The sequence below is a fragment of the Coccomyxa subellipsoidea genome, assembly GCF_000258705.1.
Source record: "Coccomyxa subellipsoidea C-169, whole genome shotgun sequence".
Classification (NCBI taxonomy): Eukaryota; Viridiplantae; Chlorophyta; class Trebouxiophyceae; family Coccomyxaceae; genus Coccomyxa; species Coccomyxa subellipsoidea.
In genome coordinates this window covers 259,680-382,177 of record NW_005178020.1, presented here as the reverse complement: position 1 = coordinate 382,177, position 122,498 = coordinate 259,680, and the positions used below count along the sequence as shown (strand labels likewise).

Here is a 122,498-nt window from a genome sequence, read left to right as displayed (position 1 = left end):
CCCAATACAAAAAACTGTGTGTATACGCATCTGCGAGCAATCAGCAATCACCCACCTTCCAATGCTTCCTGCACTAACATCAGTCTCAAATCAGTCAGACTACTTTTGGTGAGGAGTGCAAGGGTGCATTCAGGGGTTACACAATATGTTGCCCTTTTAGGGGCTTCACAGAGAAGTGGTTGAAATGTAAGGTAGGGATCAGCAATGGGCCTTTCAGGGGGGAATGAGGTAGAAGCCAATGTGGCAGCAAGCACGATGTTTGAATTTCCTTGCTGAAGGCGCAAATGTGGCTGAAGGATGATAGTCAAGCAGTGCTGCATCCTGTGCCTACCTTACAAATTGTCACACTGGGGCTTGCTGTGTTTTGGGACAGTGTACTCTAGCAACTAATGCACTTGATTTTCCATGTAGCTCGCTGCATTTAATTTGTGAAATGTCGCACAAGTGACATGAGACCAGCACCATTAGACCAGAACCATCTGCCAAAATAAGAGCTCTTGAGAACCATCAGCTTCTGAGCTTTGAGCTTGTGCCACGACAGGCAGGGAAAGCCGACGGTGCATCAGCGGCTGGATTGTGGGGAATCGCGGCGAACAACAGAGGGGGGCCCACCGGGGGTGCCGTGGCACCACTGGAGGGGGGACCGGGGGGTCTCGCCAGTGAAAACCCGGGGGGCAAACCGGTGCGGCTGAATGTGCCGGATGACTCAGCGTCTGAGGAGGCCCTGGAACCTACCCTGGACACACCAGCGCAGCTGCCACATCAGCAGAAGCAGCTCAGGCGCGTGCACTTTCCTTCTTGATCCCAAATTCATGTTCAGCATGCAATGCAGTTCAACAACACATAATGACCTGAACTCAATGTCAGTGAATGCATGTCATTTTTAGATGCCTGGCAAAACACAGATGTGGAAAGCGGATTGGTAAACCTGGGATTTGAGTGTTGTACTTATGCAAGCACAAGCCGCGTTTCCTTTCCAAGTTTTATTGAGGCTGGCTCGTTGGGATGAAGAGGAGGCGATTCTCACGTTGCGTGCCATCGGAGAAAAAAAATAGCGCCGTTTATCTCATCATGGCGCACATCACCCACCAGTAGTAACGGCCACATCTCCCACTCTATCCGCCTCCCACATATGCAGCTGGCTTGAGCAGGCTACTAAAGGCCACTGTGACGGTTTCGGCAGTGTGCCTGAGAGGCTATTTGGGCTGCCCGCAGGCTGGAGGTGGGCAGCGGGCTGCGGGCAGGGGAGTGGACATCGAGCGCCGGCTGGCAAGAAACTGTGGAGACACCTCTGGACATCCCCTCATGCCTGCCCCAGATCCGCAGTGACTCCCTTGTCAAGGTGAGGCTTGAACGACTTATACCACTCCCATGCCAATGCATGCATTGTCAAGGTCTGGGCGGCCACCAGTGTTTCTTGTAAGAATTCTGGCTGAGCGCGAATGTGGCTTTGGTGGTGTCTCTGAAACACCTTTCTGAAGCCACAAGTATGGCTGAGGATAGGAATTTGAAGAGATTTCTTGGCTCAAACTAGGGCTCAAAGCGTTCTCGAGTCCCATAGAAGTCTCACAAGAGCATCCCCCAACCTGGCAGGTGCAAGAGCTGGGACAGGGCCAGTCTGGCAAGACTTCATTTTTTAGGGTTTCTTATTGCAGGACCCTCATTCTCTAAGCCCTGAGCAACAATAATGAGCACAAAACAATAGGTGCAGGAGCTGGGGCGGGGCCATTTGGCAATGTCTGGCTTGCTACCACTCAATTCAGGGTTTTGAACAGCATCACCCCCATTTTTTAAACCTTATGAAGTTTTACACCAGCATCCACAACCACTGATGATCTACAAACACACAGGTGCAGGAGCTTGGGCAGGGCCAGTTTGGCAGCGTCTGGCTGGCACGATGGCGGGGGGTAGAAGTTGCTCTGAAGGAGCTGCACGGTGCGAACAGTCCCCGGTCAAGAGCGGAGATGATTGCCGAGGCACGCACGCTGGCAGGGTTACGTCACCCCTGCGTCATCGCCATCTACGGCGTCATCATCGGCCAGGTCAGCGGCCGGGCCCGGGTGTCTGAATAGGGGTGTATTTCTTGGTTGGTACAGTATGGGATTTCCTTCGCTGAATGAAGGGTTTCGGTCAAGCCACCTTCGCGTCATCATTGGCCAGGTCAGAGACTGGAGTCATGGTTGTCCGTGGTTATTGTGGAAAATTTGAAGGATTTTAGCAAAGGGTAGCCGGGCATCTGGACCCAGGCGCTCCTGCTTGGGATTGCACTATGTCATGCACGGAGTTGCTGTCGCCAGGAGCCCTTCAGGGTTAAATCCAATTCATGGTTGCTTGCTTTTGAAGGGCCCAAGTCTAGGCGACATCAATGTTCACCAACCACTCCAGTGCTTTCCAAGCAGTGCTTTCGATTACTCGCGCACCATCCTTAGAGTGCATGTCCCTTGTCTGTGACAGACTTGAAGGCAACGGACCGCCATCAGTTTGACAAGAACTTGAGCCTGGTCACAATCACAGGGGCAGGATTCATGTACTCTTGCAGCTCTACACTGCCTTGCACATGAAAGCATGACTGCTTCCGGTCTGCGCGCAGGGCAGCCCGGCTTCTGTGCTGGAGTACGTGTCGGGCAGTAGCCTGAGAGCGGGGCTGCAGCGGCTGGCGGTGCTCGGCCCCGTCTCCGGCCGCCTCCGCGCCGCCATCGCCCTGCAGGCCGCCCGCGGTGAGTCATCGTGCTGATGTCATTTTCATGGTAAACGTCATGTCTCACCAAAATGGATTGTCTCAGGTAGCAGCCCTGGTTGCATTGTTCTATGGGTGGGTGAAGGTTTTGAGCTGCGCCGGTGCTGTGTGCCCAGTGCCCATACCAAAAGGCACTCAGGCGAGCTCGTCCACTCGTGGTACTTTGCAAACAAAGTCTTAAAGTTTCCCTGGGTATATTCTTATGTTTGCGATTGCCAAACGTAACATAGTGCCGATAGAGCCGCGAACACATGCCAAATAAACCAGAGATATAGCGTGATGGGCTTGCATGGTGCCTTTGCCCATGACTCTGAGTAAGACTGGGTCTTTGACACAAAAATTACCTCGATGGCGCGCAGGCATGGAGTACCTGCACAGCCGGCACGTGGTACACTTTGACTTGAAGTGCGACAATCTGCTGGCCGACCTGCGCAACCCGGCACGCCCGGAAGTGAAGATCGGCGACCTCGGCCTCTCCAAGCAGAAGGTGTTCATCTGTGCTGCAAAGCATCAAACAATCTCAAATTTCTGTGTGTTTTCCTGCCACAGCCTATGTGGAGGGGGGGCTCTTCAGAGGCTCGAGAGCCACATGAGCTGCGCTACAGTCTGTAGCCTACAGATTGTTTGTTGACAGCTGACATGAATATTTTCACCCTGCGAGATGTTCACGCTCTGAACGTGGCAAATGGAGCTGTAGAGGAGCTTAGAGCAGGCTGCTGGCAGAGGCAGCTTACCCCAATGCAGCCATAATTTCTTGGATCCTGTGCCTTTTGGAGCCCGTGCATCAGCGTGATGGGTGAATCGAGCTGCTCCGAAAAGGGGACTGTCAATCATGTGCCCGCCAGAGCTCATGGCAGTGTGCGTAAATCCAAAAGAAAAGTTGAATTTCGCGCAGGCGGCGACGTTCATGAGCGGCAACATGCGCGGCACGATGCCGTGGATGGCCCCGGAGCTTTTCCCAATCGTCACCGGCATGCGCGAGAAGGCGAGTCACCCTTGACTAAGCGGCAGGCTACAATTGCCATGCATGCACAATCAAAACACGGCTCTTGTCTTTCTGGATTCTTTGTGGGCTCAACAAGTGTTGATAGCAATGCCACAGTTGCTAGTCGTTGGTGTGAAATTGCCTTTTCCCCTTGTGGAGCACTTTGTTCTTTTGAACGCAGAGGAGCAAAGTCAGGCGATAGTATGGAATCCAAACCATGCAGACCTTTTGGCGTGCATGAATCTCCCTGGCAGGGATGACAAGAATTGAATATAAGTTGTCTGTGCAGGGGCGGACTGATGATCAGGTGACTGAGAAGGTGGATGTGTTCTCCTTCGGCATCTGCCTCTGGGAAATCTGGACGCTCGGGGAACAGGTGGCGCCCAGCGCAGATGTGTTGCATATGTGCCCAGTTGACAGGGCCTTGTCTTTTCTTTCTTGGGTCTTTGACAATCATGCCAGCCATGTTCAGCGAAGCACAACTGTGGACGTACAGGCCATGATCCAATCCTCGCAGACACCTTTTTTTTTACACCGTGGAATCCACAGCTAGGGAAGAGTTTCGTGTGTGTAACAATATCACTGGCAACCTGTGAGCCACAGCTGTAATATCATCGTCAGCCTGTGGTCCACAGCAAGTGAATCTTTGGATGTCACTTTTTATTTGCGTTTTTTGCAGGTGTATCCGGGCTTGTCGCTGCCGGCAATATTCACGGGGGTCGTCAATGGAACGCTGCGGCCGGCTCTGCCGCCCGACGCACCCCAGCTGTGGTGCGTTGCCGGCTTAAGTTTTCCTGTCACTGCACAAGCACTGAGCTCTGCACAGAGGGTCAAGATTGACAGGAAGCACACAAAGATTCACTTGCATTCCTCTGTCTTAGAACTCTGTGAGGTGAAGCATGCACTCTCTAGACTTTTTCTTTTAGAATTGCATTTTCTGAGCATTGTACCAGGCAATGAAAGGTTGCAAGATCGTGCTCTGCATGCGGAAATGGTCTAAAAATGCTTACTTGAATGTCTTGATCGTGATGCACTGGAATTGCATGGGCAGGCTGCTACATTCCCAATTCCCAAATCTATAACATTTAATGTTAGACACAGAATATTGGCCCCGGCTTGCGGGGGCCGGTAGAAACTGAGTATCGTGCCCACGGTTGATTGGTGCTTGCCTGGATCTGGCAAGTCCAGCAAGGGGCAGGATTGTGGCAGCCTTTGACTGCACTTGTCTGCTGAAGCACCTTGCCTTCAGGCAGGAGAAGCGTGAATACGAAAAATAAGAGGAAATAGACGTATAGGAAATGCAGCTTGGCTCATCAGTAATCTGTTGATGCAGGCGGGAGCTTATGGATGCATGTTGCGCGCCACAGCCCAGCTGGCGGCCCAGCTTCACGGAGGTGGCTGCCGTGCTCAAAAGCCTCGTCAGCACCCTCGGCGACGAGTCAGAGACCCCCCAGCGCAGTCAGGGGTGATAAAATAAGGATGACAATCTATTAACCACCCCCAGCTCGGCGACTGGGCATGCAGCATGGTGCTCAGCGCAGCCAGGGGTGACATATGGTTGTCATTTCATTAGTCATCCCCGGCACAGGCCGAACCTGACACCCAGCGGAGTCAAGGGTGATTAGCATGCAATTAGTAGTGTCATTAGTCACCCCTAATGCAGCGCAAATGTGCATGCCTCCTGACATGATGTCCTGAAAGAGGACTGAAATAGGGTCACTGCCAGTAACTCAATGTACAAGAGTTCTATCGCAGGGCACAGCGGGGCCTGCTCAGAGCACTTTTTGCTGCGGGCTCATTTGGGTACGAGTCCTCCATTTCAGCCTCTTCTCTGCATCAGGCTTTGAGATTTTTTCTGAGGTCTTAAACAGGCTTTGTTGCGGCGGGCAGCCACAGGAGTGTGCGTCCAAATTTGGCCGCAGTAAGTGCGCTGTGCCGAGGTGTAATTACTAATGCACCTCGTTGTGTTGGTAACTAGAGTATTCTCCATCTGTGCTTGCATTGTGACTTGATTAGAGCAGCGCTGCCGATGCTACAATTGCCTGCGCCATGTGTATTGTGCTGCATGCATGCAAGACACAACCTTGTATCTGACAGGTACAGCATGTAACGTTGACAATTGTAATGCATGCACGAGCAAGCTGTGTTGCGAATGTTCATTTTAATGCAAACGTGCATATTTGCTGTTAAGGCTTGCAAGGCGGGCTTGATCTCTGGCGGCTAGAAAACCTCCCCAGACCTACTTGACCGATTCTGCTTGTAATGGATCCCATGCAAAGACAACCAAGGGTAAATGCTATGACTATACGGCAGTGATGTATAAGGGCCGTCTGCTTATTCATGTATGGAAAGTCGAGATTTTAATTGATTAAATCCTCAAGTACGTGAACCGTGACACACTGGCAGTCTCTTGCTCCTGATGAGCTCATGATGAATAAAAATGCTATATTTACCCCCGTGCATGACAAAGAGAGTCCCGACGACCCCTGAGCTGGCACCCAACAATCTGACCGAGCTCATAAACATGTACATCCGCGGTAGAATCACAAGGCAACTCTGGGCTTCAATCGTTTTCTAACACACCCCATGCAATCGTAAGCTTTTTGTCTCCGCGGCTCAATCTGGCAAACACCGTGGCCACGTTTCAAAACGCCTACTGCTGAGTCTGTGAAATGGTGAACAACATCTATCTTTCTGCAAATAGCAAAAAGCCAGTCAGTTTCTATTGTACACTAGAACTCGTAAAAGAAAGAATTTAGGCAGATTGATAATGCAAGACGGGGCGATAGCAGCCTGCGGTGTTGCAACAATCCTAGCAGTGTACCTCGATAATCACCCAAACAGCTGTCATCAGTGAGTTGCCACTAAACCCACAATCAGGGCCTGCCCATTCAGCGGGCATAACTGCGTCTCAAACAATCCACAGCAAAAATCATGCAAAATCAAAACCAACGCCCATTGACTTACAACGCTGTGTCCCTTGGGGAGAAACTAAGGAGATCAATAACGTAGCAGACAACCCTGTCGAGAAATATCATACGGAGCTTGACAGTGAAGACTAGCGGCATCAGAGGCTTACAATGCTGACTGCTGACTTTGGCAGAATGCCTGCTGTGAGTGTTGCAGTGGCTGCCGTGCTGACAGACAGAGAGGCATCTGTGCTGATCTGATAGTGCCTGCTTCCTGCTAGGTATTACTCATTGCAGCCTGCTCTGCAAAACGCCTGCTTCCTGCTAAGTTAGTAAATTTTTGCACTCGCTGCCCCTGCTGGCTACGGCAGTCATAGTAATACCCTCCTGCATAGGTATCTGCCACTCGCCAGCGCAGCACCACCAGCGCCTAACGTGGTCATTCACCTTCAATGCTCGATGCCTCGACAGCTCAATGCTTGCCTTGCACCTCTGCAGCAGCCGCCTCTACCTCTTTTGCAACGTTTGACGTTCATTGCCAAATCTGGCACATGGAGAAGTAGGGTTAATCCCTGAAGCCCTAAAGCGGCGCAAGCTCGCATCTGCCAAAATTGGCGTGGGCACCGAATCTGGCCCCGATGCGCCCGCACCCGTTCTGGCGCGCGCCCAAACCGGCTTTTCAATTCAAACTTTGTTGGCGGCGGAGGTGCCGTCCATGTAGTGGGAGCCGGTGTGGATGGTGGGGTCCAGCCGACTGGCAGTGATGCCGTAGCTGGGCTTGCAGCGACCACGGGACTGCAGCACAGCAGATTTTTCCTTATCAGTGCCAAGATAGATGGCTCACATGGAGGACAAAGCGCGTGTGATGGTTCCAAGAAAAGATCCCATAAAGTGACCAGGCTGTGTACAGGAGTCTAATCCCAGGGATTGGTGGGCCCCTCTGGAGGTCAGTATACATTTGTCATTGAAAGACAGAGGCCACTATGTCAGAGAGATGGTGAGCGGGTAAAGAGATAGCAGGGGTTGCATCAAATCCGAAAGCAAGACTTTGTGGCCCTTTTGAGGGTGGCAGGCTGAAGATTGGGCAGCTGGCCTGCCTTGTTGCATCAATTAAGCAGTAATTGACCGATAAAAATCTATCATTGGTTTTTACCGCACACTTTTTCTGCCAGACACAAGGTGCGTATGCAGACAAGCTGCATGTACAGGCTATCACAAATGCTCCTGGACTTGCCAGATCCATGCAACAACCAATCACTTGTAGGCACGGGGCTCAGTCTTTACACCGGACCCCGCCAGCTGAGGGGTAAGATTAAACTGTAAATAAAGCAGGGGTCACTGACCTGGCGGGCAAGCAGGAGAGTAGCACCGAGGAAGAAGCAGATTGAGCCGCCGCCAAAACCGACCCCCGTAATTATGTTGTACTGATCAACAGTCTCCACCAGATTGATGGGAGAGTACCTGCGCAATATGCACCCCTTTCATTTAGGGTTCATGTTAATATCCTGAAACCCTATACAAATATAGTACAGGATACAGATGGACCTTTAATTCCGTGCCTATCTCTTGTCTAGCCTACTTGGAAAGTGGGTACACTACTAGAGACCAAGCCATGTGATATACTTTGTCAGCTGCTTTGTTGCTTGCATGTCTGCTTGACAGATTGCTCTTTCCCTGACGGTAGAATTTCTGCTGATCCTGCTTTTGTGTATGTGCTCTCGCCAGATAGTTACTTGTTTGTAGTACACGCAAGACAGAACCACCGCCCTTGTCTCTTGCTGCTTCTGCTGCCTTTGCAGGTATCCTGGACCTCCACTGCACAGGAAACACCGTGCGAAAATCCGGCAGGTCATGTTGCAGTTGATTTGGGCTGCTCAAACACTGTCAACATTTGATTGGGTCTTGCTTGGATCTGGCGAGTCCAACACGGGGCAGAATTGTGGCAGCCCTTAACTGCAGCTTGTCTGCAGGACGTACCGTGTCTTTTGGCAGGGGAAAAAAAGAGCGTGCAATAACAAGGACAGGGAAGGAAAAACAGCGCACCAGTAGAGCTGAATGCCGCCCATGGCGAATCCGATTCCGCCCCAGAAGTAAAACCACAGAGCCCACCACTGCAGCGAGGTGGCATGCTTGCGAGTGAAGGGGCAGAAGATGCCTGCGCAAGAAATTCAAAGCAAAGTCTCGTTAGTGGGAGCTTCAACTCTGTTCGACTCCTAAAAACCACCCTAATATACACTCAAACCCCTGGAATGTAGACCAGAGCCTGGGAGCGACTACATGCGTCCAAGTCTTGATGACTGCTTTGCCCGCCAAACCCCATCGCAAGAAAAATTCAAGCGTTTCATGCCAGGCAGCATTGAGAATAGATGTCGAATCTCGCATGCAGCTTGCATCAAGCACCAATGCAACAGTGCCTGCTTTGTTGCTTCACAAGAAATACAGGAAGATCACTCCAAACGGAACACGCAAGGGAAAGGAGATTTACCCACCTGGAATGAGCCACATGGAGATCTCATACATCACATAGGCGATGCCGGACAGCGCAAAGAGGACGCCAGCAATCAGATAGAAGTAATCAACCAGCCACAGCTGCAAACAGAATCACAAACCCATGTCATTTTCAGGTTCTTAAAGGCGCACATCTGCAGACAATCCAGCAGTGCTAGCCATGCAAATAACAATAGCCTGTAGACTTTCTTCTTTGCTGCGGGTTCCTACTGGGGACTTCGTCCTAGAATTTCTCCTGAGCTTCTCAGTGAAGCAAGCAGCTAGCTCTCCACTGCACCGCTACCGGCCCATACTGTATGCTAGAATAAATTCCTGGGTCAAGCCTACAGCTAATTGCCCAAAGGACCCTCCATTTCTAGGTGCTGGGCTTGTTAGCTCAAAACCAGCGCCCCGCAAAGCACAGCAAAGCAGGGGCCACAAGAATAAGTGATCCTAACTCAAATGGCGGCAATTCTTAGCCCTTGCATCCGGCTCATTTCTGAGAAAGTGGGAGTGAAGGGAGGGAACGCGCACGTAGACATTGGGTGCGAGAAGAGTGTTGGGGCAATCGTTGATGATGGTTGCAATTGCTGCGCCCAGATATAGAGCCACTCCGAGAGTGTAGCTGCATGCTCCCCACCAGGCGAGGTTGGTCAGGCGAAGCCCAAACCATATGTACCTGCGAGCAGCAAGGATGACAATGTTGAGCATTTCTTGATGTTGGTACACGCTGATCCTGCCAGAGGCAGGGTGCGTCTACAGGCAAGCTGCAGGCACAAAGATCCCAAAGATGTCTAGCTACTTCAAAGAAAAAGGACTGCTGACATGAAAGCAAGGGAGCGCCAAAATTAAAAAAGGCTTCTTCAAAACCCTAATCGACATAAAAATGCGTTCAATAGACATATGTATGTCACGAAACTGTGTGAGACATAAGTATCTGGCGTCTTGGCCAGCCCTCAGGATATGGATTTTTTCGCCGTCAAGGGGGAATAACGTCCTAAACCATAAGCCCTAAATCCGAGCCATAATGCCTACACCCAGCTGAGATCATGAACTCCCGGCGAATCGACGACGGCCAAAAAGCCCTGATGCACTCAGGGGCATGCACAACTGGCATGGCACATACTTGCTAGCATCACCTGGTCAAGCAAGTTTCTGCCGCCCCAGTCCATTCCGATAAGCAATACTTTCAGGAAATGTCAGGGTTCTTACACTTAAGCCACTAAATATCTAGTGCATGGCCAAACAGGCCGGCAAGATCAGACGCAGGGCACATCAGAAACAGCTGAAGCAGGAAAGTCACAGACTGGTCACTGCTTTGTCACCCGAATCTAAAACCCAGTACCCTTAATCAATCAAATCAAAGCCAGTGTGCATGTGGTAGAAAGAGCGCTCACCTTGGCTTGGGCCCCATTCGGCCGCCAGCTTCCCACTCAACCACTTTCAAGTCATAGCCGGGGTTCAAAGCTTCCACGATCTGGAACGAGGTGGCAACAAACCAAAGAGCGTTGCCCAACAAGTATGTGAAGGACACCTGCGAGCATAACATAGACCCTTGACGCGGTACTTTCAGGGGTATTTATACGTGCCTACTTAGACCCTGGTCCTTTGGGATACTTACAACATGACTCTGTTCAACTTTTGTTCCCTGCAACATAGAAACTGCCTGTGTACAGGGGCTTGTCACATGTGATCCGCGTGAATGTGGGGTTCCAGATTGCAAGGCAGTGGCAGGCTTCGGCTGTGTCAAGATCCTGCAAACTTTCCCAACTGCCCGGGTCAACATGCAGCAGGGTCGGAACTGTGCGCTCCAGCAGAGAGTAAAGCTGATTTGGGCAGGACATGATATGGCAATGGGGGTAGGGAAGATTTGTACCGTCCAATCGTACGGATCCCCCATACAGTTGCCCACCACTGATTGGAGGTAGATCTGCCAGCAGGCACAGTAATGTTAGTCATGCTTACTCACCCTCACACCACTACCGTTCTCCGCACAAAACAAGCGTGCTGCTGCAATTTGCATGTAATGGCAGCTTGCTAAGTCGATGGCTGATGGTTACAGGTCAGAAGTCTCAGGCCTTTTCCTTGTCAGGAAGGCGCATATCATGTTCTGCAGGCCTATCTTGAGGGTGCCAGACTAAGGGATGTATACACAAGTTGGCAGATGGTCATTGCCTTTTGGGAGCAGGGACAAGGTTAAGGGGGAAAGAGGGCTCTCACGTCTGGTGCGATGCTGCAAAAGGACCCGATGATGAACAGGATGCCTCCGAAGAAGAATCCAACGCAGGCATACCATGAGATCCTGTTCGATAGCAAATATTGAGTCTTTCAGCTTTGAAGGAAAGCAGTACTGGGCAGCAGAGCGACAGCACTGATATGAAGTTGCACAACTACTTAAGCACTTCCGCATTTGCATGTCACAAAGCAAGCATGAAGCCCTACCAGTGCGCTGGAGTGTCAAAGTAAATCCAGAACCGGAAAAACCAGTCGAAGTAGAGCAGTGCTGGGCAGTTCTTGTACACTGTGGAACAGCGCAGAAATATTCAGCATAAGATTACGTAAAAGAAGCCTCAGTACGTTGGGCTGAACTTTGCGGCTTTCACCCTTTCAGACTTCAGTATCCTAGGTTTGGATGTCAATTGCCCTCCACAAGACGGCTGATCCTCGGCACGATCAGTTTGCTAAAGCGGGCTTATTGAATGATAGATGCATGATCCACAGGTTTCTTGCGTCAACGATATGCATTTCAAGCTACGCCAATGCGTGTACGTATGTCACCGGGATGATCTAGCCCTACAGCCAAACTCACAGCGGGTACTCATACCGCCGATCTCAGTGTTCAGGGAAAGAATGGAATAGCTTACTTGGAATCACATCTCCTTTGCCGTCGAAATGGGGTCTTGGCGCTGACGCTTTGAGCTGGACAGAGTGCCCATTGGCACCCTCCTTGCCCGACTTCTCGCCGGATGCCATCGTTGAGCCCGCCACTTACGTGCAGTGTCCGCGTGGCCAGAAAACTATGCGTTTTTGCTGCTTCACATCAGGTGTAGCGAGGAGTCTGCTCGAGCGAAGCTGAACCTCGGGTTGCTAACCCCATTTACGAAGCCATGTGGACCCCATGTGGATTGCTGATGTGTCCGCTAGATGGCTCATCTCCCTGACCATGCTCGGCATTCCTAGGTCGTTAGAGGGTTCCCATGAATTGCAGGGCAACAGCTTTGAATGACAGAAGTCCACTTCTCTTCCCAGAAATTCAGTTTCGGCGATTTTAGCAGACAGATGACTTGCAACTTGACAATTAGGGCAGCTGGAAACCTAAACACCAATTGGATTTTCTTGCAAATTCAACTGTCGGCTCGGAGCAGACACTTGCATTATACTATCATCACACTATATTGCGTATTGCTGTTGCAAATACACTAGGGGGGTAGGCACTGTCTGAAACATAACCTTGTCAGCTCAGCGCTTAAAATGGGCAAGGTCCCCCCTCCAGCCTCATGTCAAGCTTGCGGTAGGCCATAATCTACAGCACGTGGCTTCACGCAGTTGAGCGGTGTGTATCTCACATGCGCACAAGCTATTACTGTGACAGTCCTCTTACATAATCAAATGCACCTCCCATGCCGTCAAAGAGGACTTGTCCAAGAGAGTCGCAAAAAATTGGAGCTGAACGCAAAATTCCTATTGTAGATGTCTACATCTGCGCAGATATAGACACGGGTGCTTTATTATCATGCATGCATGCACGCATTTATTATCGCCCTGACACCTCCCTATCGAACCCTGTGTTCACCCTTGAGTCGTTTAATGCCCTGCAAGCCTGTCTGTCTGGCCCGTGGCTCTGTGGTGGAAGAGGCATTCACAGCAAAACTCCTAGTTGGAATAAGCCTCACACACATGGTCAACCATCAGCCAGACAACGAGATAGAGAAGCTAGCTGACTGGGCTTCATACTTAATCTTTGCAGGCCCTGCTCTCTGGCCTGCAGCTCTGTGGTGGATAAACCAAAACCTGATCAAGAACCTTGTGCTCCCAAAATACATGATCCAGGTCACCACGAAGATGAAAGTCAGTAAGAAAGCTCGGGGCTTATGCCCTGCAGGCCTGCCTGTCCCGCCTGTGGCTCTCGAAAGAGGAAGGCATGCATATTGATGCTCCTAAAGGGTTACTCTCACACACATGTTGAAGCCCTCAAAGCAAACAAGACAGAGAAGCTTGCTAAGTGGGCTTCAGGCTTATTCCTTGCAAGCCCGTCTGTCTGGCCTGCGGCTCTGACATGGCAGCCGCTTGTGTGACCTGCTTGGCCTGCCCGCTGGCGATTCTGGGCAGCTCTGCCAGGTCAGCAGCCGGCAGGGACGCCGCGAGACGGGCGGCATTGCCGGCCTTTGAAAAGAACACCGTCCTGCCACAGACACTACTAATGCTTGTTAAGGATTGTCATGCAAAGTGGCATGCAACATCAAAATTTTGGTCAATTGCGCTGCCAGTCAAGGTACAAACATTCTCACCCTCACTCTACTGTTCCCTCCTATTGCTGCGAAATTCCTTAGACCTCAGCCACTTTGCAAGCTCAAAATTGCGCTTAAGTGCCAATGATTTGCCCTGCTTTCCAGGAAATTTCAAGCAATTTGTCCCCTCGAAACCAGACTCTGCTATGCTCACAGCATCCAATAATGTCCATGCCATAAAGCAAGGCAGACCTGGTAGAGCAGCTGAGGAAGCATGTCTCCTCGCAGGCGGCAGCTATGCTCTCGATGTCCTGACTCCCCTCCGAGAGATTAGGGTTCTTCCTCAACCCCGCCGCTATTCGCTCGCGGACCTTCTGTCGCGTGGCATCGTCGATGTGTAGCGCCCCCTTGACCCCCGAGCCTGTTCTGGCTATGCCCCTGGGAGAACGGGGGGACCCGGGGGCCACGCTGCTGCCGTTCAGCGTTCCCTCCATCCTGCTGAATAACCCCTTCCCAGGATCTGCATGCATGCACCCAAAGCCATTTGTCAGAACAAAATCCAGGAGATCCAGCGATAGTTGCCATGATGTTTTCTGCTGCGAAAGAGCGTGCATATGTGACTTAAAATGCTGCATTGGAGCATTGCCATTCCTAGGAAATAGCAGCCAATGCAAGACAGGCATACAAGGGAACACCCTCCTAGGAACAGCAGCCGCTGCAAGACAAGCAAACAAAGGGATACTTGTGAGAGTCCTTAACAACCCCAGAATCTTCATTCTGTCACATGATATTATGTCCCACTGGTTGTAACAGGTGAGCGTCAGGGGCAGAAATCCGCTCACTGACCTACATGCTACACTGTAATCCCCGGTGCCTTGACCTGGACATGCGGGCACTTCACGTCGGTAGATAGTCATATGAGCACAAATGTCTTGCATCTGGATGTCTCGGCCAAGGAAGACAGGCTTCAGTGCTCACCCGGCTGATGGCTGGCATTGTACTGGGTTTCTGCAGCTTCTAGGGCGTCCAGCACAGCATCCTCGCTGCGGCCCTGCTTCTGCGCACGGTCTGCAGCATACAGTGCTGCGTCTGCTCCCTCCACATCGCCATCAACCAGTAATCTGTCTGTGCAAGTATGTCATACAAGACCTCAGTGAAAGTACTTTCACAAGTGGAATTGGGAATTGATTTGTGATTGATGTGAACTGTGGATGATAGCGTGTCAAACAGAACGATCAACAGCATAAGACCAAGAAAAGTGCCTGCTTTAGTGGTGCAGCATGGGGCCTACCTGAAGGGCCCACAATGCCCAGCGAGTAGTTTGAGACATCCTCTGCGGCTGATCTGTTCTCAGAGTTCGTAGGATCTTCTGGTATGGACTCCCCAGCAGGACCCTGGGTCCGCCCTGGGATGCAGCAGACTGGAATAAGAAGCACACCCCTTGACGGCAGGCGCGAGACTGTGTGCAGGTGAAAGCATCCAACAGGTCTTTAAGGATGTGTCTTACCATATTCTCTGGCCACATCCCTTGTCTGCGATCTGCCTACCGTCTCATCCTGCACAAGCAAATCAGCCTGTCAGCAGTGCCACGTCGAATGCAAAGAAGCAGCTCAGCATTCCTCACTTCCAGATGTCGTTACGAACTAAAAATTTTACCTTTGTAGCAACATGCTGCACAGATGTATCGACGCTGTCATCTAGTCTTGCCCTCTTGGAGGTTGATGGTGCATCCAATTCTTGTATAAGTTCCTGTTCGTCAATTTCCATGACGGACGATTGTGACCAGCTCCGATCGCAAATCGCGTAGCACTGGATTCCGAATAGGGCGATAGCTTCCTAAGAATTTTGTGAGTCAGCAGAAACTGAGCTGAACATTTTGTAACCGATGAGTCACCATCCCTGTGTTTCAAACGTTGCTCTCGACAGGAGGTTGTTGTTGTTACATTTCCTATATTCTCCAGGAGAATTTCTCCTCTCACTTGTGCCAACATTGAAGCATTAAAACATGCACGCGGGATACACGCGATAATTTAAGGAAAGAAGTAACCTCATAGGGACGTTGCACCCAGCGCTGAGCAACTGAAACTGTCATGAAGAAGTGAGTTTGCAAGAGCAGAATGTCTCGGAAGCAAGGGAAGATGATGGAGAAAGAAAATTATGAAGTCAAAAATGCAGCTGCTGGGCCTTCACAAGGCCTGGCCAGCATGTTTGCTGATGGCAGCAAGGCCATCGCCACGCAAAAGTGAGCAGAACACACTTTACTTGCTTGAGACCAAATGCTCGAACGTCTGTGATTTAATCTGTTTCTAAAACAGCCATGCAAACAGGCAGGATACCCATCTGAACTGTTGTGCTTGTTGCAGAAATGAGGACCTGTTCAAACAACTGGAAAGTCGTGAGCTCACAGAAGAGGAGCTTGGCATCATACAGAGCAGAGTAAGGAATCGATTCTCCGATGCAGAGGACGTCACGTGCATCTAGATCTCAATCACTCTTGCGACATGCAACTCATCTGAGATTGTTGTTACCCAGGTTGCCCTCCAACGGAAAATGCTGCAGGAGTATGAGAAGCGTGAGCGCTCCAGGAAGGTGTGCATTAGATGTCGCTTACCTTAGACAACAACGATGTTCTGTACACTGAGTGACCTCGGCCCATCACCAGACCAGGCCACTCATCTGTGCAATGCTGCGCAGATCCAAGAGATCCAGAGCATCTGTCCAGATGTGACTGAAGAGGAGGCACTGAAGGCTCTGGAGCTCTGCGATCAGAGGTCTGACAGAACCACTTTTGAGTTCTCAGCCAGGACTTGCACATCTGACCATGTTTCTCATGCTGACTCCAGCTGCCTGTTGAGCTTTGCGCCTCTGTGCATGCCAGCGCCATTAGAACCAAGCAAGAAAACTTGCCAGACAACAAGTTGACAGGCATCATCTTCTTCAAAGTTGCCAGGCAGCAATACTAACATGACGATGGATTCGCATGCGCAGGGAGGAGGAATCTGCCGCGCAGCTGGCGGACCCGGCATTTCTGCGCCGCGTGCGCGTCTCCCTGGGCATCGCTGTTCCCTCCCTGGCCGCCAAGACCCGCTCCTGGGCAGCCAAGCCCAGCGTCAGCCGTCCAAGAAAGATCGACCCGAGCAACTGCAGCGATGAGGTGCTTATTAGCCCACACATATAAACCAAATATGTCCACCCATTCCCAGCACCGTGGTTGCATGCGATTCTGAGCCAGATACCGAATCCAGGACATATGGTGTCTTCTAAGGCCCAAAACAAAACATGACATGCAGAAACGGAAATTTATTTGATCAGGTGCTACGCAAGAGGCCCTAGAGAGTTTGAAGCCTTCTTGTGTGACCTTCATCAGGCAGCAATCATTTGGGCCTGCTCTGCTCATTCTTGAAAAGAAAAGACCACTTTCAATCTTCTGTAGGACAGAGAGCCCCATTTGAATAGGGGTTATATTCTGTGTGCAGGTGTTCTTTGGAGCCTTCCGCGGCCGCGGCTTCACCACAGGCACAACAGCCGCTGCCGCCAGGCCTGCCTATACAGGTGCACAGGCACCCGCAACCAGGCGCGCAGGCACTGCCGCAGTAAACAAATTGGATGAGGCACCGGAGGCAGATGCAGGAGAGGAAGATACAGATGTGGATGAGGAGCAAGTGGTGGAGGAGACGGCCCCAAAGGCTGCGCCTAGCCCCTCTCCTGCACCCTCCTCCAGCGTGCCACAGCTGTAAGTCCTTTAGGTCCCCTGTGCGCCAGTCAGAGCTATATATGAGAGGCCCCTCCTCACCTCTGAACCCCTTTTTGGGCATGTTGAGGTCCTACAAAAACAGAGATGCGTCGGGAGAGGGTGAAGACATTTGTCGCTTTTGTTCAGTCCCTGTATTGACTTTCTAGGAGGTGAGTTTGAGAAGTATATCCTGCGCATGAGATGATCCCATGCCCACTAGAACACTCTGAAGCAAAATCGCCGCTTTCTATTGGGATGCATCTCATTCAGCTGCATTCTCTAAATTTGTGTCCCGCTGACATAATCAGGTACGGGCTGATGAGAGAGATGAGTGACGGCACCGTGCGGCCCGTAACGGACTCGGAGCTGAACACGGCGCGCGAGTGCCCCCGTAGCCCATCCACCGCTGCCATGTCACCCGCGCACTCGACCCGGAGCCGCCAGAAGGTGACAGCATTTTTCCAGTTCTTAGCAGCACTGCCGCAGCTCTGCCGAAGGTCATCGATGGGTTACATCTGAAGTGGTGCCACTGGAGAACAATCTGCTGGGCAGTCCACCATGCCGCCTGACCAGCGCAAATTGGCTTGCAAGTGAACATGGGGGCGGTGGATGTTTTGCACTCCTTTTGAAGTGTGATGACATTGCCATATTTGTTCAGTTAGATTGTTGATTGTTGTCAGGATGATCCGAACCTGCCATGCAGACTTGAATGATCAAGAAAGACCGTCATCGGACCAGGAGTCTCATACCTGTTGTGCTTGCAGAGGGACACCGCAGCGGCAGCGGGCGCAGGAATGCCGCTGGCCGCCATTGCAGAGGAGGTGACTAAGCCAGAAAAAGCTGCCAATTCAGGCAAGGCAGTGTCTCTGCTTAAGTCAGGCCCCTCTACCAGGCAGCAGGCAGCCAGCACTCCCAGTGCCAAGGGCGCTGCATGGGAAAAGAAAGTGCCCGCCTGCGCAAAAGCAGCAAGCAGCAGCGGCCAGAAGAGGAAGAGTATATCGCTGACGGAGGCAGCAAAGTCTGCACCAGAGGTGGCAATTAGCGTGGGGAAAGACGCAAGCAGGTGTGTACATAATCTAGATGTAAGCAGATGCTTGAAAGACGGCTGCTAATCCACTGCTTTCATTTAGTGAAAGATAAGGCTGTCTGGCCCGCACCCTACCTTACCTGAATTGGAAATTAAGTACAATCCTATCATTGCCATATAATATCTACTTCACGCATTGTAGTAGTTATTGTGCATTGTGACAGGCGGGCCACGCAGGCAGCTGCGGGGCAGCTGCCCAAGGGAGTCGTGCCGAACAGAGAGGGGGGCGATGCTGACAGCTGGAACACTCAGACAGCGATCGATGATGAGGAGACAGAGACTGATGACGACTTTGCGTCCGCCAGAAATGCCAAGGCAAGCATATGAAAACCTTGATCAAGGTTGAGTAGCTGCTGTGACGAGAGAGCCTCTGTTCATATGTATGTCTGCCATATGTTCCTGACAGCTGAAAACAGGCTCATCTGCCTCAGATGTTGAGCTGGGGGACTGATCAGTTCTGCAGGGTGACTCATGCCATCAGGGAAAGTAATAAATTTCTGTAGGAAAGATTAAAAATCGCTGTGCAGTATTTTTATTATAGTTTTTCTCTGAGACATTTCATGTTGGGCATGCAGGTTGCGAGGCCGGCAACAAGGACCATCAGGAGCGCTCAGAGGCCCAAGCCGGCAGCTTCCAGCCGGTTGCAGCTGCCGCGCCGCGCCGGCCGGGCAGCTTCCGGCGCACAGGCAGCTTTCCCGGCTGTGGAAGCTGCACCGGCAATAACCACCGAGCCAATGGCGGCCCCTCGCCCGGAAGAGACAGATGCTGAGGGCGATACCACAGATAGCGGTGAGACACCATTTGGGCATTGTGAACTGATGCTTACACTTGTAGCAAAACTACCAGCGTCCCAAGAAGTTCAGCTTGTAAGGGAACCTTTGATACCCCAGCACCTGCTTTTGATCTCCTATCTTTCTTTTGGCTCGGCTTGTATCAAGGAAGGCCATGATGGAAAGGTTGAACCGAGTGGCTGGGTGTCTATTTCCATTTGCCATTCACAAACACCAATGGAGCTGCCGAACAAGGGCCGAGAAGGGCAGGGCGGGGCTGTTTTCTGACAGCATTGATGAGTGGCCTAATCTGGCATGAGCCTAATTTGGCATGAAGATTGCGGTGGCCTTCAACATATGTTTGGAGGTGTCATGCAGGGGCCGCCACTGCCAAGAAGGGCAGGGCGCAGGGGAACAAGGCAAAGGCGGCTGTGAGCAACCCACCGCGGAGAACAGTGGGGGCCATTTCTCGCAGCGGGCATACCAAAGCTGGCCGCGTGCGCCAGAAGTCCCACAAGCAGGCCGAGCTCATCGCCGTGGGCACCCTCCGGTGCGCATGCTCCCTTCTTGCCTCTTTTTGCATCTTTGGATGCTCGTAAGTCCGCCTAGTCTAGAGGAGCGCCAGAGGAAATGTGTCCCATGCTTGTTATGGCCTGCCCAAAAGGAAATTGAGCTGCAAAAGAATGGGCCCGGGGCTCGGAACAACAGCAGATGCGCGGATAGAGAAAAGAGACTTGAAAGTATTTGAAAAAGTGCCTACGTGCGGACCACTCTAGTTAATAGAATGCAACCCTGCCAGCAATGTGCCACGGGTCAAGAGTATTTCTGCCGCACGCAAGAGTTACACATGCATCAAATCCCAGAGAGCAGGACACGCCCATAACTGCAGAAATGCTGCTCTGATTATACCGAACTTCCTGTGAAGCAGACAATCTCCGCTGATCACCTAGGAGCCTCCATTCCCCTTACCTCTTGCAGGATGGCAGCGGTTTTGCAGTTGCTTGTTTCGGCTGCTCGATAAGGCCTTGCTTGGAGTCACGATCTGGTTTAGTTGATAAAACTTTATTGACATTCAAAGAATATTGGTCTTTACAAGCTGTGCAACACCCATGCAGGGCGGATCGCGGCTGGTACAACAGCGGCTACATATTTCCCGAGGGCTTCTCTTCGCGAGTCAGCTTCCGCTCTTCCGTGGTGCTCGACCAGCTGTGCGTGCACGAGTGCACAGTCATCGGCCGCGGCGGCAAGTTTTGGCCGGCTCCCACCTTCCGAGTGACCGCGCTGGACCGCTCCGACGAGCCGCTGATTGCCAAGTCCTGCACCGGCTGCTGGTCTGCGGTGAGCAGAATCCATCCTAATGTTTGTAAAATAAACCACATGGGTGGGCACCTTAAGCTCTCTCCAAGAGCAATGGGTCTTTAGGGCATGTGCCAAATGTTAAGTGTGCATGGGATCACTTGTTGATAGATGAGCGGCAAAAATTGTGAAGTCTTGAACCGGCTGCGTGAGCGCAATGTGAACCGGCTGTGCGTTCAACACTGAATCTTACTCTTGATGTTGGGTCATTGCCACGGATATTGCACCGCTCTTCTCTGTTCATGCCCTGCTATACGGGGTGACCGTTGACATGGTTACTTCCTCTGCAGTAAATAGTGTGCTGCCCGACTGCATATATCTGATGCTTGCTGCAATAACAAGGTGCAACAGCTTCTTTGTCAATCTAAGCTGTGTGCTGCATGTTCTGAGGACCACCATTGAACGTCAGGATTGCTGAAAGCTGCGTTGGGTGCGCAGGTGCTGAAGCGCATCAACGCTGAGATCGAGGGGCGGCGGCGCGCGGGGGAGGACCTGCCGCCCCCTCCCAAGACCGCCATCGCTGGGCCAGAGTACTTCGGCCTCAACCAGCCCGAGGTACAATACAGGCCCCTATTGCAGCGCTATTTAAGACCCTTTCAGACCCCTCTTCTCCCTGGTGTTTTTCACACGTGCACCTTCGCATGCAAGTTCAGATGGGTTTAAAGCACCTTTTGACGAGGCCATCCCATGGCTTCACATCGGGGATTGCATCCAACTGCTTTCATTTCGAGCGACTGCGTTGCAGGGGATTGCCGTGAATATGGCTGTGGTCCGCTTCCTTCCGCATTTGCTGTCATTCTGGGCTGCATATCACAGACGCCGAGAGCTGTCTTGGGTTGCACTTTCAAATTTTGTATTGTGCAACAATAGTGACTGGAGGTGTGCTGGGCTGCAGATCATGGACGCCATAGAGGCGCTGGACACGGAGAAGCTGTGCGAGGACTACTGGGCAGGCAAGGCCGACCGGGAGGCAGCCGCAGCTGGCCTGCCGCTGCCCGAGCGGGCAGCCGCCCACCGGCCCGCGGGCACAGCACCGCGCCCGACCGGCGCCGGCCGCCGCCGCGGCGGTGGCAAGCGTGGCAGGTGGGGTATTTGCCCAACTTGGACGGCTGCACAGTAATGCTTTATGCTTTTTCTGGTCGATCGCAATATTAAGAAAAGGCCCATATGGAGTCTCCTAGAAGTCTAAAGTAGGCAAATGCCCTAAACACTGAGGTTGGACTGTTTATTGATAGCCTCCCAGCAATGCATGGGCTTTTCCGCCGACCTTTTGGCAAGCGCAGCACGTGTGGGTATGTAAATCAAACGGATGAGATTCTTTTGCTACATTTCTAAGACCTCGAAATGGTGCCATGCCGCAAAATTAGGTGCTGACTGGAATGTGAGCCAACGGAACACGCGTATGATGGCCGAATGGGTGCAGGAATGGCAGTGACAATGAGGGCGGGGACTCAGAGGACGAGGAGGCAGGCGCTGCAGGCAACAGGTGCTTTCAACACATCACTCTGCTCCCTGCATCGCTGTCTACTTCACTAGACCTCTTGTACAGCAATTGGTGAAATTGTGAGCCTTCCGGCACCCTTGTTTACATGCATGTCCATCACGTCGTATTGTGAGTACAGTGTTCTGCTTGCTCGGATTGGGCATTGAGAAAGCAGTTGGTGGTACAATTAAAGGGAAGGAATGCAAGGAGAATTTTTAGGCACTTGCATGGATATCTTGATGTAGGATGTATATGCTCTGGGCTCCGGCTGGCAGGGAACGATGTAAATATTGAGCAATGAGCGCCTGGTTTTTTGGGTCTTGCTTGGATATGGGCAGTCCATCAAGGGGCAGATTTCTGGCACCCATTACTGCACTTTTCTTCTGCAGGCTGCTGCCTTGCTCTTGGCAGAAAAGACGTGTTATACTGCGTAGAATGGTAATAAATGCTATTACAGATTATAATATTTCGCATGCATGCGGCAGGTGGTCTGCCGTGAGCCGCACGGACCGCTATAGGAAGCGGTGCGCGGCCGACGGCGATGCCTCCGATTATGTAGATGCCGAAAATCCCCTGCCAGGGTTTATAGACCCCATAACCCTAGAGCCCGTCGTGACCCCCGCCATCTCCTGCCACGGCCACGTCATGGGCCTCGCCACCTGGAAGGTGCGCCTGTTTTGGCGGAAGCCGACCACGTTATTGAATTTGTATTTGAAAAGAAAAGGTTTTAAGAACATTCTGCCATAGCAGCAGCCCTTCCAATGCAGTTGGAAGCTGCCCTTGCATCCCTCTGTGCATGATCATGTTAAAATATCCTTGTCCTATCTTATCATGCCTGAACTTCAAGCTCTAAGCATCGCCCATGAATGCAACACTTGGCCCCTTGGTGTTGCAGCTTCCTTTGTGATGCAGAAATGCCGACCGAAATATTACCGATGTCAGAGAGAATGAGGCTGAAAAGCGGCTCCGCACAGGCTTGCTTGTAATTAAATTGCCTGTCAAACCTTGGTGGCATGCAATGCCTCATTGTATAGCAGACGTACAGCTTCACTATGCCAGCAAAGCTAAATTATGGATGTATTATTTTAGAGTCATAGCAACTGCAGCCATTGCCATGATGAGATAGCTGGTACCTTGCTATAAGGAGAATGATTCTCGGTGTGAACACTTGGCGGCGCATGCATGCAGGCTGTTCTGGCAGAGAGCGGACTATGCCCCTTCACAAAAACTCCCATGCGTTGGGAGGCATGCACCGTCCTTACCCACAGCAACATCGAACGATACCGCGACCGCATCAAATCCAGCTGATCTGTGGAAAGCAGCAGTGCATCAGTGAATCAATCCTAGTGAAGACCAGATACTAAATGTAGCAGCTTGGGAGCTTGCTGAGGATTGCCGAAGAAACTCTGAAGGCATGTTCTCATGGTGCGTTGGAAATTTAGGCTTGACAAGAGCAGCAGGCGATTCAAGGCCCGTAATGTTCAACAAGAACTTCTGGACTGCGTCATATCAAGGACCACTGTCGCGGCAGCTGCCATCCGTGCACTGCTGGCAAATGCTGGTGCTGCTTTGAAGCAAATTTGTACTGCATGCAAGAAACAAATAATGGTGCACCGCGGCATTCAGTGATTGATTTAAAGTTGTGCACTGGTGAGCCTTCAAGTCGATGTAAATTTGCAGCAGGAAGCATGACCATGCACTTGCTGATTGCTGTGCTGGTGCAAGCAAGCTAATAGATGACTGTTATATTTTCCTGGACATATTATCGTATACCGTAAATTTAAATGCTTTAGTGACACCGGTGTTTCTCTTCTTTTTGCGTCTAGCATAATTGACTGCATGGACTCTAATCTGGCGATACACAATCCAGGAGACTCCTGAGAGACTCATTCTCTGTAAATTAGATCTGAAAATTTCCTGGATTGGCTATCTTGTATGTGTATGTGTTGACTGGACATCAGCCACGTCAGCGCTCCAAGATAGCCTTTCAAGTGGAGCAGCGACAGGAAGCTGGGCAATTCTACGTCCACATCTCGGATATATAACTTGTAAGTATATAACTATCATAATAACCGTCACATATTACAAAGGGAAGTCGTAGAGAACTCCACAGAGCTGAGCAGACTTTGAAGTTTTATAGAATTGTTCTTCGCATCTTCCTTTCTTGTCGTTTCTCTATCTAAACCTGGCTCGAAGAGACGTTTCATCACTGTACAAAATTACGTCTTTTAGTATCTTGAAAGCGTTCTAGAACCAACCATCCGCTAGTTTTGAACGCTGCTTTTATTTACACAATGTGAAGGAATTGTGCAGGCAGACATGGATGTCTCTAGGGCCTCACTGTATCAGCCACCCCACAGTTGTGCGATATTTTCCAGAAACGTATCTGGGAGATGCAGATGGGGCAGCCAAAGGACGACCTCAATATGGTGCTGCCATGGCTCGAGGCACTCATGTGGCCTGCAAATTCTCCAACCCAGGCACAGCAGCCCGAGCCTCCATAGGCAGAAGTACCTGCAACATGATAGGTACCAATCACGCACAAGAAGAAGGGGCGTCATCGCTGGAGCACTGCCAAGGATCGACCTCGCCTTGCTGCCCAAGATCCCCGATCTTGGTAGGGTCTGGCTCTTTTTCTTACGCTTATAAATGTCAATCATGTAATTTCTGCACTCTCGTGCTCATCTGGCCCTGCATGCTTTCCAGAAGTTTATCTGAGTGTCACCAACGCTATTGTCATGGCCTGCAGGGACATTGTGGGACTCCTGTGTGCATGATGGGATCCTGGCTGCGACCACCGGCGCCTCCTTCAATCTCTTCATGCTGTGCGGCTTTGTTGGGTGGCTGCTGCACACTGGACGCATCCCCAATGACACCGCCCCTGTGCTCAGCAAGGTAGGCTCCTTTACTGTCCTCCACCTTACTGTCCTTCACCTACTGCCCATGTCCATTTGTTGTCTACATCGTGTTTCCTTCCGTTGGTAGTGTGCTGTAACGGTCTGCAACCAATATTTGGAGGTCTTGATCAAGTACACCTATACCAGAAGGTTACATTGCATGGTCTGATTATGCATGGCCTGAGGTAAATTGCTGGATCTGACTTTGTGTGCATGTGGGGTGTGCAGGTGGCGTTCAATGTGTTCATCCCCTGCATGCTCTTCTCAAAGGTTGCTTCAACACTCGCCACACAGCCCAACCTCTCCCTCCTTGCTATCCCTCTGGTGGCCGTGCTGCAGGTACCCCTTTTCCAAACTCTTCTTCCAATATTGTCTACCTCTGCTCATGCAAGCACCCCTCAGGCCAATCTGACAAAATGGTTGGCACTGAGAAGTATCAGAATGTCAGACCTTAAACATGCACTTGCCATGTGCTCTGCCAGAGGGTATCAATGGTGTCCACTTGAGCTACAAAAATAGTATGTGACCAACTGAATGGACAGGCTCTTCTGCCCTGTAAGTACTGCCAGGATCCTGAATGTTCTCTATGTCATCCCTCCTAACATTGCCTGATCCGGCGCATGCATGCAGGTGGCAGCAGGCGCCTGTTTTGGCTCGGTGGCCGCGCGCATCGTGGACGGCTCGCTGATGTCATCGCTGTCCGGCTGGCACCCTCGCAACCCCTCCAGGTCAGCGCAGCTCCTCGCCCTCACCACCGCCACCGCCACCGGCGTCCCCGGCGTCGCCGCCGCGCTCCTGCCCCGCCAGAAAAACATCCCCCTCGGTGCGTGTTTTGTTCTTGTTTCTCCTATTTCCAAAGCAAGGGGGAGTGAAGCTCTCTGCAAATCTCCTGGGGGCATTGCTGCAGGGGGTGATGGGTCCTCGAGGACATTACTTATTGATGAAAAGTGCTAGAGCAAGATGTATGAACTGGCAGCAGACAGCACGCCTACGCATTGACTGCGCGCCTTGCAGCTGATCCAAGGGGTTCCGAAAACCGTAAGGGCACACAATGCAACATGGCAGAACAAAAGTGTGCCGGCACATGCGCGCAGGCACGCGCGAGCTGGTGTCGGCAGCCTGCACCTTCGGCAACTCGCTCACGCTGCCGCTGGTCTTCCTGAACGCGCTGCTGCCGGCGGCCGCGTTCGACCGTGCGGTTGGTTACACGGCGCTGTTCCTCACGGGCTGGTCGCCGCTGCTCTGGAGCGTCGGGTACTCGCAGCTCGCGTCCGCCGGCTTTGCCGCCGAGGGCCAAGGTGCGTTGATGTACCCTTGACGATGTCCCCACCCTCTGTTGAATGCTTATAATTTTTGTGAATCTTCCTGGCAATTTGTCGGCGACGAGGCCAGGTAGTACAGCTTTGTTCACCAATTTAGCATCAATTGCCTATTTCCTTTTGTTCAAACGGGTGTCAATCCATAGATCAGCTGCAATTGCATCTTTCTGGTCACCAAAAGTGCGCACTTGCAATCAATTTCTGTCTGCCGCAATACCTATTCAACAAGCTATTCCACAGTAGTCTTCTTATCTTGCGGCTGGGGCTCATGATCAGGGGAAGCACGCAAAGCATGGCTTCTGCATGGCTTTGCTTTACGTGCTTCTTGTCATCATGATGACGAAGCTGCAATGCATGCTTGCACGATATCGCAACACTTCTGCTTTCATGGTTCTCACGTGGATGTGCGCGCCTGCAGAGGCTCCGCCGAGGCCGGCCCATTACGGCAGCAGTTTCCTGGGGATCGATCTTGGGGACGCAACGAGTATCTGTATGTTACTATATCATAAGAACCGCTTTATGACTGGTAGTTTACAAAGGCACTTACATGATTGTGCGCGCATTTGCAGAGGCTCCGCCGAGGCCGGCGCGCTATGGCAGCAATTTCCTGGGGGACGATCTGGGGGACGAAATGAGCGTAGCGCGTGTGGCGCTGTCAACTAATGCCGGTCTGAACCGGCAGCCCACTGCCGCGAGCCGGGCCCTGCGCGGCGCCGAGGCCGGCCGGCGGTGGCTGCGCGGGGTCAGGAGAGCGTTTGTAAGGGTGCGTGGTCTAAATATCTCGGCATGCGCCACTTGTTTCTTCATGGCTTAAGCTCTTGGTGTATCCTCTTAGCCTGACACTGGTTAGGCACGGCTGATTGAGGCCGGCCGGCGTTGGCTGCTCGGGGTCAGGCGAGCGTTTCTAAGGGTGAGCGCGCTTTTCTATCTTACATTTTTATCCCCGCCTTTTGTGCCAGGTGCTGTCACGTTTGCAGGTCAAGGTGGCATTCTAAACGTCCAAAGGCCCAATGGATTGCACGCAAATGTCCATGACCTACCGCTTTGGCTGGGGGTTGATATATAATCTCGCTGAAATATACGGTGCACTGTTGCTGTATGTTAGGCAATCTCTCATGCTATGCGAGCCTGCAACACTTACTTCTGTGATTTTCTGTAGCTGATTTCACTGGTGAAGGGAAGATCTAATCCTCAAATCATGCAACCATGGTGTGTGGATCATGCTGGAATAATCACAAGGCATCATTTTACACCAAAGTATTCATGATGCCAGATCCTGCCTTTTGGATTTCAGCATAACCGGGCATTGATGCTCTTCATTTTGAAATGATAGCACGCGAACACTTCTAGTTTACGCCTGTCCACACTTGTGAGGGTGTGTTGTGCTATGCGCAGGTGTTGAATCCCCCGCTCGTAGGGGTAATTGCAGGCATTCTGATCGGCGTATCCCCCCTGGGCCAGCTGCTGTACCGCCCTGACAACCCCGCCGTGGCCGCTTATACTCTGCGGCTTCCTATGGAACTACGAGTCTGCTTAGGCAAGCCATCCTTCCTGCCTCTGGCTCTTGCCGTGGCCTTCAAAACATGATGCTTCTTACATTTACATTTTCCCCAACACCAACTAAATCATTACTGGTATTGAAAATCCCCTTGGCAGGTGAGGAGTGGCATTTGCACAGTGTTCTTTGCAGTGCAAACAGAACGCCCCTCATGATTTCAGGATGTCCCAAAGCATGCATTCAGGCCCTTTTGAGAGCGGATGTATGCAGCAGGGCCGCACATTGCTGCTAAAGCATGCGTTCGTTCAGGATTGTTGCAATCTGCTGCAGGGGTTTTATGCTTCCAGTTCATTGTGCGCACAGGTGGCATCAAGTCGGTGGCACAGATTCTTGGGCTTATCGGCGGCGCGACTCTCGCCGTGCAGACCGTGGTTCTGGGCGCGTCGCTCTTTCAGAAGGCTTCAAACCCGCCGCCTGATCTGGCAACGGTAAAGCAGGGGGAGGCCCCCTCCGGGACCCCCGGGTCCCCACCCCAGCAGGGGCAGGTCCAAATTGTCACACCCAACACACCCGCCCCAGGTGCGCGCCGGAATGGGGCATTATGATTATTAGTCATTGTACATTACTCTGTGTCATACTTATTGTTGTTGTTACACAATTCAGTCCAGAGGAGGTGAAATTCAGGTGACAGTGTGCAGAGCATGACTGGAAAAACCTCCCGGCGATGCTGTCATGCTTTGAATGGCGCAACATTGGGGCATTACTGGTGCAGTGCAACGCGTGAGTCTGCGGCTGTAGTGCCAGCAGCTTGTACATCTTGAAAGAATCAGGCTGCTGCTGATTGTTGAACCCGGTTGGAGATATGACCAAGCCTCATTTGCGCCGATGCAGGGGAGAGCCTGAGCATTGCGCAACAGAGGAGCAAGGTGGTGTGGAGCGAAGCCAGGCTCGCAACGCAGGGGATGCTGGAAGACAGGGGGCCCGATGGTGAAAGCCCTGCAGCCCTGCATTTTGAGCGCATGAAATGCCAACTCAGCGTCTTGCCTTGTTGCATATGCTTCCTTTTCTTGCAAGGGATTTTGAGGCTTTGGTCATGCATTTTTGGGTTCATTTTGGGGGCTGGCACCCACAACAACTTGCATCTACAGACAATCACCGGAAACTCTTGAGGACTAGAGGAAAGAGAGGCCAACGCATGGCCGGGGACAAGAATTTTTACAAAATTCCGATTTCACACCTTGAGACACCTTCCTCGCCTTTTCTTCATCTTCCTTTATCACAGATATTTGAAAGCTTTGTCAGAAGTCAGCCGCTGTGTGTGCGCAGGTGCTGGCCCAAGCGGGCAGCCCAGCGGGCAGCCCGACCAGAACCTATTGAAAATGCTGCTTCCTAGAGACAATGTCGACGTACGCATGTTCGCGGCTGTGGCCGTCGTGCGTTTAATACTGATGCCGGCGGTTTCGCTGGCGCTCGTGCGCGGGCTGGCGGCTCTAAGACTTCTTCCGGCCGACCCCGTCTGCGCGCTCACGCTGCTTGTGCAGGTGAGGGTCTCTTCTCTCGGGGTTCCTGCTTCTTGGAAATTTGCTTATTGTGGATGGAGCCGGCGGGTGAGACAGAACACACAGCTCCGGATCTCACTGGCAAGCTCTCTCTCTGCCAAGACAACAACACCAAATGTGCTCAACTGTTCCAAGGCCCTACCTATGCATGCTCAACTTGCCTCTTGCCATCAATCAGCACGAAATTGCTTCGTGCCTATGCTGTGTTTAGGGAGTAGTGTCCTGTCAGGTCCCTTATCTTCTCAACCTCTCAGGGTCTGGCTTGGTGAAGCACCAGCTAGGAAAGCCCTGCAAGCCACCACATTATCATACAAGCAATGCACACTCCTCGTCTGCAAACTCCTCCTTTCTGGCCTGGCATCGCTGGCCTGTGCCGCTGTACCTCTATGATTTCCAGCCCTCTCAATAGCTAATCAATGCCAGTTGAGGGTGCCCACTGGCCGCTCCTGCTTACGGGTGCAAGTAGACCCGTGACTGATCTACCGTAGTCAGCACCATATTCCCCGCATAAAACAATTATTCCTAAAAAAGGGTCGAAATTGAGACCTTAATGTGCAAAATATAAACCCTATGACAATTCTGAGACCAGTTTTGGTGAGCTCTCGCTGAGCCCGACCCATTGGTGATGATGAAACAGCATTTCAAGGAAGGAACTACTTTCAAAAACAGGTCCAAACGTTTCACGCATTTTGAGGAGTGCGGGAATTACGGTGCTGATTACGGTAGTGTCGTTGCAGGGCGCGATGCCGTCAGCGCAGAACCTGGTGTTGCTTGCGCAGCTCCGGCGGGGTACACAGCCGCTCGCGCCGCGCATGGCGGCTTTGCTGCTGCGGCTGTATGCATTTGCGATTGTCCCGGTCACCCTCTGGATGACTGTCTTCGCGTACAACCTGCCTGCGACGGCCGCCGCCCTGCTCTAGGCCTGTGCTGCAATTGAGAGTCTCTAGGGAGTCATGATGAACTACTCTGAACTACTCACAATGGATACTCGCAATGGAATGCACAGCCAAGTGTCCTCATGTTTGACCTCCATGCGCCTGACTTGAAGATGGAGCGTTAGCCGGATTTAGTGTGTGGCGTTATTTGCGTATAACCTGCCTGCCTGCCACGGCCGCCGCCCTTCTCTAGGGGTGGTTACTGCAGTCAATCAAGGCGTAGCCAAGTGCCATGACCGGCGCTGCATTCTAGGGGTAGTCACCGCAGAGCAACAGATGCTGACTTGAGTGAAGCAGTGACTACTCCTACCCTGTAGACATGTGTGCTGGACTCAAAGAGTGCATACTGGCCACTATTGCTGGTATGAGTGGGACTTTGCAGCTATATGCGCATCCGCATCTGAAGTTATGACCTTGCAATAACAGCCTGAATATGCAAGCTTGATTTTAAGATATTGCTCTGGCATGAATGCTTGACCGGGAACCCTAAACCCTAAAAATTTATGCATTCGTCGTGTCATGCTGCATGCAGAAAGGACCTGCAGAAATGCTTTTTAAATCACCATGGGGCAGACAATATAGAGTGACAAACAGCTTCATGAGCAGAGCCGTGTATAACCCAGACAAAGCATGAGCTAACATTGCGCCCTACTGCATTTGCAAGTCCCTTCACTGTCATCAATCAGTTCGCGATGTTTGCTATCAGCTTTATGCTTGGCTATTTCTGGTCTAGGCCTACACGCGGGCGAGAGCAACGTCTCAAACAGGTGTTGACCCAGGCTTCTAAACTGGTCAGATGAGTTGTCGCTTCGCCGATTGGACTGCGAGAGTAAATTGAAAGGTTGTGTGCGCATTGGCAATCTTAGATTGATAATGGCAAGGCCGGGCTGGCTGTTGAGGTTGGCTGGGGTGTTCAGCAGCTTTTGAAGGTCACAATTTTGGCATTGGGGCGATTGAAGCAACCAACAAACTGCCAGTTGTCAAGGCCACCATCGCCCTGCACACAAACACAGAGACAGATAAAGAAGCACGAAATGCTCTGTATATTTGTCTTTACAGGTGAGTCAAAGCGCTGGAATCATAGTCATCAGCGCATATCTGCCCATGCACTCTGTTGAATGTGGTGATTTTGTCAGGCACTCAGAATCAATAAGTAAGAACTCACAAGTTTGCAATTGTTATAAATAGAGCTACTGCACGCATGCAATTTGTTGGAAAATTTGCCGCTGTTGAAGGTCCAGACATGGAACGCCCCCCACTGGTACCCTAAATTTTGAATTTTAATCCTCTAAGGCCTTTAGACTAAAGGGATGATCGATGAAAAAGGGGGCATGCCTGGTTGGAGAATTCGCCGGTGTTGAAGGCCCAGACATGGAACGCCCCCGACTCGTAGTCTGCGGCCAGTCCAGTCAGCCCGTAGGCGTTGCAGTCCTTGCACACCATGATGCTCTTGCCGGGGAATGCCCTCTGCGCATCGTTGAAGGGCGCGTCCGACTGAGCCAGCAGGGTCCTGCCAGAGCCCTGCTCCACAGCCCTGAAGACGGCAACCATACACTCAGATATCAGGCCGATATATTATTGTCCTTATTCTTATTACACTCTTTTCCTGCCAGAGGCAAGGTGCGTCTGCGGACAAGCTGCGTGTCAGATTGAAAAGTAAGAGGCAAATGCCATCCTAGTGGCATGCATAATGATGCAAATTTGCAGGTTCAGTGCGTGGCATCAACATCAGATTGAATACCATACATACTGGCATGTTGTGCATTTCTGCCGGCTTAAGAACATGTGTTCCTTTTTGAAGTGCTGCCAGCATGCATATGCATTTGCACCATTGTCTCAAAATCGAAGTCAGGCATATTGATAAAGAATTTTATTAGTCAAATAATTTCCCGACTAATCAAGACTGCGAGTTAAAAGGATATCTTAGTCATTAGGAGGGCTCACCTGATAGTGACCATGTCAGCGTAGCTTTCCACGCCTGCGCGCGCATGGCAGAGCTGCTCAGAACAGCTCAGGAAAAACAACCGAATTAGCATTACGCCCAGTTCCGGGTGCCGTGAATGAAGATTTTATCAATGCATTCACGGTCCAGCACATTGTTGGAGGCCTTTCGTGGATGCATGCACTTTGCAACAAACACACCATGTGCCGTCTGCCGAGGATGCAATTACAATCAAACACGCTGCAGCAAACACCCACTCAGCAGGAAAGAGTATGCCACGCTGAGGCAGTCCAAGGATCCTTCTGACATACTCTCAGAGATCTCGAATTCACGCACCAAAATTCTTCAATGTTGGTAAGGTGCACACCTGGCAAGTCAAGGGGACGAGCTGCAGCCATGGCTGCTGCCAGCAGAACCATTGTGGCAAAGACTGTAATGCGCACCATTGTATCTGTAGCACAAAATAGAGCTCAATGCACAGCTGATGTGCTCTCAAGACCACCGTCACGATGGGCTCAGGTCGGTGACAAGGCTGCCAGAGCAGGATGGTGATCTGAAGGAGCCAACTCCTTCGGTAGGACAATTTACTTCCACTTGTCCAGGTGATAAGGAATGAAGATGAGGTCAGACCAGTGTCAGAGAAATGCGCTGAGCAGCTTTTATGCAAGATTATGTTACGACTAGCACCTGGAGGATAAGAAGCCAATATCGGCACACATCGACGGCCCAAGCTGAAGATACCCTCAAACTGAACAAGTTCTATCGAGAATCAACTTTGCTCAAGAAGGCTGTGAAACCCTTTCTGGATGCTCAAGAGAGGGAGCAACAATCATGTCGAATTAGGACGCTGTGCATATCGGTGGTTACCTGTACGAGCGAAGTTCTGCAGGAGGGAGGGGCGGACGAGACGGCTGCACGATGACGAGCAGAAATAAGTGCCGGACGGTAGCTAATGAGGATAACTTGTTGGCGCTCTGCTAGCAATTTTGCTATTTCGCGAGAATTGCGGACAAGCATTCTCTAGTCGATGCTTCTGTGTCAGGTTCCTTCCAAGGTTCTGCCCTGCAAGTGGGCAGTCCATAGCTCCAAGGTTGCATCCATGCAAAGCACGTGCGAACGCGTCTCAGAAATGAAAACTGCCCGTTTTGAAAGAGGCACATTCTCATGATGAGTCAGCTTAGCAGACAAAGAATGAATCCCAATTCCATTTCCAATTTTTATCAGCAAATTATGATTTGTACGCAGGGCTGCCAGCAGCTAGGATGACTAGTTTGCAAGTGCCAGCTGCCTATTTGATCAAGCAGGTGCTTACAATGAATGCAATGGTTTAAGCTTGCAAGTGAGTTGCCTAGTGCACCTGTGATGTAATGCCTTGAGCTTCATTTATGGCCCTAGCCTGCTTCGGACTGACCTGGTGGCAGTTTTGGCATATCGCAGTTTTGCCACATGCATGCAAGGAGTGTGCGCCGGCTGGCTGACATGTCAGATATGGGCTAAAGTAACTGACGGAAATGTTACATCATGAGTGCTTTAATGCACTGCCAGGACGGTTGCCTTCAGCTGAAAGGCATGCAACACGCTCACAACTCAAGCAATCCTTGCAGGCAAGCGCCACACTGATGCATCCCTTGGGATGGAACATTTCAGGAGAGGAAATTCGAACGCTGCAAATCGTATCCCTAGCAAGCAGAGCAGAGCGCTGCTGCCGTACTTTGCTTTTCTTTCAGCAGTCAGCTATTGCATCTTGCAACGCGGGATTTGATTTAGAACAGTTTACTCATTTTAAATACGGCCGAGTGCTGCGCTGCAGGACACACTTAATAAGGCCATGCACAGAGTCTTGCACTAACGCTGGCACTCAACAAAAGTAATCCAAGCAGTCTGCACCGTCTCACTCGGAAGTCTGCCCCATGCTTCAATCATACTTAGGCTCAGTATATGCATTGCTGCTCGCAGCAGGGTGCCGCGGTCAATTTGAAACATTCTGGTCAGCTCCTTTTTTGTCAGCTCATTTCTGGTCTGGGCAGCTTGTGCGTGCTATGAACTTGGGAGCTTCATCGTTCAGTATGCACAGGCTGTCTGCTGGCTCAGGCTGACAATTTTCAGCACGCCCTGAAGTTCACAAGCTTGCCGTTATCCGGGCGGTCAAAGCAGCCCTTGATTTGCCAGTTGATAAAGCCCCCATCACCCTGCACGCATAGATCATACCGTTCGTTTCGATCTAAAAATATTATTTTCCCTCAAATCTGACCAGGACGTTTGCATCAAGGACACATCATGCAAAACAGAAATTAAAAAACCCTGCAGCGCCCTGAAACCTGACAACGCAACGCACGTGCAAAGGTCTTAAAGCAGCTCTGCTCAAATCATCGCAGCGCGGTGGCACAGGGCCGACTCAATCCACGGTATAATACACTGAAGGTTGTACTAGATCTAGATCAAGTTAAGTGACATTCTTTATCGAGAAGTCCTCCAGTTGTGCACATGCCGGTACAGATGTCGGGGCAACAAGATGGATCAGAACTCATCGAGGTGCCAATTGCGCTGACCCAAACCAAATTCATTCCCAGACCCAGACCTTGACTCAACCTCCAATCTCAGACATTGCGACAGGCTAGCAGACGACAGAAGCCACCGATGATCAGAGACATGCGTAAAAAATGAATGGTCCGAACGCGGCAGGTAAAAGGCATGCATTTGTTAACAAAGTAAGCAAGAGGCTGCTGGTCACCTGATGAAGGAGTGGTATGAGGCAATGAGGGCAACGAGAAAGGTTGAAGAAGAACGAGCCGGATGGTGTCCAGACGAGATCAGGCGAGGCTTGCGGGTGTTTGGGCGGAGTTGCGCTAGCAATGTATTACGTTTGCTGCACTCTGATAGAAACAAGGCAAGCCTGATGCCTTTATATGCGGCGAGGTGGCGCTTCCAAGTCAGGTTGCATCCAAGGCCTTCGATGTCGGGTTCCTCCTGCCAGTACAGGCTGACTGGATACCACTGCTAATTTCACGTGATGGTACGTGATGCTTGCATGTACAGGTGCAACAGGTGATCTCATTGGACTGCAAAATTGGCTGAGATGTTAGACCAAACTGTTTGAACATCCCAAATATCTTAAAGATAACTCAACAGATCCATGGATCCTTGCATTTGTCACATGCACCAGCTTCACTCCACCTCAATGCACTTTGCATTCAGATTTGAATTCAAGTCCAAGGAGTTGGACTGCATTCAGCTATGTCAAAAGTCTGGAAAGGGATATTCCGTGTGGTTATGCCACACTGCTCGTTCACTGCACACATTTCGCTCGCCTTCCCAACACCCGCTGTATGTCATCAATTTTGTCCAAGAGACAGCATCCCTAGCCTGCTCTAGCGTCAACCAGGCTCCTTGCTCAACCCCATGCAACAGAGCCGCATGCCTATTTGTGTCGTTACTTCCGCCATTCCCTCTGCTGTGGCCTGTCAAGGTTTTGACAGAGCAGTCCACCAAGCGGGGTGAAACAAACTTCTGGAGGTGCTTGCCATGCAGCAGGAAATCGCCCGGCAAGAAGTTGCATGCCGGATTAGTAACCAGGCAGGGGTCCGCCGCATGGCTGTCCCGATGGAAGCCGGCCAGCTGGCGATACACCTTGATGACTAACCCACCCACTGACGTAACCTCATACCATGCAGACTGGGGATTAGCGTCCATCACATGGCTCTGCAATTGTTTTCTGAAGCAGCGCAAGTATGTCACATACGGATGCACATAGCCCCATCTGTCTATTATGTCTTTAGACACGCAAGACTGCAGCCCCAAAAAGTACAGGATGCTCTCATGCAATTCCCCATTATCCTGGTTGTAAAAGCGCCTCTGGCCATTGTCTGAGCCGCTGAGCCAGTGCTGCATGAAGCTTCTGCCGCGCTCCGAGTTCCTGACAAAGTAAGCGCTGGCGTGCAGCTCAGAAGCTCCCAGGATGGTGTTTGGCGGGTGGTTTGGGGGAATGCGATCCTGGAGGATCGTGTCAAAACGGTCATCCAGGAAGTCAGTCACCCGCACTGAGTAATTCACAGGTAGCACATCCAGATCGCTGTGTAGTACCCACTGGAACCGTGGAAGGTACTTCTGCACAATGCGCAGCCTCTCGTGCAGCCACGGCCGGCCGTCATTGACAAAGGTCTCCGGCTCAAGAAACAACGGGATCCCCTGCCGCGCGCAGTAGCAGTTGATGGCTGACAGCGCCACTGACCAGTTTCCCAGGTGCCCTGGAGATTGGGAGACAACCCAGGCCAGGCGGGGAAGCTCGCTCGAAGCTTTGCCTGTGGCTGCGCTTGGCTCATATGCAGCTGTGCTGGCCTGCGAGGGCTGTTTTGCCTGCCTCCTCCCCTGCAGAGCGCCTTTGGCTGATCGCCCCTCAAACGCCTACTTGCATGCACAAATCTTTGTCAACCTCGTTTCAGGCATGAAGCCTATGCAAATTGTGTTCAAAAACACACAACACACGCAGACAAAAAGAAAGCAGAGCAAGTGATCCATGCCAGGAACCTTTGTCGCAGGGATGTCAAAATCTTGAAATAAAGCTTGCAATTTGGTGGAAGTGCATGGCTGTCCGATGCTGAGTTTCTACAGGATCAGGAATGCCGATCGCCTGCTGTTTAGAACCTGGCGCAGTGGTCTGCTCATGCAATCTTGATATATACTGATTGTCGCCAAACTCACCTTGGGTGTTAGCAATTGCTTTTGAGGTGCATTTCTGATGCTGCGGATGCCATTGCACTCGCACGAGATGATGAGAAGAATCACTGCAAGCCTCTTCGTTGTGCAAGCTGAAAGCAGTAAAGAAGAGTTCCCTACATTTGGCCCCATAGCCGTCACCCAGGACCATTGCTCTTTGTCCAGTTATCAGGAATATAATAATCCATAATCTGTACGATTCCACGTGAGCGAAACAGGGGTCAACAACTATCGCAATTCCAAGATGGCACCATCCTTCTGCCAGGGAACTGTCAGGGTGCAATTCCCACACAGCGCTCCCCAGCTGTCCTGTCTCATTTATGGAGAGGACCACAACCTTCTTCTCGCAGGAATAGACGTGCCAGCGAACAGTGGTCGCCGAGCAGGCCTGAAATTTTTACCCCGTGGTGCCCATGTGCCCACGTGCACACACACGTGGTCAGGAAAGAGGACAATTTGTTCAACAGGAGACCTGCAGGATGTCCATACATCACAGTATCTCTCGAAACACGATAATGCGCAATGGTTTTCATTCAGCTGATTTTCGTGCCCAACGATCTGGTGTCAAGGCACCTGGGAGCCGGCGCACAAAGGTAGTGCCAAGCACTTCAAGCAGGTTGCTCCACGCTATATACTTCTCATGCCTTGCTGGCATTGGCAGATTCATCACTGAGTCCACCTCGCAATGGCCTGAACCGACATGCATGTTCCTCTCAGCTCCATGGATCACGTGCTGTGAGGCCATATTTGGTCCAGTCAGCCTGTACTGCATGCATGAGAAACCCGACATCGAAGCCCTTGGATGGAACCTGGCACGGAAGCCCCTTTTCGCTGCATATAAAAGCCTCACGCTCCCCTTTTCAGATCAAAATTCAGGAAAGAATAAGCCGCTGCTAACGCAATTCCACTCAGTGCCCACAAGTCTCGCCTAGTCTCACCGAGACTCCATCCGGCTCGTTTTTCTTTGGCCTTCCCGTCGCCGACTTTGCTTCAGCAATCTCCTGTAACAGGCAAGTGGCAGTGTTCTTACCTTTCTCATGAATACGATCACGGCTTTCAATTGCCGAGTCCTCTCAACTTCTGACACGCATGTCAACGAGATCTTCGTTGCCTATTGCCTCGGGCTAGCCTGTCTTGATGCCTAACATATGGCGGATTTGAAATCTTAGTGAAACATGGATCCAGTTGTTTTTGTTGAATACGCTCGTTTGGCACACACTGGGTCTGATGCCGTGTGCCCAAAATTGTACCGCCATCATATGATGTGCTCCTGCAGTCGACCGAAGGCGTGGATGAGGCATGTCAAACCTTTCAATCTGATAATGTCGACAGTCAACTGTATCTTGAATTGTGTGGTCTGTTGTCTTGCAGGCACCATGGCAAGCATTGCAGTCTTCGCCGTGCTCGTCCTGATGGCAGCCGCGATGGTTGCAGGCCGTCCCCTGGAGGCATCGGGTTCGCCTTGTCCTGCTTGCGAGACTTGACCATGATATCTATGAGCTGACGATAATGGTTTTCTTGGGGGAGCTGCATGTATTGGGTGAAAGTCTAGACTAAAATCTGTAACGCAACGTGTGTTTCCTGGCAGAGCACAGACACAAATGTGGCCTCCATTGAGTGAGGTCAACCTGCAGTCACAGAAGCTGATCCTCTGGATACATAAGTTCTTCCGTTTAATGCTCTTTCTTGAAAATCCTTCTCGACCCCCTTCCCATGTGCGTGCAGGTGACGGGAGCTACGCTGATGGTGACAGGTGAAACTTGATGCCAAAACTTCCCTGATGACTACTTGTCCTGGCAATGTTGACATGGCAGGTCATGCAATTCGTATCATCCTTGACAGAAAAATCACAGGCCCCTAATTCTGAGCAATCTCCTTGGCGTTGAATGTGCATGCCTCCTTAGAAAGCAAGCCATGCCTCACTGCTGTCCTGAAGCTTCTTGTGTCAACCTGCGTTGAGTTTGCCAACACTACTGTATTGTTATAACTACTGTACGCTTTTCCTGCCGAGAGGCAAGCTGCAATGATGGGTGCCACTATTTTACCCCTTGTTAGACTCCCAGATCCAAGCAAAGCCCAATGAACCGTGGGCATGGTGCTCCGTATTTCTGCCGCCCCCCGCCAGCCGGGGCCAGCTGAGGCAATGCTGCATCTGTTCTCACCCATGTGCTGCCAATGATGCACGTCTGAGTCGCAGAGCTAAGCAACACTTGTGCCTGGCAGGGCTGTGGAGCGCGGCCCTGGCAGGACCCTGCTGGCTGCGACAGACATCACGTTCAATGAAGCCAGCAGCGCCCACCCAGACAAGTGCATCATGGTGTGCAAGAGCTGCAGCGCATCTGACCTCACCGGAGTCGTGGTGGACTCTCGAGGGCTGCGAGGGTTCGGGTCCATGTCTTTCCATGTCTGGGCCTTTGACGCCGGCACCATCACAAACACCGTGCGCTCCCTCACAGATGTGTCTCTTTGTGCCTGCTGTCACTGCACTACTAATTTCTCAGGCACGGGCAGGCGGACAACTCTATGCCGGATCGCATGACTGGCCAGCCTGGAAGATCTGTTGCAGACATCCAGAATGGCATAATGTTTTCGGCTTTGGCTGCAGGGCGATGGGGGCCTTGACAACTGGCAATTCAAAGGCTGCTTTGACCGCCCAAATCCCAAGCTCGTCAACTTCAAAAAGTGCTGAATGCAGACAATTTCGAGTGCACCAGCCGAAATCAGCAGGCAGCCAGCACAGCTGAAGCCACCGTTGCTATAAGAAACTAACAGCATTGTTGGGCGGAACATGGCAGTGAGCCCATGCTGGAGTTGAAGTGCCAAGCGTGTGAGGAATCATTCTGTGATAGTACAGAACTAGGCAGGCACGGCGTTGAAATTCAAGTAGTGAGATGAGGAATCATATCGTTGAGCAGATGTAGCCTTCCAATTTCTTTGTATGAATTTTCCCTGTTGTGCAATGGTGTAAGACTCTGATTGTTATATTCCTTGCATTTGGGATGTGCAAGCGCAAAAGCTCTGCCATGGGGTTTGTGCAGTGACTGACACCGTGTAAAGAAGATGCATCAGAAAAAGTGTTTTCGGGTGCATCTCAGCCTCATGTCTGACAAGATATTATCTGTTTATACTTTAGGAAAGCCGCCGCTGCAATTGTTTCACCTATCAGTCATTGAACGGCACAGCATAGACTTGAATGGCAACAGGCACTGCTGGAATAGTACATGAGAGCTCAGCTAGTATTAAACTTGAAGAGCACTCCATAATTCCATGTGCAAGTGGAAATCCACTTGGCGGAGAGATGGGGCTACGTGCGTCTCTGTATGACTCACTTGCGCCTTAAGAGTCTTTCTGCAAGCAACATGCTGACACTGCTACAGAGCCATGCCTAAGACAAGCCTTGCATCAAGCACACAAGATACGTTTGCCCTGCTGCCCATATGTCGCATGCGCCCAGACTCCAGCAGCCAGCATCCAACAGGTGTGCAATTTTGAATTTGAATAATGCAGCTCTCTGAGACACGCCCTGCTACGCATTGAGAGATCATGCAAAGCCGGCTCCGATAGTCTCTGGAAAGCATGTATCCATCTGCATGCATGCACAACGCCACAACCTGCACCTTGCATTGCACGATTGCAATAAGGTTTCCTTGCGGTAGTGCTCTTGCCCGTCCTTTTGATGCGATTATGAAGACTGAGCTTCCATCTGCCAGCGCGCAGCTCAGGTGGGAACTTTGCATTCGCCCCGGGCTAGTCCGAGGTAGATTGTAGTCCGACTTGGGACAGCCAAGGGGTAGATGAAACTTTATCATTTCAAGTTCGAAATAGATTCGTCGACCTCATCCAAAGTGGTGACTAAAGCATTCCAATCTTTTAGGCCTTGGGGTCAACTCTGATCCTTGTGGTTCCTTTCCAGTTTTCCTCTTCTGACGTAAGAGTGAGTGTTGTCTTTGGCACGAAGCACTGCAGCTATCAGCTTTGAGCTGCTTGGGTTGGTCTCACAGCAGTAGAGCAACAACCATGATGGCTGACTCATTGCCGACTCATTGAGACACTGCGTTTGCGAATCGAGATTACATTGAGATTCAGCCTGCTAGCTCGCCAGATGTCTAGCCTTCAGGATCATGCTTGGCATATGCCTGGAAGAAGCAAGAGGAAGCCTGGCGGCTACAATGCAGCTACGATGTCAATATGACAGCACAACAACTCCTTGATCTGGCAGTGTGCCAACCGTTCCATGGCCCAGGGCCACTGGCCCAGTCTGAGGTAATATCAACGATAGGCAGCGCGGCAACCCCAAAGCTTATAGACCTGTTCCATCTCAACCGGCCAGTATTCGGGACAGAGGAAGACTTTCTATCCTGCAGGAATGCCACAAGTGGTGCGACAGTCACGCCTCCACTGCCTAAAATAACAGGTCCTACACCGCATCAACAGGTCGACCAGTCAACAAGACGTCTCACATCCCAGACCAGACCAGAACAGCTCCATAATGGCGTCACACTCAATGACCAGGCTTGCTGGTGGTAACCCAGAATGAGATCAGGCTGTGCTGGGCGGCTGAATGTGCCATAGGACTCCTCACTTACAAATTTGAAAGCTACAGTAAGCCCAAGCAAGATGGCTACTAGGTGGTGACTGTGTATGCTGCCAAATTTCTCAAGTTGCAGCTGGGACCGAGGCTGCATAAAGCTCAAGCAAGATCAGCTAACAGGTGGTGGCTGTATGTGCTGCCAAAATCCCAGTTGCAGCTGGGGCCGCGCATACAGTGAGCTCAAGCAAGATCAGCGGTCAGGAGGCGGCTGAGTGTGCTGCAACACAATGCCTTCAGCGTCAAAGAGCGCTCGGCCAATCCAGCGGGCCTCGGTGCACATCTGCTGCCAGGCCGCCAGCGATGTTATGCACTCCTCCTCCGTGCCAAACAGCGCCCTGCACGCCAAAACATACTCATTCTCATGCCCCAGAAATATATAGTATGTTGAATTTAATTCTCTGCTTCTCCACTGAAGGACGCACATGCTCTCAAGATGTGGCGAATATCTCAAGGAAGCCAGAGGCAGAAAGTCTCCCTTGAGGAGCCAGGTCACGCGAGACCATCACTTGAGCAGGCTGGAACAAGCCGCCGGCAGGAGAATGACACAGCCAAGGCAGGGGGAGAGAAGGCATCACCGAGCATCACACAGACAAGCATCAGAGAATCTGGAGCAAAAAAAGCGGCCAGCGATGAGTCACCTGAGGTGCCGGTCTGCGACGGCTGCTGCCTCCTGAGTGCGCATGCTGCTCATCTCCTCGGGCACCGATTCAAAGTAGCGCCACACGCGGCACGCATCGCCTGCAACCGCCACCATCACACTTCAACCCACTGCGGAAACTATTGCACAGGACAGATTTCCTTCAACTGCAGATATCCTGGTGAAATACCACAGCATATCAACCGGCCAGCCTGGAGCCCACAACCAAGAAAGGAAATGCTAAGAAGGCATACACTCACTTTGATTGAGACTTTGCATGCACACTTGCAAATACCCTGCAGAGCGCAGCCCAGCCAATGCAGGCGTATGACTGGGAAGTCTCAGAGGCAGGCCATGATTGCAACTGCCAATTAGCAGCAGACACAGTCCCAAGGGCAGCAAGACGTCACCCAAGCGCTCACCTGCATATGAGACATGCGAGTCTGCAGAGCCGGCGGCCGATGAGTCAGCATCGGCGGCTGCCGGCTCTGAAGTGTTGGGAGAGTCGCGCTGTTGCGCCATTCGCCGCTGGAAGTAGCCCCAATTCATGTAGGTGTGGTACGTCCGCGCCGCGCCCTGTCGGTTCATCCTCGCAGGCGTGTCCGCCTGCACGGACCCGGCTTGATAATGTCAATTTATGGACCATTCGGGTCTGCATCCTTCATGTGAGGGTGCCACACGCACCACACATGCCGTGCAGATTGCTTGTGCACCGATTCATGCGTGCTTGGAAATTGTTAGCTGAATGCACAGGTAATCTGCACAGCACAGGTCGAATGCTGCCATCGACTCTGCTCTGAGCCTGCTGCTGCAAAGACTATGTACCGGAAAGCGTGCGTGCTAAAGCAGTCAGCACGATGTGGATATACTGGTATGGAATGTCACACAAGCAGGGGAGGCGCAATTGGAGATACAAAGTCATTGAGCAGCATCAGGTGCCAGAGGGCTGCCAATAGTCCCTGCTGGAAAGAAACATGCTGTGAGCCCTCTGATAACCCGATCCAGCTCAAAAGCTTCTCACCACGCCTCTCTGTGCTTCCACACGTGGTCAGGACAGCCATTCGACAGGTCCAAAACAGATTTTTGCTGATTAGCAGATGAAGTTGCATCCGGTTGTGGCAGGTTAGGATTCCACGCAATCCCAAAATGCAGAGAAGAAATGTATGGCGCGCACCTCGTATGGTGTGATGGGTCCAGCGCCGTGGCTGCCCAGAACGACGTCCAGTGGATGCTGTTGACTCATCAGCCGAGCGGCGTCGCTCCCCGCGCCGCCCCACGAAATCCCCTGGGAGGCAACGCCGCTCGAGACCGAGCCCAGGTCTGATCCGCTGGGCGCGTCTGCAGGGGTGTCCCTTACAAATTGCACAGAACCTGCGCATGGACATGCATGTCCTGTTATTATAAAGGCAAGACTTCCAATGACGTGCTTGGGAAGCAAGCGCTCTGTGAATCGTAGTGTGGCAGTGAGCAATTGACAGGCCAAAGCGGCTCGGATCGGTCAGACCAATCTACTCCTTACATCCCTCTATACAATATCATGCAGAAAGGGGGCGTAATTAGCCAGGCTCTAATAAGGCAGAAGACAAGCAAAATATGTGCACAACATGCAAATAGTAGGGTCATGCAGCTAAAAGGGCATGCGTGAAGTCTCACAGACATGCAGCTTCGAACGCAAATTTGCATGGGTCAAAGCAGCACAGCAATCATGTGCACATCAGGAGGGAGTACAGGGGGCAAAAAGTAGAGCCTTGCTATCTGCAATAAATTATGTGTCACATATGCGCCAATTTCATTGCAGCGCACCGATCATGTACTGCCCCTGGAAGTCCTCGTCCAACAGCTGCACGCGCGACTGGAGGCGCAGCGGATCGTTGCCTGCCGCCAGCGCGTACGCCTGGCAGCTCCTCTGCTGCGCCAGCCTGGCAGGAGCATATGCAGAACGCGCGGCATCAGATCTAATTCTGAGCATTCAGCCAAACGTGTGAGAGTGCAAACACATACTGTGCAAGGATGCCAATGAGCCGGTCAAAACAGCACGACCAAACTGCTTGTTCTAGTATTTCAAGGAGCTCTTCAGGAATGATGGAGACTATCTCAGACCAAGCTGCTGTGCTGCTAGAGACCTCATCAGAGAAGCTCGCGTCACACCTTGAAATCTCCTTTTCAGGGGAGTGCTCGCATTGAAGAATGTTTCTATTAAGGTCGGGAGGCTCACCAGTGCTGCTTGCTCTCCTGATCGTCCGCCGACGACGAGTAGGGCATCCTAAGCTCAGACCTGCAAAATAAAAACGAGAACCAGTCCTGTATCTCCATTCAAGGCCAGGACATGCGGCATGTCGCCCCTCATGTACACCACGGAGGTTCTCTACTAGATCTGGCAGCATGTTCCCCAAACAGAATGGAAATCAAACACAGCACGTCCCATGCTGCTCCTCATCCAAGAGCCTTCAGCTAAGGCAAAGTAGCAGACGCACCGCATGTCTGCCTGCAGCGCTGGGTGCTGAATGTAGGCCTCAGCCAGCATCCAGTAATATATGATGTCTTCCAGGATGCGTCGCCGGCGCTCATCCTGCTCTGCTGCCCCCTTCCGCTCTCCAGATTGTTTGCGCCCTCTCCTGGCGCCAAAGGCTGACTGGAGCTCCCGAAGAGCCACTGCCACAAACTCGTGTGGTTTGTTCTGCAGGCATGCCCGCAGCCGCTGCCCTGCTTCTCCACCTGGAGCTGTGGGGATGCCTGCCATGTAGCCCTTCTGCCCAAAGACAAAGCCTTCCTCCCCACTGTGCCGCAGCTGGTTGCGGATGTGAAGGGCGTCTGCTTTCCTGGCTCTTCTCCGCTGCTGCTGAGCTTTCGCCAGCCGGGATCCACAGAACGGCCTCATCTGTACCCCCAGCAAACACGCGTGGGCATTGGTCCACTGTTGAGCAGAAACAGGCGTGATCTTGGCTCAAATCCAGGTAAACGGAATGTAGAAGGTATAAATTTTTGAAGTGTATTACTGTGTTGGTCAATCAGTCTCCAATATGTAAGCAATGAATGACCTGTACAACGCTGTGTTGGCATTGTAAAAATTCTGTAGATCTAGGAGAAATCCGTCCCTTAAGACCCACGATCGCCTGCATGGCTCTATTTAATCGTAATCAATGATTCGTGTGGCTCTGCACGACCTGTTTATGCGAACGCCTTGACGAAGCCAGTCTTTGAAGCTGTGCAGAACTCGACACAGGCAATTATAATTGTGCGTGAAACTTTCTACCAACGCAATAAGATACCGTGAAGGTCGAATGTTGTCGAATAGGCTGCTTGGCATCAGAGGTGTGTTGCGAAGAATCAACTTAATCGAGATCACCTGCCCATCCATTGGATACACCCCGACAGGTGGAGGGTAGGCCTGGAGCACTGCTGGAATCCCAGGCATCGATAATTGGCCAAAATTTTTACACTAGAGTTGCTCATGTAACAGGACAGCCGGATCATTGGATGGTGATAGCAACTGGCATAGCATTGCTCGCAACACTTCTTTCAGCTGCAAAGCTGGCAGCGTCACAGGCGTGACTTGCAAGGCACAACAGCCTGAGGCATTTCTGCGTGGTTGCACAGGACACACTGCCTGACACAGCAGGCAACATCATCCACATTCCTGATGCCACACACAAGTGCTAGCCTAGCTCACATGCACATCAGACAGAGCCTTGAGGCTCTGCGCTGAACACTTCTTGACCATATGTGGTTCTTGACCCTCCAGATTTGAGCTCAGGACCATGCATGCATAGGAATCAATGCACAGCCCAGCACTCTTTCAATCAACCCATATTGGGTACCACAGCATCAACAACGCCACGTTTCTTGCATTGGGGGACACAGACTCAGGAACATGATGGCTGACAATGAACGTATCGCATCCAGTAAGAAGCGAGCTCACATGCACACTCACAAAAAAAACTTGCAAGAGGGTTGAGCTCGCTCCAAGAAATGTACAGGGCTCCTGGCAAGATGGTGGTACACACGAGGGGAACGTGCCTAGAAAATAATGCCTTTCCTGCCCTGTACAATGCAGGCGAAAGGAAAGCATGGCCTGCATAGAAGCAGCAGAGAATGACCAGGAACACTGCCAATGCTGTACACTGTATGACTTGATGTGAACGCCTGTTCAGCTGAATGGAAAACTCTGCGGTGACTAAATGCAGCGAGCAACTGGGACACCGAGCATCCTGCAAAGCTTGATGCCACCTCCTAAAAGATGCCTCCAGAATCTTCGGGCACACTACTGCACCCAGAACCCACCCATGCCGGGGAGGGCTCTTGCAGTGAGTTTTCACAAGTGATGCAACGCAGGATGGATGACTCGATGCTGACGCCGTTCTTCGGCCATTAGCAACTCTGCAGCCACTTAGCAGGGTTCACGGGACTCTTAAGGTGATTTAGAGTCCCTGCGTGGTTTGAGGGTAGGGGAGAAAGCTAAAACAGTTTTGCCATGGTTGGCGCCTGCCGCACGCGCCGGTTCTTCTTTTCCGGCAGCGCCGTCTCTTCCGCGTCAAGATCCAGGTCCAGGCCGCGCTTGTGACCTGCCCAAAACAACAACACATTCAATTTACAAAAAAGGACCATATATTATTGTTCATCCCTTGATACGTGTTGTTCATGGTTCATGAGAGTATGGAAACAGTCGCAGCACATGCAGGGCAGTTGTGAGCGCTCAGAGAAGCAAGCGATTCATCATGTTGCATGGCTGTGTGCATGCAAGGCCATCCCTGCAGCTGTCAAATATATACCCACCATAAGGCTGCTACCGGCCTCAGTAGCTACACAAGTTTTGCACATGTGCAACATGCTCAATCCTAGGACATGCAGAGGGATGCAGCTATCCAACACGGTGCAGGAATGCAGTAGCACACAGGCAAGAGGAAAGGCAGGTGCACCTGTGATGTCGTGGGTGTGGCTGCCGCTGTCGCTGGTGCTGGGCATGTCTGATGGTGCCGCCGCCAGGTCGGGGTCAGTGCACAGGCCTTCTGCAATCGCCGCCACAGCCTCCAGCCCATTCCTCAGCCCACGCTGCAGCAGACACAGAATATTCAAAATCGGATGCATAAAAGCAGATATCCTGATGGAGCCTGGGACAGGGGGATCTGTATCTGACTTAGATATAGATTGATATAGAGCCCCCTGCCTGGGGAAAGATTAAGAAGACAGAGGTGATGAGTGACACCATGCCCCCTGATGCACAGATTCCGCCTCATCATGCCACAAAAAGAACTGAGAGCTGACCAGAGCTGACTCCCTATCCCTATTTGTGCCCTGTGCCCTCTGTGTCTCTCTCGTGCCACAGTCATGGGCTCAACATATGCTTGCGTTGACGCCACTGAAAACAACCCTCAGTGCTGCATCTCGGTCCATTGGCATGTACCACTGTCATTCACAGATGCATCTGGGCATGTTGAACAGGGAGGATGCAAAAAGAGAAGTCGGGATGGGAGCGCACAGGTGAGGGGAAGGCGGGCCGCCGAGCCCTCTGGGCAGGGGTGGGGATCGGGGACGGCCCAGGGGAGGCTGCTACAGCTGCCTGAAGGATATCGAGTCTGCGCTTTTGCACGTGCTGCTGCCGCTCTTTTTGCCGCCGCGCCATCATTGCCTCCTGCCGCTTTGTCCTCGGCTTGTTCGTCTGCGCGCAAAACCGTTTTGCCTCTCAGAATACCGCCAAACACTTACATTTAGACGTCACTGCTCTTTGAATTGCCTGGAGCGGTCCCCATACTCCCAGAACACCCCACAGATTGTGCCTCGTGAAATGCACGTGAATAGTTTAAAGAGAGGTACTTGTCCTGCAACCCAAGACATGATGGCAGTGCAGGCGCTGCATGCTGTAATCCAACATTTTGAGGAGTACCTGGACTAAGGTGCTCTTTTCCAGGTGTTTGTTTTAGGATAATTTATCGTGGGAATCAAATTCGAAGTGAAAAGGTTAGTCTCACCTGCAGGAACTGGACCTCAGGGTCGCCGTAGTCAAAGTGGCCAGCGCCGGAGTGTGAGGCCACCTCATCATCCATGTTGTCCATGTATGGCAGCGTCGCAGTTGTTGCATTGCTCTCATCTGTCAAACAACCAGTAAATATCAGCAATGCAGCAGACACGGACTCCCAGGACAGACATTCCTTGACAAGACCCAGGCATGGCGGACATGAACAGGCTTGCAAAAATCTAGCCAGAGCTGCCAAGCACGGACAGCATTGCGGCCAACAGCATATCTGCAATGGCCCATGCACAAGTCAGCCCCTTGCACTGAAACAAACAGAAGCCAATGATGTGGAACATTTCAGGTGTTTGAAGGTGAGAAGGCAGCCCTCACCCTGCTCAAATCGCAGGAAGCGGTTAGCAACAAAGGACGGCCGCGACCGCCTGGAGCGCTGCTGACGCATGAATGGGGATGCCGGGCTGGCATCCTCGCCGTGCAGGTTGGGCTCGGGTGAGCCATCCCTTGCACGCATCCTGCAAGATCAGTGACTTTTCACGTCAGCGCACACATTCACAGGCGAAGGCAATGATGGCCCGCTAATTGCAGCATATTTTCATGACTGGTTTTGGTGTGGGCAGCTGCCGCCATCACAGACTTTTTGCAATGCACAGAGGCAGGCCCCAGCAGCATACCACAGTCATGATGATCATGACTCAATTCTGATAGGAGGCACCTCCACAACATGTGCCCGCGGTCTGCCCAACAGGTGTCAGTACAACATGCGCACAGCAGTAGCATCCGACACTGGGCTTTTCCTTGCACAGAATGCAGGCTATTCTTGGGGAGGCCAAGCAGGACGGCGTTTGTTCGCCGCACCTGCTGAACTTTGCCGGAGAGTTTCCGGGGGTGGGGATCGGGGTAACGTAGTCCCTGGCTGGTGACGCCGTCCTGGACTGTCCTCCCAGGCGCATCGCCTGCCGCCTGTGATTCCGCGTCTCCGCCAGCTCCTGCAATTCAGGCAGCCGGTGTCATGCAAAGTGCGGCCTCAAGGTAGTACATGGCTGGCTCTGTATCGCACATGACTTGATCATATGGCATATAGGAATCACGCATCACTTTACGGCTAAGGCATACGTCAGTGCCCACAGTGCTGCCTAACATGCATTCAAAAGAGCAGGGTGCTTGGCCGCCGCATGTCATGACTCTCTGCACAACGCCATCCATGATATTATCTCAAGACAGCGCCAACGAATTGGCTGGCAAAGATGCAAGCTTGCCATGATAAGCACGGGCTCAATAACCAAGCCGCAGGACACTGACGGAAGGAAAGCTACCTCTTGGTGCCGAGCGGCCGCCTCCCGGCGCTCTTGTGCGGCGGCCAGCTGCTCCGCCGTGGGCGGCGGCGCGGCCTCGAGCTTGCGCCCAAAGCTGGCGTACAGCTGGTTCTTCTCGGTCGGCTTGGGCTGCGCGCGTTCGGCCTTCGCGCGCAGCTCGGCGAGCATTGGCGTCTCCGGGCCGGCCGGCGCCGGCGCGAGCGAGAAGCCGCTGCCGAACACCTCCTCTGTCTTCCCTGTGAAGCCCTCTGCCAGCATCTCCATTGTCTGCTTTCGCCGGCTGCGGTCACATGCAGGATCCATGTCATTCAATTCATGCCATCGATATTTTTTCATGAATAAATATTCCTCATGTCGGTCAGAAGATGCACATGACCAGTTGGTGTAATACTCAACCCATGAGGAGCAATGAAAGTGGTGGCAGCCGCGATAACATGCATGCCCTGCGAATATCAAGGCATACATGCAACATGCGCGCAACGGAATGCAGCAATGGCCTGGATGCTCTCTGACTTGCACACTGCAGATGCATGAAGCATCCCAGCACAACCGCCGCAGAGGCAGGCATGTCATGGCATGCGGACAGGTAGGCTCACCTCTCAGAGGCCAGCGCAGCTACAAGGTCTTCCTGGGACAGGCGCCGGAGCAGGTCCAGCTCAGACGCATAGTCATCGATGGAGTAATTTGTGATGATCTTGCCGCCGTCCCGTGCACCCTTGTTGATTGCAGCGCGGTCATAGGCCCTCGCAGCCGCCTCCTCCGTTGCAAAGAAGCCCAGATGTACCTGCAGCAGGAATGCCTTGGTCAGAAGTCCACTCTCAATATGTCCTCATGTGACCCGCTTTCCTAGTGTTCCTGCCCCTTCTGATGCTCCTGGAACAGTCTCCAGCAGCCAAGCAAGAGCCCTATCCGCTGCCAACCAAGGTCTAGGATGTTCACATGCATCATGCCCTTGCGCAAACAGCAAGTGATGCTGCAGGATGGTCATGCTGTGTGAAGGTCCTGGTCGCACCTGCTTGCCTCCCACGTTGATCTGCGCATGCCACTTCCCGGTCTGCTTCAGCAGCGAGACCCCCCTGAAGTGGGAGGTCTGTGTGCCGCTCTTCCTGGCCCGGCTCCGCAGCATCGCCACCAGCTCTGTCTGTGACATCTCTGCAGCACGTAGACAGCAGTTCATGTCAATACAGAGCAAGGCTGCTGCACATCCAACCTCAAGACCAGTCTCCCGTGGATAAACAGAGAATCAAGCGAGTGCTGTCAGGAGCGCTCCAAAGAGGCAGCAGCTCTACAGGAAACCTGAGCACTTGCCATGATGCGCTCCTGGAGAATCTGCTGAAAGCATGTACACTGCTCAAACCAGGAGCTTCGTTGCAGAAACAGCAGTGCATGCCGTGGAGGATTGTCCATCCAAAATACAAAAGAGGCTACTCGCTTCTAAAAGGTAACCTGAGGCAAGGCACCTGATGCTGAGTACTCGACATCAGCAATGCTGTCCCTCCAAGCCATACTTGCCGTCAACAACGATCTAAAATAGCATAGATCGCTATTGGGAACTCCAACATGCCTCATGGCGATATGCCCGTGGTGTCCTATTTTACAAGATCCTCGCGACTTTATAGCAGCCAAACTACCCTGCCCGATCCTCCTGTCCGCGGACGCAGCGCTCCGATGCTTATGGCAGGGTTCCTCTGGCACCCGCGGATACCGATAAATGCCAGGATAGGGCAGGTCGGGGCTGCCAGCACTGGCTTGTAGTAACCCAAGCCACGGGACATACTAAGATGGTGCAATCCCGGGGGCCGTGGGCTCACTCTGCAGGTCCTCCACTTCGTTGGTGTAGTCGCGGGCATCGAAATTGGTCTTGGCCTCGAGGCCCGCCTTGTTGATGGCCGCCCGGTCGAAGGCTCGCGCAGCCTCCTCCTCTGTGTCGTGGTCCCCCAGCGAAGTGGTCTTTCCACCAGCCGATATCTGCGCAGGCCATCAAAGATCACCGATGCTGCTCGCCATTGCGTGACAACGACCACGATGCTGCCATCGCCACATCGCAGCCCGCAAGCCGACCAGAAAGCACGCAGAAGCCCTGGCTGCCCAGGCTGGCAGCCCCAGTCCGAATGGGCTAGTACACAGGAGCACAAAAGGCAGGCTTCCGCCATAGCAACAGTACCAGCGGGTCCGCCATGCGCTGCATCTAACATGAAAGGGTCTGATGCTGTCATCGCCGGAGAGATCGGGGATCACCTGTGCTCTCCACTTGCCCGTGGGACGAAAGAGTGTCACGCCCCTGTACAAGCTGCTCTTCCCCATGGAATTCACAATCCGGCCTCAACTGCGCTTTCTAGGCTCCTCTATTGCAGCAGATATGCAAACATCACAATATCTGAGGGCCTTGCCGGGACAAGAAGCAGCCAAGGCAGAGCCTATCTCAAGATGATGCCAAACTATATAGCAAAACACAAGGTGCTGAGGCCGCGTCCAGCAGCGCCAAACCCAAACAGCCAGCACCAGAAGCTCCCAGTACTTCGATTAGCGAGTCTCAGGGTTCAGAGGCGCAATGCAGCGTGCTGTGGCCTGGCTAATGTTGTTGGAGCTTTTGAGGAGCGATGGCTGATGGCGAAGGTTGGCCTGATGTGGCGGCGCCTGATCAGGCGCCTCCGAGATCCGTCTCGGAATTTTGCTCGGAACGACATCTTCGCCTGATCCGACCGATCCCTTCATCGGACGATGCCCAAACAACCTCAGCTGGACTTCTGTCCATCCTGCTGATCGATCTACAACGCCCGACTTATGCGCAGAGTCCATGTGAAAGTGCACCATCAGCAGTACAGAACACGATCTCCGACGGTGTGATGTCTGAACTCATGGGAAGAAAGCTCTTTCTCCTGGCAGGTCTTTCATTGTTTCTGGGGCGAGGATCTGATGCCTTCAAGGCACGCTGCAGTGGCACAACGACAGCAAGCACAGTAATCACAGTCACCAGCCCTATCACCTGCAGCAGTGCGTGTTCAAATTGTATTAGATATGACTTTTGGATTTATATAGAAGTTTTCAAATTCAGAGCTATCCCCGTCTGGATGCTTCCCGGGACTGAAGGCCTGCTTGCGCAGGTACACTGACAAACTGCACATGCCAAAGCGCGCCTCAAGAATTCACCATAACAATCTATGTCACCGTCCCTCAGAATTGCGGCAGTCACCTGCTGTCAGAGCAGAGCAGTGGGGCGACTGTGTTCTTCTATAATGGCTTTGGAGGCAAACCTATTGTGAGTCATCATTTCGGACAGAATTGCATGCACATGTCTGCATTTGAACGATCCTATTGTATGATCTTGCTTTTCAACGATGCTGAGCCCCATCGGCCTTTGCAGCACATCTGCCAGTGATAGCCATGCCAGCTGCAGTACCTATTGCAGTAGCAGGAAGGTGACATGATAATGACTCATGTGGTGCAGCTGACAGCACCTGACTACGCGCCATACAGTGCCATCCTGGGCAGCGCCGGTTACAGCACTGTCCAGTATGATGTCAACCAGCTTCTCGCTATGGTGCCAGACACGGCAGAGGTGAGACAATCCTCATGTCATTACAGTGCTTACTCATGTAAATAATATGACTTCATAAGCACCAATAAATTGGCCACAATCTGGTGGCTGAAGATGCATGACACTTAAAAAAGTGCTGCGAGGAAAAAGACTAAGCCTTTTGCATGGGATAATTGGTTGCAGGCATCTGCATATGTTGTGTGCATTCCACCCCAAAAGTGTGCGTGTCATGCTTGTCAGGTCCATGTCTTTCTGCACGCCTGCAGACGAAAGTGCAGGATCCTATATTGTGCGCACACATGTGTATTTGCAGTTGACCTTCCTTGCCCAGATCTATGACTGGCTGGAGAAGCAGCAACAGCAGCCAGGCTCAGATCTGACAGGAGCCCTGGATCTCAGCAACGTGGCTTTGGCGGGGCACAGCCGGGGAGGCAAACTTGCTGCCCTGCAATTTGCCAATGGTAGAGCACCTCTATCCATAGCCCTCCAAAAGCAATGCTTAGACCTCTCAGAATGCTCCAAATTAAATGATCGTCTGCTGTTGAAGGGAAATGTCCGCTTGTTTTTACCAGTGCTGTGGCAGACCCGAAGGTGCTTTAAAGCACTTCTCTGCTGAGCATGAATTGTTCTGTTCTGATGGCAGCTTCGCGGCAGCAAAGGGGGTGTCATGCTTGTGTGTGCAGGCACACTGCCCAATACATTTGCAGCATTCCTGGTGGATCCAGCGGACACCCCCTGCTTTGCATCTACCCCAGAGTGCTTCCCATCTGCTCGTGAGGTATGGTTTGGCCTCTGGACTGCTGCGTACAGAATCTGTCATGTGCAGTGACACACGCCATCATGTTGCATACCTGTCAAAACATATTGCCCGACACAAGGCATGCATGACACTGGGAACCATTGGGTTCAAGCTAATTTAAGAGAAGACCATTGGATGCTGAATCTAGAGGAGCCAGAGCATTTGAATGCAAGCAGCAGACGAGTGCAGATGCCGAGCTTTGTGGCCAGAGCATGTGGCCCAATCTGGAAGAATGTACATGAGCTGTGACGTCAGAGGAAATACATCCATGCACAGGCACTGGCGAAGGCAGGGAGGCGGATAGGGGCAGTGGGCTCGACCATTCGGTTCTGCTGCAACCCTGACACTCCTGGCCCGGGACAGAAGGCCGCCTGCGCATTTGGCCTGACACTCTGCACTGGCTATGGCGCAGAGGTACGCCACTGCAGCCCACGTCAGCACCTGTTGGTGCTTCCTTGTGTCCACATCTATTCCTGAACGGCAGACTCTGTGCATCTGGCATGCGCTGCATGTCTCTGTAGATTTTGTATCTGCTTTTACAGCCTGTAGAATTCACATCTGCTTTTACAGTCAGAACAGCCCTAATAGCTCGCAATTCTCATGTTGTAGCCAAGCAGACCTAGGAAGTCACTGCACAACTGTGCCTGTTGCTTTCTTTTGCTTGATTGCTCAGGTAGCTGCTAGGCGAGCAGTCATACTGCAGAAGGAGGACAAAATAGTGCAATGAATTACTGCAAATCTCCTGCAGTTTGGTGAATTTGGGGACTGCGCAGGCTGAGAGATGTTGGCTGGCCTGCACAGGATCTGGTCACGGCAGCTGGGCACGGCTCAAAACTGTATCTGAGGATGGCGGGGCACATGCAGTTTGCGCAGCTGCCGGCCTGGGAACAGGAGGCTGCAAATTTGGGCTGTCACTTCAATGAATCAGTTACCAGCATGCAAGTCATTGAGGATGTTGCCGCCCTCATGGTGTCTTGGTTTGACCAGGAGTTGGCTGCAGCAAGACCTGCAGCTGGAAAGGATCTGCAATAAGCCATGTGGATCCCTGAATACAGATTGGACTGGCAGAAGCCCACTGAGCGAGACAATTTGTGAGAGCCGAGCATCGTGCGCGTGTAAGTGTGAAGAGAGGATGTGGCAGTAATTGTAAAGGGTACATGTTGCCGTGTTCAAGAATATGTAAATTTGTAGGTGCACTCACCTACCAGGCAGCTGCTGTGCTTTGTTGCTTGTAGCTCTCAATTGCACTGTTGTGCTTCGTTTCAGATGATGTCTTGCAGGATCTAGCGCCAGTACTGGAGTACGTTCAAATTTGTTGCCTTGCAGCTCCTTGCACACTGATCCCTCATGGTATGTAGCACTTGTCACGTGAGTGCACTCCTAAAAGCTGTAGTGGCCCTACCGCGGAAGTGGCTGCGCAGCCACTTGCATGCAGACTCTGCGTGTATGCCCGATGGCCTCTGGCTTTGGGTTTGCCGACCTTGTAATAATAATTATACCGGGTACTCACTGTAGTTATTCAGGTACGATATCTCGAGCTAAGATATCTAGCTAGCTAGCGCCGCGCTGGGTACCGGTGCAAAACTGAATCCGAATGGCAAAGGCTGGCAACCCGCCCGTTGCAATCCCGGTGAATTGGATAGACCACTCCAACCGCACAAAGCACGGATGTTCGGTTTCCCCACTGGGTGCAACTGGATGAAGCGCATTTGAAACTGCATGCTTACCACGTGGACCTTCTTCATTACCACCGAACAACCTCAGCTTTGCTGGAAGGAAGTGAATCTGAAGCACAGTGTTTCAGTATCGGAACAGCAATTGACATACAATTGCAATCACTTGCACAGCACTCTGATTCGTTGCAGAGGGGGGCTCTCAGATCAAACGTGAGGCATAGAACATATCGTTCTGCTTCTTGGGACGTCGCTCTCGATGCAGATATTACTGGTCACTTCTGAATCTACACGACAAAATCCTATTTGAAGACTACTGGCGTGAGCCATCAGCTCATGATTGGTCATGCTGCGACAAGGCCATGTTTACAACTGTGAGGCATCAGGCATGTGTCTACTCTTCGCAGAAAGCTGATTGATATTGTTGTTTTAAAAATTGAGGAGCAAATTTGTTCCCATAAGTCCAACGAAATAGCAAGGAACCAGGAACATGCCGTGTGTGTCCCAACCTATGGACCCCATCTGGACTTCTCTCAGGACGTGACTGTGCCTGCGCAGGTTGACCAGGTGGCATCACGGTGTGCTTCTGCATGCCGCGATCTTCCTGGAAGGCGGACCTCCCTTTTATTTCTGCTGACAGCTCTAGTATGCAGCTTTCTCTCCAACAGCTGATCCACTCCTGCCTTGAACATGGTTTGGTGACCGTGCAGCCAGATACCTATATGCTCACAGAGTCATGCTGATGCCTGTCTGTCCTGCATTCCTCTGAACAAGGATGCATGTGCAGGTGTTGTGCAGTGTCTTGTTGGGCCTGCATTACCGCCAGCGGCCAGAATATGTCCTTGTGATCGACAGCGGCAGCAGTGGCACACGCATGTGAGTGCCACATGAATCGAATCCAATAATCTGTCATAAATGCCCCTTTCTTGCTACCATACTGCTTTTACTGCCCTACTGCAACGGATTGAAGAGGCGTCCTGTGCTGTGCTCAGATTTGCGTATCAATGGAAGGACAACGGCCCCAAGCTGCCCTCACTGACAGCTGTCAGCATCCAGGCCGCCAAGCACAAGAGTGATCCCCATACGCTCCAGCAATTGTTGTGCTCTGTGTGCACTCCTGCACAAGATTGCATCACAGAGAAATACCTTCCCCTGGATGCCACATTGCAGCATCGATTTGACAAGTGTGTCGGTCTTTGCTGCTCCTTGACACCTGGGTGATTGTCTGCAACAGTTCCTCGGAGGGCGGCAGGCGACAAGCGCGCGTATGAAAGGCTCGAGACAGAGCCTGGACTGGACAAATTTGTCGCCGATCCAGAGGGTGATCTTCTAGCCGCTGAACTTCAAGGAGGATGCTTTTGCTGCAGCATACCTGTGCCAAAATCAGCGTCATATTTCATGAATTGCAGAAATTCGCAGGCTAGCCGGAGAAGAGCATATCTGGATGTTTTGCCGCAAGATGTTGTCCAGGCTGTCAGCTAGCTTGAGGGTGGCAGGTTCAAATCCTGCTCCCGTCCAATACTTTTCCCCCTCAAGCTTTCCCTTTTTGCGCTGCAGGCCTGGAGCGGCGCGCGCTGCGGCCACTGCTGGAATGGGCGGAGGCGGTGGTGCCGCGGCGGCAATGGCACCGGACGCCGCTGTTCCTGTTTGGCACTGCTGGATTGCGCAAATTGCCGCCCGAGGGCCGCGCCGCATTATTAGACGACGTGCGCGCCGCGCTCTCCCGCTGCGAGTTCAGGTCAGGACCACTCTCTGGCATTCATTCAGATGTGATCATCATGAGATGGCAACTCATTATTATCTGACCAGGGTCTGCATTCGGAGGAACGAATGCTGTCATTCATGTGCAGGAATGAGATGCAGAATTATGTACCTGCGCCGCACCTGCAATGACACTCTCACTTGAATCATAAACATTGTCTGTGTGCACTGCTGTGCTATCAGTGCTGTCCAGTGCGCCTTATGCTCAGTTGACATGAAGTAGCAGAGATGCATTTTACAAGGGAGTTATGCTGTCTGAATCCCAAGATTGATGTATGATTGCAATCGTCAGGCCCCTGTTTTCTCCTGAAGCAGCATGTGATCTGTGCAGATTTGAGGCATCATATGCGAATGTGATCAGCGGGGAGGAGGAGGGCGTGTATGGCTGGATAGCTGTGAATTACCTGAATGGCCACCTGGCGCCGTCAGCCCTGCCCGCTCCCATCGTGAGCTGCCCTCCCCTCTTTGCACTGCAAGCACCCTTGTGTAAAAAATTGTTGGAGGGACCCACTTGAAGGCTGTGTGTGCATTGCCACAGAAAGGCTGTTGCTACTGAAGGATTTGATGTCGACCTGCCAAGGGAGCATCTACATGTACAGGCCTGCTTCAGGCTGCACACTCTTCTGAGCCTGTTTTCATCTGATTGCACACTCTCTGCACACTTCAGACTCCACAACTCATCACAGCAATTTGCCGAAGGCAATTACGTGCTAATGGCGTGAATGTTGTGGGTGCAGGTGGTGCAGGGCCGGGAAGGTGCGTTCAGGGAGGAGGCAGCTTCCTCGGAGTCAGTGGCAGCTGCCGGGAATGCCGCGGAGCTGGGGGTGGAAACCGTGGGGACCCTGGACCTGGGGGGGTCCTCCCTGGAGGTCACCTTCCTGCCAACTGGCAAGCACGCGTCGGAGGCCACAAGTGAGCAGTCCAGCTTCATCTGAGCTGAGCAAACCAAAGTTAGCGTCGGCAGTCAATTTTCATAGGCGGAGATAGAAACACACCGTGGTTCTTTCTGCTTGCGCTGCTAGTTGCCAGTGATACCGAGCATGTGGGCCACAAGCCGCATGAGCTGATGGCATACTATTTGTTGCATGCGCAAATGAGAAGCGCACGGGACTGAGCTCATGCTGTTTGTAGCCTGCTTGCCTGGTGTTATTCGATTTTTCAGTAGCGCAATAATCTGTGCCAAATGCATTCACAGAGGGCTTGCAATCAACAAAGAAAAAATGTCCTCGTTTTTTATGTTTTCATGCAGATATCCTCTTTGCTGTACATTCAAAATATTTATAGCATAGCCTGAGAACTGCCCAAAGATGTCATATATTTTACTTGTCTGCTGCGCAGCCAACGTGAGCATCATGGGCGTCCAGTATCCGCTCTACACCCACGTACACCACGGCTATGGCCTGAACGACGCCTTCGACAGATCCGTGACACTGTTACTAGAGTCTGCCCAGGAGCGGCCAGATCAGGCGCCCAGCAGGGAACCCCCCTTCACGGCCGGCGAGGAGCGGGGGGCCCCGGACCCCCCGGACCCCAACCGCAACCCCGACGCCATGAAATCTTTTCAAATTCGAGACGACAGCGGCGGCGGCCGCGCGCCCCGGGGCCTGCTGCAAGCAGAGGACATTGCCAGCTTTGGCACGGATGATGCTGTCTCTTTTGGATCAGACATCAGGCAGTCTTCCAGAAGAGGGAATTTTGGCGGGGGCGTCACTGGTCCTTGGAGGAGTCTTCTTGAGGCAGAGGCCGGCGCTGCCAGGCGAGAAAGAAGTGGGCGGCCAGCTATGGAAGATAGCTTGGGGACTTCAGGGCAGCTCAGCGGAGGGCCTGCCTTGGATTGGCAGCGCTTGGAATTGCATGAGGCTACAGCAGATGGCGAGCCTGCTTTGAACAGCAGTGCAGGGGTAGAAGGTGCCGCGGCCCGGGAATTCAGAAAAGGAGCAGGGGTGACGAAGGTGGTTGGAGGGGTCGGTGAAAGGTTGGAGCGGCGGCGGCTGACGGAGCCGCACGTGGTGGAGCACCCATGCTTGCATAAGGGTTACTCATCGATCTACCGGCGCATGGTCTCCCACGGCAAGCTTCCCAAGCCCGCCATGGTGCAGCTGGTGGGCAGGTGACTTTTTCCTGCTACAGCACTTCAAATCAGCGTTTCAAAATGACTCGACATTCAGCCGCTCAAGCTTATATTTCAATTCAGAACTAATGACAAGTGATTCTCGCAAATGCATTCAAAATTCTCAAAGTTGGTTGAACATGCTGAGATCCTTTTTACTTTGCTGGAAATGGCCTGCAGCAGCCGGCTCCCAGGAATGAAATGCTGAAAATTATCGTACATCTTGGCCTGCTGCTCTTTGATGTCCAACACATCTGTAATCGCAGCTCGCATGAGCCCTCCTGATGTTTCTGGGGGGAATTTAATGTTTAAATGTCCGTTGCAGGCCTGACTATGAGGCGTGTGCGGCTGTGGCGGAGAGCGTGCTGAGCACCAGGGACTGCGGTGCGGCCCACTGCGTGTTGGGCACCGCGCAGCCTCAGAGCAGCAGCGATTTTTTTGCCCTAACGGGTGCGCATGCCCGGGACTGCCCCACTCTGCCGCCCTTCAGTCCTTATCTTATGCCCTGAAACTCCTTTCTTTGCCATTGCATGCAGCATAATGCAGCTCATTTATCATCCCACAGTGGCATGTGAAGTTTTTTGGCTTTAAAATTCCTTGATGCTGATATAATACCGCTAGCATCATATCCTCTTCTGAAGGTCGTTTTGCGTTGCTGAACGTATAAGTTTCTCAGCCCTGTGTTTGGAGATAGGCTTCTGTGCAGAAGGGGTGTAAGGCGTGCAAACACAGGGCTGAGCAACTGATTCGTTCAGCAACGCAAAACGACCTTCAAGACAGGACACGATGCTAGCGGTTCTGAATCAGCATCAGGGAATTTTTTCCTGCCACAAGCGGCTGATTGGCGGGTGGTAGCTCAGCCGTGTGCCAGCCACATGCAAGACATGGTGTGAACTAAAATTTTTGCTGTTTCCCAGAATGTGCATTTAGGACATCTGCCAGACACGTTGGGCAACCAGCAAGTTCAAAACTTACTACCCAGGCAGGCGACAAGCGTGCAGCCCTCAGATGCTGCGGCTGCTGCGCAGGCTTTTTTGTGGTGTTTCACTTCTTTGGGCTGCCTGCGGGGGCCGGGTTGGCGGATTTGGAGCGGGAGGGGCGCGCGCACTGCGGCCTCGACTGGGACCGGCTGCGCCTAAGTAGGGGCGAGGAAGTCCACGTGGACCAGTACTGCTTCAGGTGCTTGCCTCATTTCACATTTGTGGCTCAACAGAAACTTCTACGGTATTGGAGTTGCGAGTTTCAGACATTGGAGATGTTGACAGGTCCTCTAGACCCGGGCATAGCTGCGAGTCCTGTAGAATTTGCATGGTTCCGTCCGTCGAGGCAAGAAGGAGTGAGGCACATGCACGCAAGTGATCGCATGGTGGCAAATGGAACTGAGGCACATGCATGCACGTGGTCGCAGAGTGGCAAGCAGAATTGAGGCACATGCGCGCATGTGAGTGCAGGGTGCAGGTAGAACTGAGGCACATGCGCGCATGTGAGCGCAGGGTGCCGTACATAGTGGCGCTGCTGCGGCAGGGGTTGGCGTTGTCGGAGTTGCACATTCGCGTCGGCAGCGGCAACGAAGGGTGGACCCTGGGGGCGGCCCTGGCCGAGGGTGGGCGAGTCGGCATCGGCAGGCCTCTGATCGACAAGGTACCACCTCTGCAAAAAGCGAGGGATACCATTGCTGCATAGTGTAGCAGGGATGGATCAGCAGTGGACCTACCATCAGCAGTACTGACATCTGTCAAGCATACATGCAAACAAATAAAGCTGTTGGCATACAAATGACCAGGCTCGGTCTCTAGGAGTGTACTTCTGCTTAACAATGGTTGCTTTCTCAAAGGCATGTCATTGGAACGCATTAGAGCAGACCTTACATACGATTCTGCCAATCATGTACTTTGAAGTGTGGGTTCAAGCTATTGGCGAGTCGGCATCAGCAGGCCTCTGGTGGACAACGTACCAATGTTGTTATAGAGATGTTGCTTTCTGAAACGCGTCCTTTTGGGACATGTCAGGGGAGGTCTCACAATTGTCTATACATTTCGAATTGTGAAGAGATTGAGAAGCGTTACAGGGTAAGTGAAGAGCCTCACTTGGCGCACTGTAATGACCAGTGAATCCTGTGCGGCAGCCCTATGACTGCTATAACGCAGTGTTCAGGTGGGACGGAACTGTATATTGTACCGGAGCTGCTGCAGCAATTTCTGCAGACCCTCTACTGGTATTCAAGGTCGTTACAAGTATATTGACAGTGGTAAGTGGTGCAGGAACAACAGGCGGACTACTCGCAGTTTGTGTACTTCTTTGGGCTGGCCGCCGCTGTCATGTGTCTCTTCGTCCTGGTTTGGAAGGTCGCAACCAAGGTGCGGTGCACTACACAAATGCTCCTTGATCCTGTTGAGATCATGTTCTTTCCATTTCCCTGGAGTGTCGACTTGACAGTCATCAAACGAAATAAGTGGTCATGCGGTGACCGCTGACAGCGAAGTCCCTTCGTGTATCACTCTACATATCTGGCGAGAGGCATTTTGGCGTCCCTGTCTCTTACATTGTGGATGGTAAGAATCGCCACGTCCCTATATTGTGGAGGATCTCTGGCATTGAATATAATTTTGTGTTCATGCCTGATCAGGCGTTCTCAAAGCCAGTCAGCCTGGGCCATCGCAGCGACTCCCTGGACAACCCAGTGGAAACGCCTCTGCAGACCAATCACCTGCCTCCCCCAGTATTCCCCTCTGGCCGCATGCCCAACGGCCTCAGCCAAAAGCCCTTGAAGACCCCGTCACCTCCAGGTAAAGAGCAGAGCAGAACCTGCACAGAGAATGCTGCCATTGCCTTTCGCTTGCACGTGGTACTGGTTGCGGTGCCTTATCAGGTATTCATGCCCTCAACGTCACAAGCATATATGATACATGACAGCACGGCCTCTTTGAAAGCAGCTCTATAGGTGCAATATAGTTTATAGGTCTGTTTTCATGGAAGCGGTGCTTTCATGCATCCTTTCATGCCTGCTCACCCCCTTCAGGACAACTTCAGAAAAGCACACCAAAGAAGAGCAAGCGCCTGACCTCAGAGGAAGGGCTGCCTTCACAGTGAACCTTGTGCTGCAACGTATTAGCAATACTCCGACCAAGAAGCCCTGTACTGTAATACAACTCAGGCATGTCGCTCACCAAGGCTATGTGGCACGGCAGGTCCCTTTGCGGCGGTTACGGCGTTGCAGCAGCGGCCGTCGGGGGGTCTGGCGGCACCGGTGAGGGCGGTGGGCCCTCAGGGGGTGAATTACTACACCAACCTCAGCCTCAACAGCAGCCGCAAGCGCCAGCCCAGCATTGACAACCTCAGGGGCCTGGATGTTCCTTCGTAGCTGTGCTCAGCAGAGTCTTTGCTTATCAAGGCTTCTCTGCAGCTCATCTGATGACCCCAAATGACAGAACAAAGGCGGCAGCTGGTACATGTCGTCTGTGTTTCTGGTTGAGGCCTTGAAGGAACCTTTGGGAGGGTACTTGCATGTGCATTCCGCTGGATGGCCTCAGGCTGAGGCCTCAGAGACCTCTAAGCGGGGCAGATTATACATGACATGCAAATCAGGAATGCTTTCATACCGGTACAGGAAGAATAGATTGTCAGACAGTACTCCCAGTGGGAACTTCAAGTTGTGTTGAGGCTCAGCATTGAAATTGCAAGAAGCATGTCTAGAGTCAGTGTATGGCTGTGGAAATGGGTCAGCCTGGATTGAGATAAAAGTTTCTTACTGATAAGGTACAGCGCAAAATGGTTTCTGCTGCTGATCACTTGCAGTGCCACGGCTGGAGGTCTGGCATAATTAATGATTGAGATTGCAAAGAATTTGCTGCACATGTGCAAGCAAGCAAGGAAAATTGATGAAAGGAGACCCGAACAGTGGATGGCCATTCTATAAGGTGCTGCGTTCAGGGACGAGTTGGTCTGGTTCTGAGGTTCTCAAAGAGGTAATAAGAATTCGTCTGTAAGCTCCTAAAATTCTGTCGATTTAGGAGCCAGGATCAGCTTCCCTGCTCAGGGAAGCTGCTGATGTCATACTCAACCTCAGGGCTGTGATACCCCCCTTCCCTCATAATATCTACGGTGGATAATCTACCTGTGAAGGCATAGGTAACAATTGAAGGCTCTATCTGCATTAAATCGCAACGCTGAACCCGGAAAGCCTGACTGAAGTGCTCCATCCAATTGCAAATCAAAATTGTCTGTACGGTTTGCCCGGAGAATTTACCTCCGTTGAGTAAACTTCAGAAATACTCAGAAACTTGAATCGGGATTGGGCTGGATCCTGTCGACGCCCGCCCCAGGCCTCCGATGACCCCGCGGCCTCGGCCGGCGGCGCGGCCGGCGCTGCCGGGGCCGAGCGTCAATAGCGGGCGCCCAGCGCATTGCATGGCAGGTATATAGACCTGTCTTGAGCCCCTGAAAGCAGTGGCAGAATTTGTGACATTGGCGCTCTCCATGCATCTGACAGGAGCCTCCTGTGCTCTGCATGCACAAATTCTCTTTATGGAGTCATTTCTAATCCCAACAAAGGTATTGAAGATAGGGAGGGCTGCCAGCCAGGATGCTGTGCGCATGATGCTATCTCGTCCCTGGGTACTTGACAGAACAAACAGGATTTTCAGCCTCCCTTACCGCTGTCTGCGCTGAGATACCGACTGCTGATGTGATGTGGGTGCGCAGAGGGCGTCCATGGTGGCTGGCGAGCACCGCGCACTGGGCATGGCTCGGCAGTCCATAGCACTAGCCTCCTCCGCCGCTGCATCTCCCGCAAACGCTCATGCTGCCGCACAACACTCGGATCACACAGCTCCCGCCTCGAAGGGTGCCCGTCAGCCCTCCTACACAGGTACAAATTACTCCCTCCTCTCTTCTGCATCTTTGTTGTTGCATGCAAAAAGAATTCACCATTTTCCAATGCAAGTTTGCTCTTCATGACCTGCGCCTCTCCTCATGCTTGCTGCACAGCCCATGAAAATTGATATGTCTTTCTCTTCTCCTTGTATACATTGGTCAGTGCCGCTCATCATCCACATCGGCGGTGGTCCCAAGGTACATTAAGTTCCAAAAACCTAAGACATGCGCAAAAAGAAATGCAGCACGCACTCAGCTGGCAGACGCAATCAGGCTTGCACTGGAAGAGCTTTCATGCGGCACCTGTGCTGGGAGATCAGATATGAGGGATTTGCTGCGATCAAAGCCAGGGGTGCATGCATTGTACTCTGCCAAAGGGGCTGCGTGTGAGAGATGGCAAGCTCACTGAAACCTGGCGTAGCCGTGCAGAGCAATGTGCACATGTGCAACAAATCTATGACCGGCGAGTCATTTGTGAAGCTCAGCAACTTCTTTACAATGGCTACAATCTCAATCATTGGTGCTGCACGGAGGACAGAGGATGATGCACCCTCACACAACTGCACTGCAAATCACCCTCAGTCAATCCCACACATGTGCACACGGCATTGATTTTATCTACTCTTGAGTCCAGTCTGACTACCTCTGAATAGCAATGTTTTACACCCAACCAGCAATTTAATGTAAGACATAACAGCCCACCAACAAGCAGAAAAGAAATATCAGTTCAAGCTGCAAGGTAGAAACGCATATCTATTCTTGAAGCCGCCAAATTTCAGAAATCCGACTGAACCAGATTCAGAGGCATTCTCAGATTTCAAGAGCTTACATTCAGGGTGTAATCAGCAGCACCAACTCTCCAGAGCAATCTGTGCATGTTTCTAGACACTACCTACGCGCTCTCAAAATTGTTTTGTCGTCCTCATTCATTTGCCATTATGAGCAGCTCGTCAGCCCTTGCACAGGAGGCGCGCTTCATTTGCCGCCTGCACACATCAACACAGAAACAGATCAGCAACCTTGAATTTTCAGCAGCACACTTCAGGTGCAGCAGTAATGAATTGACAGGCAGCATCAGCAAAGCAGCCTTCAAGGACATACAGAGCACCATAATTAGAAATCACAAAGCAGCACTTGCAAGGGAGAAGCAAGTACAACAGGACGGAGGAAGCAGGCACAGCAGGAGGAAGGGAGACTCACAGTTAGCAGCAGTGCCGCCAGAGTTGGAGATGGTTCCGCCGCAATTGGTGTTAGCGATGGGCGCTCCACTGCTGCCGTCATTATTGGTAGTCACGGTCTGGCCGCCGGTCGCGTAGTTGTTGTTAGTAATGTCTGCGAGCAGGTGACGGCCATTGTTGTTGTTGTTGTTGTTGTTGTTGCCTCCGGTGCCACCGTTGTTGTTATTGTTGTTGTTGTTGTTTCCAGTGCCGCCATTGTTGTTGTTGTTATTGTTGTTGTTGCCACCCCGGCCGCCGTTGTTGTTGTTGTTGTTGTCTGCGGAAAGGCAAGGGACAAAAATCAGTACAGATCCTCCCAACATGCCTCAAATGACAAATAGCTCAGGGGCGCAGACATGCATCCAGCAGAGAACACAGTAGAGCCAGGGCAGATGGAAGCTTGTTGATGGTGGCCTGTCCAAGCTGGGCAAGGGGATATCACTGGGATTGACAAGGGTGAGCAACTCACTGTTGTTGTTTCCGGTGCCGCCGTTGTTGTTGTTGTTGTTGTTGTTGTTGTTGTTTCCGGTGCCGCCGTTGTTGTTGTTGTTATTGTTGTTGTTGCCACCCCGGCCGCTGTTGTTGTTGTTGTTGTTGTTGTCGTCTGCGCAAAGGCAAGGGTCAAAAATCAGTACTGATCCTCCCAACATGCCTCAAATGACAAATAGCTCAGGGGCGCAGACATGCATCCAGCAGAAACACAGTAGAGCCAGGGCAGATGGAAGCTTGTTGATGGTGGGCTCTCCAAGCTGGGCAAGGGGATATCACTGGGATTGACAAGGGTGAGCAACTCACTGTTGTTGTTTCCAGTGCCGCCGTTGTTGTTGTTGTTGTTGTTGTTGTTGTTGCCTCCGGTGCCGCCATTGTTGTTATTGTTGTTGTTGTTGTTTCCGGTGCCGCCATTGTTGTTGTTGTTGTTGTTGTCTGCGCGAAGGCAAGGAGACAAAATCAGTACTGATCCTCCCAACATGCCTCAAATGACATATAGCTCAGGGGTGCAGACACCCATCCAGCAGAAAACACACTAGAGCTAGGGCAGATGGAAGCTTGTTAATGGTGGGCTCTCCAAGCTGGGCAAGGGGATATCACTGGGATTGACAAGGGTGAGCAACTCACTGCTGTTGTTTTCGGTGCGTTCGTTCTTTCTGTTCTCTCTGTTGCGCTCGTTGTTGCCATCGTTATCCTCGTACCAAGCGCCATTCCTCCACTCGGTCAGAGAGCGGCCTGTGCAACCATAACAAGTCCAGGCCAGATCAGCCAGAGATCCAGCCTAAAAAGCCTCACAAGAGCAGTGCATCATGGAATGAGAAGGTGACAAGGCAGGCGCAGATATGAAGGAAAAGGCACAACTAGGCATATGCATGGGTGCCAGGGCTCACCCTTGGTGTTTGAGATGTCCTCCAAAAGCTTGCGGCCGTTGTTGTTGTTGTTGTTGTTGTTGTTGCCGCCGTTATTGCCGTTATTGTTATTATTATTGTTGTTATTTCTGGCCCAGCCTCCGTTGTTGTTGTTGTTGTTGTTGTCTGTGGCAGCAGGCACAGTATTGGTCAGCATGCATGTCCAGCAGAAGCAAGCTTGAATGGCAGTACTTAACAAGACAATCACACAGCATGCATGTCCAGCAGAAGCAAGCTTGAATGGCAGTACTTAGCAAGAAAGTCACACAGCATGCATGCCCAGCAGAAGCAAGCTTGAATGGCAGCACTTGGCAAGAAAATTACAGAGCATAGAACAGACTTGTTGGTTCCATTGCAGGAGTCCATGGCACCTGATGCCAGCAGCATGTGCAAAAGCACAGCGCAGGACACTGCGTGCTGTATACCATGCAAACAGCATTGAGGCACTAGCAGCATGCAAGGGGTGACTCACTGTTATTCCTGGAGTAGCCGTCGTTGTAGTCTGGGTACCAGATGCCATTCCACCACCAGGTAAGCCCACGGCCTGGCAGAAAAGTAGCACAGGTGTGAGCAGGAACAATAACACACATGCAGGCAAATTCAAACACAAAGAAACAGGCCTGGTTGTGCAAGGTAGCTAGCCCATCAGCTTGCCCACCATGGAAATCGAGAATCCGCACTGAGCTCGACTTCGACAATAGGAAGAGTCGACGATGCTACGGATGAGCATGCAAGACTTCGAATGTTCCCCACCTGTGTGCTCCAACTCCTGGGACTCCTTCACGGACTTGGATGCATCCAGGGATGCTGTGGAGCTGCCCACCAGGGCAAACAGGCCCAGGCAGATGATGGCTGTCTTCATTTTCATGATGCCTGCGGTCAGTACATCACATCAGCATGTTGGGCGATGAGCTATTAATAGCGTTGGGACCACCACATGTACCTCTCATCCTGCCTGAGCTCGAAGACTGCTGATACAAACGATGACCGTTGTGAAGCACTCGAAAAGCGCAGATGAAAGCAACCCCTTTCGCGTCCACTACCCTTCACCGACAATCGCAGAAGGCAAGGCACTTCTGTACATCAAGATGCATGCCGACTCAAGATCCACTCCAAGCCCTTCTGCTTTGAAAGGGTCTAGGCCGGAGTTTCAAAACATAAAGATTATCATACTAAACTCTGGGAACCACGGAAAGACCCATAGGCAAATTGCCGGACAAACAAAACACGATATCAACATCGCGGAAGCTTGCGATCACGGCCTTATCAACGGGTCAAACCAACGTTTGGGCAATATCACCAGCTCTGACGCCAAGAGTAAATTTCTTTCGCTTTCGAATGACTCTATCATGTCAGAAAGAAAGCATCCAATGTCGTCTGGTCGGTGGTCACACCTTGGCTTGAAGTGCAGGATGGCAGTCGTCTTCCTCTGTCACTGGCGCTGGTCTGCTATCAAGAAAATTAAACAAAACTCGTGATTTGGAAATTGAAAATGAAGACGGTTTTGCTTTGAGATGAGATGCGTGGGGCGGGGCTGGTTATATGCTGCGGACATGCAACTTCGCAAGCGGCTTCCATGGGCAAATTGATCACGAGCAGACAGCCCCTGCAGCACCTCCCTACAGTCTATATCCTTGATCCAGATGAATTACCTTTAAAGACCCACATCCCACGTCAGTTTCGATCCTTCCCGGCTAATTTTGCGTTTACTATTTGCAGCAGTCACCACTTTACACACCTGTATTGCACTGGATTTTTACTCAAGCTTTGCAGATTGAGTCTCCCAGTCTCCCAATGCTTCAGGGGGCTGTTACCCAAAGAGATGTTCTTTGGCTTCAGTTATGGGGAGGTCATCGTCACGGTCGCGGTCCTTGCAGTTGTTATAGGTGCGTCTTAACTTGCGATTGTCATTTTGTGATCCATTATGAAGCCAGTGATATCCGGTGGCTCACAACAGCTCGCTTGCTTAGTAGCATGCCCACCAGCAGATCTGCAGGAAGGACGAATAACATTGACACCGGAGCTGTGCTGCAGGTCCAAAAGAGCTACCAATCATTGCACGAACTGCAGGGAGAGTGACAGGCCAGGCTGCTGCCTTCCTCTCCCGCTCCAGAACACAGTGGCAGAAGTTTGCTGAGGAAAATGAGATCGCCCAGGTTGGTGCACCGTGCATAACATCCTTCTGTAGCAGCAAAAACTACCATCACGGCAGAAGCCAGAGCAGCTGTCATATATTGTCGCTGGGACGTTCTCCCATAAGATTGCATACATGCAAACCCACTACTGCCAGCTTACTAAAAGCATGCTTCTCTGGCTGGTGCAGCTGCACAGGGAGATGCAGGAGAGCCTGGGCCAGCTGCGGGCCATCCAGAATGAGCTCAGATATGGCCCCCACATCATGAGCCCGGGGTGAGACTGCCATCATGCCTGCCTTCAGTGCCCGAGCAGAGCAGAACCTTGTCAGCATTTTAGATCAGGCAATATATATTAAAACACTGCCAGCAAGTGGCACGCATGCACACCTGCCCCTAATATCTCCTGCAAGATACCATGTCAAATGGGTGAAAGTCCTTTTTCGCACCTCATTCCTCACAAATCACATCAGCAGCACAAGTGGACGCCTGAACGTGGTACAGGCACAAACTTCATGATTGATTTCACAATGTCCGCTGCAGGCCGATGACACAGAGGGCGCTGAGGCTGCCGCAGCAGCAAGGGGGTAGCCAGGGCAGCGCGCCAGATCAGGCGGCTGCCTCTGCGCAGATACGCTCTCCCCTGGGCCGAGGCGCGGCCGCGGGTGCCCTTGACAGGCTGGCAGCGGAGGAGCCTGCTCTGGCGCAGCGCCTTGCCTCCATCGACCCCCAGCTGCTGCAAGCGCTGCAGGACCATCTTGCAAAGGGCACACCCCTCAGACACACGGCCTCTCCGGACAGAACGCGCAGTGGGAATGACAGCGCGCAATCACATGCGGATGGCGGGAGCCGGCTGTCCGAGCTTGAGGGAAGGTTGGAAGGGAGAAATGGGGAAGGGGCTACGGAAATTGGAGGGTTCCGTGGGAGCGAGGCGAAGGGAAGGGGGGATGACCTTGACGGCAGGGATTTGAGCGTGTCAGGGTTGGGGGGCGTGGGCGGGATTTTGCCGGGGAGCGAAGTAGATGGAGGGGTGGATAATTTGAACGCACTGCCGGTGTCGGCGGTTGCGATGGGTTTGGCGCCGGAACGGTCTGGGGAGAGAACTCCATCTGGCGCAGATATTGCCATGGATGCTCTGGCAGAGGAAGAAGTTGCGCACATGGCGCAGCGCTTCTTCCAGCAACAGCAGCTGCTGCAGCCGCCGCCCAAGGATTGACATGCTCTGACTTGAGAGCTTTTGCACCGAAGTTCGTGTGCATTGTGTCTTCTTCTGCAAGCTGGGATTTTGAGATATTTGCTAGAATGCAAATGCAGGAATTACAGGGCCGCATGTTTTTAATCAATTGCCTGAAGTTGAATTCTGAAATTCACATGCTGAACTTTCTGTAGAATGAGGACTTCGCCAGTATTGACAACCCAATATCTACAGGTCCCAATCTCTATCATAATATAAGGCACGTTCCAAGTATGCTGCAGCAATGGCTAGCAGGCTCTCCAATGACCAGATCAACTTGCTCACAATGTCTGCTCCTCTGTGTCTATGTCCTCTCTCAATATGCCCACCGCTGCCGTGAAGCCATGCAAGTATGTTGAGTTGCCAACCTGCCCAATCTCACCTGCAGCAACAGCATCAAAAACATCACTCAACAGCGTTCTGATCAGAAGAAGAGGATCACTGAACGCCGCCTGCTGCATTCCATGGAACACAGAGACACAGCTCGATAGATTGCATGGCTCCTTATGCATGCATGCATCTCCCAATTATAGAAGCTGGTGCTCATCTTGAAGCTTCTGGCAGGTAATAATGAGACTGCCGGGGTGCCCATATTTAGGGTTTTTTTCCCCGCACAGCATGTCATGCTGCATCTGTTGCAAGTGCCTTTCTTGTCCAGGAGCAGGCTCACCGTTACAGAAGATGCCCGACAAGGGAACTGGCACGTAGCTGGCAAGGGTGGCTGAATCGTAATTTGGCTCGCCATACAGATTCATCCCCCGCCCGTTGCATGTGAACACAAGAGCGCCAAAGGCAGGCGGCTGAGCCTTGCCCTCAAGTGTCGCCTGCATATCACATTACAATGCCTCTAAAAGAAATTAAGGGTGGTACACTATGACGCTTCTACACCTGCGAGGCAGCTGCCATGAGTGCACATGCTGGTGCTGAGCTGTACTAAAAGATGCCAATGATGTTGCACTGCGGCCACATGCAACAGGCATTGGCAGGCGTACTGCACAGTCTTGATTTACTTATGCACGCTGTCAAAGAATGGTTCTGGTGCCCAAACGAGTGCCATCGGCTCGTCTGAGACTGATGCCACAACAATGCCAATTCGTCATCAAGTCAACGCTGCGAAGCTTCCAAAGCTGCAAAGGATAAGATTCTAGGCTTATGGAGCTTGCCAGCCCGAGGCTAGATGACGAAATGGCACCACAGGGCTGCGCATGCCCTCTCATGCAACTTCTCATGCTTTGAATGTCATTCACTTGTGACCCCAACAAGACACATACAGTCTTTTCCACACAAATGAAGCTGTGCGCCCAGCAAACAAATCAAGAGCTCGCAGCTGAGCGCAAGGGACGTGATGTTTTGCCGAATGAGAGGTCTTTAAGTGGGGTTCAACCCATCAGTGGAGGGTGGTACATATTTTCTCAAGCGCAAAGTCTGTCCCAACTGAGGAACCATAATTATGCGCCTGCCTGCAGCTCAGCGCGATTGATCGGGCCTCCCAATCGGGCATGCTGATCCCAACCCATCGAGTGAGTGGGCATGCCATGTGAGCAAATATGCCATGTATGCCAACACCTCTGTGCATGGTCGGTCAAAACTCTAGCCACAAAAGACAAGATTGGAAAGCAGTGTGAAGCGCACGCTTGCAGCTGGCGGCGCTTGGGGGCCAGGGCGTACCATGTGAGGCTTAATCAAAGAGTTTCCTTGAATCGAACTCCTTGATGTTGATGGAAGTCTGCAGAGTCTGTCAATCCTAAAAAATAGAAACAAAACCGAAGAAAGGACAAAAACGCAAGGGATTGAACGCGCGCCTGCAGCTGGCGGCGCTTAAGGGAGGGGGCGTGCCTTGAGAGGTCCGATCAAGACTTACAGAATTTTTGTCATCCTAAAAATTAATGGCAAAAAAAAGGGGGAATACACAAGGATTCGAAGGCGCGCCTGGAGCTGGCGGCGTTTGAGGGAGAGGGCGTGGTCCATGAGGTCCTGCCTGGCTCCCTCGCGGTCGCGCACCATGAACCGTATCCGTTGCCCCAGCCGCACTCCCCCGCCAACGCCCATCGCGCCGCTGCTCTGGTCGAACCCCATCAGCGGCCGCACCAGGAAATCCTGCAGGCAAGCAGCATATCCACAGCTTTATTAGCGGTCCCAAACCATGGAACCCATGCTGCTTTGGTCAAGCCCCATCAAGGTGGTACCTGGAATTCCTGTGGGGCACGGTGGTTCACAATGTGAGCGCTTGTACAGATGTCCTGTGCACTGTGCTGCTCTGGTCAAACCCCAACAGCGGCCGCCGCAGGAAATTCTGTATGTATGTGAGCGTTTTTTTTTGGTGTCCTGTGCGCTTCACTGTGAAGCCTGAGGCTGTTCGGGCTGGCTGCTGAATCAAGACAGGTGAATGCGACCAAGGCCATAGAACATCAGAGGCTATGAACACCTGGAGATCATACAAAAGCAGCAACAAGGATGGCCTTGCAATGCATTGCAATTGCTGAGCAAAGCAGCGTCTGCCAAGGCATGTACCTGCGGCTCCAGATCGGCGACAGGCTTGAAGTCATCGGGCGCCACTGCCACGGTCAGGTTGCGCACCATGCGCTGCAGCTCAGGCTCACCCCTGCCAGGCGCCTGCGAATAACCCGGCAATGATTTCTCAGATTTTTGTAGATTTGCTATCCTCAGTAACGTCTCTGTTACTCTCAGTTCTCCCAGACCTCTGTGAAAAACCAGACAATCGGGTCAAATATGGTGGAACTTTTTAGAGAAAAGTAACAATCAATGGGGCATGTGCACAGACAATACCGACCATGGCACTCTTCTCGGTCACATAATGTGAACTTCAATAAATGCATGACTCATGCTCAATGTGCAGCGGCGTCCCACACTCTAGGCCTAGCAAGCACGCCAGCCATGCGAACGCAGGCGCAACCGACAACAATGGTGTCTCTTGCAGGACTAATTGACGCAAGTGAGTGAACTGCCAGGTTGGAAATGCGCGCACCTGGGTCTTCATGTCGCGCGAGAGCGCCTCCATGGGCCGCAGTGTCTTGGGGAACTTGCCGGTGGTGGCCAGCTCAAACACAACCCCCTCCTGCGCCTTCTCCACGCTGTATGTCTCGCCGCTCAGCGGCCGGCAGCCCTTCGCTTGCAAGGGAAAATGTATTGGAATTTGAAATCAACTCTGTTATCCATGAAGACTAGGGCCTGGTAGAGGATCCATGCATGCAGGCAGGCAGGCAAGTATAGGATTAATTCCACGTGCACCTTTTCATAATGTCCGGCAAAACCTTTGACAAGCATGTACTTTGCTTGTGGTATCATTCGTGTCAGTACATCTGCTGTACTGACACGAGTGACACCATGAACAAAGCACATGCTTGTCAAGTTCGGGCAGAATGTCTTCCTGTATGCCGTATGCACTAATGATCGTTGCTGGCTAAAATTCACCTGCGCAATGAGGGGCTCCATTCTGACGCGCCCCTTGAGCACGAGCCCCACGCATCCACCCCACACCATCTGCCGATCCACTCTGCCGTTGCGGGACGCATCCGCCGGGTCCCCCTCGCTGACATCACCCGCCGCTCCGCTGAGGTCACTCGCTGGGCTGCTGATGTCACTCGGCGGCGTCCATGTTTCCAGCACAATGAGCCATCCGGACGGCGACTCTTGTGTCCCGGCCCCCCGCTGTGGGGGACCACTGATCAGCCCGCCCAATTTGGCCGCCTCCGGGTATGCGAAGTCCAGTCCTGCATGGCAGGCCAGACATGCTCTTAGAATCACCCTTCCCCATAGCTGATTTCGTATGCTCACACAGACAACAAAGAGGTGCATATTGCAGGACTTATGCCATGAAAGCAGCACATAAAAGGGCGCCAAGCTGTGGCAATGGGAAATTATAGCTTGTCAGGGATGAGGGTCAAATTCAGCAAGCTGGCAGAAGTATGTGAATATTTTGACCGGAAAAACCAGATCCTTGCACTGCTGTTGCTGCTGCCATTGCCACAATGAGGGCTCCTTGTGAATGTTTATTGCGAAAGCAAGCTCTCCGCTGCTCACCTGCCATGACGTCATTGATCTTGGCAAATGAGGGAGAGGCCAGCAGCACAAGGTTGACGTTGTCATTGGTGTCTAGCGGTACTCGCGTCACTTTCTCCCACTCCAATGGTGACGCATCTGCATGCCATCACATCAACATGGTCAATGCCCTCAACAGAAGCTTGAAGGTCAAAGAAATAACGCATGTGAAGCACGGTGAAAACGCATGTGAAAATCAGTATGCTCAGTGCTAGGTGCCAAAACAGGTGGAGGATATGCTAGAGGACAATTGTACGAATAGGGCTTCCGCGAGGGTGAAATTTGCTTCTTCTGGCAGCACTATTGGGCTGATGAGACTTGGATGCACACCTGCATCAGGCAAGACTGGGCCAGTGATGCTGAAGGTGGACACCTCTGTGCCCTCCAATTGTGCAAGTGTCAGGCTGACAGACGGCAGTGCCTCCAACTCCACTGGACTCTGCCCTTGGTTCCCAATGACACCATGAGCCTGCATGGCGTACCATTACTATTACAAGTCGGCAATTGGTAATGTTACGTATCAGTAAGTCGTAATTACACACATGACAAGATGTCCATGATGTCGACGACAAGAGTGCGGCGAGGTGGGTATGCATGCCATACACGCCAACATGAATCAGATATCGTTTCCACCCATATGACTCATGACATGGTGCCCATGCATGGAATTGAGAGCCAATACATGCGGTGAAACTCACCACAGTGGCAATGACGTGCTTTACGAAGGTGTACTTCCGTCTGAGCAGAGACAGCGCTGTGCGAAGGCTCTCGTCCTGGTCATCGAAGCCAGAGGCAAAGATGAGGGCCAGCTGGACATCTGCTTTGTGACCTGCCGAGAAGTCCTTCTCTGACATACGCAACACCTCCTCCATGGCGACAGATATGCCTCCCCCCATTGCCTGCGCTGAATAAGTATGCCACCTGCGCTACATGCCAGAGCTGAATAGCTAGCAGAAGACAACAACAACATGGATCAGCAGATCTCTTGTGTTGTCAGATGGAGAACCGTGACATTTTTTTAAGAAATTTCCAGCTCACCTGGCGCCCGAATGGACCTCTGTTGAGGCATCAGCACTAGCTGATGCAGGGACTCCATGTCCTCTCAAGCTACTGCTGGTAACACGATCGCTTGATAATGTGGATTTGCGCAGACATTTCCCATTGAATATACTGTTTTGCTTTGCAACACTCTTCCGGGTCGCGGTCCTGAGGCAGATCCTTGGACACGCATGTCTACTGCCCACTCGTCCAACAATAAATTGGCACCTTAGATACGTAGCATTGCAAAAAGTGCCATCTGTATTGCTGCAATATAATACCATGATGCTAACTGCACTCCATTTGCGAATAAATGTGAGTTTCGGGAAGCATGATCCTGTCAAGCTACTGCTAACGTCACTGCCTCGTCCATCTTTCCATCCCTCCAAGAAAACATCTTTCCTACTGGAAGCATAGTACTGTAGTATTGCATGTTAAGCTTAGTTGTTCCACATTCAACAAAAATTGTAATTGGCTTTGAAGCCGCAGTGGGATCTGGCAACATAGAAGTTGTGTTCTAGCCGATGCCAATCCCTTCCCTTCTGAAACCTGAATCGACGGAAGTCTGTCAGGATCAACATGTGAAATATGAAAATAGTGGCACACAGGAAAATAGAGATGAACCGAGTAGAGCCCCAGAGCCACTAGCATCCACTTTGGTGGGAAAACAAGATAGACAGGCCTGTGCAACTGTTCACAGCGATGGCACTGTCACAACATCATTCAGGCAAGTATATAATCACACGTCTCTTGAGATCTCATCGCAGCAACTCCGACAGCCTCTCATCCACATCGTGGCTGCCTACAGCCACACAAGCCTCCAAGATCCGAGGTAGCTGTGTCTGTGCATACAGGAGGAGAGAGCGCAAAATCAGAGCAGCGAAGCGCGCTGCCAGGGGAGAGCTTAGCCTCACCAAGGGTGACTGGTGCGTGCCAGTCGTCAATCCTGGGCCTCAGCTTTGCAAAGAATAATCTCCATTTGTAAAAAGTTATACCCAGACTGGCTGATCTGTGAACTGGTTCTGTGGTGACTGACAGGCGGAAGCACAGATATGCACAGTCTGATGTGCTGTCGACTGAGGGGATTATAGACAGTGTGGAGCGCGTGCACTGCTCGGTAAGCCCATTCAAGTAGATAGCTTCATTCTCAAAGTACAAGCACCAAGGCAATGGACGCTGCTATGCCCGCTTCCAGCAAACAATGGCCGATACTGACCGTCTTGATGATTGGATCACCTGATCGTTGCGTGCATCTATGATGTGCAAATCACATTGCCCTTCAATCTCTGATCTGTAGACGAACAATCAGTGAGGAAGGCCTGGCACGTGCACTCACATTTGTTGCCTGAAGTACGCAAGCAATGGTTTGCCTCTCACAGGAGCTGAGTGTAGAGGAGTTTGTGGAGCGGTTTGAGCGCCCGCGCCTGCCCGTAGTCATCACCGGGCTGTGCGACAGGTGGCGAGCAGCCAAGGACTGGAATGAGGACACCCTGCTGCAGCGATACGGGGACCACAAGTTCAAGGTAGCTCGAACTCTGGCTCTGCTCATGGCCATGCATGCGAGAGAAGCAGTCTCCAAACAATATGCAGTCAGTGGCATTCTTATTTGAAGGCTAAGGCAAATGCTACTCATTGCAAATGCAAGACGCATATCTCAGCTGCAAATAACGAGGCTGGCTTCTAACCTGGTCAACTAGGTAGCTCAGGAGGATGGTAGTAGCCAGTCAGGTTCTTTTTGCTGCAGACCGCACCTGGGTTGTGGATTCTTGAGATTTGGCATCGGGACAACTCGTGTCTATTGCCTCTTGAACCAGACTTACTTCAGAACATAACCTCCAGTTTTCCGAGAATGCGTCCGCTTATATGGCATGCATCTGCAGGTGGGCAGCGATGACGACGGCTACGCTGTGCGAATGAAGCTGAAGCATTACTTATCCTATGTGCACGACCGCGAGCATGCGCCGGCCGATGACTCGCCGCTCTACATTTTTGACGGCACGTTCGCCGACCGCCGGGGAAGCCGGGGGCTGCGGCGCGAGTACGAGGTCCCCCACTACTTCCAGGAGGACCTCATGCGCCTTGCGGGGGACAAGCGGCGGCCACCCTACAGGTGACTCACCGTTTTAATTAGTACTGTCCATTTGGCGGCCTGTTGATGTATGATTGGTCTTGGATTCCATGGTCATGTCCTACTCCCTAAGAGAACTCATTACTTGGAGAGCCAGTGCTGATAGGAGCAGAAGCTTACTTCAGTGCCCATTTTGAGCGAGCGTACAGTGGTACTGAGAAAGTATCTGTGCAAAGTTTGGGTAAAATATAGGTGTGCATGTTGGTGATTGTCAAAGGGGAATCAAAGAGGAAAGTGTGAAGTGCTAGATTGGGTGGGTAAGGCTTGATCTAGTGCGTGAGCTGGGTTGTTCGCTGTGGCAGGTGGCTGGTGATGGGCCCTGGGCGCAGCGGCTCTGGGCTGCACATCGACCCGCTGGCGACCTCGGCCTGGAACGCCCTCGTGCAGGGGCACAAGCGCTGGGCGCTGTTCCCTCCAGGTGCACCACACGCGCCGCCTCAAAAGTTTCTCTTTCTTTGATTTTTGTGACTTCCATGTTGCGCTTCTTCTGGCAGCTCCCAGCAGAGCCCGCTTCTAAGGTTCCACGGGTCGTCTACTGGCTCCCAAGTGCTGTCCATTCTGAACAGTGGCAGCCTCAACTTTACGCCATCCCAGCTGACACACCGCACGACTAGAAAAGCTTATCAGTGCATCTGCCGGCTGATCAGGGCTGTCACTTCTCGACATTGGCAGCTCAGCTCTGATTGACGGCTGGCGGCATGTGCGCGCATGTGCAGGCACTCCGCGGCACGTGGTGCTACCGAGGGAGAAGGGGCTGGAGCGGGAGGCTGTCAGCTGGTTCACTGTCATGTACCCGCGCACTCAGGCGCCCGACTGGCCCACTGCGCGGCCCATCAACATCATCCAGGTTTGCTCAGGGACTTCTTTCGTAGTACAAATCTTCAATTGGCTGATGTATGTGGGATGTTTATCATTTGTGGCCACACCACCACATCATTGTGACCTTCACATCACTTTTTGAAAGTGTGTTTATCATGCCACACCTACTTGGCAAGTCTTGCGCTGCTTGAAAGTCGCCCCGCGGCAGACATGACTCTGTGGTACAGTCACATTCTCTGGGGAGCTCTTACGATGACATCACGTTCGGTCGCTGACATGCATGCACGGTGCAGGGGCCCGGGGAGACGGTGTATGTGCCAGGCGGCTGGTGGCACACGGTGCTCAACCTGGACCTGACCATCGCCGTGACGCACAACTACTGCAGTAGCGCAACCTTCCCCGCCATCTGGGCGCACACTCGCCGCGGCCGCCCCAAGATGAGCGCGTGCTGGCTCGCCCAGGTTTGGCCGCTGAGTATCACCCGAAATTCATGTCAATCTTCAAGTCGCGAATGCGCGTACTGAAATATGCATGCATTTGTGTAATCAAATCCCCCACCACAGTTGCATGCACTCACTTTTCAGGCAAAGTCAGCATGCTTGTGTCTGCTCTGTCTGGCGTTCTCAGCTTCGCACCTTGGGCGCCATTTCCCCGGATACTGCCTCTATCTGCTGTCCCTACATTGTGCCTCGTCTTCAGAATTTGCCTGCTTTGGTCTCCACTGGTTCACCGCTGCTCCCTTCCAGAATCATTGATAGGTAGCATGGGCACTTGCCTTGCACGCTACAAAGGGCTGCTATGCCAGCTTGGCATCACAAAAGTTGGCCCCACTGTCCCTGCAAACAAAGCCTCTTAGGCACAGCATGCTGCAATCCATTCTAATCGCGTGGCCTGCCTGGTGCCAACATCTTTTAGGCGTCCTGGTCAATGAGTCGCTTGGCGTCCCATCTGCAGGGTCATTAATCGAACCGAAAATTTCTGTCATACATTGTACAAGGTCTTTTTGAACTTTGACCCATATATTAAACGGGATTGCCTGGCGCGTGCAGATCCGCAAGGAGCGCCCCGACCTGGCGGTGATAGCGGATGAGTTGGCGCAGAGGGGCGAGGACGAGGACGGCACCAGCTCATCTTCCAGCAGTTCCTCATCTTCGTCATCTTCCTCCAGCAGCAGTGAGAGCAGCTCCTCGCGCTCAGGGTGAGCGATCAGTGGTCCTGCATATTCTCAGCTCCAGCTCCTGGGCTAAGTGCTGCAGCTGGTGTTGCAGTGATCAGGCCAGTGGATAGATGCCACAGTGACAGAGCGCAGATTGTGTAGTGATATGGGATGGCTCCCGCAGCCCATGCCAAACAAGGGCTTGTCCATTCAGGATCTGTGCGTGAAAAAAATGCCCGTGCATAATTCGAGATCTTGCAGCAGCAGGAAAGGAAAGTCGCATTCGTAAATTTCTTTTTATCTGATGACAGGGGCGGGACATCAGCTGACGAGGATGGCGAAGTCAACCAGCCGCCTCGCAAGCAGTGGAAGCCGAGTCTGTCCTACGGCGCCCCCTCCGGCATGCATTCAAGTTTGAATCCACAGGAGGGAACCGCTTCCAGACAGGACGCGTCAAAACAGTTTCCCGACCCCCCAAGGAACCTAAATTTGGGGGGCGGTCAGCTGATGGAGGGAACGCTGAACAGACAGGGAGGTGGAAGCTCAGAGGCGGGACCATACAGCAGCAGCTTCCTGGCAGCTGCGCATGAAGCCGGGCTGATTGGCGGCCGCGGCAGCGCCAGTGCTGCAGGGCTGCAGACTAGAGGGGGTGAGGACAATTCCAGAGAGGGTGAAGTCTTGGTGGAGCCACAAGTTGTGGAGCCTTGTGCGCCCAGGACGAATGTAGCCGCCCCATTAGCGACATGACTACTGCACCCCTGTTAATCAGCATGCAGGTTGAGGTCATTAGTTGAAGAGTTCGTATGTTGAAGAGAGAAATGTACAACATGAAGGCATAGCGAGCGCCAGAGAAGGAGAAAATGCCCCGTGGGGCTTTGCTCTTGAAATTTGCCACCGCCTCTTGAGACTTTTCCTGTGAGTTTAGTGTTCAATTAAGCGTGAGGCTGCATTGCAGTGCAAAATGGGGGCATCAAAGGACAGAAACATGTCCAGGCCCAGAAGATTTTGCAAAGGTATAACTCTTGCGATGACAATCACTTGAAGAGCCTCATGTCGCGGCTTGAGTGTCTCCACTGTGAGTCACCAGCCAGCAGTGCTCCTCACCGGATAGCACTTTCCATCTCTGATGAACAAAGAAAGCTGACTTCTGAGGTGCTCTGTCACACCGTATGTTACATCAGAATACACCACCGCCAATGACAAGAATATGCATGGCAACAGCTAGCTCCAACCTCCTGTTGGAAGTCGATAAGCACCAACAGCCGCAATAAAATTGATCTAGAAACAGCAGAATCTTGGTTGAAGATACCTGAGATTGGCAATTGGTGTTGCTTCCACCTCACGCTAGGTTGTGGTTGAAATATAAACATTCAAAACAAAACTCTCACAGGAAGATTTTTAATGGTGGTAGCAAGTTTCAAGCACACGCCACGGCGGAACCAATATGGCAAAAGTGACTCTAGAGATCTGGCAAAGAGCTCTCTCTGCTAGCTGCCGGTGACACTGCAAATGAATACGCACGCATCCGTGAAGATTCCAGCACACAGCACAACTTCCCAGTATGTGACTTCACGGATTTGATACCGTACCTTCACCGCTGAAAGCATTGGACAATACTACTATAAAGCACATCCTACAGCATCCAGACCTCATCCTACCGCCAAATCAGAGATTTGAAGGCATTCCCTTCTGTTAAGACACACAGTATGACACTCCCAGTAATTCAATTTGTCGGCAGAAAAACCCAGGCATACAGAGTTTGGATTGATGCTGCTGCAATCATGGTTCCAGGCTTGCAAAGCTGGCTCAGCTCGCAGGCAAGGGCCCTGCAGGTGCCAGCCGGTGTGGGTCCAACTTAGCCGCAGTCCCTATGCCATCTATGAGCGCGCTGCACCCGCCCCCCAGTCGCACACCTCTGCCATTCACAGCATCCTGCTCCTTGCAGAGTCCGCCAAACCCTGCAGCAGCTTCCTCGCGCACGGAAGCTGCAGCCGCTGAGTCAGCGCACGCAGGGGCTGCCGGCGCTCTGGCGAGCGGCGGCCGAGGAAGATTCTCCGGAACGTTCTGTGTCGCCTCGTCGTCTGCTTCTGTGCAGCTTCCATTTCCCGTGCGCGCCCCGGCCCGCTCTGCAGCCCGACGTGCCGAGGCAAAAAATCCGGGACGGGCATGTATGAAGTCATGCATGGCATAGGGAGGCTCGGACCTGGCCCTCTTTGACTCCATGCCTTGGCCGAGGGCCTCAACCTCTGCTGCTTCTGACGCCAGCTGTTGCTCGTGGTCCTGCTGTGACACAGATGGCCGCGCTGGGAACCTCACTTCTGGAAACGGCTCCCTTTGCTGCCCTGACGGCTGCGCGCCGTTTGCCGGCCGGCTGCCGGTTGCGGTCTGTGGTGGTTGTGCGGGGAGCAAAGCAGGGAGGCTGTCAGGGCTGCTCTTATATTGTACTGCAGTATCTGCGGCACAGTCAGCTTGCTGCGCAGGGGACTCCTTTGGAGACAGGGACGGGGACGCGCAGGGCTCAGGGGGCGGCGGGAGGGTTTCCAGCAGCGGCTGCCGCGCAGCTGCCGGCGTCTGCGCCAGGCGGGCGGCCAGCTTCGGCAGAGCTTCATCGCTGGACGCCAGCACCTCGATCACCTGCAGATCGTCTGCGCAGAAGAAAATATAAAAAGAAAGTGAGATTGAGAAAATCTTCCAGGTGTAGAAGCAAACTACACGCGTCCACTAAGGTCTCGACCAGCAAGGCAAAAGCTGCAAGTACGGCAGTCCCTGTCACAAGCAAGGTGGAGGATGCATGTCCATGCAAATAGCAACCATTGGCAAATGCCAAGCAACTCTTGCAAGGATGCATAAAGACCTGGAGGGGCTGCAACGTCTTCAAACCATGCTGGTGCAGATCATCAAAATGATGGTGATGAGACTGGCACTTCATGATCCAGAAACTTTACAAGAGTAGCAGCAAAAATGTGAAAAATTTCACGCTGCTGCCCCTGTAGAGAGTATGGATCAAAATGTGACGGTCCCTGGCACCATCTCCTTAAATCTCGCCATTACAAGCAGAAAAACGACAACAGATGACCCCATGATCTATCCGTTGTGGGAGCCTCACCTGTGTTGGAGAGGGCGGAGAGCAGGTTCCAGAGGCAGTCCTCGCTCAGATTGACCACCACCTGCTTGCATTCCTGCAGCCGCCCAGCATCCTGCACCAGCCCAGCGCAATGCTCAAGAGGCCAAATGCATAAATTATCGTCCCAAGCTGCCAGTCTTTCGATGTAGAACCAATATCACAGGGGGGCTTTTCCTCATGCTGATGCTGGCGCCCAGCACATGATACATATCGCAGTGCCCCATATTTGCCGTTTTTTAATGTACAGCACTTCTTTTTGCCCCCATCTGCCTCAACGCACCCCCTACTCGACAAAACGGAGGCTGAATTGTGCTGGGGCACCGATGTCTTACTGCAGTATCCTGACCTCATGGGTCACCTGAACCTCAAATGCAGGCACAAATATGGAAAGCAGGGATGCAAAGGCAGGCGTGGCATGGCCTGCTTCACTGGACCCAAAGTTTCCAGCTTGGCCTGCTACGCATGAAGGCAGCGCTGCAAAGACAGGCCCGGCTCGGGCATAGGGTCAGTGCAAGCATGCATTCTCCACAGCGCAGGAAATGCATGCGGTACATGTTAAGAAGACTAAGCACAGAGTGTCAGTGAGAGTAGACATGGTAGTGCGTGTGCACCTGCAGGCAGTGGCGGACTCGGCGGAAGTAGGCGGTAGAGGCGGACTGCTGGAAGGAGATGCCGACCCAAAGGATCATGTCAACCGCCGCCACGTCATCCTCCAGCACATCAAACACATCCTCCGGAGTGATCACGGCCGCTGCAGCCGCCAAACAAACACAACTCAGTGGCATGGCAGGGCAGGCAGGCATCATGTAGGAACACAAGGAAGGTTAAGAACCAATCTGCAGTGCTGCTTCGGTCCCTGAAGTGAAGCACTTCCTCTGGCGTTGTCATGTTCGCTACAGCCGCCAGCATGGAAAAAAGAATCAGGGCAAGACACTATGTCTGTGAGTTTGGACCGTTTTTTAGGCATTGAGATCAACCAAACAAGGCCATCCGGGCAAGACAAAGAGATCCTGCAAAGCTGCATGTTTGCGGCAGCAAATTAGGGCATGTTGTACTTGGTGGGACATGGCATGCGTAAGGCTAGCATGTGTGCCGTACATGAGTGGTTGCATGAAGAGTCTCAAGATTGGTTTAGGTAATCTTGAGCGGAAGTAGTGACAAAAAAACCTCTTCAAGCCATTCTGGACGCTACAAGCCATGACCACAATCGCCATGGCGACCATGTTTCAATGCAAAGTCAACCATAGACTCATATTATCCATTCAGGGCTGCGGCTGACCTTCGCCGTCATCGTAGAGCATGACTCGGCAGCGCAGGTCGGCGTCGCCGCATTGGCCGCAGCGCAGCGCGCGTTTCGCGCGTATCGTGCGCACGTGCTGGGGCGTCACCTCCGACACTGCGCCGCACTCCGGGCACACCAGCTCGTGGATGTTGCCGTGCATCTCCAGCGTTTGCCCTGTCACATGCATGCAAGGCTCATTCATTGTTTGGCTATGTTGATTCTGCTGGCTGATTAGGCTCGGTATCCTACAATTGCAGTGCACGCCATGCCTTATGTGATGCATGCATTTACTTTCTAGAAGAGGCTGCTTCTGTTGGCAAAATGTACGCTACTTTACTACAAGGGAGATGCTCCAACAATCAGCTATGAAAGCCATTTTGGGTCCATTTGGGAATTGATTGTTCGACATGCCACCCAGATGCAGTCCATCCAGCACTCGCAGCAGTGAAAGAAAAACGACAGTAGCTGGCAAGGGGCAAACGCTCACCTGAGGGGTTGGTGTCGGGATGCCAGGTGGTCAGCCCCACGCTCTCTGCAAGGCCATCGATGTTCATTGTGTAGTGCCGCTGCATCTTTCCCATCGCTGCTATGGCCGCCAGCGCGCGGTGCCCCGCAGACGGCTTCGCTCGCTTCGCCTCTGCGTAGATGTCTGCATAGAACGCCTGCAACAGATATTCAAAATAAATCTGGGTCAATACCAGCATTTTGACAGATGCAGCGGGGAGGTACAATAATGGATGCGCCTTTCATGATGCATGAGGTGTCAAGCTTCCAAGAGATCTCATTTCTCTGGCGTTGTGCATTGCATTCCTCTGGGCCCTTAGGCCTCAGATGGTCTTAAATCGGGGCAATGACGTGCACAGCAGGGATCCTTGAAGAAAATCTAGCTACATCAATCCGGAAGCAATCCCTCCGCTAGGATTACAACTGGGCGCTGGTCATCTGGAGAAAGGAAGTAAGCGCACCATGGCTTCAAGGCGCTGCTTCTCAAAGAAGGAGTATGTGAACAGCTTCTTGCCGTCCGTCACCCCAAACCGCTTCTGTGCCCGCTCATACAGTCCGCCCTTTGTGCTGAACGTGGACATGCCTGGAGACAGCACAAGCAAGGTGAGCTTTGGTGGAGACGCAAGCGGAAAGGGAGCAACATGCCTGATGTTACTTCTTAAAGAACATATACAGGTTGTCCCAGGTGTTTGAATGGGCGGACTGCCAGTTGCTCTGACGCTTCTGTGAGCAACTTCTGTTGCAGCTCTGGGACTCAAGGCTGACCCTTCTCGCCCAGACAGGTAGATGCTAGCTGTGGATGACTTAGGAGATTCGTGACGAGCTAAGGGGTACCAAATATTCTTTGACAGAGGTTGCAATAAATCGAGATGTTCAGGGAGCGGACATGTAGCAGAGAAGTTTATACCAGGGTAGGTCACCAGAACAGCATTCAGACAGCGGTGAAGCAGCTGTCATCCATCAGAAACAATACCTGACGTGGCAGAGAGTCCACTGCCTGTGAAGATGAGCAGGCTGGAAGCGGATGCAGCGGCATCCAGCATTCTTTGCAGGCCATCCACTTCAGCACCACTGCGCAGATGTTCCAAGCAGACGTCAACATGGCTGCAGAACCAGGAGACGCGGTCGTGCAATATAGCAACGCATGAGGAAATGCAGCGACAAGGGGCAGCCAGCACGGCCAAGGAGGTGTCTCTGAAGCACGGTGATCAATGCACATAGTGCAAGAGAACAGAAGGAGTGTCAACAAGCCCATGGACGTCTGGCCACGCGATGGTCTCAAAATAATGAAGAAGAAGAATTACAATTTTCTACAAATGCAGATATACAACATTGCGCAGTATCCAGGGACCTTGGTTATGGGGTTCCTGAGACAAACCTTGGTTCAGGCTGCTTTCTTTTACGCAGAACGACCATCGCGCGCCCTTAGGTAGGCGTATCACGACGACATGAAAAATGAGAGTCGCCGCAAAACTTCCTCAGAACTGCGCCATATTGCTTCTAAGCCAAAGCTCCACCTTCAGATGAGGTTTGTGGACTCACAAGTGCTCGACAGACGACACACAACTCGTTGAGGTACAGAAGACCTTCACATGTTTCCAGAGAAAGAATCATTGCCTGTCGATCGCAGCCACTGGCCTTTGGATGCGTCATGGAGGTTGAGGCTGTTCCTTGAGAGCCAGATTAGGACAACATACTTAAATTTGACAGGTGTCTCTGCCAATGAGAAGAAGTCCAATTTTTATGAGGCATCCAACGAAAGTCTTCTGTTTCTTCATTATTGCAATGTTGTGTGCATTACTTCTTGTGTCCAGCAGTGGGCTGCTCCCTTTGCACCGCGGTACCAAGAAAACCACGCTTGCTGCAGAAACTTTTGTTAATACAGGAAAATCTACATGCCCGATAGATCTCCTTAGCAGACAAGTACATCCCAACCCAGGACAACACACACCCCATCATGCACAACAGGCCGGCCATCACAAAAATTCACAGATAGGGCGCCATCAAGAGCTGTCAAGTGTATGGTCAGCAGGCGGGTTTTATCATGATTACTTCTACTGTAGCGCTACATATCATTTCTACCAAGAGGGTGCATCTGCAGACACGCTGCAATCTAATGCTGCCTACTCCTTGCTGGACTTGCCGGATCCAAGCAAGAGGAACCCAATTATGGGCGCTCACACACTAGTAGTGATGATGCCACCTACCAGCTGGGTTCACTGTGTTCCATTATGTCCCAGTGTTCTGCAGCACAAGCCTGGCCTGTTTCTGCAGCTGCTCATCTGCTCGCATGCTCATCCTCAGCAGAGCAGTCGCCAGCTGATCACTCTTTTCCTGCCTCCCCAGTGCCCTCTCAAGATTGCCCGACCTGCTGAATGCGCTGTTCCTACTCTCTGCATTGCCTGAAACCCCAACAGATGCTCCCGGTCCCTCTGAATTTCCCCCTGCTTGCCGGTCCTTCTCTTTTTGCGCACTGGAATGGAAGATGGGATCTGTGTATAGAGCTGCATCCCTGAATGGGCTCGGCATGGGCTGCATGCTAGCACTCCTCCTCCCTCCACTGCATATGCTGCTGCTCTCCTGAGCGATACCATTGACCTGGGAAATTGCTGCAATTCCTAATGTCTCGTTGGCAGCTGAGGGAAGAGCCCTGCTGCCAGAGGTGTGGCCAATGTGGCTGCCCGGCCCGGGCAGTTTGGGCGGCACTGCAGCTGGCAGCGATGCGCAGCTGCTGCTGCGGCTATGCAGGGAAGCTACACGCTGCAGGGAAGCTGCCCGGTGCAGGGAAGCCGCGCGATGAGTCAGCTCCTTACTCAGCATTGATCGCAGGGCCGGGGTGTTGCCATACCTACAGCATCAAGCTTATCTTTTGAGCACATTGCATCAGACAAGTTTTGACAACCTGCACGTGCACATGGGTGTCCTCATGTTATCTATTTCAGCATTGGACTCTTCACATCATTGCATTGAACGTCTTATGATGTCCTGCGTGCACATGCAATATGCCAGGGGGCAGACAAGAGCAACCAGGCATAGTGATAGGGTAGCGGGTAAATATGCTCACCTGAAGCTGCTGCGAGAGAGCATGCGTTTCAGCTGCAGCTCCGACTGGGCTTCGGCGTCAGTCTGTGCAGCTCTGCGCAAGGCTGTCTGCAGGGGTGCAGCGTTCTGGACGAAGGTGAGTGGCTCATCCGAGTCTAGCAGCGCCCACACCAAGCTCATGCTGTTCTTGCGAGGCATCCCTGCAACACATATATTCCTTAGTAAGCCTTGTCTGTGCGTGGCAGGAGCTGCATGTCTGGCAGAAATGGAAATGAGGCAACAGTGCAGATCTCGGAAGAAATTGTCACCTGCTTCATGGGCAGGCGCTTGCTGCAAAAGAAAGGCAGTTGCAGCCTCCAATGTTGCGACCTGCACAACAGAATGCATTTGCACAACAAATAGCACGGTGCAAATGCAAGGAAAAGTCATCCAGACACCCGTAGCATGCGTATCATACTATAATGGTACAGTGTAGACAAATACCACAATGCTGGAAGATATATCTTAAAAACACAAGTACACTGCTGCAAGGATCTTTGGTAAGTAAATATGAAGCCAGTCAAGAGTTTGGCGCTGACCTGGAAGCCAGTCTGGCCTGCCCAGTCACCACAGGTGTAGAAGGTCTTGACATGTTCCAGCATGGACGGCAGACGCCGCGGCTGTGCCATGATGACTGTGGCTATCATGAGCCCCAGCACATCGTCCGCTGTCATGTCACTGCCAGGGTCGCTATCTCCCCTGCAAAACGTTCCCACCCTTTAGGGTTCAGATTGCTGACTTCATGTATTGATATGTACATAATTCTGGGGACTGCCCACACAGATGACACTCACGCAATCCTGTCACAAATCAGGCAGCTGTAAGACATACAGCGAACAACACACACCACAGAGCAAAACACCGAGATGACAGATGAAAGGTCCTGCCTAGCTCGGTCTTCAGAGAAACACTCAGTGAGTCAGTGCAACGCTAATTGGTGCCATGGGTCCTTGCTCACCACCATAATGAGGAGCCACACAGAGCCATCATCCACAAAACTCCAAATTACTGCTGCACATACACTGAATAGGCTGCTCAATTTGAGGAGCCACCGTGGAGCTACCGTTCACATAACTCCGGACTTCTGCTGCTCATAGACTAATAAAGCTGATCACATAGTACTAAGGCAATGTAGACTTCCTCTGCTGATCTGTTCAATTGGGTTGTGTTGACAGAGAAGAATATGGGCGGCAAATGGGCGGTTGATCACCCGTCAGACATTGCAGCAGCTGCCTCCACTAGGAGGTGTACACACTCCTCGATGCCATCAGCCACCTCTAGAGGGCAGCAAGAGGCGCTCTCCGTGAGCTGCAGTGCATCAGCCGCCGGCGCCAAGTCCAATTCAAGAAAGTGCCCAGGAACGCTGCAGAACGCTGCCAGCTCCTTGCCTAGCTTTCCCTGCAGCAAGCCACAAAAATATAAACCACCTGAAGTGATTAGACAGACATGCATGCACCCAGAGTCATGCATTCCATACTTGACAAGGGAAACTGTTTGGAATGGATCAGACAGCATTTAAAGGACTGCAAAACCTTGCTTGTCAAATTAGAGTTCTAACTTGATTGACCGCCCCATCCTTTTGAAGTTGTGGCCGCACTCCGGGAGCTGCTCGGACGAAAAGTTTCCTAAATGCACCTATTGACGGAATGTGCATCAGAAATTAATCACCTGGTTTGCGCTCTGCGCCATTTTTGCCAAATTGAGGGTGAGCTGGTGTAGGGATGCATCCTCTGTGCTGCAGGTAATCTCTATTGACTTGAGGGCGCTGCCATGAATGCCTGCCACCAGGACCGTCTCCAACGCAATAGGTATGTTCTCGGAGTGCCCTGCGCAAAAGTAGTGCCCAAACTAAAATTTCTGAGCTATTCAAGGTTGCATGTGCCTGCAGCATCATATTGGGGCACACTGCAGCGAGTTTAGGAGTCAGGCAAGCCTCTTTTGGGGAAAATACTTGGGAAGACCTGCATGCACAGTGTTCTGGTAAGGGACGAGCAAGCATTCACCTTCCCAATCAGTGAGCACATATCCCTGGCAGCAGGATGCAATCAAAATTTCCTCCAGGTGACCCCGGGCCTCCACCATGCTGTTTGCAGCCCATTGATAGAAACCCTGCGGCCACCAAAGTGACATGTGACTGGGAGGACACACATATGTCTGGCGAGATCTGAAATATCATGGTAATGCAGGTATTGGTTGTGCCATTGTCTGCCTGGCCTCTTGTCTTGAATTGACTCCTGTGTGTTCCTCTGATGGACCGAGCCAGTTGTCACGTAGATTTTGTGTGAGTTTTGGTTTGGCAGTCCCTGTCTGATGTAATAGGGTTGCACCATCTTTCCCTCTAGGCCTTCCTCTACATATATATCATGGTAAGTTCTGCAGATGCCTTCCAAATAACATAATAAGCGCTCGAGGTAACTGTAATACAGCAGCAATCTGTAGGTTGACATTTGTTGAATTTGAGGAGTGAGCAAACCTGATCAACGGGATGGGAGGCCTCAATGCATCGAACGAGCTCGTTCGCTCTCTCTAGGCATTTCGCGCCGCCTGGCAGGGACTCAATGTAAGCCCTGCAGTCTGCAGCGCTCCTCAAGTGGGGCGCAGGCGGCAGTGCTGTCAGGTCCTGCAGCCACAAGGAGGCTCACTGCTAGATGCACCATGCACCTTCAGCTATAATCATGTCCTGCAAGCAGGCGGTAAGGATCCGAGCTCTGCTCTCCTCCCCAGAGCTCTGCTGATAGATGCCTTGACCGATGTACGAACTACCTGCACCTCTCCATCTCTGCCTAAAATGGGTAAGACCATGTAGAGCTTCAATCGCACCTCAGATCCTGTGGAGGAGGTCATCCGGACTCTCTTCAGCTCCAACACAGCGCTAGTATCTGTTGATTTGCTTTCAGAGATAGCCATTGGGGCATCCACTTCTTTCTGGGACGAAAGACATGAAGAATGAAAGCTTTCGGCGTGATTTTCGGTCAGTGACTAGGAATTGGTCCTGGCGAGATTCTTGTTGACGAACATTCTACATGAGACACCATTGTCAGTATACGTTGCTAGAAACTCAATCGCAAGTCTTCGATGCACTATCCTTCATTCAGCTGTGCGATGTGCTGTGTAATGTGACTAGTTAGGGGAATACCTGAAAGGAGAACTAATGCTTTTCAGCTTTGCAGCAAAAGATATTCAAAAATTTAAAGATATGATGTACTTTATCAGGAAACCTCACGCAGGTCAAGACCTCTACCTACAGCATCCTGCTCACCATGGTGAGAAAGTCGGGCCTAAATACGGCAAGATGAATATCTCCCTGACAACCTCGTTGTCTAATTGATGTAAGAGTTTCGGATTCTGATCGACTGTTCTAGTGCGAAGAGGCTTCCAAGATGCAAGCCATCAGCACGTGTTGTGCACATGCAGGGAAGCTGCAAGGAACCCGAGAGGTAGCATGCCACACTTGCTCCTTGGCCGGTTAGAATAGTTTTCGAGTGTTGCAACGGCTGAACACGTCTTATAATGATATCTCATGAGAATTTCTGGCGGCCATGATTCTCATACTCACTCTGTTTAGACTGTATACATGTATGTACTGCAGTACTGCCGGTTGGGTACCGCATAGATAGGCACTACAATAATTTTTTATTACACGCTTTTCCTGCCAAAAGGCAAGGTACGTCTTGCAGACAAGCTGCATTAAAGGCTACCACAATCCTACCCCTTGTTGGACTCGCCATATCCAAGCAAGACCCAATCAACCGTGGGCACGGTGCTCAGTATTTATACCGCCCCACGCCAGCCGGGGCCGTACAATGAGCTCCCTTAATCAATCATTCTGTCCCGAAATGTCCAATTTTTGTGCCCAAACTAGATGAAACAAATAACTTCAGGTCATTCTTGTGCTTGACGAATGGACTGTATACAGTGTCCCATGCACAACCATCTCAATTCCAGTAGGCAGAGTCAGCATCTGGATCTGCATTGAGCTTTGCAGTCTCCACGGCAATGCATACTTGGCATCCCTGCATGCACCATGAATTATATTAAGAATCCTGACAAGCTGCATTGAACTGTCAGACATAAATCAACCCTGGCATGTGAAACGACGTCCAGCGTTTTGTCAAAGACATCTAAAGTTCATGAAAATAGAAAGCTAAAAGCAGATCTTCATAATGAATAGCCATCAGCGAGCTCCTGCTGGCATGGCATGTAAGCAAAGGAAGGCGGTGCAAAGCAATGCTGCAAAGGTTCTACTGAGCTTGAATGGTTGTGTGCGCACCGGTGGCACGCTGTACTCTTTCAGCTGCCTCTCGTCCTCCATAATTTGGCCAGCATAAATCAGTGCCTGTGGAATGCATTCGAGGAGTCAATGTCCAGGCAGGCCAGGCATGACAGACAGAGACCTATGCAATGCATATGGTCTTTTGTGAACTCACTGTACAGTGCAAAGCAATCAACTGCCCACGACTTTGTTTGAGGTTCCAGACTGTAGAGCTGCACACACGCACCAGATCTTCCCATTTCTGAAGACCTGGCGTGCTGGACTTGTCCTTTGGCTTGTTGGATCTCTGTATGCCTCCTGCCCAGAGTGCTTGCTTTACCTGTGGTTCCAATTTCCAATTTAGTATTGTGGTTGGACAGGTTTATTTCACTCTTTCACAGCAGATTGAGTATAGAGACAACACCTTAGCAGCTGTCCAGTCAGGGTATGCTGTCACTCTGTATCTGCAGCCTCCACAAAAGAATGTCTGCAAGCAAGAGAGAATTTAGCAGCTGCTCCACTTCGCATAAAGCACACAAGTGACCGAAAAAATGAAAGAATTGAGATACTTGCCATGTGATCCATGTCCTTCCGAGGAGGAACAGTAGGGATGCCTTCGAAAGGGAAGTCCATAGTAGCAATCTCTTCAAATACTTCGGCCTAAGGGCATCAGAAAGACCCAAATAATTTACATAAAAGGTTTCAACAAATCTGGAAGCCACCAAAAAAAATGTCATTGATACCTCTTTTTCTGGGGGAATTGCCATCCTCGCATCGCAGTCCCAAGCACCCTTCCCGAGGGAAACGCCAGAACTTGCTTGCGATTGACTTTCCATTTTATACGAAATTATGTTTCACTGCTGTGGCGTCAATTATGACATTGCGGCTAAAAGCAATGGCCCGTAACGCAAGCGTAACGCCGAGGAGTTGTGGGCAACCTCGCTTTTATGCAAAGACAGGAAGCACAGCCAATCTCATCTGCTCGTGAACGATACAAGATGCTTGTCACTTCAACTACAATGTGGTGACACGGCAAATTCATCCCTGTTACAACAACTCAAAGGAGAGCACACAATTGGCATCGAGCTTGGCAAAATGTTAACATGCACTGCAGTCAGATTAAAGTAGTAACTGCTGTTCAGACACCCACAGACACCACAGCCGCCAGCTGCTTAGCAAGAGCAGGGTAAACGCCGCACTCATCCCCTCCCCGCACACCCCCATGCCCATCCAGAACATGCACGTTGCTCAGCTCGCCAGCAAACCAGGCACCCAACACATGCACAAACCTCACATCTCCCACATGCGACTTTGTGAACAGCGTGCAGTCGATCATCTCATGCAGCTGGCAAGCAGGCGCGAATATATTCGGCCACCTTTGAAGGGTATGCCCGCTGCATGTCATGCTAGCATTCGACAATAGGTCCGCATCTACTTGTTGACTCGCTGCAATCCCAGACGTTCTGTTATTGCCATTTGGCCTACTACCACTTGGCAAGGACAGCATATCAGCATTCTGTTTCATCTCCCTTCTGTCACCCACACTGAAGCTGCCGCCTCCTCCCTTGACCATCCCATCCCTTTCCTGTGTTCCACCACTCGACCCATGTGCATCCCCGTTATCCCCTAATGCTAATGCACCTGAGCCTCTCGCATCTCTGCTTCCTACCCTTCGCACCACATGCTTCCCGATTCGAGATACATTTTGAGTGTGTCTGCCATCTGGGCTAGCATCCTCCTCACTGCTGTCACCGGCGCAGCTGCCGGTCCCGCCGGCGGCAGCTGCCGCCTTGATGGAAGCTTCCAGGCGGCTGCGGAAGTCCTCGGCTTCCGCGGGGCTTCCCGCGCCGTCATACCCCAGATTCGCCGAGTCATAGAGGTACTCGTGGAACAGCGTGGGTGTCTCCAGGAATGCCTGGCAGTCTTGCGCGAAGAAGCAACGCCAGGAATCTTCGGCCCCAAAATGCTCCTCACAAGACCTGTGTGGGTGTGCATGCATGCCTGTTGTGTATAGCTGGGATCAATGGCGATTTTAAGAGATAGAATAAATTCGATTAAACTGGAACGGGCTCGGCCTCCATTGGACCATATCCTGAAGTCTTTGCTGCAGTCTGGATGCGCATGCCACCATGGTTGGGCCATCGAACTCAACAGACGTGTAGAGGCGACGGGTGCGAACTGGTCACATCGGCTAATATAGCACCTAATCTACTGAAGGTTGGTAGTGCTACTTTCACGGTGCTTCGCTTGTAGCTTCACAACAAGGCAATCATGTCTTTACGCAGCCCCTTTGGCCCATAGCTTTGCAAGGAAGGAGAGGGTGGGAGCCAGCACCTGTCAAAAACAGCTCGGTAGGAGGCTGGGAGCGCCTTTGCACACTTCTCAAATGTCATGCCGTCTGACCTGTTGGAATATGAAGGGATATCCAGGAACCAGCCCGCATCTACAAACAGCTTCACCGTCTCCAAAGCTGGTGCCTCAACCCTGCAATCATAAATCTCAAGCTGAAGATCTAAGGCAGATTTGAATCCCACCTCTGTGACGTGAGCAGTGATAAGATTTGGAAAAAAATGGCAATATGGTGCACCCCACTACCCACACAATCTCATCGCACGATAAGTCATGGCACAGCGTGCAGTCTGACTCTTTTGCATGCCCACACCTCCAAGCATGCGCCCAGGGCAACCACCTAGTGTCATTGGATGCTTGAGAGACGACAGAACTGTAAGGTCAGGGCCTGCAACTAGGCTCCTTAATTATGACCCATTGCAATGACCCAGTGGACGCTTGAGAGGTGAAGGTAGTGGAGGTACTAGCTGGGGGTATGATAATCACCTCAGGGTAGTGGCGATGTCATCAGCCAGGTTCATGACGCCGACGCCTCCGGCGCTGTCCCCGGTCAGCAGCACATGGGTGGCATTATTCAAGCCCCAGACCGTCAGTAGATCCGTGATCACTGCCGCTGCGATTCGTCTGCCCCGGAAGTGCCACCCGCCAAAATCGCTCTTGCTGCCTGCGCACAGAGGAGCATGCATACAAAGTTTAACAAGCAGCTTCCTGCTTTACATCCACTTCTCACAGACTACAACACTGTTGTTAGAGTTTTCGAAGAACCTGGGCACTTGGGGATCTGTCAGATCCTATTTCATAATCATGTCGGTAATTTCAAATGGAAAAAAATAGGCCACTGGGTTTCTGGGTGCATGTGGGCGTTGAAATGCAGATTTGAAGGGTGTGGCAAGCAGAGGACACCATACGATTTCTAGATTAGGTCTCTCCTGAGGCAGGGGGGTTGAGGGTTGATATTGGCGCACCAGGGGAAGCATCGCCCAGATGGGAGTCAGAGGAGCAGTACCAGACATGGACGTGGTTCCAAGAGCTGAAGTCTGGATTCTGCGCTGCGTCCGTAGAGGTGATGCCGTGCGACTGCAAGACACACAGCATTGCATGTCAACACTAGTAGGGCTCAAAAATTCTCCCCTTGATCTTTCATTCTTAATTCAATGCACCAGCACTTGACATACATGCAGGCATCTGGGGACCTGAGAGACTCGAGCCACCAGGAATGCAGAAAGGTGCATATCAGTCTCAAAATCCAGATTGTAAATCCTCTGCATTTTTCATGTCATGAGAATTAGGCCCTGTATCTTGGGCTGCATGCACACTGCATGCAAAGGGGCATCAAGTTGGAACAATTCATTGGAAAAGGTTGCCTTGGTATGAATTGATGGCACGAGCAGTGCATGAGATGGTACACAGAGCCACGATGCTTCGCAGTTGCACCAAGAAGCTTCATATGGAGAAGGTCAAACTGGTCCCTTAATTTTAATATCATAGTCATTATTATTGCACGCTCTTCCTGCCAGAGGCAATGTGCATGCGCAGACAGACTGCATGTAAAGGCTGCCAAAAATCCTTCCCGTGGTCCCTACAGGGTTACCATACATATAGCAGCGAGAGAGAACGCGCCTGCAGGATGACATCGGGCAGCCCACGGGCGGAGCTGCGGGCAGATGTGCGGGCAGGCAGCGCGGATGTAGACATGAGGTAGGGTGTGCTGGCATTGCGAGCTGCGCAGGAAGGGCCGTCCCAGCACCATGCGCCTCCCAGGAAGCGGACTACCCACCTGCAGACCTTTCAAGCTTTCACTTTTTCCCATTTTGTTCCATGCGTTTCCTGCCACAGGCAAAGTGCGCCTCCGGACATGCTGCAGGCAAGGACTGCCAAAAAAAATTCTACCCCTTGTTGCACTCGCCAGATTCAATCAACCGTGGGCACGGTGCTCAGTCTTTGTACCAAGTCCCGCAAGCCGCCATTGAAGTCTGGTAAAAAAAGGATATTCTCTTATGCACATGGAGTGTTTGCCGCATCCATTTGAAAGGATAAACTCTTCACTCGACCTCCATGATAGCAACAGATCGCCAACGCTCTTGCAAACGGGCTGCATTGTGTCAGAGGGAGGGTTTTGGCAGGGTCTTAGCTCAATATAGCGCAGCATTTCCTCCAAGATTGGAGATGCAGTGGCAAACCTGGGCTTCTTCATTACTTATCGTGCATTCCTGTCTGCGGCACGTGATCTGCCTGCGCTTCTAGTACGGCTTCATGTGTGCTACTGAGTCACTGACAGATGAGCATGCCCAGTGGCGTGCCTTGTGCTGTTGTCTGCTGTCCCTGGCCGATGGTAGTATGCTCCTGGGGACCGATCATTGCAGATCGCCAGCTTATCAACATGCGCGACTGTGTGCAGCTGCATATACTCCCGGTTGAGGGCATCTGCAAGGCAGCAAAGAATAAGTTGCCATGAGTCATGACAATAAGCGCGCACTCGCACCGCCAGACACTGCAGAAAGCAGGTGACTACGAACTGCCACAATGACATGTTATAGTATCCAGTGTGCTTGACACGCACATAAAATTTTGTTGGTGGCAAGAAAGCACCTTGTCCGCCATCACCAGTATTGGTGATGTCAGCTTGCAGGGGGTGGTCCTTTATCGATTTTGCCTGTGCAAGGATAGCTGCAGCAATGAAGAGCCCCTGACAGGCTCCCCAAAGCCTTGACACAGCGAGGGGATTTGCAGACATGCCGTTTCAGCTAGCTTGCCAGAACGTCGTGGAGGAGCGTATTCCAACAATACTTCGTCTCATAGACGGCGGTGTTGATTTGGGCAGTGGCACGGTTCTAGGATTCAGGTGGCTTTACGCTGCTCAAATCTCGTCATCTTGCAAAATGTTTTCCTGGAGAACGAAACCTCGCGGTATGTACCAGTTCCCGTCTCGAAAAATCTTCTTTGTCTCTCAGAATCCTCTGCGATACATATACACCCACTTGGGACTTGCCAGCGGAGTGAATGCGTTCTTTGCGTGAGGACCTCCTCGTTAGGAAGAACTTCAGGATTGGGCTCTCACGTGAGAGAGGAAGACGTACAGATATGATCGCATACCACTATATGCTCGGAGTCTGCCTATCACCGGAATGGACTCCAAGAAAAATCCATTCAATAGAGCCTAGGGTTGGACTTCAACCCTAGGCTCAATCAAGAAGTTATAAGTCCACCGTGGCAGCCACGTGGCAAACACTCGTTCCTGAATCCTTCACTTTCACAAAATGCATGTTGGAATGTCTAACAAGACCTAATTGTTGTGTGAGACATTACAGTAGTATATGTAATTGGTTCAAAATTCGGCCAGGCAATTATCTTGCACTACATCTATTCTGCACCGCATCTTTGTCGTCATCCCTTTATGTTCCTGAGACCGCTAGCCACCAATGGAGCCCTCAGGCTTGCACTTTCAGGTCAATGTAACGTACAGGTAACCATTTCTCCCACGGATCTTGTGAACATAGTGTTTTCCTCGACCGTGGCACGTGCATCTTGGATCAGATCAAACTCCTGTTCATGTGTGATACAGATAAGGCATTTCAGCAGCATTGGATGCGGCGCACATAGACAAAGCACGCATATCCACTGCAGGAGCTTCTCGGCCTCGATTCCCACCACAGCTCCCAAGGCAGCAGCACTGATCATAGGAAATGAGATTCTTAGCGGCAGCATCGTAGACACAAACACCCCCTGGCTGGCCAAGCTGCTCTACAGGTACATTCAGCGCAATCATGGCACCCCTGTGCTGCTGCATGGCAGCATGTTGATTGCAGGCTTGAATTCCACAGATGCTGCAGGTCAGTTTATTAAAAAAATGGAATGTCAGGTCAAAGTTCGAATTCTGGCATGCAGCCGTGGGGTGGACCTGGTGAGGGTGGAGTACATTCCAGATGACAAGGCTGACATCAGCGAGTCAGTGCTGAAGCTGAAGCAGCGAGTGGGCCCTGATGGCTCTGTCTTCACCAGTGGAGGCATTGGTCCCACCCACGATGATGTCACCTACGAAGCCATTGCTGCAGCCTTCGGTAAAATCCTGTGCTGCATAGTTGATTGCCCTTATCCATGGCATCAGTGCTCAACTGGTCCAAATTATGTGTCTGTGTAATCCTGCCCAGCTAAGCCTGGCTGCACATGGCTTAAGATTCAAGGTTGCAAGGCCTGAGCTCCAAGAAGATAGAGAGAAAAGTATGCAGACAGCAATGCAGTGGCAAGCCCCAGGGATAACATTCCGTGAATCTGTGAATTATTATGCCCTGAGGTGCCGGCCTAATCTTCTGCAGCCAAGCACCTGGCATGCAAGGCAGATCTGCGAAGACAGGCCTGGCCTGGTACTCGACACCACAACTAGAGTGGTCTGCACGTAGGCGCTTGCGTAAAGAAGTACTGGTCTTCACTCTAAGCATCTGTGATTAATCTTGTTTTGAGCTCCTCAGCCCCTCGTGTTGCTTTTGTTTCAAGCTCCCCAGCCCCTCGTTTTGCAGCCTGATTTGGATTTGGGCATGCCATATCTCTTTGGCCCCATTTTCTCAGGCGCTCCTCTAGAGTGGGCGGACTGAACAGATCATTTCACACTCGAGAAAATCTGCACAGGTGTTGGCTTGGAGCTTCACCAGCCCACAGTGGAGCGCATGAGGGAGAACTACAGCAAGAGGGGAGTGGAGCTTAATGAGGCGCGGCTGAGAATGGCCACGCTTCCCCAGACTGCCGAGGTGATCCCCTCCTAGCACATGCATCATCCCTCACGCAAGGCCCCCCTTAATGTTTTAGATGTGCTCCATGCATGTCGTCAACAGCCGGCGCTGCAGATGCCATTTCCCAGGCTCTGCTGTTGTGCCCTTCATGCCTCTGCAGTTGCAAGTGCTCCGTGAGCTTGCACAGAATTGATGCCTGCAAGGTCTGCGGGGCAATAGGGAAATTGTGCGTACACCTGTATACCAAGGGGTGTAGAATCTTCTCCTACACAATTCATTTCCCTTTGTGTATACTGACAGGGTGCCACCCACCTGTGTGTTTATTACTGCAAGGTGCTGGGGCTGGTCTTTGGCTGCAGACTTCACAAGATCTCTTCAGCCAAGCTAAAGACTGAGTAGCTTGGTACTTCAAGCGATTGAATTCAGTCATATTGCTTTTTTGCCTCTTCTAAGAAGGTCTCTAAAGGAAATCTCTTGGATGCGAGCTACAGGTGCTGTATACGCCGGAGCTGTGGGTCCCCCTGGTGAACCTGCGCGGTGTTTATGTCCTGCCGGGGATCCCCCGCCTCTTCCAGGCCATGATTGAGGCCCACAAGGAGCCCTTCAGAGGCCCAACCTGCAGCACAGTCACCCTCTACACCAACACTGTCGAGGGCGACCTGGCAGGTATGCTCTCTGACACTCCTGAGTCAGGCTTTGACATGTCTGCCCAGACAGCAGTGCTGGAATCCTCTGGCCAATCCAAGGGATTCAAGACCTGCCTGGTGAATATGGCAGTCGATCTGGAAAATTTCTTGGGCAGACCAGAATTCCGTCCCAGGACCCAAAATGTATGTGTTCAATAGGACACTGTCCTGCATTTCTAAGACACCAAAATAGTGATATTCAGAGCTGGCCCGACCCCATGGAGGTTTTACATGGGATGCCAAAACCTGCTCCTGAAGCCTCAAGGAACCGAAGGCAAAGAGTGAGGCTTCAGGAACTACTGCAGTTTGGGATTGCTCTCTGTGAGTCGCTGCTTTCCTTTTCTCAGGCGTTAGTCGTGTCAAGTGTAATTCATGGGGATGCCAGACCTTGTCCTGATCTTTACTAGACATGAAACATCGGGATATGTGAGTGATGGGTTTGCACTCTGACGGCGCCGTTGGCAGTTTTATTGCACAGACCCTGAAATGCCAGCCGGTCTGCTTGTTGGTCCTGTAAGGCCAGGGAATTGGTAAAACCATTGATCAGCATGTGTTTGCGCTGTGCAGATCCGTTGAGGGAGGTGGCAAAGCAGCATCCGGGGGTGAACATAGGCAGCTATCCGAATGTTGCCCAGTGTACAGATGCACAGACATTTAGGGTGAGGCTTCAGCTGGAGTCGAGAGACCAGCAAGCTCTGGATGCAGCTGCAGCAGCTGTTACAGCTGCTATAGAGTGCACAGCTGATCCTGCCAGCTAGCAGTGGCTGATTGTGTACAATCATTCACACCTTTTCTCTTTCGCTTACATATATATGAACAAATAGCTTGAACACCGCATGTAGAAGGTCAAGTCACCCCGTCATCATTGGAGCTGAGTCAAGGGCAAGTATGTCTTGCAACTCGCTGTAAAGCAGGTTTGTCTGTTGAATGATTTGTGCCTCTTGATAGCCCTGACTCAGGAACGTCTGCAAAGTCATGCACTGCAGCAACCACCAACCCTCTTATAGCACCATAAAAGGCAGATATTTTGCTCACATCTCGTCAACAATAAATCCAGTCCATGTTGGCTTCTGTTGCACATCTGACTTGTCAGGAACCCACATACAAGGCCGCCGTAGCTCAGTCGTTTGCTCACTCCTAGCGCGCTCATCTGTTTGCAGTCAAATGTGGTGCATCACATTCACCCTGCTCAGCTGCTTGTCTGTTCGTTGCATCTGCCAGGCGATGCCAGCATCACGATCAGCTAGCACACAAGTTAACATTTGTCATGACTGCATTCTGGAAACAGCAGGCACTCGTCATACCAGGCAAAACTGTGACATGCTGATCAGAGTGACGCCTTGCCTCTGACTGCCAGGAATGAGTCAGAGCTCACAGGAATAAAACATGAACATACTTTCCAGTGATGTCCCCAGACACTGCCAAGGAATGCTGCTCCTGCAAAGGAAGCCCAGGCCCCTCCTGAAGCAAGCCACCCACCCAGCAGCACAGAGAACACCTTGAAAATTTGTTTAAAAAAAAGGCTCTGCACACCACGACCAAGGCCCTGCAGAGGACCCAAAGCTTGGGACACAACACACTAAGCCGCAGAGCAGATGCGGCTGACTGCCACACCTGGTCGGCACTGACAGGCCTCACTCCTACCTACAGCTCATAAATTCTTTGTGTCTTCTCCGAGACGGGAAAAGGGTGGCTAGCAGACTCCTTGAGCTTCTTGCTTCCGTTGAAGGACGGAGGCCTTTTTGTAGGTTCCTTTATCACTGCCGATTAGCTGCTTTCGGTCTTGCACCCCAGCGGGTGATGATCTCCCCTCCAACCACCTGGCACGCATAAAAACGCATCAGAAGAGCAGAATAATGGGATGCGTGGGCGCCGTAAGGCTACAGCTTGACATATCTGGAGGATCGTGTGAGGGTACATCTGCCGTACCTTGCCTTGAGGTTGCCTTTCTCAATGGCCCAGGAAGTTGCTGTGCATCTCTCTCGAGTTCGTCCACGATCCCATGCGCTGAGCGTCTGGACAGAAGATATACAAATATGTCTTTGCGTGCGGGATGAAGAACTTTCGGATCGTGACGATGCAACCAGCCAACGCAAACAACCTGATACGCACTACTATTGAACCAAAGAGGCTTGTGAGGTAGACTCGTACTCTTCAATTGGGAGAACTCGCGCGCGAGTGCGTAGATCACTCTATTCGGGGGCGATGAGCCCTGCACCGTCCTCACGAGCAGGAGCACGACAATCACCGCGAGGACGAGCTGGAGGACTGAGAATCTCTTCATGGTCACTTCTGTTGGAAGCACTTCTCTTAATCGTCAGCAAAAATTTGTTGGAAGCACTTCTCCTGATCGTCAGCAAAAGCTTATCCGAATGGGGTTCTCTTGGACGCATTTGTCCTCCCGAAATAGTGTTTTGCGCGAGGCGGGGCGGAGCCCTCGATTCGCTCGAATCCAAAATAGACATCATGGGCACTTTGCCTGCAAGTTGCCAGCAAAGACTCCCAATTACAGGCGCTAGGCTACTGGTTTGTCCGCATAACCGTTGTGTGAGACAAGATGGCAAGAGGAAGAGGGCGCGGAGGGCGTGGGAGAGGTCGTGGTCGCGGCAGGGGGCGGCCAGATGGCGAAGCTGATGGCAGTGACTCAGATGAAGCAGAAGAACGACCAAAGATAGGTAGAATTCAATTTTGAACTGTGTTCATCGGATGCTTTATTTAGTTGAGTGCATGCCCCTCGGTTGAAGAGTTTCACTCTTTTCATTTGACCTTTCTTCTGTGCATTCCTCCCTACCACTTGGGCTTGCACGATGTTCCATTGCCAAAACGGGTACTGAGAGAAGGTTTCGATTAAGCTTGAGAATCTTAGATGCATCTTTCTTGATCGTGAGTCACAGCTTGGTTTACTCGATCAGGAGGCCAGAGCGCAACAGCAGGTATGTTGCCACCCAGCGACAGCGACGAAGATGACGAGGATGAGGCGCCTGCGCCTAAGAAGGGAGGACAGGTGCTGCTTTCCGAAGAACTGTGGCAAGCACATGTCCAAAATGTTGCCCTGCTGTACCTGCATTGTTTGACCTGCATATCTTCGGTGTTGCTTGTGTTTCTGAGTCATATTTCTGACAATGTTATCTCACATCAATAACCGTGTCTGGACGCAGCCTTCTACAGCCGGCATGCTGCCTCCTAGTGACAGTGATTCCGATGAGGACTCTGAAGAGGAGCCTCCACCAAAGCCCAAAAAGGAGCTCCAACCTGCTGTCGCCGACGCCCCTAAACCGTATGTGGTTACCTGTCTTGACTAGCATGCAGTATGAAGCTGCCTTGTCACAAGCAGATGCTGCATTTCCATCCACGTGGCCTTGTGCATGGTATGTACGTACTCAGACACCAGCAGCTCTGCGCACAAGTGCACAATCCAGCATCAACTGGCATAATGGCAATGAATTTTGATGGAGGTTGTGTGATCCGGGGGGCTCCTAGCTGATGATGCCAGGTTGTTTACAGGTTTGCTTGGCGGATCTGACATGAAACATCCTTGTCTTGACCGTGATTTGGTAGCAACAGTGGGGTTTTATCATTGTTGTGGGCGCATGTCTGGCAGGAAAAAGGAGGAGGAAGAGGTCGACCCGGAGCAGGCCAGGAAGGACTTGGAGCGCTTAGAGCTCATCAGACAGCGGAGGTGCGCCGTGCGCCAGATCCCCAGCATAGCATGTTGCAACTTGCATGCACTGGAGGCAGGCGCCAGCCTCGCGCATGTGCAGCCCGATTGCTAGGCTATGTTGGCATCATACGGGCAAGTGAGCATGTGTGTGTGCACAATTTTTTGTGGTGTGTTGTTGGAACTCAGCCCCTGCTCTCTGGAATGGGTGGGTGCAGAGGGCTGTCAACCGCCTGCTAAAGGAGGCACCCTATTAAGAGTTCCCAGGAGCTATTTACAGATCAGAAGAAGGGATAACGCAAGACAGGCGATGCAGGCGCCACTGTAAGGAGAAAGGGCGGCCTCGGGGTTAACTTGCAATGCGTGCAGCATACAGGACACCTGTAAGGCGCATATGAATTGTGGAGCTGTCAACCTGATGCCTTTGCAGATCAGCTGCGCAAGTGTGCTTCATTATGCCTTGCATGGCCTTGAGTCTGTAGCTCTCTGGTGACAGAGGCTTGGGTCACCCGTATTGGGTGTCCTGCTGCCTTACGTGCCCTCTGACAATCCCATGGTTGAAAGAAGAGCTGACCATCGCCAGTCATGGCTGTGTAGCATATACGCAGGGGGCTGACTGGCTGACTGAGCGTTGTGTGGGTGCAGGGAGGATTCCCGTCTGCAGAGGATCAAGGATGAGGGCTGGGACCGTTTCGCCCCAGAGAGCGATACCAACCGCAGGTCAGCCTCCTTCACTCTCAGCCTGTTTAGCCCGCCCAATCTAGAAGAGCACCTGGGAAAATGGGGCCAGAGATATGGCCTGCCCAAAATCCAAACCGAGCTGCTAAGACAGGGCTGGGGTGCTCAAATTCACCTACAGATGAAGGGTAGAGACTAGGATTTTTCAAGCAAGTGCATATGTGCGGACCAATTATCTTTAGTCTCAGTACACCTCTAATGGTGCATAGGGAAGGGCCTTTGTCAGGGGTATGCGAGTGCATCCCTATCGCAGATACTTCCAGTCTCCAGTATGTTGGTGACTAGGTGAGCACAGCTCTGTGACCGACTTGCTGGTGGATCTTCAAACTGACCTGGCATCCAACAAGGATGCACCTGTTCCTTCAATAGCTGCACCTCGTGGGTGGCAGACGCGAAGCGGCACTGCCAGGGCTTTGCCAGCTCAAGCTGAAATGTTTTCTTTGCATGTGATCAATCAGTCAACCAGCTCAAGCTGAAGTATTGTCTTTGCATGTGATCAATCAGTCAACCAGAAAAATGGATGATGAGTCATGATGACTGATGGCTGTGTGGGCAGGCCGGACGGCGTGCCCAAGGACCACCCGAGTAGGGCAGGCCTCGCCGAATAGGGGGGCGTGCTGTTGTACTGTACCAATACTATCCCGCCACGGCATGTGACATGGCGCCGTTGCATGGGAACTGCATCAAGGCGCGGCCAGTGCTTGCAAAGACTTGAGGTTGCCAGTGCTTCGAACGCCCTGTAGTGCTGCAACTCAAGAGGCTTGGAGCCGGCGTGTAGCTGACTTATTGTACAGAGTCCCATGATGTTGAAAATGGACGCACGTGGGCATGCCAATTGGCTTGCAAGCAATTGCAAGAAGCTTTCTTCAGGAATAAGTAAAGGGTTAGTCGTTGTCACGGGCGAATGTGCCTAATGCGGAGCTGTTCTGTAAATTGCTCTTCATTGGCGCTCGCTCTGTCTTCATGTCTGCAATTCTCCCTTGGCTGAGAGTGGCAGGGCCCTGCTTGACTTGCTCACGGCTCCATTCTTGCATGCTTGGGTGCTCCGAGTGCCAGAATAGGACCGTCCTTCGTCCCCGTGATTTGCAATTCAAGATCTCTGCAAATGTCTTGGTCGGTACCAGCTCATTCATGCCAGAGATAATCTTTGAAGTCGACCTTGATGTTTGAAATGGTGTGCATCATCTGTTAGCAGAAGACTGAACCGGAAAAAGAGGCACCCCGATGAAGGGCCATTGGCGAGTAGTACCCCTGGCTGTACTGCTGCTATTCTCTCTTCACTGTGCTAGAGCAGACGTCCAAAAGTTGACTTGCAGCGACGATCCAGATCTTCGCAGCCAAGGGATCTTCTGGGAATGCCAGAATTTTGGGAAAGTGGTGGCGAAGGAGAACACCACTTACTACCTAACAGTGGAACCCGAGAGCGCAGCGTACCAGCAGTTCGACATCAATATCACGCTCACTTCCATCACCGGCGATGTAGACTTGTGAGTTCCCCGAGGGCCACACCTCAATCGCACCTAAAACGCCGGTGCACACGTCAAGCAAAGCACATGCCGGACTGAGGATCTTGGCAGACAAACACGGCGTTAATAGTTGTCTCTAGTGAAAGGCCATTTAGTGCCCAAGATAATGTGCCTAGAGCTTCTGAAGTGTACTTACGGGGGCGGAGCATCTCACGAGGTCCAACGCGTCGCGGTGGCAAGATTGACCAGAATAGCAATCGTGTCCCACGTTTTCACAGGGAGAATCAGTATGACCCGATGTGAAATGCATCGCTTCCATAATATTGTGAGGCGTTTGTCGCTTGTAGTGCGAGATCCATTGGAATGCAGGCTGCTGTGCTATCCTGCTTTACTGAGGATCTTGCAGTATTTTTTTAGAGCCTATTTAACTACTGGATCGTCCGAGGCAGCTTGGACGACCCTACATCACATATGCCGCTACGATCAAGCAGGATTGTCATGAAAAGAAGCCGCGGAGTCTGTTCCCAAGCTGCCCTGTCACTGCTGACCTCACCACTGAAAGGACAAGGGATGGTGCCAGGACCGTGCAGTCAAAGATGAAAGGTCCTCTTCTTGGTTCACTTATGGACTTCGGAGATTGTGAGCCACTGACCATTGACAATTTGGCATGCAGGATTGTGGGGACCCCAGGAGCCTCATCCAATCTGGCCAGCACGCGCAATGTGGGTCAGGACATTGTCTTCGTCTACAGGTGCGTCAGCTATACATTTGTCAGGGGTCCTAGGAAGTATCATGCCAGCCCCTAGAAAAGTCAACGGCCACAGTAGTGGCTTGAACTCTGGGGCATCCCTGGATTGACAAGTTTACTTCAAGAGGCAGAAGCGGGATATCCCTTGAAGCTATCTGGCTGCCAAGTGGTTCAAGTGTCTGGGGTGCCCCTGAGTCATAGCCATGTGGCTTTGGAGCGTTGCTCTGATGCCAACACGCCAGATCCCTGATCTTTCTAGGGCATCCCTGAGATCTGAACGTCCTGAGCCCGGAACCTCAGTTCCGATCTCCTGGAGGGGCGTCCTTTCAGGCTATCAGATCCCTGGTGGGCAGTGGCAGTGGGGCTTCCTATGCCCAGATCAATAGTGCATCATGGGGCATGCATGACTGTGTTTAGTCCGCTCAATCTAGCGGAGAGGAGCACCTGAGAAAGTGGGGCCAAAGAGATATGGCCTGCCCAGATTCAGATCGAGCTGCAAGAACGGGGCTGGGGAGCTCAAAACATGACTTGTACCATGACAATGTCGAAATAAGAGGCGCTTAGGAATTGTTCGAGCAAGTGCCTGTGTGCAGACCACTCCAGTTGCAGCCAGGTCAGCACACATTGAGACATCTGCACACAGGCAGGACTTAGTCTGTGGTGTCCTACAGGATCGAGCTGACAGCCTTGCATTAGCCCGTTTTCCTGGCATCTGACTCAGAGGCATCCTTTTATCAGAATGAAGAGTATTCTGAACTGCAGGACGGAGCTGGCTGCGGGGAAATATGCAGTGGTGGTGCTGGGGTATGCGCTAGAAACACAGTACGAGCTGACAGTGCAGCTTGTGGAGACTCAGCGATCGCTGCGGCCGGCCGCCACGCTGGCGCTCGGACAGGTGCGGAACATTTTCAGTGCCAGTATAGGCAAACCAGTGTGAAGACAGTTTATTTCGGTTGGACGCTGGCCCGGGCTGAGTGCCACTTTCACAAGCAGCAGTGTAGAGCACATTTAGTCCACAAGGACCAGAAAGCCCGGCTCACAAAATGGGGCTGGGATGTGCCCTTGAAACACGCATAGCATGCTCAGATCTGTGACTATTTTCCGCTGCCCGCTTGGTTGCGGCTCCTGCCTCCCTGCCTGCCCTCTCCCCGTGATCGCCCAAGAGATCAATCACAACATGCAAGCATGGCAGCTGATGAGTAATTGACTTTTGAAGTGCCGGGATTTTGGCGGTGTAGACCACTGTCTCATTCGCACAGAACAGCGATGCTGCAGCAGCCCGGATCAAGGAGATGTCTTGCAGCTGAAAGGGGCGTGTACTGCTTCAAGCCGCCCGCACAGCACAGATGCAGGATGATCAAAATGGCAAAATATCTGAAGTGTCGCGCAGATGATGGTTGACTGCTGTGCCACGGACGAGACGGCGTGCACGGACCTTAAGGCCAAGTTCCCAGAGCTGAACAGCCACGACGCGGACGTCAACCCAGACTACTGCTACATGCATGGCAACGTCTGCAGCAGGTGCTGCGCGGGTTATTTTAAACGAGAAAATGAGGTCTATCCCATACAATATATGATTGGTTGTCAAATTTACGTGTAGCACTGCGCCTATGAAATATTGTCCCTCGGGTCTGTCTGCAGCAGAAGCATGCACTCACGACGCCTGTTCTTTATGCTCTTTAAATTTAAAAAATGGTCTTGCTTGGCCATTTCTTGGCACACTTGATTTCAAATATACCATCGCATGTCTTGACTGGCAGTCCTGTCAATAACGGTGCTGTCGTTTTGGACATTGCTGTCGTCTTGGACGTGCGCTTGTCTCTCCGTGCTTGCGAATGCCTCAAATAAGCGAGCAAGGAGCCTGCCAAATTTTCAAGGTTCTGCCCTCTTAGTTATCTTGCCCAAAGCATGCCGCAGGCAAGGAGCTCTAGCCAGTCGCATGCGCTCAACATCTGTTTCTATGAGCTCGCAGGTTTTCGGAAGACTAGTCCTAGGCGATATGACACGCCCTACATACTCTCAGCGCTGAGATTCTGAATGATGTCCCAGGGACGGCGTGCTGCTGGAGATGGCGGCGTTTGCCGGCGGCGATCTGTCGTGCGCGTTCCCGGGGGATGCGGTTATGGGCGTGTTCAAGGGGCTCACTCGCCTCGATTTGTCCGGAAACCGCATCACCGGCAAGTAAGTCATTCTCTTCCATGATGCACATCCAGCATTGTGTCAATGCACATGCAGCCTTTTCTGTCTTCTTCTGATGCACCGGTGGTTACAAGCTGGATCACATGCACCTGCATGCTATTCCTGTTTATAATATGTGTGAGCGGGTTCCTGTCCCAAGCTCCTGTGCACACAGTATGTAGCAGGTGGCATGCTGATCACTGACAGAATCTTCTCCCATTTGGACTCCGGTCACAATGATGCTTGCATGTTCACAGCATCATGCAAGTGGCCAAGTTTCTGTCAGCCCTGGCAGATGTGCATGCCATAAAAAAAAATCCCCAATCCCGGTCCAATTCAGAATTCAGAAATCCGGTTTTGAATTCATTCGCGCAGCGTAACACAGGTCGCCAAGACGCTCTCAGCGCGCTGCCCAAAGTAGCGAATTTGGATCTGGGCTCCCGAGCTTTGTAGCCTACAAATTTTTGCAATTTGAGTTCGAATTTGAATTTCTTTTTGTGCATGCGCGCAGCATAACACAGGTGGCCAAGACGCTGTCGGCCCTCCCCAAACTCGCACACGTGGATTTGGGCTTCGATGCATTGGAGGGTCCACTGGACTCTGCATGCGGGCTGGCGCGCACGCGTAAGATGGCGTCCCTGAACCTAATGAACAATGCGCTGAGCGGCAGCGTTCCCTCCTGCTTCACCCAGCTTCCCGAGCTGGCGGAGCTCCACCTCGACTACAACCAGCTCACCGGATTGCTGCCTGCCTGGGAGACCGCTAATAGCCCCATGGTCTACTTCTCAGCGGCCTACCAGGTGTGCAGGTCACAGCTGACTGATCAGTGAGTCATGTGTGATGAGATTTGAATGTCGTGGCGTACCAGTGGTGGGTGACTCACCGCTGACTACTCAGTGCCTCATCTGTTGTGCAACAACCATGTCTCGCCTCAGGGTGTGTTGAGGGTGGCAAGCATTTTGAGTTGGAGGCAGGGCAATTGCCAGGACGGGATGGGCTTGAACTTCTGTACACCTTCGCAATCCCTTTCAGCAAATGGGCAGTAACTAATAGTCTCGAGGCTTGCATTGGACCGTGCCTGGACCCACATCAAGTCTCTCTATGGGTCCTCATCCCCTTCACAGACCCTTGAAACCTTTCTGGACACTTGGCATTAGAAGGGTCAAACACTTAAAAGCTTACTGTGCATGCACAGATGGGCTTCCTGTCAGGGATCAGCGGCCCGTTGCCCAACTCATTTGGCAAGATGAAAAGCCTGGCCTACCTGGATCTGGGCGGCAACATGCTGACTGGACCGCTGCCCCCCTCTCTCCCTGCCTCCATGATCGATCTGCGTCTGGGTGCCAACTTCTTCTCGGGCACCCTGCCCGCCTCCTACGGTGCGCTTTTTCTCTGATAGCAGGCCCAAATAATTGGTAGCTTATTTAGCCTTTTATAAGCCTTGGATTGTATGGCCATGCATCGGCCGGTCTCTGGGGTGTGCATGCTTTCTGGGCACCCGTCTGTTCTTTTGGAACATGAAAAAGACAGTCAATCAGGCTGTTACCTTCACGGGAACCTCTCTTCCCTGCCCGCCTCCTACGGTACGCTCCCCTCGTCTTCAATTTGAGTTGACCTAAACTCTTTTTGGAAGCAATTCCGGCCCTTACTTGACCAACCACTGCATGAGATTGGAGTCCTATGCAGCAATGCAGCCTTTTTGCGTAAAGTACTCCCTGAGATTTACATGCTTAGTTCCTCCAAGCTGTAAGCCGCAACTTGCCCGTTTCCTGCGGTGCGCTTCCCCTTTATGACTATATTTAACGACTCATCATTGAGATGAGGTCAGTTGCCGCGGGATTTCTCGTTGCAAGGGGGTACAGTCAAAAGTAGAAAGCAGTAGCCTCAGAACCCGTTTTGTTGGACATCAGAACGTTATCTGTGTGTCATGCATGATTTTGGGTGGCTGTAACAGATGTTTTGGCAGTGTTCCGGTTGCCGACAATTTTCCCCCCACTTTTAGCTTCTACCTGATCTATGGTGCATGCATATCTTGGTCTGACCCACCTACATGCACCATTTAACATCTTGGAAGCAGAAATGAACCCTGTGATGGTTGTCTCTGAGAATGTGTTTGCATGCATGCTTTGCCAAGCATGCTCGTCTTTTCCCTGTTTCTTTTTTTTTTTTCGTGACACAAGTTTCGCTTTTGCGGCGCAGGGCTGATGCAGAACTTGGTGTCTATGGAGCTGGATGACAACTCGCTGGAGGGAACGCTGCCGAACGGCCTGGCGGCCATGAAATCATTGAAATTACTCGACCTGTCCAATAATTACCTGACCGGCTCGCTGCCGGCTGACTGGACCGGGTCCCCCCGCCTCACCCTCTTGCTGGTGGGCAACAACGCCATCTCAGGTAGGGGACTCTTCAGGCTGCAAGGGATTGTTTATTCAAATTTGGGGCCCTTTCACTAAAGAATTTAATATCGTTTCATTACACTAGTTTTCAACCCATGAGGTGCGGTGCGTCGCAGCAGCCTTTCTGGGACAGCCTTCCAGCCTGGTCTATTTCTGGAAAAATAATCAAGGGAACCAATCGTATGATAGCTGGCTCATGGTATGCTGTGCAACAATCCTCCTGAGCAGTAGGGCAGAGGTGACTGCTCCCGGCAGCTCGTGTGCGCCCTATAATCAGGTGTTTTGTTGCTTACATCCGCATGCAGCCTTTCAGGACCAGGACCAAAGTGGCACTTCAGGAAGAGGAACTGTCGTCTTGCATTTCTGAAAGTTTCAGCCTGAAACATTACCCCCAATGCAACCAGCGGGGTGTCTGTTTGGCAGCGCCTTGAGCACTTCTATAATTGTACCTTCATCTGCATGCATTTCTACCACTCATGCACCAGCTTAAAAGGTTTTATGTATTGTTTCAAGGGCGCAAGTAATTTTTGGCATGTCTGCTGGGCGCCACTATATCCCAGGAGGGCTGTGGGTTTTTGCTGCACCAGAGGTGGCCTGTTGTCTCTGCGTCTCAGGGAATTTTGGGTGATCGCTGCCTGATCAATTCAGGCAACAAAATTGCGATTTATGTAGTCATATTGTTGTTATTGTTATATCACATTTTCCAGTCCTTGGGGACTAGGTACGGCAAGCAACGCCTGAATTATTGCTCTCGATGCTTGCACTTCCTCCACGAGTCATTTGTATGCCCGACAGCATCAAGGTCATCTCTCATAGTCATACATGGCTTGGATAAATGATACTAAGTTTAGTCATGGATTGTGTGCAGGGAACCTGCCCGCCAGCCTGGCACTGCTGGAGGACTTAGTCGTGCTGGATGTGCACAACAATTCCCTGAGCGGCAGCCTGGATGAATTCGCATTTGAAACCGTTTCGAACCGCCAGGACCTGCACTCCACGCTGCGCTACTTTGACATCGGCAACAACTCATTCACCGGTGAGCAGATGTTATTTTGAATTTGAAAGCAAATTCCTGGCATGACATGATCTGCATGACATAGTCATGCTAGACAGTGGCATGCTTCTTGCTTGCAAAAATCTGCTCATCACCTTGTGGCACCTGCAAGCACTGCCTGGCATGAAATCAAACATGTGCATGTCCGCTGATTAGCTGCTTTATCTGGATAATGCAATGAAATCAAAATTCTTGGAGCACTAGTGGCGACAGTCAAATCCCAGTGCCTTCAGCAACTCAATTTTCCACAGTGGCATTCATTGGCAAAGTTTGAGTTCTACAGACATGCTGTGCTATAAAACACAGAAGGCCCAGGACAGGAATACAAGGATAGAACTCAGAGCAATTGAGAGATCCGCCTATGTGCTAAATCAGGAGTTCTTGACATATTTCCCTCTGGCGGCAGGGGACATGAACGAGCTGGACGCACTCAAGCGGCTGGCGGTGTTCTCGAATTACGCACCCTCAGCACTCACCCCCAGCGACCTGCAGGCAAGGAACCCTACACCACTTACATCTGCATTGAATGGAATAAAACCGTGTTTGTTCTGAATAGGTGGTTAAAAAGGTTTCATTCAATTACGGTGCTTGCTTTGGACCCAGCTGGCGGCCGGGGTAACTTCTGAGCACCATGCCCATTGTGAAGTGAGTCTTGCTTGGATCTGGCAAGTCCAAAAGGCAACAGTATGCTTGGCAGCTTTTGACAGCAGCTTGCCTGAAGACGCACCTTGTCTCTTGGCAGGGATAGCCTGAGAACACTAAAATATTTGTTAACTGCTTCTGGTGATTTAGTCAGACGGGAAAGTAAGTCTTTCGGTTCGTCTTTCAAAATCGGTGAAGGCAAGCTCAAGACAGACCAGGTTGGAAGGCTGTGATAGCAACGCTGCTGCAACGCACGTGATCCCCATGCATGCAACAATGAAAAAAACAATAATAACGATAGTAATCATGATGACTAATCTAGAGTCATCTGATGCAGGCGATGGCGGCAAACACAACAACAACAGGGAGCACGATCCGCGCGCGGGCGCAGATGACGCCTCGGACGTTCGATATCAGCGGAAACTTATTTGACGGCTGGTTTCCCGAGTGGATGGTTGAGAAGGTTGCCGCCTGCAAGGAGGACATCACTCTCATCCTGGATGTGCGCACCCCCTCTTTTCTCCCCCTGTATATACCCTACATCACCACTGGCTACTTAAAACAGGTTCAAGAGCATGGTGCAAAACTGCCTGTTGGATTACGGTATCCTGGATATTTAAAGTCAAATGAAGGGCTGCAGGGTACTAAGTTGGCTTGGATAGAACAGACTCCCAGGTGCATGGCTGCCTGGGACTTGCTTTTTTCAAGCTCTTCCTAATTGCTTGTTGCCCTACAGTCTTCTGCAGGGCTTTTAGTCATGAAGGATGATCACATGCAGCAGGCCAAGCATCCTGCAGGCTTGTCAGATCTGACTAGTGTCTTTCAGAGGCGTGCCTGCATTGTCCAGGGCATGACAGATACAGCCCATTAAACTAAGCATGTGTTCCGGTGGTATCTTTTCCCCTAGGTGGTATCTACCAGGACCTAGACTCAGCGTGCTAATTTGCGTGCTCTGGTTGGCCTAATATGGGCACCCCCCTTGCCCTTTCAGAGGGCACGTAAAACCAGACCTTATCGCGTTATTCATAATCATTACATTTGTGGCAACCTTCACCTGCAGCTTATCTGTGTTCGCACCTTGCCACTGGCAGGAAGAGACTGCATAATAATAACTATGGTTCTTAGTCCACCCTCGATCTGGGAATCTGGGTGGGAGCCCTGTGACATGTACCCTAAAACCCCCTTAATTACTGTGCGCAGGGGGTGACGTTCACCTGCCCGCCAAAGGGATTCGAGCTGGAGGCATCGCCGCCGGCCGGGCGCCTGGACGGCCTTTTCTGCTACAACGCCCCTGCACATGCACCCATTACTGATGCCACGCCCACGTCAGCGATCGCCACCATGGTCCGCATCGAGCACCACCACTTGTCAGGCGGCGCCGTCTTTGGCATCATCCTCGCTGTGCTCGTCGGAGTCGCCCTGCTGGCGGGTGAGTCACCTTGAGTAATCGGCTCATGAATCTTTGCGAGGCCGTGAGAATATCTAGTGCTTGTCGAAGTTGCCCTGCTGGCGGGTTAGTCACCTTTAGTAATGGGCTTATGAGTCATTGCAAGGATCCACACAAGGTACATGAGCCAGCCAGAGTCAGCCGCGAGCTTGCGCACTGTGACACTTCCATGTGGAGCATTGAGTGGGGAGATGGGACTCTGCATTTGGCTGACAAGGAGTGGCCAGCCTTCATGTTTAAAGGTGCTGATGCCAGCCCATGACCCTTTACAGTCTGAGCAGCGGGGCGCTCATCTGATCAGACTGTCTAAGGGTCATGGGTTGCCATATTGAGCGATGCTGACACCTCTGGAGTTTACCAGGCACAGAAAAGGTGCAATTTACTCTACTTTCTGCAAAGTGCAGTCCTGCTGAGATCCGTGAAGGGGTAGTCCATGTGGCTCACAACGCCATGCAAAGGCGCATTGCACTGAACATGTTTATTGCCGTCATGGCTCCTGCAGGGAAACCTAGTGGGTCCCTTGTACTAGACCTGTCTGCAACCTGTCATGGACAGGCATGGGAGCCTAATATCTTACACCTGGAAAGAATCAAGAGGCATCACACTGCCTGAAAAGGCACAGCCCAGCTTCAAGTACCATTACTGAATATTCTGATTCTGTTCCAGGCGGAGGCTACTGGCTGTACAAGAGGAGGAGCGTCAGCAGCTTTGAGAGGTTCGACAAGTTTGACTCGGGCGCAGCGGCCGGGCCGATGCAGGCCGGAGGCGCAACGAATGTTTTCGCGTCGTCCAAGTTTGGCGGCCGCATGGTCTACCCCGACATGCAGGTGCGCGCACCTGCCGGCACATGCCAAGATTGCGCATTCCAAAATGGGCGCGCTCAGATTATTTTGCACGTGTGGGGAGCACTTTTACTTCTTCCAAATTTGGCAACGGCATGGTATATGCGGACCTGCCGGCACATGTCAAGACTGCGCATTCTTTTATGCACCTTTGCTAATGTGATGGTTAAGAAACAGAGAGGTGCGACCGATGGAGCTCTGACTGTACAACAGGTCTGCTGCTGGCAATGCTGCATTAGTGCCACATCTGTACAGCTGCTTGTATTATCAAATGAACTGGCCGGCGCGGAAAAGAGGAACTGCTCATTACAACCACTGCGAATTTGCAAGATATTGAGACTTTAATTTCTTGTATTGTCCTGAGCATGGCTGGTGCCTGTTCAGGAAGTGGAGATGGGGTTTGCGCCCCCCGCTAGGGAATCCCCCAGCAAGGGGTTTAATGTTAACCTCAAGAGCGGCCGCAAGCTGGAGCTGCCCTGAAGCTGCCAGCAGTGACTCGCTTGTCACTCCTCTGCAACAATGACGGGATGGTGATGCTGACACCAGACATTCAGTGAACCAACAAATGTGATATCAGCACGGCCTGTGATTACCCCAGCACGAGCCCAGCAAAATTGTACAGAAATGTGGGATCCGGCAACGGTGGCGTAAGAGAGTTTGCTGAATATGGCGGCTTTTATTTTCTTGGACTTACTAGGCCGTGCTGGAACCAGGTGGGGGCAGGATTGTTAGCAGCAGGAAAAAGTGCACGCAGCCCATTCAGAACAATCTGGCACAAAGGGGAAAACGTAGCTTTCGTTGAGCATTCCGCTTTGTGCAGCAAATATGTGTTGAACCTACGGGCATGTTGCAGATACAAATTGATGTGCAAACTGACCGGAGCCTGCTGCACCGTCTCTGTTGCAAGGTTGCCTCTGACAGATACAAACTTGACATACTTGCACAGAGGAATACGTTAGGGCTCACTGGTGGATCCAAAAATCACAATTGGGTTTTTGGACATCTGAACTTGGGTTGAGGGGTCGCCATGCTTCCTGCTAGGACTTTGAAACAAGTTGATTCAGAGGATTTGATTTTAGACAGCTCAAGGCACTTTTGCAGAAGGCTTACATGAAGAGTACGTACAGGACGACAGATCCTAGCAACACATTGAACCTTTGAATGTGCTGAGCTGCGCCTTGGTGTACAACCAGCAATACCAAGCCTAAAGATGAGCAGGCCGGCCTTGGGCTGTGGTGTAACTTGTAGCATCAGAGATCTCATCTCACAAGCAGCAGGACGGCCCTTGGGTGCCTCATTTGGCACATCAGATGCACATGCCCTCAAAATTGTAATGCCACCCATGGATGCATCCTGGATAGCGCAAGCCACCGTGGCTTCACGATGCAATAAAGTTTTGCGCTAACAGCACATGCTGCTCTGCACTGCATGGCACTGACTCCTGATCCATTTTAATAACGCTTATCCTGCCAAGAGCTCCTCGAGGCAAGGCACGTCCTGCAGACCAGCTGCAATTGAAGGCTGCCACAATCCTACCCCTTGTCGGACTCGCCAGATCCAAGCAAGACCCATTCAATCGTGGGCACGGTGCTCACTATTTACACCGCCGCCCGTCAGCCGGGGCTACTGAATGGCCACTGCATATATGTACATATTATATAAATCCAAGCCAGGACACAAATATCATTGCAGCTGCAGGCCCATAATTAATTTCCTTGTAAAGTTGCCCCAGAGCTGCACCACTGGTTTCCGTTCCAAGGTTTCTAAGATCCTTAAAAGATGCATGCATATCGTAATTCTTTGTGAGTACTATAGCGTCCCCATGCTATTTATCTCAAACCCCTCTGCGTCTGCAACTCAGCAGCCGGCTTCCCCTCTCTTCACAATGCGATCCCGGACAATTCTGCTCATTTGAAACGCATCAACCTTGTCCGATCGTGGCGATCTAGGCAGCAGGACCAGATCCAGCAGACACCTCCAAAAATCAGGCAGCGGCCCCTGAGAATCAGAGATTCTCAGTGAGGGCTCTCAGTCTGGGCGTGCGAACCTCGTGAAGCGGATGACGGTCTTGGACGTGTGCCGTTTCGATAACATGTATCAGGATGCACTCAAGGTCCGTTACTGGCATTGCATTCGGTGCTTGGCGCACGTCCTCCTTGGCCAGCCGTACTTAATCTTGCAGGGAAGCAAATCAAGATTGACTTAGTGGGCCTTCGCAGGGACACGGGCAATCATTCGACAGCCTCCTAGGATACGTCAATCCTGCGCAGAGCGTCACATCTAACACCGATGAGAGCGACTTCTTCATGTTCTGCTTCAAGGTGGGGCACCGGCCCAAACCAGGATTTGTCTAGGGGATAGGGCTTGGGCTCGAGCGGGGAGCATAGACATGGTATGCAGTGCGCTTGATGCACGCATCAAGCATCCCAGAAGCAATCTGTGGGACGCCTGCGGCTCCGGCGTGTCCCCTTCTGGGAGGATCTCGGCCGCAGATGTTGCCCTCACGTCAGCGGGACACGGGGCTTTGGGAGAAAGCCAAGTGGGGCGCTTGGCATCTGACACAGCTCATATTTTATAGAAATCCTTTGTGGAAGGTGTGCGGAACCGTCCAAGGGATTATGTTGGCCGGGACAGCAATTTAGTAGAGCCAGTCCCAGGAAGTGACGGCATTCAGAGCTGGCACTTTCACAGGAAGCGCAGCTGAGATATGGTGGCTCTGTATAAATCTGATTGATATGCACGATCCTGGACGATGCAAGGGCAGGGATATTGAGTTCCCAGGCGTTTGCCCTCTTGCGATGACCCGGTTGACAAGTCCAAGGGGGCTAGCAATGGCCTGGATAATATCTCAGGACTGCTGTCCTGTGGCTTCCATTTCCAATTAATGCACGGATTTGGTCTTGAAGGTAATTCAAGAAATTTGCCTGAGTGCCCTAGATTCCTGGACCAGGTTCCCTTCTAGTCCAGGACAACTGCTGGGATGGCTCCCAAGCAGCCTCCTGGCTCTCTCAGACGCACGGGGGGCCTCTGTACAATACCTTGAAGAGCTTGAAACATTGTACAAGAGCTACCAGGGCTGTTTGCATGGCTGACCTTGTGCTTCTCTTGGTTGCAGATCCAGCCCTGTCCCATGAAGCACACACATCCCTGGGAGGAGTGCTGCTATGCCCACCCCCACGAAAACGCCAGGAGGCGCGACCCGCGCAAGTACCAGTACGTTGCAGAGCCCTGCCCCGACTACAAGCGCGGCATCTGCCTGCTGGTGCGCCCCCCTTTCCCAATTTCCATGGTCTGTTCCTTCTGTTACCTTGGCCCTGCTTGTGCCAGTGAGCGCCGCAGCTCTGTCCTTGACATGGTCTCCCTCCCTCACATGCACATCATCCATCCTGAAGTGCCTGGCACCGTCACTTTTTGTTAGCAGGCAACTTGCTGTTCATATTGGTGTTTGCTGTTTGCATCCCAGATCAGATGCATTGGCTGGCGGGGGCGGTGTAAATACCAAGCACCGTTCCCACAGTAGATTGGCTTTGATTGGATCTGGCGAGTCCATCAAAGGGTTAGATGTATGGCAGTCTTCACCTGCAGCTGGCCTGCAGACGCACCTCGCCTCTGGCAGGAAATGCGCAATGAATACCCAGATCAGTATCCTGGAACCATCTGACCAGCAACTCTGGGAACTGATTGGTCTTGCTTGGATCTGTCGAGTCCAACAAGGGGTAGGATTGTGACAGCCTTTGAGCAGCTTGTCTGCAGGACGCACATTGCCTCCTGGCAGGAAAGGCGTGTAATAAGAACAATACGTATAAGAACTGAATTGCGTGGCTATTTGTGTGCTGCAGGGCAGCGCATGCCCCTACGCGCACGGTGTGTACGAGAGGAACCTGCATCCGTCCAAGTACCGCACGCAGATGTGCACAGAGACGGGGCACTGCAGCCGCAAAGTGTGCTTCTTTGCGCATGAGACCTGGCAGCTGCGCGCTCCCACGCACATGTGGACTGTGGAAGCCGCGGTACGGCCCAGTCCTTCAGTGTTTCTCTGGTGGCACAACAAAATCCTGAAAGCCACATGCTGTGAATGTTGATACCGCTGTACGGTTGGTATAGAGGCTGGGCAGTGCCGGCTGGGCGGCTGTGACCCAGTGCTATGCTATGCCTTGCTAATGCCTGGCAAGTAAGTGTATTGAAAGCTGGCCAGCAAATTGCGAAAGACACCTGTTCAGTGGACCGAGTTTGATAGAAGCGAAGGAGACCTTTTTCACTCTTTTCTTCTGCTTGGTCCACTGGACAAGTGTCAACAAGTATGCATTGGAGCAGCAGATGCCCGCCCAGCATTGAATGATTGCAAATTTGACTTGTGCGCGCACAGTGCAGCAGTACATGCGGCATGCTGTGTCAGGATGCATGATTGATTACTAGTATGTGCGGGCATGCACTGCCGTTGACTAATCGCATGTGCGCGCATGTGCAGGAGTACATGCGGCAGGTGCGGCTGGAGGAGATAATCCGCGACAGCCAGCAGGCGGCGCTGCGAGAGAAGGCGATGGAGATGCTGGCCCACAGCCGACACCTGGGGGTGGCCCGGGGGGGACCCGCCGCCTACTTTGGCGCTGGGGGGTCAGCCCCTCCCACCATGAACCCCTTCCAGCAGCAGCACCTGCAGCACCAGCTGCTCCAGGTCAGCTTTATATTTTGCACTTCCCTCTTTCTTCCTTCTATTTTTTCAGCTGTCAAATGTCAGAGTCAATGTAGTCCAATGCACCCAGAGGCGCCAGCTAAACTTGAAACCACCTGGGTAGGAAAGGCAGGATGCAGAGATCATATGTCTCAACGATTCGCAGCTGGTGCCTTCTGCATGCCTTTCTGAGTTCAAATATCAGTCAGACATGCAAGTATGCAGTAGAGTTTTTTTTACTCAATGAGGTCTGATGTCCGGCATGGAAGTTGGAACTGCCTGAATGATGTGCTAGGAGCTACAAGTCAGCTTGTGTCTCTTTGAGGGGCATGCATGCGCTGCATGGCTTGTGATGCATGTGGTTGTGTGTCCACAGAACTTGGCTGAGGGGAGCGGCATGAAGCAGGCGACCGATGTCCCCTTTGCTCCACTCCCCACCATCAACAGCCCCTTCGCACAGCACCAGGTGTGCCCACACTCTCGACTGCATTTTCACAGTATCTTAAATCCTTCATACCAACTCTTTGAAGGTACAGCAGTCCAACCTGAAGAACCTCCAGTCCTACCTCTCAACGGAGAGGGGAGGAGGACTGTCTTTAGATTGCATGCTTTGCTCGTCCCACGGCTCCCTTCTTCGGCTCCCCTGGTCAGCGGAAGATGGGGCATAGAGATCCAGCACTGCACAGATGCTTAGGGTGGCGGCATGAATTTCTTCGCTTCCTTGAACCTTAGTAGAACATCTCAGCATTTTAGAGTAGATCATGGAAGACATGTCTGAGGGGCAGAGCACTCCGGGTGCGCAGGTGGGGTCCCCCCCAAGCACGCTGCAGCTGCCGGCGACCCCCCCTGCGGCGGTGCCGTTCCCCCCGCGCAACACCAGCACTTCCCCCGTGCGCATGCATGACGGCGGCCGCGCAATCTCTCCTGACGGCCGCGCCGGCATCAACCTGCGCCAGGTAAAGAGTCAATCCGTTCACAATGCAGACCCAGAACGGCAGAGTCCAATCAGCCCATCAGCTCTCTTCTTCCTGCCTCCTGCGCGTGGCTGAGGCAGGCAAAAGGCTGGGTGGAATAGATGGGATGCCTGGGCAGACTGTACTCTATTGCTTTGTCTGATTTAAATATGTACAACAGACAGAACGAGTGTCGAGACCTTGCATGCTTGTTGATAGAAGAAACACCCAAGCAACTTTCTGTGGAAGCAGCTTATTTTGCATTTCCTGTCCTATAATTTATTGAAGAGGTTTATGCATGTGATCAGACGCTGAGTCAGCCCACGCCAGGCTCCAATGACATAATGGGCGACGCAGCTCTGGGCGCGCAGTCGAGCAACATCTTCCAGGCGGCTGCACAGGTACTTTAAAGTCCCATCTTTTCCTACTGTCTGAGGTGTGCACATACCGCCCAATTCTTATATGGAAGCGATGACATCTTGACAATATGCATTTGAACATGATCGCACAGAAGGCATTTACTGCCCACGCAAATTTCTGTGCAATCACATTCCACTGGCAAAGGCCGCACTCCAAGAGGGATCGCAGCTACATATCATAAGAGTGGCTTCCATTTGGCAGCATTCACTAGGGGGTCCACTTCTGGGTGCAAAGATTCTGCGCATGTCCTGAAATGCTTCTGCTGGTGTGTCTGCAGGTGAATGTGCGCAGGCAGGGCCGCGCGCTGACAGAGGACACAGAGGGGCCGCGCATGTCCATGGCCATGAGACGCCAGCTGGGCATGGCCCCCAACAAGTCACCCTCCAAGGCCGGTGCGGCTCTTTAATCTTATTTAAATCAAGCTTCAGTCAAACTCTTTAGCTATGCCTATGATGGCTTGAGACTTTACCCCTGACTAGCCCATTTTGATCTCGCTCCTGAGCATAGATCCGGGTAATTTGGCTGTTTTGTTCTGGGCAATCGAGTCACAGGGCAGCCTTTCTGCAATGATCTTGGCAATTTGGCAAGATTAAGGGAACAGGGATCTTTCATTCCTGGTTCTCATTTAGTCAGTGTACAGACATGTACTGGCAGGCCTTATATAGCTATGGAACGTCCGTTGCAAGCATTGTTGCAGACCTTTGCAACGATGCATGCAAGGGACGTTCCATAGCTAGCACCCAGTATAACACCCAATAGAGTTACATGAGTAGTGTGCACAGAAAATGTAGTCCAAGGCTCATTTTCTGACTTGATGGTTTATTGTATTGGTGCAGCTGCTGCGGCAATGGCGGGAGCAGGTTCAGGGCAGCTGCGCTCGCGCGGCTCCCCCGGCATGTCACCCACGCCCTCTGGCACGCTCCCCATCCACTCAGGTACTTTTGTTTTCTTTTTTTGAATTTGGATCTAAATTCGCCTGCTTCGCCTCAGCCTGCACCACTGCGTGTCTGGACCCACTTTCTTGCCTGTGCTCCTGAGGGATGTGCTTGCAGTCTCCTGCATGTCTTCTTTGGTTGAGGCGTGCTATTGAGTACTATTCTCAATCGCTCAAAACCCACCAGTGTGACTTGAGTGAGGTCTGCTATTGATCTAGGCAATTTGTCAAGTTATTCAACACCCAGCAAGACCTGCCACTTTTGCTTAATAGGGAATTCTGTGTCCTGTGCAGGGCTGATGGGCGGTCAGGGCATGGACCCAGTGTCACAGGGCCTGCTGCTGCAGCAGGCAGCGCTGGCACTTCAGATGGCGCACATCAACTCCCCGCCGGCAGCCTCCAGCCACGAGCAGGAAGCCGCCTCCACGGCGGCCCTGCACGCTGCACTGCGCGCTCAGCAGAGTGAGTAACCGCTGCCACAACGGTCACCTGGCCAGAACTGACCCATTCGGAGATTGTACATTAGTACATGGGGGCCTGTCATCTTAAAGTAGCGGTGGTCCGTGCATGTGAAACACAATCGGCGGCATGCACATGCAATGACTAAGAAGGGAGACATGCACGCGAGCCTTTGTCAAGGACAGAAGCCTGGGATGTTGTGCCTCTTGAACGCATTCACGATCCAGGCCAGGTTTTGTTACTAAGGCGAGTACATCATGCTATAAAGGGTCTTCCGAGTCAATCTTAAGAGCTTGCACCCTGTCTCAGATGACTGATTTGGCACACACTTTGCTCTGAAGTGATCTCTTGTGTCATTACAAGATGTGACATCTATGTCTGAGAAAGAATGGTCTTGCTCAGGCACATCACTAGGCAGCTTCCCTTTATACAGAGGGCCATTATAGCACACAATTGAGGGTCATACCTAAGATAACTAATCCTTCGCAGGCGCATCGGTGGGCAGCGAGGTGAGCGCCAATACAACGGATGACTACTCCAGCCTGGTGAGTCAGCTGCAGGGCCTCTGCTTCGGGTTCATGGGCGAGGG

At 52.0% G+C, this 122,498-nt stretch overlaps 21 protein-coding genes across 21 annotated transcripts; 10 read left to right on the top strand and 11 right to left on the bottom strand.

Annotated features, from left to right (window-relative positions):
• Window positions 1-1,847: 1,847 nt before the first annotated feature.
• Window positions 1,848-5,191, top strand: COCSUDRAFT_20652 (kinase-like protein; the record flags this gene model as incomplete). The annotated part of the gene is made up of 7 exons (XM_005642985.1): window positions 1,848-2,042; window positions 2,591-2,717; window positions 3,097-3,224; window positions 3,633-3,701; window positions 4,012-4,098; window positions 4,402-4,493; window positions 5,056-5,191. Coding segments are annotated over 7 exons (834 nt in total), but the record flags the coding sequence as incomplete, so codon positions are not given.
• Window positions 5,192-7,315: 2,124 nt separating this feature from the next.
• On the bottom strand, window positions 7,316-15,557 carry COCSUDRAFT_60164 (hypothetical protein; the record flags this gene model as incomplete). Its single annotated transcript, XM_005642984.1, has 12 exons — window positions 7,316-7,426; window positions 7,975-8,092; window positions 8,675-8,786; window positions 9,121-9,220; window positions 9,653-9,797; window positions 10,516-10,652; window positions 13,415-13,520; window positions 13,819-14,086; window positions 14,545-14,691; window positions 14,858-14,971; window positions 15,074-15,122; window positions 15,546-15,557. 12 exons carry the CDS (start codon window positions 15,555-15,557, stop codon window positions 7,316-7,318), a joined length of 1,419 nt encoding a protein of 472 aa, XP_005643041.1.
• An 8,959-nt stretch (window positions 15,558-24,516) lies between these two features.
• COCSUDRAFT_60162 (hypothetical protein) lies at window positions 24,517-30,188 on the top strand (the record flags this gene model as incomplete). Its single annotated transcript, XM_005642983.1, has 12 exons — window positions 24,517-24,523; window positions 24,745-24,890; window positions 25,121-25,231; window positions 25,523-25,715; window positions 25,987-26,190; window positions 26,630-26,695; window positions 26,781-26,974; window positions 27,607-27,738; window positions 28,057-28,288; window positions 28,601-28,696; window positions 29,036-29,250; window positions 30,006-30,188. The coding sequence occupies 12 exons, from the start codon at window positions 24,517-24,519 to the stop codon at window positions 30,186-30,188; spliced, it is 1,779 nt and encodes a 592-aa protein (XP_005643040.1).
• A 1,317-nt stretch (window positions 30,189-31,505) lies between these two features.
• Window positions 31,506-32,591, bottom strand: COCSUDRAFT_45290 (hypothetical protein; the record flags this gene model as incomplete). The annotated part of the gene is made up of 3 exons (XM_005642982.1): window positions 31,506-31,737; window positions 32,148-32,181; window positions 32,513-32,591. 3 exons carry the CDS (start codon window positions 32,589-32,591, stop codon window positions 31,506-31,508), a joined length of 345 nt encoding a protein of 114 aa, XP_005643039.1.
• Window positions 32,592-34,247: 1,656 nt separating this feature from the next.
• On the bottom strand, window positions 34,248-36,990 carry COCSUDRAFT_60160 (hypothetical protein; the record flags this gene model as incomplete). The annotated part of the gene is made up of 3 exons (XM_005642981.1): window positions 34,248-34,334; window positions 35,632-36,546; window positions 36,979-36,990. 3 exons carry the CDS (start codon window positions 36,988-36,990, stop codon window positions 34,248-34,250), a joined length of 1,014 nt encoding a protein of 337 aa, XP_005643038.1.
• Window positions 36,991-38,234: 1,244 nt separating this feature from the next.
• Window positions 38,235-39,547, top strand: COCSUDRAFT_60159 (hypothetical protein; the record flags this gene model as incomplete). Its single annotated transcript, XM_005642980.1, has 4 exons — window positions 38,235-38,313; window positions 38,584-38,611; window positions 39,082-39,298; window positions 39,464-39,547. 4 exons carry the CDS (start codon window positions 38,235-38,237, stop codon window positions 39,545-39,547), a joined length of 408 nt encoding a protein of 135 aa, XP_005643037.1.
• A 2,092-nt stretch (window positions 39,548-41,639) lies between these two features.
• On the bottom strand, window positions 41,640-44,964 carry COCSUDRAFT_60158 (hypothetical protein; the record flags this gene model as incomplete). The annotated part of the gene is made up of 7 exons (XM_005642979.1): window positions 41,640-41,784; window positions 42,088-42,187; window positions 42,509-42,692; window positions 43,261-43,457; window positions 43,890-44,005; window positions 44,302-44,361; window positions 44,561-44,964. 7 exons carry the CDS (start codon window positions 44,962-44,964, stop codon window positions 41,640-41,642), a joined length of 1,206 nt encoding a protein of 401 aa, XP_005643036.1.
• A 1,577-nt stretch (window positions 44,965-46,541) lies between these two features.
• COCSUDRAFT_68230 (hypothetical protein) lies at window positions 46,542-51,555 on the bottom strand (the record flags this gene model as incomplete). The annotated part of the gene is made up of 11 exons (XM_005642978.1): window positions 46,542-46,648; window positions 47,003-47,135; window positions 47,563-47,742; window positions 48,053-48,171; window positions 48,427-48,566; window positions 48,910-49,040; window positions 49,368-49,647; window positions 49,964-50,151; window positions 50,380-50,519; window positions 51,179-51,335; window positions 51,532-51,555. 11 exons carry the CDS (start codon window positions 51,553-51,555, stop codon window positions 46,542-46,544), a joined length of 1,599 nt encoding a protein of 532 aa, XP_005643035.1.
• An 883-nt stretch (window positions 51,556-52,438) lies between these two features.
• Window positions 52,439-62,609, top strand: COCSUDRAFT_49229 (hypothetical protein; the record flags this gene model as incomplete). The annotated part of the gene is made up of 20 exons (XM_005642977.1): window positions 52,439-52,471; window positions 52,816-52,926; window positions 53,219-53,366; window positions 53,589-53,683; window positions 53,981-54,118; window positions 54,506-54,673; window positions 56,165-56,253; window positions 56,370-56,449; window positions 56,612-56,698; window positions 56,935-57,115; window positions 57,470-57,584; window positions 57,876-58,050; window positions 58,477-58,851; window positions 59,038-59,248; window positions 59,574-59,698; window positions 60,277-60,427; window positions 60,742-60,889; window positions 61,510-61,605; window positions 61,875-62,034; window positions 62,437-62,609. The coding sequence occupies 20 exons, from the start codon at window positions 52,439-52,441 to the stop codon at window positions 62,607-62,609; spliced, it is 2,859 nt and encodes a 952-aa protein (XP_005643034.1).
• A 968-nt stretch (window positions 62,610-63,577) lies between these two features.
• Window positions 63,578-64,327, top strand: COCSUDRAFT_60155 (hypothetical protein; the record flags this gene model as incomplete). Its single annotated transcript, XM_005642976.1, has 3 exons — window positions 63,578-63,628; window positions 63,950-64,115; window positions 64,284-64,327. 3 exons carry the CDS (start codon window positions 63,578-63,580, stop codon window positions 64,325-64,327), a joined length of 261 nt encoding a protein of 86 aa, XP_005643033.1.
• Window positions 64,328-64,596: 269 nt separating this feature from the next.
• COCSUDRAFT_68228 (hypothetical protein) lies at window positions 64,597-67,602 on the bottom strand (the record flags this gene model as incomplete). Its single annotated transcript, XM_005642975.1, has 8 exons — window positions 64,597-65,106; window positions 65,321-65,614; window positions 65,807-65,941; window positions 66,133-66,261; window positions 66,454-66,561; window positions 66,717-66,860; window positions 67,207-67,278; window positions 67,488-67,602. 8 exons carry the CDS (start codon window positions 67,600-67,602, stop codon window positions 65,096-65,098), a joined length of 1,008 nt encoding a protein of 335 aa, XP_005643032.1. The 3' UTR covers window positions 64,597-65,095.
• A 1,927-nt stretch (window positions 67,603-69,529) lies between these two features.
• Window positions 69,530-75,476, bottom strand: COCSUDRAFT_68226 (hypothetical protein). The gene is made up of 10 exons (XM_005642974.1): window positions 75,198-75,476; window positions 74,858-75,080; window positions 74,490-74,628; window positions 74,142-74,258; window positions 73,533-73,831; window positions 73,087-73,224; window positions 72,612-72,713; window positions 72,012-72,197; window positions 70,771-70,924; window positions 69,530-70,482 (listed from the first exon to the last, which is right to left on the bottom strand). Exons 2-10 carry the CDS (start codon window positions 75,053-75,055, stop codon window positions 70,382-70,384), a joined length of 1,434 nt encoding a protein of 477 aa, XP_005643031.1. The 5' UTR covers window positions 75,056-75,080; window positions 75,198-75,476; the 3' UTR covers window positions 69,530-70,381.
• Window positions 75,477-76,558: 1,082 nt separating this feature from the next.
• On the top strand, window positions 76,559-79,462 carry COCSUDRAFT_38587 (Clavaminate synthase-like protein; the record flags this gene model as incomplete). The annotated part of the gene is made up of 7 exons (XM_005642973.1): window positions 76,559-76,720; window positions 77,078-77,307; window positions 77,628-77,743; window positions 78,042-78,172; window positions 78,438-78,605; window positions 79,194-79,342; window positions 79,420-79,462. The coding sequence occupies 7 exons, from the start codon at window positions 76,559-76,561 to the stop codon at window positions 79,460-79,462; spliced, it is 999 nt and encodes a 332-aa protein (XP_005643030.1).
• Window positions 79,463-81,106: 1,644 nt separating this feature from the next.
• On the bottom strand, window positions 81,107-85,253 carry COCSUDRAFT_60150 (DHS-like NAD/FAD-binding domain-containing protein; the record flags this gene model as incomplete). Its single annotated transcript, XM_005642972.1, has 7 exons — window positions 81,107-81,945; window positions 82,407-82,497; window positions 83,036-83,175; window positions 83,704-83,880; window positions 84,194-84,368; window positions 84,672-84,793; window positions 85,184-85,253. The coding sequence occupies 7 exons, from the start codon at window positions 85,251-85,253 to the stop codon at window positions 81,107-81,109; spliced, it is 1,614 nt and encodes a 537-aa protein (XP_005643029.1).
• Window positions 85,254-86,439: 1,186 nt separating this feature from the next.
• Window positions 86,440-90,135, bottom strand: COCSUDRAFT_60149 (hypothetical protein; the record flags this gene model as incomplete). The annotated part of the gene is made up of 9 exons (XM_005642971.1): window positions 86,440-87,058; window positions 87,275-87,452; window positions 87,561-87,621; window positions 87,831-87,990; window positions 88,502-88,689; window positions 88,960-89,117; window positions 89,295-89,400; window positions 89,765-89,911; window positions 90,112-90,135. 9 exons carry the CDS (start codon window positions 90,133-90,135, stop codon window positions 86,440-86,442), a joined length of 1,641 nt encoding a protein of 546 aa, XP_005643028.1.
• A 1,091-nt stretch (window positions 90,136-91,226) lies between these two features.
• Window positions 91,227-92,379, bottom strand: COCSUDRAFT_38586 (hypothetical protein; the record flags this gene model as incomplete). The annotated part of the gene is made up of 6 exons (XM_005642970.1): window positions 91,227-91,304; window positions 91,562-91,627; window positions 91,791-91,883; window positions 91,968-92,030; window positions 92,117-92,203; window positions 92,287-92,379. 6 exons carry the CDS (start codon window positions 92,377-92,379, stop codon window positions 91,227-91,229), a joined length of 480 nt encoding a protein of 159 aa, XP_005643027.1.
• A 302-nt stretch (window positions 92,380-92,681) lies between these two features.
• Window positions 92,682-95,124, bottom strand: COCSUDRAFT_60148 (hypothetical protein; the record flags this gene model as incomplete). Its single annotated transcript, XM_005642969.1, has 6 exons — window positions 92,682-92,888; window positions 93,246-93,522; window positions 93,878-94,027; window positions 94,379-94,556; window positions 94,858-94,969; window positions 95,086-95,124. The coding sequence occupies 6 exons, from the start codon at window positions 95,122-95,124 to the stop codon at window positions 92,682-92,684; spliced, it is 963 nt and encodes a 320-aa protein (XP_005643026.1).
• A 2,399-nt stretch (window positions 95,125-97,523) lies between these two features.
• COCSUDRAFT_5974 (hypothetical protein) lies at window positions 97,524-100,033 on the top strand (the record flags this gene model as incomplete). The annotated part of the gene is made up of 5 exons (XM_005642968.1): window positions 97,524-97,639; window positions 97,778-97,950; window positions 98,516-98,634; window positions 99,108-99,282; window positions 99,870-100,033. Coding segments are annotated over 5 exons (747 nt in total), but the record flags the coding sequence as incomplete, so codon positions are not given.
• Window positions 100,034-102,237: 2,204 nt separating this feature from the next.
• Window positions 102,238-104,306, top strand: COCSUDRAFT_60146 (hypothetical protein; the record flags this gene model as incomplete). The annotated part of the gene is made up of 5 exons (XM_005642967.1): window positions 102,238-102,306; window positions 102,461-102,579; window positions 102,904-102,981; window positions 103,606-103,680; window positions 104,255-104,306. The coding sequence occupies 5 exons, from the start codon at window positions 102,238-102,240 to the stop codon at window positions 104,304-104,306; spliced, it is 393 nt and encodes a 130-aa protein (XP_005643024.1).
• Window positions 104,307-104,860: 554 nt separating this feature from the next.
• On the top strand, window positions 104,861-114,951 carry COCSUDRAFT_68225 (L domain-like protein; the record flags this gene model as incomplete). The annotated part of the gene is made up of 15 exons (XM_005642966.1): window positions 104,861-104,872; window positions 105,061-105,185; window positions 105,838-105,915; window positions 106,675-106,807; window positions 107,303-107,433; window positions 107,962-108,093; window positions 108,602-108,890; window positions 109,286-109,469; window positions 110,290-110,484; window positions 111,355-111,522; window positions 111,947-112,032; window positions 112,520-112,684; window positions 113,383-113,611; window positions 114,296-114,456; window positions 114,856-114,951. 15 exons carry the CDS (start codon window positions 104,861-104,863, stop codon window positions 114,949-114,951), a joined length of 2,184 nt encoding a protein of 727 aa, XP_005643023.1.
• Window positions 114,952-117,595: 2,644 nt separating this feature from the next.
• COCSUDRAFT_9572 (hypothetical protein) lies at window positions 117,596-118,448 on the top strand (the record flags this gene model as incomplete). Its single annotated transcript, XM_005642965.1, has 2 exons — window positions 117,596-117,733; window positions 118,311-118,448. Coding segments are annotated over 2 exons (276 nt in total), but the record flags the coding sequence as incomplete, so codon positions are not given.
• Between the last annotated feature and the right edge of the window lie 4,050 nt (window positions 118,449-122,498).

Excerpts from the sequence above, each read along its gene's own strand:
- COCSUDRAFT_68226 (XM_005642974.1), bottom strand. The coding sequence starts at position 75,055 with ATGGGGGGAGGCATATCTGTCGCCATGGAGGAGGTGTTGCGTATGTCA. Across the intron at positions 73,225-73,532 it reads TGGAGCCCCTCATTGCGCAG|GGCTGCCGGCCGCTGAGCGG; the intron begins GTGAATTTTAGC and ends TTGCAAGCGAAG. Across the intron at positions 70,925-72,011 it reads AGGCGCGCCTTCGAATCCTT|GCGACACTTGAGGGCAAGGC; the intron begins GTGTATTCCCCC and ends TGTGATATGCAG.